The following is a 117940-nucleotide window of genomic DNA, read 5'->3' as shown; positions in this document are numbered from 1 at the left end:
GATAAGGTGCGCGTAAGGAAATCTGAACAGACACTCGCCCCAGACAGAACTGAACACTGGGACTTCTTCAAGGAGGGCCAAACCAGAGCCTGGGGAGACGGCTCAAAGGGTCTAAGGTCTGGGTCAGTCCTGGCACTGCTAGATCCTAGGAGCACCTCTGGATGTAGGTTCTACTTTCTCTCCGCAACAGAGAGGAGAGAGGAGAGGGGAGAGGGGAGAGGGAGAGAGAACCAAACAGAACATCAAAGCAAACGCTTCTTTCTTTATACCAAACACACAATGCTATCCCCACCCAGGACATAAGACACCTGCAGGCTCCCTTTGTGAAGGAGCAGCTCACTGTGACAAGGACTTTCACATTTATTCCAGAGGGATCAGAGGTCACATTGTACAGATGCAAAAACTGAGGCTCCCGGGGCTGGAGCGATAGCACAGCGGGTAGGGCGTTTGCCTTGCACGCGGCCGACCCGGGTTCAAATCCCAGCATCCCATATGGTCCCCTGAGCACCGCCAGGGGTGATTCCTGAGTGAAGAGCCAGGAGTGACCCCTGTGCATCGCCAGGTGTGACCCAAAAACCCAAAAAAAAAAAAAAAAAAAAACTGAGGCTCCCAAGGTCCTAGGCCGGGACTGGAAACTGACTGGCAGCTGGGAAGGGCCGGCTTAGCCTAAAGAGCGTCATGTGCTGCCAAAGACAATTGCTCTTGGAAGGATAATTCTTTTCCTATAAAGGCTCAGAGGCTAAATCGCTGCTGCACTTCTAGGTAAAACATTCTCATCCCCTCCAGGGTTTTCGGGAACAAGTTTCTCTAACTAAGCTCTCTCTGACTACTCTGGCTTAGTTCTGCAGGGGAAAGTACCAGGGATATTCTCCGGGCTGCCTCTTGTCTTTCTTTCTCAGAGGTCCAAGCCTCCATCAACTCTTTCTGATCTCACAATCACCTTTTGGCATCTTCTAAGCCATCCCTTCACTCTTGGGTGAGAAGAAACACCCTTATTTGCATAGGACACTTGGATAGTCCCAGACCTAGCTAGAGGGATCAGTAAAAGTGCTCCTGGAAGCTTCCGGCAGGGGGTTCTCATGCTTTGGATGGCATCAGAATCACCTGGGGAGCTTGTTAAAGGTGGAGCGGCCCAAGCCCCACCCCAGACCGCCTGAATTGGAATCCCCCAAGAGGCGGTGGGGGCGGCCTGGACATCTGTGAGCTTAACAAGCTCCCCAGGTGATCCTGAGAGCTGGGGAGTCCTGCTGGGAGGGGGGTCACAGCCTCAGGAGGCCAAGCGCCTGGAAGGAGCACCGTCAGAACTGTTCTCAGGGCTGGGGCCACAGTCCAGTGGGAAGGGCGCTGGCCTTGCATGCAGCTGACCTGGGTTCAGTCCCCAGCACGATGTAAGGTCCGTTGAGCCCTGCCAGGAGCCATCCCTGAACACCGCTGGGTGTGGCCCCCAAATGAACCAAAACCGGAAAAAGAACTCTTCTCTGCCCCATTCTCACAAGAAAGAGTCAGAGAACAGGACTTTGGACCTGTTCATTTAGAAGTACCTTTCTGATTGACGTGCTACATGCAGTAAGAAAACACACATCCCTCCTAGAAATAGCCAACAGTCTGTCTCTTTCAGAAAATACAATAAAATGGAGGGAAGCATACAGTAAGTAAGGCACTTGCTTTGCATGCCAACCAGGTGCAGTTCCCCCAAACAGCACCAGAAATAGAACAGAGGCTACTGACGGGGAGAGGAGAACTCATAGCAGGTGTTACTGTTTAATGGGTCTTAATTAGGTTGGAATGACCAAAAATGTCTTAGGAAGGAATGGTAGTAGTGATGATGGTATAAATGACATGGGTGCATTTTATTCCACTGACTCATACACTGTAAGATGGTAAGTTTGGGGCTGGGTTTGTGGCTTGGTGGTAGATACACGCTTTGCTTAGAGGACTTGGGTTTGATCGCTGGTACTACACACACGTCAATTTTATGTTGACCCTCCCCCACCACACAACACACACACACACACACACACACACACACACACACAGGGCCTATCTTTCTGAGGGCTGCAGTGATAGACATGTAGCATTCACCATTAACTGAGTACTGCTGTCCCGTGAGTGGATGTGGGGATGTGAGGAGTGTGTGTGTTGTGCTTGGGAGGTGTATGGAACAACTCACAGCACATGGACTGACAAAGCACAAGTATATTCCTGAGAACAGAGGGGGAAAAATGAAACTTGCAATAAAAATGTGATAGAAATAGAGGAGATGACTAGATCATTCTTTCCTGCTGCGCTTGATGGTGTGGCTCTGGTTCCACATCTCTTCCTCTGGAGTGTCTCGTGAAGCAGTGTCTCTCAAACTTAACTTCACATGGGAATCACCTGGGACCTTGTTAAATTGCACGTTCTAATTCAGTAGGTCTGAGGTGAAGCTCTAACCTGCATTTCTAACAAGTTCCCAGGTGATGTTGACAGCACAGATTGTAGACCACAGTGGGAGGCTGTAAACTTAGATCATCATGATATCCTCATTTAGAGTACAGTGATTGGCATATAGGAGGTGTTCAATACATGTTTATTATATGAATGAACACGCATGTCAAGTTGGTGTAGGAGTCAGGAGGACAGAACCATCCTTGTCCTGAACTACAGTATATGGGGTGGGATGGGGGTGTTTCTGCTTCTACTGTCCATTCTCTTCGTGAAATTACCTCCAACTCCTTCAAACAAGGATGTTAGTTCTGACATCTGGCTTTGCCACCTTGCTGCCTCAACACTCATCCTTGACAGACCCAGAGCCCTAGTAGTGTGGTCGTTATTTTGCAAACAGAGAAAGCCTTGCTATATAGTCTACAATTGTTGCAAGCAAATTCTCTCCCTGTACGGAGCGAGCCGAGTCTGGGGTGGGGGAACCCGCTAACGCAGGAATTTCCGGATTTCGGTGACTGATTAGCCTTGGCTTCTTCCAAATCTAATACACATCTTTTTAATACATCGTGTGTGCGAAAGGAGGCTCATTCCCCTAAAACACGTGCATGTCTCAACATTGCCATTATTGACATCTCGTTTATGATGATGATAACGACTCTGGCAGTTGAGCGATGAAAGGAGTGGAGAAGTTGGGGGAGGGGGCTGAGGACTGGGCGAGCAGGAGAAAGAGAAACTACACCTCCCAGAATGCCCCGGGAAAGGGGGAAGGGGGCGGGGCGGGGCGAAAATAGAGCCCCGGCCGCCATGGCGGCGCCCCACCCCTTTCGCCGGCCGGGCCCGCCCCTCGGGTGACGTCACAGAGGTGACGTCACGGCGCCGGGAGCGAGGCTGGGGTAGAGAGGCCGAGCGAGCAGGAGTCGTCCGCTTGTCGTGGAGGCTACGAGGGGAGCCGGCGAGAGGCTGAGCCGGCGAGCAGGCGAGCGAGCTAGAGCGGGCGGGCGGGCGCGTCGCGCCGAGTCGGCGCCGGGGCCGGGCCTCGGCGGGACGGCCGGCCGGAAAAGGGCAGCCCGATCCGGGCGCCGCGGGGTCCCCCACCCCCACTCGGCCTGACAGTGCCCGGTGTTCCCCCGTGCGGGGGGCGGCGGCGGCGGCTGACGGGACCCGGCAGGACCGCGGGCGTGTTGCCACCTCCGGCGAGGAGCCGGCGCGGCCGCGGGCTCTTCCGAGCCGGGGCCCGGGGCCCGTGACAGACGGGCCGAGGAAGGCGGAGAGAGGCGACGGGGAAGCAGCAGCGGCGGCGGCGGCGGCGACACCATGTCATCCCCCAGCCCGGGCAAGCGGCGGATGGACACGGACGTGGTCAAGCTGTATCCTTGGCGGCGGGGGGGTGGCGGCGGTGACCGTGAGCGGGGGGCGGGCGGAGGATGCCCGGGCCGCGGGGCGCACTCGGGGCCGCTGTCCGCGGCTGCCTCGCCGGCGCCTCCCCGGAGCCCGCAGCCCGGTCAGGAGCTCCCCCTTTCATCTGCAGCCCCCCGACACGCGCGCCCTGCCCCGCTCTCTCCTGCACTCCTGTGGCCCGTGACTTTTCCTCCACGACGCTCGGACTCCCAGGACGCTCTTGTAATTTAATTTAATTTAATTTTTTTTTTTTTGCCGGACCAGCCTCGGAGCTCTTCACCGTCGAGTCCGTCCTCCCCAGGGTCTGGCTTTGCTGTTTGCTAGCGGGAGTGGAGCTATAGACGACCCCCCCCCAACACACACACACACACACACACACACACACACATACACGCGCGCGCGCAAGCCTTTTCTCCCTTTCTCCCTCGGTTGCGTCCGTGCACAATGCTGCTTGAACTGGGGTAACTCAAGTGACCTCCTTTATCCCTAATTCCTTTCTATATTAGGAAAGAGAGTCGTCTCAGCACCCCCCCCCCCCGGCACCCCACCCCCCTCCCCGGGATAGAGAGCGAGCGCTGAATATTTAAATTACAGACCCCGCTTCAGCCTTCTCGGTGTGTGTGTGTGTGTTGGGGGGGGGGCAGGAGAAGCCCCGCTGTGGAGCTTTTCGCTGACAAAGCCCCTGTCCCACCCATACTTGTCCGTGGTGAGGACCCCCAGGCCCTCCAGCCAAGCCCACCCTCTGTATTGTGGGTCTGACAGCTGAGGGGGGGAGGGAGAGAGGGAGGGAGGGAGAGAAAGAGGATCCCCTGAACAAAATAGCTCCAGGACCAGCCGCGGGAGCAAACTCCCTCTCCGAGGATAAGGTCCTGGGAGGAATAATTGCCCAGATCTCGCCAAGTGACACCCTTTTATTATTTTTTTTTTCTGCCCTTCCTTATCCTCCCCCCCGCCCCCCAACTTTTATACTCAGGAGGTAGCATTGGGAAAGCTTCTGACTGATTAAAAAAAAAAAAAGTCCTTCAGGCAGTGGTTTTGGTTGGAATCCAGACTGATTATTTCATGACTAGCTAGAGAAATTCGCGAAGGTTCCTCTGATAACTAGAGACATTTTTTTTTTTTCCGGGAGGGGTAATTTAGAGGGGGGTCGGGGAGAGTGGAAACGAATCCAGTGTGGCGAACAGCTAATCCCCCGGGGAAGGGGGTGGCTGGGGAGTGGTGGTGTGTGAAAACGCAGTTTAAAAGTCCTGTCTCTGCGGCTCTCGCCCTCACCCCCATCCCCCCGCCGTTTCCCCCTGTTGCTGGGTTTTGTTTATGTAACTCAAGTTGTTTGGCTAGATTCTTCAGGTGAATTTCGGCTCTCTTCCTTTTATTTGTGACTCTTTTTTTTTTTGGGGGGGGGGAAATGTGCTGTTTTAGAAACCTTTAGTAGAGATCGATGATTGTCCCCCCCAAAAAAACAAACCCAAACCCCTAAACACGGTTGTGGAATCCGCTGAAGTTTTTTTTTTTTTTTAAAGTAGCTTTTGCATTTGGTTTGAAGGGGGGGAGGGTTGGGAGGGACGTTGCCTGGGCGAGATTGCCCCCCACCCCCAGTAATCCTTTTGGGATAAGGAGGTTTTTTTTTCTTCTTTTTCTGGAAAACTTGATTAGAAATTAGGACCAGTAGATAAACTTCTAAGCTTGAAGTCTGGTATTTTGGGGAGGTAAGTATATATTTACCAGCTGCAGGTCTAGGCACAAGTGAGGCCCACTATGAGCTGTTCGTGGTTGTGACTGAGTTTTGTAAATGTGTGAATGTTGGCTTTTCTGAAGGCTGCAGGAATCCTTGTAACCATGGCTGTGTGTATACGTTTTGCACAAAGCAGTTTCGGGTTTTATTTTTGTTTAGAAACTAGGAAATGACATGGTGGCAGACTCTAGTTATTTTTATCTTGAATTGAGTGTTACTGTCACACCTAATGCAAATTTCCACCTAATGTTTAATTGGGACATGGGGGTGGGTGAGAGAATTCCAGCTGTTTTTGATAAGTGTCAGATTCTCAAATCATACACCTATATATTTTTAGACGCTTGAGGATAAAGAGTGAGGCCTACCTTGACCTGATGCCTTTTTCCATACAGTGCCTTTTGTTCATTTAGTAGTTGTGGCATCTAAAATGATTACCGCATTTAGGAGTCGGGGTGTTGGGGGTGGAGAGGGAGAGAAAAACAGACAAAGAACAGCAGGGTGTCTTTTTTTTTTTTCTCTTCCCCTAAGTGGCTTATTTCATAGCTTATTTTTAGTAGAAGATGAAGAAAGGCGAAGATGCCTTGGCCTTCTGTTCTTTCTCCACCTCCCTCCTCCGGCATAAGAAAGAAGAGGTGCTTTAAAATCAGGAGATGTGTGATAAGGAGAACAACAGCCTCAAGGATTTACAGACCAGAGGTTCTATTTGTTCCATGGTTAAGGTAGTTTGGAAGTTTGATTTTAGTCTTTGTGTGTGTGCCTGTGTGTGTTGGGAACGAGATTCTGTGGCCTCCTTTCTGTCGAATTCACATCAGCAGGCCCACATGAAGCTAAGTGTTGTTTTTTTTTTTTCCTTGAGCAAGGGCTATTAAGTAAAAAAAAAAAAAAAATTGAAGGAAACGAATCCCCCAACCTACTAGTAAAATGAGTACAATTGTGTGAAAGTGCTGGGTTGAAAACGAAAGACGCTGGAGAGGAAGTAGAAAAAGGAGTGAAGGAATGTAACTTGCTTTTTGCCCCTCGGTGCCCCTTGATTTCTTTGGTGTGGAGGCCTGGAGCTGGTTTCATTGCAGTCTCCTGTTTCAGCCCATTTTTGGATGTCTCCCGAGCTTCATTATGCCACCACGATTTACAGCCTGGCAGGGAACCTATATAGTAGGGAAGTAGCGGTGTGGGGGTAGGGGAGCAGAGGATGTGTAACTAATTGGCCACTGCCCTCACCACCTCCCAAGGTTCTTTGGGAGACACCCGGCTCTGGTTGTTGCTGGGAGTCGGTGCTGTTTCTTTGTGCCAGGGTTGGTAGGAGGAGGGCTGATTCCCAAGTTCTACAGGGAGGGAGTGAGTGTTTTGCACCGATGCACTTAATAATCTGCTGGGCGATTATGTTCTGAAACTCTGACTCATTCATTGTTTCTCTTCTGATCCTTTGCTGAGGGTTGTGCAAAAACCTCTCCAGAAAGCCGAACGATTCACATGACTCTGGGGTCCTGGAGGAATAGATTGCGATTAATACAAAACAAAACTTGCACGCAGCTAGCCCACAGCCTGAAGAACGGTTGCAAATTCTGTGGCCATTTGTTTGCAAAGGCAGGGAGGTGGGTTGCTACCGCTCCTGGCCCCCACCTTGGCAACCTTTGAGGTTTCCATCTTAAACCTGATTATTGAGACTGAGAACTGGGACTCTGGTGACCTTAAAGCGTGATTTGCCCTAAAGGAATATCGGTTTAAGTTCTCCCCGGTGGAGGAACAAACAGCTCAGATTACATGGGTTTCCTTGTTGGTGGGGGTTACTCGTCTCACCCTGTTGCAAAGCCTGGTGATCCTTTTATCTGTGAACCAGTGGCCCCTGCTGAAGGCTGGAACTGCTTGTTTTGGAAAAGCGTTTGCAGGCAAAAGGCCGCAGGCAGAGCTCCTGAGCGCTCATTGGCTGCTCTGTTACTACCCGGAAAGGGAGGAGGGGCGGGGCCACCAAACAGCTGATGAAGTGTGTGACCCAGCGTGTTTATATACAAAAGAAGTAGGAGCTGGGGAGGCCTTCTGAGTGCCGGTTCAGAATCAGGTGTACTTTCAAAGGATAAGGAAGGGGGCGAGGGAGAACCTGATTTGGGAGTACAAGAATTGTTAGTGGGGTGAGATTTTGAAACCTCCAGTGCCGACTTTTTCAAGATTCCACTTTTCAGAAGGAGCCGTGGTAACTTAAACCTAGATAAACCCCTTTCAATGGACAGGACTGACCTTTGTGCAGGCTTTGAAAGTATGGTAGAAATGCAAGCTTTGCCGACCCAAGTGTCGATAATGGTTACCAGAAAGCACCTATGCCTTCCATGAAATTCATTAACAGCATAAGGGTGTTTATCTGACCATCGGGTGTCTGTCTCCTTTAACGTTAAGAAGTTTCTGTACTAAGTCTATGCCTGCAAGTATTTTGCTTAACTGCCCCCTTCCCATTTTATTTTATTTTATTTTTTTGGTGTGTGTGTACTGGAGACTTCATGGTAGGAAAAATGTGAGTGAACACGATGCTTAAGTAATTAGGCAATTAAAGAATTAAAAATTTATTTTGGGGGGGGCCACACCTTGCTGTTCTCAAGGCTTATCCGTGGCTCTGTACTCTTTGCTGGGCTTAGCAGGGAAGGGGCCCTATAGGATGCTGGGGACCAAACTTGGGTCCCCTGCCTGCTAGGCAAATGCCCTAACCACTGTACTGTCCTCTGCTGATAATTAATGAAAATCAAAATTTGGGATATGGCTTATCACACAGGGAGTGTATGCTTTGCATTTGGGAGACCTGCATTTGCTTATCAGCTGGACATGATCCCCCATTTCCCTGTGCACCACTGGGTGTGGCCCCAAAGCCATCTCCTAACCCTCTTCCCTTAAAATTAAGATCCAAGTACAGGCTGTCCTCTTAAGACATCAGTATACATCCTTTAGCTTTTTGAATAATTTGTGTTTACTTTCAGAATCGACTTTTCAAGGAAAAGGTTAGAATGTGGGTTTATTGTGAATGGGATATTATGGGGATATAAGTTTGACTTAGATATTATTTAAAAATGAAAGACATGTAATAGTGTAGTCATTTGACTTTAGTATTTTTCTGTTTACCACTGGTTACTCTCTCCCTAAGGCACTAGTCATCATTGAGAGAATGGATAGTTCTGTAAACTTTTATAACTAGCCTCATCATCATTTGGGAACCGGTGCTTTACCCTTTTTCTTGTGACCAGTTTGAATGAGATGATACACCAGGTGGAACAGTGTTTTAGTGATGTGCTGGATTGAACCCGGGACCTCACACATGCAAAGGCACGTGTCCTAATGCTGAGCCAGTTTTCTGAGTTAAAAGTCAAAATTTTGGCACCCCCCAGTCTTCTGAATTTGTCTTCTCTGCCTAGGTTTTAGTGACAAATATAACATACTGGTATTTATTTTGGTGAAGCAGAAACCTCTATGAGTAAGCATTCACAGAACATCTGACTCCTACAGTGCAGTTCTAGTAAATTACACAGAAGCCTAAAAATCCAGCTCTTAGGGGAAGAAAGCATTTGCAGATGTGAACCATCTAAGTCCATTACTTTTTGTATGTGCGTGTGAGGAAAACCTGTGTGTGTTGATTTACCGGTGTGCAGTGTTCTCAGCCCCTTGATCTGTATGAGTGCATGTACACATAAAAATTTTTTGATATGTTCAGGCTTATTTGATTTGTTGGTTCCAAGAATCATTGGAGTTTTAGGCATGTACTTCAGATTTGTGAAAGTGTTTATAGTGTAAGAGCTTTTAAAGTGTAGACCCAATGATACACATTTTAGTAAAATTTTTGGGGGCCTCTGGAGCAGTGGGTAGGAATCCAGAGGCTGGAAGGGCGGTGGCAGTGGTGGGGGGGAGCCTCCCAGTGACCAATCCTAGCTGTTACCCCTAACTGGCAAGTTGGCTGGGCAGATGGATCCCTGCAAAGACAGGGATCTCCGGAGCCACACGGGGCAGTATTTGGGGTCTCCAGGACTGTCTCTGGTAATACTCAGGACCACGTGAAAAATTGAGTGTGAGGGAACATGATGCTTATGTAATAGAACACTTTTTTTTTTTTTTTTTCCCCTTTCCTAAATCAGGGAGCTGGAATATAGCTCATCAGGCATGAGTGCATGCTTTGCATTTGGAAACCCGGGGTTTGCTTACTGGCAGGGCATGTTTCCCTATACCCTAGGGATGCAACTGGGGTCAACTTCATGCAGAGCGTAGCTCTCCTCAGAATTTGTGTTTCTGGGGCCAAAGCAATAGTGCAGTGAGTTAGGGCCCTTGCCTTCCATGCCGCTGACCAGGTTCAAACCTCTGCTACCCCAGAGGAATGTGCCCCAAGCCCCACCTTGAGTGTTACTCTTGAATGCAGAGCCAGGAGTTAGCTCAGAGCACTGCTGGGTGTGGCCCCAAAACAATCAAAAAAGAAGAACTTGTATTTCTAACAAGTTCCCTGGTAATGGAACCGATACTACTGGGCCATAAACCACAGATTTTAGTCCTAGGCAGGGTTGTAGCTTGGCAGGACAACGCTCGCCTTGTGTAAGTGAGACACTGGGTTTGGTTCATGACACCACCACTGTGACTACCATCACCACCACCACAAAAAAAGAACTTGTCCATAAATACTAACATTTTGGTATTTGGGGGCTGGCATGCATGAGATCCTGAGTTCAAGCCTTAACACCACATGACCTTCTTAGTAGCACTTGACATCGCCCTGGTGGGCCCCCCTGCCCCCACCCCCCTGCACCACTGAGGAGGCCAAAACCAACAAAACTTTTTTCTTACCAGCGTCCTGTTCCCCCCAGAATATATTATTTTCAACCTATTGTACTGTATTTTCCCTGTCTTGTTTATCATTTTTGCAAAGATTCTTTTTGGTTTTTAAGTCACACTGGCGATGTGCAGGGGTTACTCCTGGCTTTGCACTCAGGAATTACTCCTAGCGGTGTTTGGGGGACCACCTGGGACGCTGGGGATCAAATCCGGTTTGGCTGTGTGCAAGGCAAACGCCCATCGCACTGTTATCACCCCAGCCCCTATTTTTGCAATCTCTTTCGAAGTTCAAAAATACCACCTGAAGGGGTGAAGTGATGGTACAACGCTTAAGGCTTCTGCCTTTTATGTGGCTAACCCTGGCACTAGCTATGGTCCCCCGGCACTCCTGAGCACAGAGCCAAGGGTGGCTCAAATCCTCTCTCGCCAAAACAGATAGATAGCTCATAAGAACTTGTGGAATTGGCTATTGTATGCTTGTGCCCTTGATTTCTCTGCCAGGATTGAAATAAGAGGCCCCGGTGAGATAGTGCAAAGGTTAGGTGCTTGCCTAGCTTGTGTTTGCACCAGTAACGATGATTCAGATCCATGAACTGCAAATGGTTCCCAGCACAGAGTCCGATGTGGCTCCAAAACAAAAAGGGTTGAAATGAGAATCTTTATGCCATTATGCACGTGTGTGTGGTTTGGGCCATACCTAATTGCTCCTGGTGATTCTGGAGGGCCATATGTGGTGCCTAGGATTGAACCAGGGTTGATTATGTTCAAGGCAAACTTGTCCTCTGTACTATTGCATCAGTCCCAAGACTTTTGTTTCTTCTTTTGCTTTGTTTTTGCTTTTTGGGTCACACCTGTTGATGCACAGGGGTTTACTCCTGGCTTTGCACTCAGGAATCACTCCTGGACCATGTGGGATGCTGGGCGTACCTGGGTTGGCCACGTGCAAGGCAAATGCTCTATCTGCTGTACTATTGCTCCAGCCCCTTTCTTGTTTCTTATTTGTTTTTGAGCCACGCATGGCCGTGCTCAGATCTTACTCCAGGCTCTGCACTTGGGCATAACTCCACCAGGCTCAGGAGACCTTATGGGATGCTGGTGATCGAACCTGGTTCTGCTTTGTGCAAGGCAAGCGCTCTACCCACTGTACTATCATTCTGGCCTCATAACCTTTTCTGATGGTAGTTTATTTCATTCATGAATGGATTGTGACATTAAGCTTTCAGTGATTTTTGTATATTAAGGGAATTTCATTAACTATCAAAATCCTGAGGTGATTCGTTCTTTGAAAGCTAGGATTTGGGGTCTTTGGGGAGTGCAGGCATCCAGAGCAGTGCTCAGAGGCCTGGAGGGCCCCTTCCTGCGAGTCTCTGCCAACCTGCTCTGTGGTTCACTGTGTAGGTCCCAGAACTGCAGCCAGTGCTGCTTGGGATCATGATGCCAGGGATTGAATTTCTCTCATCACTCCTCTAGTTTTGTTCCTTTTCTTCCTTCTCCATTGTGGGGAAAAAAAAAAAAATTGGGGAGAGTAGAAATATTTTTTTAATTGCTCTTTTAAATGATAAGCAATTAGAATTATTTTGTATTTTCTAGTAAGACTGTTTTTTTTGCAAAGCTCTTCTTTGGAATAACACTTTACTTTTTGTAAAGTATGGATAACTTTTTGGGCCACACCTTGTGGTACTCAGGAGTTACTCCTGTATCTGCACTCAGGAATATCCTCCTGGCAGTGCTTAGGGGAACTTTATGAGACGCTGGGGATTGATCTGGGTCCACCATGTGTGAGGCAAGTGCCCTACTTACTATACCCTCACTTTGCCTCTGCTTTTATTTAAAACTTTGTTTTATGTTACTAGCCTACAAATGTTTACGTAGGACACTTTTTGAGATTTACGTAATTTTTTGTTTCTGTGTTTTGGAGAGGCCACGGCTGAGCTCCAGGCTTTATTCTGGCTCTGTGTTCAGGGATCACTCTTCAGCAGGGCTCTGGGGACCGTATGCAGTGCTGGGGATTTGAAGCAGGGTTGGCTGCACGTGCAGCAACTGAACTAGCTGTATCTTTAATTTTCACATAGATTGAAACTCAGGTGAAAGAAAACAGTGGCAGAATTGGCAACAGATTTTAAGAGAATTTCTTGAATATTTCAAAAGTTAATTTTGAGTAAAATGACTTTAGTGTGTGTGTCACTGCAAGGGATTGAATCCAGGGGCTCATACATGTGAAATGTGTTCCTTGACTCTCGGTGACTTCCCTCCCCCCCTTAATTTTTGTTTTTAGGCCACACCCAGCAGTGCTCAGGGCTTACTTCTGTCTCTGTGCTCAGGGATCACTCCTAGTAAGCTCGGGGAGAGTGTGGGGTGCCAGAGATCGAATCTGGGTTGGCTGTGTGCAACGCGGTAATTGATGTCCTACCACTTTGACCCCTTAAATTTTGGGGGGTTATCCTGAGCGAGTTATTTTTGTTTATTTTGGGTCCATACCTGGTTTTGCTCAGGGCTTTTGCCTCAGTGTTCAGGGATCACGGTGGTCATGATGAGGGATTGTATATGCTGCCAGGGATCAAATCTAGGTCAGCTATTTGCAAGGCAAGTGCCCTATACCCACTGCTATCACTGTTCCTCTATGCAAGTATTTTTTTTTTTTTTTGCATTTTGGCATCCTATACAAGTTGTTTGATAGGAATATTGTCATGATAAAAAAATTAGATTGGAGCTCATGCTCTGCCTGGTTGATTCCCTGAACATCACCTGGTGTGACCCTACTGGCATCTTACCACTAGTACTAGAACTTTTGACTTGGCTAAAAAGGAAGAAGACAGCCTGGTTTATGCTTGTTTTAGGTTGGAGTTAATGATAACTCAGTAGGTGTATTGGATAATGCGCTGAACGGTAAATTAGTGTATTTTCAGGTCACGGGCTGGAGAGATGGTACATGGGTTCAGGTGCTTGCCTTACAAGCAGCCACCCCCGGTTCCATCCTTGCACTGAGTTGGCCTTTGAGCACACCAGGACTGCCCCTGAGCACTGCTGGGTGTGGCCCCCAAACCGATAATGAGGGCCAGAAAGTCCACTGGGGAAGGTTCCTGCTACCACGTGGCTAGCCAGGGTTCAGTCCCCAGCGCTGTGTGTATATGGTTTCCCAAGGGATCCCGAAGTGTACAGCCAGCCAAGGCTAAGTCCTGAGCACTGCCGGGTGTGGTCCAGAAACCCAGAAAAAAGCACCAGTAATAATAATAATTACAGATTGCCGTAAGTATAAGTCAAAAGCAATGTAGAAACCTTTGAAAACAGAAGAGTCAGTGTGTATTATTGTGTCTGATTGTCAGACTGCATTTGAGAAGAAACGTTTTCTGGGGGCAGGGCGGGGGCGGTATCTCCCAAGCATGTCCAGCAAGCCTGGGGGCCTTCTGGGACAGCTCAGTGTGGTGCTAGGGACCATCAGGATGCTGGTGGGCTCCAGGGACAAACCTGGTGGTACTGGAGGAGGAGGGGCTAGTCACTCTGGTGCAGGAATCAGAGTAAGTCCCAGGGATGGAAAACTTGGTGCCCTTAAACACTATCTCCCTGACACCAACAATACTTATATTGGTTGTATTTTTATAGCTATAGACAGCTACTGTGGTAATTGTGTTTCTTCCCTGCATCTCTGTCCTATGTGGGGAAAGTGACTGCGGCCTCTTCCCCTTGTCTGGCAGGACAGAACAAAACCTAAATCCTTCTGCGCTGGATGGACTCCCCCGTGGGCCGTACAGACACAGGGATGAAGGATCCTTTTTGCACCCTCTGCTTTTAGGGCTCGAGGGTATCCAGTGTAGGGGGTTTGAATGTTATCCGGCCCTGGGGAGAAGTTAGGGAGGAGTAGGAAGCCGGGAGAAGGGGAGAGGCTGGGCTGGACTTTGTCATACTCCAGGAGGTAGGCGTGGCTGCTGCTGGCTCAGTCCTGGGAGGAACCTTACTTAGAGCTTAGGCCATTATTTCATTGGGAGTAGAATCTTGATGACCTTCATTGAACTTTCTGGCTTCTACATGTTTTTTTTTTTTTTTTTTCCTTTTTGGGTCACACCTGGCGATGCACTCAGGAATCACCCCTGGCAGTGCTCAGGGGACCATGTGGGATGCTGGGAATCTAACCCGGATGGGCCACATGCAAGGCAAACGCCGTGCCCCCCCCCCCCCCCCCCCGTGCTATTGTTCCAGCCCCAGGCTTATATGTTTAAACCACTTCTTTTAGGGAGGCCATATGTGTAAGAAAGAGTCCCTGCTTGGGAGACTATTAATGTTGAACATCACGTGTTTCATTTTTATCATTTGGCAAAATTTTGTCCTCATCATGTTTCTATCACGTACATTTTTCCAGGTTTCTTGGATTATAAATTGGGGGTGGTGTTGGTGCGGGGCTCATTCGCCTATGCTCAGAACTTACTCCTGGCTCTGCCCTCATAGATTACTCTTGGAGGTGCTTGGGGGATATGGGGTACTGGGGTTTGAACCTACATTGTCAAGGCACGCATCCTGCCCACTCTACTATAATTCTGGCCCCCTCCCTTACAAAGTTGGAGTTGAGTATAATATACATAGAAAATTAGGTACAGCATATGTTTATTTCCTGTTATTTCAATAGGCAATTGAGTTACTAAGCTTAGGGAAAATAAATTTAGTTATTTTATCTAAATACTGCCAATAAGCTGCAGGTTATCTGTAAACAATAGCAGGTTATCTGGATATTTCAGACCATTGATTTTTGTATTGCATAGACAGTTTCTGAAAAGTTGATTGGAAATTGGGGTAAACCATTTTTAGTTTTCTCCATTGTGCTCAGGGCTTACTCTTGGCTCTGCTTAGGGATCACTCCTGATGGTGCTCAGGGGATTGAGCTTGGGTCAGATACATGCAAGGCAAGCTTCTTATCCAGTGCTCCATCTCTCCGGCCTGTGGGGTGAACATTTTCATTGTAGCTTTTTGTTTTTCTGCTTTTTGGGTCACACCCAGGGGTTACTCTTGGCTCATGCACTCAGAAATTACTCCTGGCGGTGCTCGGGGGACCATATGGGATGCTGGGAACTGAACTTGGGTTGGCCGTGTGCAAGTCAAACACCCTACCTGCTGTGCTATCTCTCCAGCCCCCTCATTGTAGCTTTTATCTGTAGAAGGTTGATGCAGTTAGAATCTTGACTGTATTACACCAGAGACCACCAGGTGTAATATACATGGATATATTGTTTTACGATCTTAAGCCACTTGGATGTTCAGTATCCTTCTGCTAATCTATTTATCTAAATCTGTAAATATATTTGTAAGCCTCCATAGCAACAAAGCTTGAAACTACACAGCACTTTTTGTTTCACTTCAAAGCAAATAAATTAGATTTGGGTGGGTATATTTTTGTTTTCTTTCACTTTTATATGGTTTGTAGGTGCCCCAGCTGTGAATTGATATTCTGTCACTCTTCCAAAAGGTTCCTTTAAGGGAATCATCTCATGGGGATGGGAGGAAAAAATATAGTGGGTAACCAGACCTTGCCTTGCACATGGCAGACTTGGGTTGCATCCCTGGCAGGAGTGATCCCTGAGCGCAGAGCCTGGAGTAAACTGAGCACTGCTAGGTATGTACCTCCCTCTCCCCCCTACGAAATAAAATTACTCATGATTTCGACCTTGGACATTTATTTATTTATTTATTTATTTTTGGGTCACGCCCGGCATTTCACAGGGGTTACTCCTGGCTCATATACTCAGGAATTACTCCTGGTGGTGCTTGGGGGACCATGTGGGATGCTGGGAATGGAATGCAGGTTGGCCGCATGCAAGGCAAATGCTCTCCCTGCTGTGCTATCGCTCCAGCCCCCTAGACATTTATTTTATTATTATTATTTTTTTTCTTTTTGGGTCACACCCAGCGATGCTCAGGGGTTACTCCTGGCTTTGCACTCAGGAATTACTCCTGGCGGTGCTGGGGGACCATATGGGATGCCGGGGATCGAACCCGGGTCGGCCGCATGCAAGGCAAACGCCCTACCCGCTGTGCTATCGCTCCAGCCCTAGACATTTATTTTTAATGCTTATTTTTTCGCTAGGGAAGTGGTGCAATTGACTACACCCTGCTGTGCCCCTGGCTCTGTGCTCAGGGGTCACTTCTGACTAGGCATGGTGGGGGGGGACCATGCAGAGTGCTGGGGATCGAACCCAAGTCTGCTTCATGTAAGGCAATCACCCTACCCCTCTTGTACTGTTACTGCTATGGGCCTAACCTTGGACATTGGAATTTTTATTACAAATACATCTCTTAAGCTTAAAATGTCTTAAAATATATGTTTAACTTTTTACTTTTTTAAATTTATGTTTAACTTTTAAAATTATGGAATGTATTTGTTGATGGCTCAGTAAAGCGGGGCCCAAGAGAGGTAGACTCGAGAAGAGTGCTTCCACCTCCTTGGTCCACCCACCTCGGACATCAGTGCTCAGGGAAATGCTTGGCTGGGATCAGGACTGACAAAATCTGCCACGTGTACCACATGGCACCGGCATGCATGTCCAGCCAGCCCCCATGAGGCAGCTGTCAAGCCGTACAAGGAAGTCTACTTGCTGTGCACCGTATGGGAGATGACCCCTGCCACCTGATTTCTGCCACCCCTGTCACCATGAACTCTGGGTGATGGAGCAAGGAATCTGCTCTTTGCAGGAATGGAAAGTCAGTCCTAACCTTGGTACAGTGTTCCAGGTCCCTCACCTTTCCCTCAGAGAAGAATTTCAGAAGGTGAAATAGTGAAGCAAGGTATTTTTTTATTGAACAAAACTTGATTAGAAAGATGTGAGAGGTGAGAAAGAGCAGAAATACTTGTTCAAGAGAGATCATGGGCTTGTCCAGAGTGGAAATAAGCAAAGAAAAAGATAAGCAGGCTAATGTGTTTAAGGGAGAACATGGACTTGAAGAACAAGCTCCAAATAATTTTGTAAATATTTTTTTTTACTGGTGCTAGGAATTGAACCCAGGGCATCACACATATGAGACAGATTCTTTACGTGGACATTGAGCTTCCACCCTGGTTTTAGAAAATTATGTTTACATTCAAATAGATGAACATAGAGAAATACATTCTAATCCATTATATTTTCTGATGAGTTGTTTTAGCTGTTGATCTTAAATTTCTGACTGATTTTTAAATGCCTTTAAGGTATATTTAAGCATACTCAACACATAGAACCTAAGGAGCTTGAGAGATCCTATAGGGAGAGGTTAAGACACTGCCTTTGTGCTTCTGGTCCCTGTTTAATACCAGACAAAGCACCGCAAGGAGTAGCCTCTGAGCACCAACACCTTAAACAGGTGGCCCATACAACGTGCTTGATAACAGAATTATCAGATGAATTGAGGGGAAAAGCACATTATTTCCAAAAACAAAAAAGTCTTGAAAATAATGTTACTAGCATCTAGTAACTTCAACTAGTTTATTCAACTCAGTGCAACCACTATCTTGATAACGATTAAAGGAAAAATCGTTTCACTTTTCCTCTTTTGATTGTATCCTTAGAAATTTTTTGGTTGTTTTTGGTTTTGGGGGCCACAACCAGTGGTGCTCAGGGTTTACTCCTGGCTCCATGCTCAGGGATCACTTTTGTGCTCTGTCTTTTGTATTATCTCTCTGGCCCCATTTTTTAATTTTTAATGCAAAATGCTTTTAAGTCAGATTTGTCTTCTGGGTAGAAGAAAGGAAATTGTTTCAGTGTATTATTTGGCCTAATTATCTAAATAGCTACTCACTTTTCCTAGTATTTTAGGAGTGAAGAAAGGCAGCTATGGAATATTGTTCTATTTGTCCAGTGGGCTGTATTTGAGTATACCTGTTCTGAGTCATTCAGGCCTTCTCTCTCTTTTCTGTGGACCATTTCCAGCTTTACTTCGGGATCATGGGGACTAGGGACCAGGCTGTAGATTCCTACATGTAAAGCTTGTGCTCAGCTTCGAGCCATCTCAGCAGCCCCATTTGGAACTCCTGGTTACTTTTTTCCCTTGACAGTCAAGTCTTAAGTTAGACTAGTACCAGGGACCAGAGAGATAGTACAGTGGTGGGACGCTTGCCTTATACAATGGCTGACCTGGGTTCTATCCCCTGCACTCTGTATTGTTCCCCCATTCCCTCCAGAAGTGATGCCTGAGTGCAGAGCCAGAAGAAACCCCTAAGCTTCGCTGGGTATGGCCTAAACCTGGTTTCACTGTCCTCTCGTTCATCGATTTGCTTGAGCAGGCACCAGTAACGTCTCCATTGTGAGACTTGTTATTGTTTTTGGCATATCAAATACGTCACAGGGAGCTTGCCAGGCTCTGCCCTGTGGACAGAATACTCTTGGTAGCTTGTCGGACTCTCCAAGAGGAACCGAGGAATTGAACCCGGAACGGCTGTGTGCAAAGCAAACGCCCTACCAGCTGTGCTATCGTTCCAGTTTTAAACCTAGTACCTTTCCTTTTTTTTTTTCTTTTTATTGGAAAAGAAATATCTTGGCTCTGCCCTTGGAATCACTCCTAAGAATTACTATATTAGTCTAAAGAAAGTTAAGCACATATAAAATCTTCAGGTTTTTTTTTTTTTTTTCCACACTGGTGGTGCTCAGGGGTTCCTTCTGGCTCTGCACTCAGGAATTATTCCTGGTGGGCTCAGGTGACTATATGGGCTGTTAGGGATTGAACCTGGGTTGACCACGTGCAGGGCAAAGGCCCTAACTGCTATACTATCACTCTTGCCCCTGTATAAAATCTATTGCTACCCATATTTTTAGAGCTGGGATGACTTTTTTTTTTTTTTTTAACTACATCCAGCAGTGCTTAAGGGCTACTCCTGGTGCTTGGTGGGGGATTGGGCGGTGCTGGGTATTAAACCTGGTGCTCCTGAATGTATGTGTTACTAGTTTTTTGTGCCATCTCTCCAGCTTGTTTCAGACATGTGGAGCGACTGCATCATACCCGCCACCTCAGTGCTAATGTCCTCCACCACTGACCCTAAGCTCCTTCCCTTGCAGGGTGACTTCCTTACAAATCATCTTCGAGGATTCCTTTCTTTTATGGTGCTGGGTATGGAACCCAGGGCCTTGCATGTGCTAGTGTGAGCCCTGAATTTCACTGATGTCTGTGGAAGTTCTTTCCCATTCAGGACTCAATGAAGGATATAACATTTTGTTTATAGTCATTGAACTAGTTCCTCACTCCTTTGTTTCACATGGCAATGACAGTTTGGGTTGGGTATTTGTGGGAATGTTTCTCAGTGTGAGTTGATAAAATTCGACCTCATGATTAGACCTCATAATAGCAAGGTCTTAGTATTTGACCAGACCCATTGCAAGTTTTGTCAGGAATATCTCAAATGAGTCATCCTTTCTCCTGCATCCTGTGGTGGGGTACCGCTATACTCGTGATGTCCCTGAGGATGTGAAGCTTGGTCCTCATGGCTTAGATGGTGCTTCCCAGGTTTCTCCACTCGAAGTTACACTTTTCCCTTTCATTACTCTTATTATTCCCCCCCCCCCTTTACCATTGTTGTGATGATCAGGGATTGTGCCAGAGGTCACATTGGTTGGATAGTAACTTGCATGTGTTCCTGCTGGAGGCTGTGCTCACACACATGCTTGCTGGGGGTTGCACTATGACCACTGCTCATACGCATCTTGGGGGCAGTGCTCCTTCACACCTGGCTATGTGCCGAGGTGCACACTTGGCTTGCAGAGCCAGGGGCCCCAGACAACAGACTGTTGCTAGGACAGTGCCAGCTGTGTGTGTGGGCAGGCAGCGAGGGGGGTCATATGCTTGGCAAAGGCAGATGCTTGATGCCCCTGAGTCACTCCCCACCCCCGGGTACTCTTTTTTTGTGGGGGGGTGGGAAAGCTAGTCTGTAAGTCTTGCTGACATACATTCAAGGGGGCTGGAGGAATTTCAGTCTTCACCTCCTGGAGGGAGTAATCGCTTTTGGGCTTTTGATGAGAAGGTGTTGGTACATTAATCTCAGTTACCAGTGGCTCTTACGTAGAAGTTAAGTTTGAAGTGTAAATTGCTGCTGCCCTTTTGGAAACAAAATGGGATGCAACTAGATAGAGATGTGGTCCAGAAGCATTCAGAGTTGGTGGATTTGTTTCTTTAGCCATTTGCATGGCAAATTTAACTTTGTACATTTGGTTCTTTTTACATCTATAGTAACATTTCTGTGTGAGAATGACAGTGACTTGTATAGGTACAAGGGAAGCCTTTGAACTCCAGTTCCATAATTTTAAAAGAGTTTTAGTGCAGACACAGAATTGGGGTGGGGTGCTGATAAAGTGCTGTTAAATTGTGTCTTCTTGTTAGGAACTATTTGTATAAATTGGCACTTAAGAGGATGGATTCTCATCCAGCTGCCTGTCCTAGCAATAGCATCTTATTTTGGCCCATGGAAACAAATGAATCTATATTAAAGCGAATGCATATTTCACCATTTTGATAGCATTTTTATTATAAATCTATGGGTTTTCTGTATTTATGGCTCTACACCTGGCAATCCTCAGGGCTTACTCCTGTCTCTGCACCCAGGGCTCACTCCTGATGGTGCTCAGGGGACCATAATGGGATGCTGGGAATTGACCCGGGTCGGTCTCGTGCAAGGCAAACACCCTCCCTGCTGTGCCATCGCTCCGGCACCTCTTTATGGTTTCATTGGAAATCTTGATGTAATTGTAGTTGGCAGGGTTTTATTTTGTTGGCAAGTTGGGACTACATCTGGCAGTGCTTTGGGGGGACCATATGTGGCGTTTGGTAAAAGCTATGGCCACCTGCTAGGCGAGCACCTTAGCTCCTATGTATTATCTCTGGCCCTGTAGTTGGCAATTTTTATTCATTGTAATTTATTTAATTCATTATTGCTGGAAGATTAGCAGAATAGAAGTTCCCTTTCTTGACACCAGAATTTTCTACACAGTTGAAGTTTATCACCCCACCCCCTTTTTTCCTGTTTGTTTTGAAGGGTTATATGTGGCAGTGCTGAGGGCTTCCTCCTGGATCTGTGCTCAGGGCTTACTCCTGGCAGGCGTGGGGGACCTTATGGGTTGCAGGGAATTGAACCCGGATTGGCTGGGTTAAATTACTCCTTTCAAACTCGAATCAAAATATACTGTACCAGGTTAAATGCAGAAGCATATGTGAGAATTCAGCTCTCTTCTATTAAGCAAGTCAGTAAAGATCTGCAAAATCATAGGTGTCATTTTCAGTTTTTGGATTTGGGAATTATTTTTCATGAAAGTGGCATATATTAGTGTATGTAAGATCACTTTTAAGTTAATCCTTTTGATTTTTTAAATGGAAAATATTAGTAGATATTACCATCATTCATAAAAGCCTTTTGGCGGACAATAGTTTTTTAAATTTTTTTGTTTTTGGACCACAGCCTGCAATGCTAAACTCAGGAACTACTCCTAGTAGTGCTCAGGGAACCGTATGGGATGCCTGGCGTTGAATCCGGGTTGGCTGCAGGTAAGGCAAGGGCCTTACCCGATGTGCTATCTCTCCAGCCCCAGAGGGCAATAGTTTTTAAGTGTAAAGGGTGCTGAGACCAAAAGTTGAGAACCATGCTTTAACATATGTTGGAAAGAAGTCATCTCCTTTGTTTAAAATTTAAAACATTTTATTTGTAGCTAGCTAAATGTTGGCATGATAGATTTATGTGTTAATGGAATTGAATTAGACAATAAACCATACTAATACACAGTTACCCAAAAGGGAATATATGTATTGTGTGAAGATGGTATGTGGTTCTGTTAGTAAAGGGTGTCAGGTTTACACATATTTTATAGATTTAAAAATATTTCCCCCCTGCATCTTAGCTTTGAAATTGAGATGTAAGTAATGTGGCTTATAGTGGTGAGTCACAGTTTAATTGGCAGCTTTTGTCTTTCTTGGTGTGTCATAGAATAATGGTGCGTCATAAATGTTGTGAAGTAAGGAGATGTTGGCTAATGATTCCTTGTGGGCCTCCCGGCAGGCTCTGTCAAATGGCACATGTGTCAGGCACTGATTTGATGCAGGGCAGTTCACAAAGGGCCCATTATTACCGTATTTCATTCATAAAGGCTGTTATCTATTTTGAGCTACATGATCAGATTTTACTGCTGAAATTGAGGGTTTAAAGTGTATGCCTAAAATAAACTTAAAATATATGCAGACTTCTGTTTTTCTATTTAGCCATATTGTTAGAGATCATAATGGTAAGTTACTCTCATTGAGTTATTCCTATTTCTGTTGTAAAGCAGGCGCTGACAGCTTACTGTACAATGTATAACTCTTGGAAAAGAAATGAGGGAAAGTAGCAGCGTTAAAATTTCAAAAGAGCCTTCTTGAGGGACCACACCTGGCAGTTGTTAGGGGCTGCTGCCGGCTCTGCTCAGGGACTGCTGCAGGTGTTTCTTGGGGGCCCGCGGTGCTGGGGATGAAGCTTGGGCTTGCCCTCCCCCCTTTGCGCTATCCTTCTGGCTCCCTAACATTGATTTAGTGTTTAGTGAAGCAAGATAGGTTTTTTTTTGTTTGTTTTTCTTTTGGGGTCACACCTGGTGATGCACAGGGGTTACTCCTGGCTCTGCACTCAGGAATTACCCCTGGCCGTGCTCAGGGGACCATATGGGATGCTGGGAATTGAACCCGCGTTGGCCGAGTGTAAGGCGAATGCCCTACCCGCTGTGCTATCTCTCTAGCCCCTAGAGCTTCAGTTCTTAAATCGGTCTATTTAATTTTATTTTTGGGTTTTGGGTAACACCCAGCAGTGCTCAGGACTTAACTCCTACCTGTTTACTCAGGGATCACTCCTGGCTGGGCCTGGAGGACCCTGTGCAGTGCTTGGGATTGAACTCCGTCAGCTATGTGCAAGGCAAGCATTCCACCCGTGTACGGCTGCCTCCGCCCCAGTAGGTCTGTTTAAAGAAAGATTTGGATTCTATTGTATCTCTTCTGTTGTATCTCTTTAATTTTTTTAAATAATAAAGCAGAATCAAACTTGCTACAGCAAGATATAAAGATACTCTGAAAATAAATACCACAAGAACCCTTTAAAAGATAAAAAGTTTTACATGAGATCCAAACTAGAGCCACCAAACTCGAATGTCCCTGTTAAGGTGGCAGGCTGCTGGGGGTGGGAGGAGGCATGGGAACACTGGTGAATAAAGTTGACAGCAGTGATAGGATTGATGTTAGAACATTATTGTATGCCTAAAGCTCAGCTGTCAACTTTGTAAATCATGGTTCCTTATTTTACAATTTTATTTTATTTGGGTTTTGTTGGTTGTTTTGGGGGCCACATCCAGCGATGCTCAGGGGTTGCTCCTGACAATGTTTGGGGGACCATATGGGATGCCATATGGTCAACTGGTGATCAAACCCCGTTTAGGCACATCCAAGGCAAGCACCCTACCCACTCTACTAATGCTTCAGTCCGTAAATCATAGTTCTTAAAATGTTTTTTAAAAAGTTTTGAAAGGGGCTGGAGCGATAGCACAGCGGGTAGGGCGTTTGCCTTGCACGCGGCCGACCTGGGTTCAAATCCCAGCATCCCATATGGACCCCTGAGCACCACCAGGAGTAATTCCTGAGTGCAGAGCCAGGAGTAACCCCTGTGCATCGCCAGGTGTGACCCAAAAACCAAAAAAAAAAAAAAAGTTTTGAAAGTGGGCAGATCCTTGGAAAAGTTGAGTGTGTTACCTATTGGTAGGCATTGTGGCAGCAACCAAACCATAGATACAGGTGGTAAATAAGCAGGGGGTGGGAGGAGGGTCCAGGAGATAGTGGTTTCACTGTCACTGTCATCCTGTTGCTCATCGATTTGCTCTAGTGGGCACCAATAATGTTGGGCTCTCCGAGAGGGGCGAAGGAATTGAACCCGAGTCGCTGCATGCAAGGCGAACGCCCTACGCGCTGTGCTATCGATCCAGGTCATAAATTAGTCATTGTAAGTATGCATGTACTTGAGTGCAGTGTTTGACCAAGACCATGTGGATAAGTTGACTAGACTGAGCCCTTTGTTTTCTGTCATCTAATGGACACTGGAACAGTAGGGTCACAACTGATACTTGCTCGGAGAATGATCTCTCCACATCTCAGTAGGGAATTTACTCCAACCCAAAGATGTTGAAATGCGATTGTGTGTTGGCATGGTTTTAACGATAGTTGTGTGAAAAAAGAATGAGGTTTGTGGCACATGAGGATATTTAGGTCATATTTTGAAAATGTTTGCACTGATATTTGAAGGCTCTTTTCTGAGTGCCCTACCCTACACGTTTCAAGTATAGTTTATTCGGTCAGGAAATTGAGCTGATCTACCCCAAGCGTGAGAGGCTGGGAAACATCTTTTTGACTGTCATGGATAGAGCTAGAGGTTGGTTAGTAAGAAAGTATGTGAGTATAGATGTTGAATAATCAGCAGTGTTGAGCATGGCAAATGCTAAGTTTAAAAATGTCATTTACATATTTGAGAACATTGTCATCCAATGTCTGCCTTCCCATAAAATGTCCCATTCTGTGGATTTTTGCTCATAAAATTTGTCTCTTCTGTGTCTTCTAGGTTCAGCTTTTCTTGGAACTGGGCGTATGGTGAAATGTTTTACTCTCAGGCGTTAAGGAAGAAGGAAAATGTGAACTTGGCACTTTCCATCTGGAGTGTGCTGGGCTAGCTTCCAGTGGGGAGTGTGGTCCCTGCTGGCGGCCGGGAGAAGAGAGGCAGCTTTTCAGTATGGAGGGAGGGAGAACGTGTGGAGGATCACAGGGGTCTCTTTTTGGCCTCCCAAATGGTACTCAGGATGCTCATGGGCCATGTCATATTGACCCAGGGTTGACGACATGCAAAGCACGTGTCTTAATCTCTGAACTATCTCCTTGCCCCTCATCGGGGTTCTTTCTCTTAACCATGATGCTCAGTGCCATGAGACCTTGTGCCATGAGACTTCTCTTTTAGTTTGTTTGGGGGCCACACCCCTGGTGTTAAGGGCTTACTCCTGGCTCTGTGCTCAGGGTTCCTCTCCTGGTGTGGTGTGGCGGACCACATTTGATTTTGGGGATTGAACCTGGGTCAGTCTGATGCAAGGCAAATGCTCTCCCTGCTGTGCTTTTCCCTCCTGCCCTGAGACCTTGTGCCTTTCGCTTTTTTTCTTGGTTATTTCCTTTTCCAGGTATTGGCTGACGATTACAAGTATTTGCAACTGGGCTATTCAATTTGGGGGGCGAGGGGGAGATACATACCTGGCAGTGTTCTGGGGCCACTCCAGGCCTTCAGTCTGGGCCTGCTGTGGAGCTATTTCTTAGCCTATTGAGCAATTTCTCCAGGCCAATATTCTGTTTTTTTTGCATGAATTTTGCATAAATTCGTAGTTCGTGTGTGTATCTATAAAAGATACATAAAAGACCTCACGGTCACATGGAAGGCTGCCTTTCTAGGAATAGAGAATTAAAAATAACTAGGTAAGTTTAAAATCTTATATTTGCAGATGGCTATGGATAGTAAAAACAATCTCTGAGCTGGATTGCATGTTTACATGCATGAGCCCCATTTTTTCACATCACATGGTCCCCTGAACACTGCCACGTGTGGCCTTCACCAAAATAAAGTAGTTCTGCCACTTGGTACTTTACTGGTTTGAGTTTTCAGTAGGGTCTTTTTTGATTTTGTTTTGTTATTGCTTATTTTGTCTTTTGGACCGCATGTGGCAGTTCTTTAGGGGGCTCTTCCAGGCTCTGTGCTTGGGGAGCTGTAGTGTGGTCAGCCTCATGCAAGGCAAATGCCTTAGTTCTACTCTTTCTCTAGCTCTAACTACTGTGACTTTAAGTATGAGATAGAAAAATCATTTGCGGGGTGGGGGGATGTTGGGAGAGGGCTAATCTCCTGGTGCTCCGGCATACTCCTGCCTCTGTACTCAGGGATCAGCTCCATGTTGACCATGTGCAAGACAAGTGCCCTCCTATCTCTCTGGTTCCATGAAGTAGAAAAACCTTTTCATCTTCATTTCTATGTTGCTTTATCTTTAAGACTTCTAAGTTTGAATGGGAAATCACTTGTTAATAACCGATAATAGTTACTGCTCTTTGATTTGTAGGAATGGATCACTGTGTTGTTGAAATATTACAGAAGTGGCATCATCATTATGTTTTTGATCCACACCTAGTAGTAGTTGGGACTACTTCGAGCATAGTGCTCAAGTGACCATGTAGTGCCAAAGGTCTTAACCTGGAGATCCTATGTGTAAAGCATGCAGACCAGCTCTTTGAACTGTCTCCCAGGTTCCAGAGGATCATCATTATTACTATTATTTTTTCTATTTCCCAGGGGTTACTCTTGGCTCTGCGCTTGGGAATCACTCCTGGTTTGGTGGACCATATGGGATGCCTGGGATTGACCCTGGCTTGGCCGTGTGCAAGGCAAGCGCCTTACCCACTGTACTGGGGCTCCAGCCCTCTAGATTATCATTATAAAATAGTATCCCAGTTAACTCATCACTGGCTTACCTTCGAAATTAAATGCCTTTGTTTTCTCTGTTCAGTTTCCTTCTGTCTTGTTTTGGTTGTATTGTTTAGGTTGAGTATATCTTGAAAGGCATCACAGTTTAGTGGAGCCTTGTTGGAACTCTCCAGCAGTGCTGTAATTTAAGGCCAGTACATTTCTCGGTCTTTGTCCTTGATTGCTGCTATTATGGATAGTGTACTCAGAAAGCTTCTGTGTTTCAGAAGCAGTCCTGTTGAGGAGCAATCACCTTAGATGTTTGTGATTGGAAATTGAGATAGGTTAGTAAATAAGGCTGAGGTATTAAATTATAGATGCATGAGGTTGGACAGATAGTGCAGTGGTAGATCACATGCCTGAGACCCTGAGTTTGATCCCTTGTACCATATGACATCCCAAGTGCTTCAGAGGACCTCCTATAGAAAATAATACATGGCAAAAGAAATTTCAAAAAGTAGTAATACATCGCTTTTACCAAAATTTTACCTTTATTTTTTCTTCCTGTTGGTTTTGGGTCTACACCCAGTGGTACTCCGGGCTTACCCATGACTCTGCTCAGTGATTACTCTTGGCAATGCTCAGGGGACTATATGCAGTGCTTGGGGAATCCAGCCTAGCTCGGCCACATGCAAGGCGAGTGCTTAATCCTTGACTGGTTTGCTGGCCTGCCCACATTTTATTTTTCATTTGGAAATGTGATTAAGGAAATTATTTTTATGATTTTTCTAAATTACTACATAACTTTAACGACATTAAGGTATTCGAATCTTCATTTTACTGTGGAAGTTAGTGATAAGGGAAGGCAAGGTTCAATGAAATGGTTGACTATTAATTTTTTTGCTCAACAGACTGGAAAGTTTTTTGCAATTTCTAACAAAACCTCAGAATTATAAAAGTAGAATGAACAATATTAATGAATACCTGAATATCTTCCCACCAAGTTGACTCAGTAAATATTTTGTCATAGTTGCTTATCATGTTTATATTTAGTTAAATATTTGCAAGTAAGTTGCAAATATGACACTTCAACTTGAATGCTTAACATGATGCATCTTCAGAATACTTATCCTATAAAACTGCTGTCCCATTATCGCACCAAAGAATAATTGCTAATAATTCCATTAATTATTTTAAAATAAAATATTAAAATATGATTCTCTCACAGAGAAAGAAAATGTAGGCATATATTTTCTTTCTTCTTTCCCCTTTTAGATCACGCTAGGTGGTGCTCAGTATACTCCCCATTTGGTGTTCCTAGCTGTGCTTGGTCGCCCATGTGGTGAAGGAGATTGAACCCGGGTCTCCAGCATACAAAGTGTGCAATCCAGCCTTTTGAACTCTTAGGCAAAATTGACCTCTTTATTTTAAAAATATTTTATTGTTTGGGTCATACCCAGGTTTGGTCAGGGCTTACTCCTGGCTCTGCTCAGGGGTCACTCCTGGCCTGGCTCAGGGACCGTATGGGGTGGTATCCACCTGTTCTCTCTTACCAGCCCTGAGTTGACTGACCTCTTTTAAAATTAAAGTGATGAACTGGAAACATATATTGGCACTTACTGTGTATGTTTATTTTACACATACTCTAGAGTGAAGGCGACATTTTAGTAAAATTTCTGTTGTACCTTTCTGAGTGCAATGCTAGAGGGAACCCCTGAGTATTACCAGGTGTGTCCCGATATACACATGTACCCATTCAAACTTTAAATTTCAGCTTTGAACTCATTTTTATTATTTTGGGGCCACAACTGGTGGTGTGCAGGACTTACTCCTGTCTCTGCTCAGGGATCACTCCTGGTGGGATTGGGGGGACCGTCTATGGTGCTGGGGATTCAAGCTGTGTTCGGTGTGTACATGCTTGCTACCCTACCTGCTCTATTGTGTTTACCTCTCTGGCCCTCAAACTCATTGTTGAAATACTACTGTTGTGAAGTAAGTAGATAATAGAAATTGGTGTTTTTCCCCTGAACTGGAGTTGGATCATTTGTTCGAAAATAGACATAATTGTAGCCTCACATGTGACTTTTTTTTCCCTCTTGGTTTCAAGTAGGGCAACAGATGGCCTTCACAGTACTCCTTTTTCTCATTAAATAGGGATAGTAGAACTAGCTTTGTACGGGGTTGGTGAGTTGTATTTTCATCATCTTTCATGGTACTTTCCAATCTGTCTCTTGCTGTTTCACAGTAAGTATGAATATAGTTGAAGTAACTTTTCTTGGAATGCCTGAGTATCTCTAGCATTTTTGTTTTGTTTTTGGGGGCCACACCCGGCTGTGCTCACTGGCACAGCACTTACTCCTGGCAAGGCACTCAGATCATTCCCTTCGGGCTTGAGGGACTATATGGGCAAGCATCCTGCCCGCTGTACTACCCTCTGGCCCCCGTTTGATTACCTGTTGTTAATCAGCTGTCTGTCTTGTTTTTTTTTTTGGTTTTTGGGTCACATCCGGCAATGCACAAGGGTTACTCCTGGCTCTGCACTCAGGAGTTACCCCTGGCGGTGCTCAGGGGACCATATGGGATGCTGGGAATTGAACCCGGGTTGGCCGAGTGCAAGGCAAATGCCCTACCCGCTGTGCTATTGCTCCAGCCCCTGTCTGTCTTGTTTTTATAGGTAGAGATCTCTGTATGAACTTGGCTCCTGAGCTGCTACTCTTTGGGTTTGGGTTTTTTCCCTCCCTTAAGGCCACCAGGTATTGGTGAGGCTCCTAAGGCCACACTTGCTGCTTCTGAGGGAGTGAGTCCAAGGAGTAGTGGCATATGAGAAGTCAACAGATCAGATTCAGAGCCCCATATATGAGGCATGTTCTTTAATATTGAACCCACATCCCTGGCTCCTATACTTTTGAATTTAGGCCTGCCAGCATCTAATGTAAATAGATGCAGGTTTTTCTTTTCTATTTTTTGTTTTGGTTGATTTGGGGCCACACCCGGTCATGCTTAGGGCTTACTCCTGGCGCTGTGCTCAGGGATCACTCCTGTACAGCTTGGTCTTGCGGTACCAGGGATTGAGTCCAGGTTGGTCAAATGCAAGGCAAGCGCCCCGCCCACTATAGTATCACTCTGGTTTCAGAAGCAGTTTGTAGAGACCAACCTGCAATATTTTGACTTCTCAGTGCCTTAAAAGAATAAATGGCAAACACATAGCAAGAACAGTCCACGCTTATTGATGTGTGCATGTTTGGCAATAAATTAATGGAAATTTGTGCCCTTGGTAATCTCACATTTACATTAATTTTCAGGAGAACAAAAGTATGTTGGCATGTGGCATCAGCACTAAATATGGCACAGATATTTTTAATTTAGTAGGGCCATTTACTCAAAGTCATTTGGATCTTGTGTGTGTATGATGCTGGGGATAAAACCAGGACTTACACATGAAAAGCCTATGCACTACCACTGAGTTTCATCCTTGATCCCAGGTGGTCTTTTTTTTCTTATTAGGAATGTGATTTAGAGCACTGTTAATAAGATTCTGTGCATTATGTTATTACCAGTCCACCACCCCCCATGCTCCGCTCCCACTTCTACTTGTCTTCCTTTTTTTTTTTTTTGGTAGGCTCAGGGGACCATTTGGTGTGCTGGGGATTGTTCCGGGTCAGTTGCATACAAGGCAGATGTCCACTGTACTTCCTGCATGAATAGATTTTGTTGGTTTGGCTTTGGGTCACGTTTGGTGGTGCTTAAGGGTTACTCCTGGCTCTGCACTCAGGAATGAGTCCTGTCAGTGCTTGGGGGACCATATGGGATGCAGGGATTGAATCTGGGTGTGCCATGGGCAAGGCAAATGCTGTACCTACTGGCAAGTAAATTTTTAAAAGAACTTTTCTAAACCTTGTTCAAAATTTTTGTTGTCTCTTTCAGTTACAAGATGCTTTTTAAATGCGTGCCTTCCACCCTGATATTTAAAAATATGCACTTTGTACTAGTTTAGGGCCTAACCTGATTATCTCAGAAATTCCTGTGGCGACGCTGGGGTACAGATAGGAGGGTCTTTTGCTTCTGTTCAGGCAACATGTAACCAGGAATGAGCTGGCAGAAGCAGTTTGATAAAAGATTTTTGTCCTAAAACAGCACACAGCAGAATCTTAAACTGTGGGACCAGCCTGTGAGACCTTACAGGTGTGCTGGCTGTATGTTGTGAGCCTGCTGTAGGGGGTACTGTGCGGGGTGAGTGGGGTGTTCTCCGTGTGCTCTTGTAACCTTGAAGGCTTGCATTCTCTGCCCCAGAAATAGAATCAGAGAAGGCTGCTTTCCTTCACCTTGGCTTGGAAAACAATAGGCTCCTGCATTAGTGCAGGGGAGGATGTCTCTGTTCCTAGTGCGAATATTGTCAGAGAGACTGTTAAACGGGGAGCCTAGGTAAATGACTAGAGAAAGAAAAGGAAGAAGCACGCACGAGAACTTGAACTGCTTGTCCATACTGTGTAGTAAGAGACTGGGAAATTCAGTTAGTCTGTGAGTTCCGTGTAAGCAGAGCCGTGTGGTGGGAGATTGTGGATAGAGATTGTCACCCTGTTTTACCCTGTCCTGGGTATATTTTATCACAAAGTACATTTCCTCCTTCTCCCCCTTTTAAATGGAATCACCGTGAATTACACAGTTGCAGAACTTGCTCATGATTGGATTTCATTTATACAGTATTCCAACACCTGTCCCTTCACCATTGTACATTTCCCATCACCAATGTCCCCAGTTTCAGTTGGGTGGGGGCCATCAGCATCAGCCTTTTAAAACATTGTACTTATGGTACTAGACTCCTGGTCTAAAGGCATGTAATAATCTGCATACAAAAAAAGCTGAAGTTACCTAAAGAAATTAATAGATACAGGAATAAGCCATTTAAAAACTTAGTGGTGCTTCTGAGAAGGTCTTTTTAGAGCTAAGCTTGTATGGATTTGTCTTGTCAATAATTGGACTCAGTATGAAATGCATTTGAATTCTAGGTAGATGACTTTAGGCTGATAGAAAAGAGAGTGGTGGTCTTGTTGTTTTGGGGCCACACTCAGTGATGCTAGGGCTTCCTTGACACCACTCGGCTCATTTTTTTGTAGGCTCTGGGGACCTATGGGGTGCCAGGTTGGCTGCATGCAAGGCAAGTGCTCTACCTGTTGTACTATCTCTCCATCTCTGAGAATAAGATCATTTAAAAAATGACAGATGGGGGGGACACGCTTGGCAGTGCTCAGGACCTCTGATTCTGCACTCAGGGATCACTCTTGGCGGGCTCAGGGGACCACATGGGTTGCCAGGAAGGAACCTGTGTGGGCCGTGTGCAGGGCAAACACCCGACCATGTACTACCTCTCTGGCCCCTAAAGATTGCTTTTTCAGATTGTTTTTTGGTCTCACTCCTACATCTTGGCCTAATAATGCAAAGAAAAACTTTTTATAACTTATTTTTGGTATTTTGCTTTTGGAGAGCCACACATGATGATGCTCAGGGGTCATTCTTGGTTTTGCACTTAGGAATTACTCCTGGTGGTGCTCAGGGAACCATAAGGGATGTCGGGGATCAAACATGGGTTGGCCTCATACAAGGCAAATGTCCTACCCACTGTACTATTGCTCCGGCCCCTATTTTTATGCTTTGAGATGGGAGTAGGATTTATGGTGACCGTTGCAGGCATGAGGAGCATATTTGGGTTATGGATCACACTTACCCAAGATACTTTGCTTCTGATTTGGCCACAGATGCCAATAGACTGATAGACTGTTAAAAGTTCTGCATTCAAGGAAACGCCTCTCAAGGTTCCTTTCTGGTGCTCTGAAAACTTTTGTGGGGAAATGATCTGTTTTTTTTTTTTTTTGGGGGGGGGGTTGCTTATTGGGTTACACCCGGCAATGCACAGAGGTCACTCCTGGCTCTGCACTCAGGAATTACTCCTGGCGGTGCTCAGGGGACCATATGGGATGCTGGGAATCGAACCGAAGTTGGCCACGTGCAAGGCAAATGCCCTACCCACTGTGCTATTGCTCCAGCCCCAGAAATGATCTGTTCTGTGAAGAGGCGAAGGATGTTGCCCACCTGAAAGCACCACTAGTAGTATTTCACATGTATTTTACTTTCTTTGAGGCCACACTCAGTTATGCTCAGCAGCTGCCACCACTGTTTCAGGATTGACAGGGATCACTCTGAGTTTGGAAGTTGTCAGCAATTTTTTTGTTAACTTCTGGGGGCGAGGTGGGGATTGGTGGGCACAGCTGGCATTGACTCTTTACCCAGGGATCCCTCCTTGGTGGGGCTTGGGAGATTATATTTGATGCCCAGGATTGAACATGGGTTAGGTGTGTGCAAGGCACCTGTTAACTGCTATGCCATGTTTCCAGCCCCTAGTCTCTAGCTAGAGCAATAGCATAGCGGGTAGGGTGTTTGCCTTGCACGTGGCCAACCCGGGTTCGATTCCTCAGTCCCTCTCGGAGAGCCCAGCAAGCTATCGAGAGTATCCCGCCCGCACGGTAGAGCCTGGCAAGCTCCCCGTGGTGTATTCGATATGCCAAAAACAGTAACAAGTCTCACAGTGGAGATGTTACTGGTTCCTGCTCGAGCAAATTGAACAGGACGACAGTGCTACAGTGCTAGTCTCTAAGCTGATAGAAAGCTTCCTTGAGTGCTTTCTATCTGTATGCCAGGTGCTCTGCTTTTTTTTTTCTTTTTTTAAGCCTTTCAGTTATCTTAATCCTTAGAGTAACCCTGAAAAGTAGATCCTACTCATTTTTCCTGTTTTACGGAGAAGAAACCTGAGGCTTAAGCCCTTGTCTCTTGCCAAGCAAGCGGCAGATCTGCTTGAACTCAGGCCTTCTGGTTCTGAAACTGAACTTTGTTTAATAGTACTGATACTTCCCCAGACCAGGGCCAGGAGGTTAGAGAGTCCACTCAGAGGAGAGCTGTAATTTATTCTTGAGAGGCTCATCTTGAAACCAGAATCGAAACCTGGGTCAATCTGGACCGGAAAAGCCTGTGTCCTTTCCATTGTGTGTGTCACATTCCCTCTTAGAGTATATCACTATGTCTGATTTGCAGAGATCTTTTATTTCTTTTCCTCCTTTCGGTTTTTGGGTCATACCCAGAAGTGTGTAGGGTTTGTTCCGAGTTCTTTGCTCAGGGATTACTCCTGGTTAGGGTTAGGGTTAGGATTCCAAACTCACAGTGACCCCTGTCAATCCTAAAACAGTGGTGGTGCTCATGGGATCTTTTGCAGTGTTAGGGAACATGCCCTGGTTGGTCATGTGCAAGGCAAGTGTGTTACCCCCATACAACCTCTCTGGCCTCTCTTCATTACTTGTATTATGACTTCAGTCTGTAGAGGGGTTTGTAGATGTGGGTTTGGCCACATCCAGCAATGCTTAGGGCTTACTTCTGGCTCTGTGCTCAGGGATCACTCCTGGCGAGCTCGGATGCCAGGAATTGAACCCACGTGGACCACATGTGAGGCAAATGCTGTACCTGCTGTACTATTACTCCAGTCCCCTGGAGGGGGCATTTAATAAGTTCCTTTGTGGACTGAAGAGAGCCTGCCATGCCTAGCATAAGACTGATTGCAACCTTGGTTTGAATTCTTGTGCTGTCTGTGATCCCTTAAGCCATGCTTCCTGCATGTAGAGCCAGATGTGGGCCACCAAAAATGTTTGCAAGGTGGTATTTGGAACTCCGCATACGGGGGTACAATCTCATTGGGGTCCTCAGTTTATACCTGTGGCAACCTGGGTTCTGAGCCCTTCTCTGCGTTATTGAAGACAAGAAGCAACTTTGGGCTCTAGTTTCCAGATTCCACAGGTAGGTGTTGCCTTGATGTAGGTAGCAAACTCTGCAGTCTGGGCTTGGGGTAAGCCCTCCCGGAACAGCTCTGCTTCTGAGTGTGACTGACCTGCTCACTCCTCTCCTCCCGTCATCCCCATGATGACCTGATCCGAGGCCCAGTTTCCTCATCTATGAAATGCTGGTGGGTGCCTTCATGTCGTTGTAGGGATTGAGTGAGATGCACAGTCCGGAAGGCTCAACTCTGGGCCTAGTGTAGGGGTGGCATGGAGGGAGTGTTGGCCTACACGTTGGAGAGGCTGACAGCATATGTCTGCTCTGTGGTCCTGGCCTTTTTCCTGGTTTTTGGCAAAGGTTAATGCTTTCTGGAGTAGCCTATAATATAACGTTCTGAGTTGGATATAAATTTAGGATTCCCTTTATTTGGTAGTCATATGTAAGTCAGTAAAGTGCCTTGTAATTTAAACACTATGTGCTTCAATTATATGCTGTAAATTTTCATATGTTTTAATACCTGGACTTTAATAGGATATGCATTGGGTCATATTGAACAAAAATTTTTAAAGGTTGGGCATAAATTTTGTGAGCCTTGTACGTTCTTGTTGCATTCATGGTGAACAGGTACTTACTATTTCTGAGGTGAAAAAACTGAAGTAGGGATGGTCTTTACCGAGGGTTTGTACAATAAAAATTTTCACATGCATTTCTATCTCATCCTGTGTCCTACATCTCTCTCTGTAGGTTGATACCAATGTTTTTAAAGGCTGGTTTTCCCAACCTTTATTCTTAGCCTTTTTTTCCCCACATAACAAACCTTTTGCTATAAAATGATTTATGTGTGGGCCCCGTCTTCCAAACATCTCTCCCAATAGGCCCTTGAACTTCTGATTGTGATTTCAGAACTTGATCCTGTAGGTTATTTTTGTGTGTTTACTCATGTGCTACTCAAATGGGAAATGGGTTTGTCCCTTAACACCCTCATCCTGTTTATTCTGGTCTGTTCTAATCTTTATTCTTCCCCGTCTCTTCAGTCCTATCACCTTTGCTTATTCAGGCCTTGGGTGCTTGTATGACCCAGTTTTTTAAGAAAAAAAAAAATCATGATTTTAGGGCCCTCAATATCCAGTCTCATTCCAATCTGCCTTTAATTGATGTAGTTCCAGGTGGGATCTTGGCACTTTCTGTTTAGGACCCTCTTCAGTGCCTGTGGTTTAAAGTCTTAATCCTGGTATAAATTTGATGGAAGAAGGCTGTGTCTCCTACCCTGAAGATCCAAGGTGGGGTCTCCCCCGTCTCAGAGGACTGTCCCCAGCTCTTCTATGTGAACCTTTTGTTCCTCTACCTGCTGACTTTGCCTTATTGTCTGTTCCTCCTGACTTCTGCATCTTCCTTGCAGCCTCTTTTGAACTTCCTCTGTCTCCATATTTGCTTTTTCCTGTCCTCCACAGGTTTTACCTTTGTTTGCCCCCAAGATAAGAGTTTTAGCACACAGTTTGTGATTTCAACTCCCTCTTTGAAACTGCTCTCCGGGGGCTGGAGAGATAGCACAGCGGGTAGGGCGTTTGCCTTGCACGCCGCTGACCCGGGTTCAAATCCCAGCATCCCATATGGTCCCCTGAGCACAGCCAAAGGTAATTCCTGAGTGCAGAACCAGGAGTAACCCCTGTGCGTTGCCAGGTGTGACCCAAAAAGCAAAAAAAGAAACTGCTCTCCAGAGAACAGATCCTCTATCTTTCATACCTCTATTCTGCCTGCTAGGGTGCTGCAGCTGGGCAGGGATTGAGTAATGCATGCATGTATGGTGCCGGGGATCAGACCCAGGTCTTCTGCATGCGGAACATGCTCTTTACTGTTGATCTGTCTGGCCCTGGACATGGCATTTTGAAGAATGGTCAATAGTTACTAATTAAGAGGTGACCATGTGCACATTTTTCATTCCCTTTTGGGGTGTTTTTACTCCTACACCAGAGAATTAAAAAGCCTAAAGAGGCTGTAGCTTGTGTATGCTCAGGTGGTAGAGTTTGATGTGCTCAAAGGGGCCCTGAGTTTGATTCTTGACACTCCTACTCCCCCCATACATACCCCCCAGAAAGAAAAAAATGGGAAAAAGTGGTGGTTCTTGGGGTAGGGTTTGTCATATTGGTGGACAGGCTTGGGGTTACACCCAGTGGAGCTTGGGGGCCCTGGGCTGCCTCCAGTAACGATTGGTTCTATGGTGCTTTGGAACCATACCCAATTAAAATTGGGGGGTGGAGAATATGGTGCCAAGGAATCAGAGTATAGGTTTAGCACACTTAGACACACTTGGCACAGTGACTTTTGAACACAGACTTATTTCTGTTCACTTCTCCTACCTGATACCTATTCCTCATATTACACAGGCCTTATGATCCATATGTCTTATTTTTCCTTCCTCTCAGAGAGACCTTATGGACAGTGAGGTTCAGTTTGATGTCTGTATCTTCCTTTACAAGTCTAAGTGCATTTACTTTTACTAGTTTTTTTCAAATTCTAATGAGTTAAATTGTCTTTTTAACATCAGAATTAAAATGGTTTACTTCTTGAGCTTATTTACTTGAGCCTGGGAGTTAAATCCTCATGGACTTGTACCTGCTGTGGAAACTTCATCTTAAACATCTCTCAGAGCCAAAAGGTTCTCTGCACCAAATTTCTTGACTTTCCAGAAAAGAGACTCAGGAGCAGGAGCTCTAGAAAGGCAACTTTACTTTCTTGGGAAGAAGCCCCGGTTGACCCATGGAAGGAGCTAATTTTTCTATCTCTGTAACTAAACCAGAAGGGTTCAAACAATTATGTCATATTTAGAAGTATATTTTGCGAAGTTTTGAATCTCAACCTATACAGATAGTTGGGACCTCTAAAGAAATCTCCTTATTAGTAAACAAATGTTCCATAATCTGCATAACAAATGAGCCGTTTTGTCAGATGTGCAATAGGCATCTGTAAATGAATAGTTATTGAAAGTAAAGTGGTTAAGACAAGTTCATCTTTTCACAGTAGGGTTTCTTTTTTCAGAAAACCCTCTTTATAGAAATGCAGCTAGTTTGAACTAGGAAAGCATATTCCAGTAATAGGCCAGAGCAAATTAGCCTTTATTATAATGGAATGAATGCTGGAATTTTGTGTGTGTGTGTGCATTGTCTTCATCAATTGGTCTTAGTACCAGGAGAACCACATAATAGCTAGAAAACCCTGATTGAGACTTGCAGAGAAAGGTGCTGTCTTATTCATGGGCATGCTTTAGTTCTTGAAGCTAATAAAATACCGACTCTGAAATCTTGGATTTTTTTTTTCTGGTAACCTGCTTATGGTAAAATGAAGACGTGCTGCTTGAGAACTGGTCATTAGTTTGAATTAGAGGGCACAGTCGGGGCGTCTCCATTCATGCTCATTCAGACAAGAGCTCGTATAGAATTGATCGAGTGGTGTGCTGCTGAATGTGGAGCAGTTGCCCGGGGTGAGACGGGATGGAACAGAACCCTGATTTACAGGTTTGCCTGATGTCTGAGGTTGTGAATTCTCCAAGATAATCTGGCTTCACACCCCTAATGTGATGTCACTAAATTTGCAGTTGGTTTGAGAGGCATGTACCAGCTGACTGTGGCTATTAATCTCAGCTTTCAGTTGTTCAGAATTTTCATAGCCTCTCTCTCTATATATGTATGTATATATATAACAGTGTGATTTTAATATTTTATTCCTGTATTTGTCCTTTCTTTTTCTTTCTTTCTTTTCTTTTTTTTTTTTTTTTGCTTTATGGGTCACACCTGGCAATGCACAGGGGTTACTCCTGGCTCTGCACTCAGGAATCACCCCTGGTGGTGCTCAGAGAACCATATGGGATACTGGGAATCAAACCCTGGTCGGCCGCATGCAAGGCAAACTCCCTACCCACTGTACTATTGCTCCAGCCCCCTGTCCTTTCATTTTTAAATTTAAAACATTTTATTTATTTTGGGGCAGGGATCTTAAACCACTCTAGGTGGTCCTCAGATATACTCCTGGCTCTGTACTCAGGAGACCGCTTGTAGTGCCAGAAATCTTACCAGGTCCCATGCAAGGCAAGTGCCTTGACTCTGTATTCACTCTTTGGCTCCCCCTTTTGTGTAAGCTTGACTCATATAAGGTAAAGGTGGGCTGTAGCTCAGTGGTAAAATACATGCCCTGTTTGAATGGGGCCCTGGGTTTCATCCCCAGCAATGGACACATATAATTGGTTTACAGTAAATTCAGCAGTTTCAAGTATGTGTAAGTATATATAATGTGTTGAATTTTGATAAATGTATGCATAATTGTAACACCATTTACATAAAATTGTTGGATTTTTTTTTTTCTTTTAACTTTTGCTTTGTATTCACCTTCATCCCTGTGTGCCTAAACTCATTGCTAGTTACAGGATAGTTTACAAGACTTTGTGGTCTAGTCCTGAACCGTCCTATCTGCTTCTCTGGCCTGGTAGTCTGCTCTATTTCCAGTGTAGTTTTATTTATGGTTCACTCTCAGTGGTGGGCATTGCCCCTGGAAGTGTTCCGGAAACTATGCCATGCCAGGAATCTAACCTGGGCGTTGAGCATACAAAGTAAGCACTTTTTTTTTTGTTTTGTTTTCACTTTGGGGCCACACCCATCAGTGGTCAGGAATTGCTCCTGGTGGTGCAACGGGGTTAAGGGTGGAGGTTCGACGGATGGACCATATGGGATGTTGGGGATCAAACCAGGGCTGGCTGGGGTGCAAGGCAAACGCCCTGCACTCTGTGCTATCTCTCTGGCCCCACAAAAGATACTCGGACCTCCATGAACCTTTTTATTCCAAACTGCTCAGCTGCTTGTTAGTGCAGTTTTTGTGTCAGTGCCTTTGCTTATGTCTCTGCTCACTTGTAATACTCTAGCACCTCACCTTCCTCCTTTCCTTAAAGTCTGGCTCAGATTCTTATTTTTTTTTTCTTTTCTTACACAATTTTGTGATTGCCCCCATCATCTGTTCTGTTCTTCCACACTATTGGCACTTAACCTTGCAATTCGTATGGAAGCTCCAGGACTTTTCTTAGTAGCCTCATGGGTCTCCCTAACACAATTGCTAGCACTGATAAGGAAATGTTGCTCAACTCGATTTTTAGCACTTGACCTTGCTTTTATTTATTTTTTGCTTTTTTGGGGTCACACCCGGAGATGCACAGGGGTTCCTCCTGGCTCATGCACTCAGGAATTACCTCTGGCGGTGCTCAGGGGACCATATGGGATGCTAGGAATCGAACTCGGGTCAGCCACATGGAAGGCAAACGCCCTACCCACTATGCTATCACTCCAGCCCTTTGACCTTGCTTTAAAAAGGAAGATGGAAATGATTTTCGATGGCTCCTTGGTGACTTCTACCTCTGTGAGCCACAAACCCATTGACACTCTTTGGGATATCTCTAGCACTCTTTTGGTCTCAGAGACCTCTTAGAGGATGGAGGTTTGGTTAATCACTTAGTGCAAAGGCGTCAGTAAGGTCCCAAATCCAGTGGTAGTCACTACAGTGTACCTAGGAAATTCACACAAAGGTGTTTGGACTTTGAACACTTGGCATGATTTAAATGTGTAAAGTTAGGTTCCAACTGAAAATTCTTTGTTCCTTTGAATTGGCTTTATTTCACATTGTGGAGTATTGGTAAGTCAATAGGGTGTATCTCACTGATTTCCTTCCTGTCCCAGGAAGGTGTATTTGAAAGAACGACACCCCCTCTTCCCCCAGTAAATTTACTGTAAGCAACTTGTCTTTTTTTTTTTTTTGGTTTTTGGGTCACACCTGGCAATGCACAGGGGTTACTCCTGGCTCTGCACTCAGGAATTACCCCTGGCCGTGCTCAGGGGACCATGTGGGATGCTGGGATTTGAACCCGGGTCGGCCGCGTGCAAGGCAAACGCCCTACCCGCTGTGTTATCTCTCCAGCCCCAGCAACTTGTCTTTTAAAACTTGTATTTTATCAGTAAATAATTATGAGTGTATTTCTTAAAATTTGGCCTTGAATGATAACAAGTATTTAAAACAATTCTAGGTTGTTTCTCTTTCAGTTGGTCTTACAGTTTCTCCACTTCTGTCCTTTAAGTAGAAATGCGCTTGCTCAGGTTTCGTAGCTGGTCCTCATCTCTTGTTAGTTGACATACTTTTCATCTGTTACTGCCCGAATACCGTGTCTCCAGACTGAAAATTCCTTATCGCTCGGGTTCCAGTCTCGTCTGGCCAAGTGCCTAGGACATCTCCTCTTAGCTGCCCTTCAGGGACTCCAGATTGAGCCTCTCCTAAGTGGGACAGTTGCTCTGCCAGTCTCCTGCCCGCTCCGCACTGCTCTTGCTCTTGCTGTGTGATGCTGCCATCATTGTATAACTCATGCCAAGGGGGCTGCAGAGATGGTACAGCATTATGTCACTTGCCACGTGAATGGCTGAGCCCCGTCTGATCCCTGCACTGCATGTCATGTTTGAGCACCAGCAGGAGTGATCCCTGAGCAGAGCCAAGTGTGACCCCCAAACCGAAGCAAATAGTCCCCCCATCTCTAAAAATAAAATAGACCCCTCAAGCCCTAAACCCTTGGAAGCATGGGTTGACTTGTCCCTCTGTTATCATCATCTTTCCGTAGTTATCAAAGACACCTCAAACATTTTCCTTCGGTTCTTTGCCTGCTCGCTGTTTGAACTCAGGTTAATCTATACCTTCCTTTGTTGGGCGAGGGTTTCCACACCCTCCTCGTAAGAGGTGAGTGAAAAGCAGGCCCATTTCCCTGGCTTCAGGTCAGCCAGTAGCTCAGACTGAAAGGCAACTTGAGAAACTTGGTATGTGCTTTTCAGAGTGTACCGTGTGAATTCAGTGTGGAGCTCAGCATTGAGCCAGGAGCCCCTGCCGTGGCTGGGGTATTGGAGGAGCAGTCGGAACAGACAAGAGGGATGAGTGAAGCGGTTATTAACGCCTGTCATGATCGGCTTAGACTGCCGCCTCATGACTGCGATCCTTCGTTGCCAGGAAACTCCGGTCTCTGAGCAGTAGCTACTTCTCCCCTGCCCTGCTGCTTCAGTGGCTTTTCTCACCTTCATGCCCACTCTGTTGCTTGTAGGGCAGGCTTGTGGTCCTAGGATACCTTGTTTCTGTACATTATCAATATATTTATGCCAACTCTGCGTGAGTTTTGCTACTTGGGAAGCCAGGCCTTCCTTATCCTTCAGATGACTTGCCACCCATCTCAGTCCTGTGTGGGCCTCAGTTGAACTCTGAGGGCCATTTTGTTACATGTTTAGAGACAAGTGTTCCTGTAACTGGCATGTCAGAACAAAAGGCTCAGTGAGTCCTGGGTTCGGCAGTCCTCTGCCACCGGAGAGCACCCTTCACCTTCCCCATCCTCCTTGGTTGGAGCCTTCTCTGGATGCTTCCATTGTACCCATGGGCAGTGCTGATTGCGACCCTCCCGTGTGTTGCTCTCTGGCGCTTGTGTACATGTCTGAATGTAGGCCCTCTGACTTCAGATCCTGGCACCCAGTCACATGATCGATTCTGCCAGTATTGCGTGCCCATGAAGTGCCAGGCAAAGAATGCAACAGGTAACGGCCCCCGCCTTTTAGGAATATGAATCTGTTGGGAGGAGACGAAGGATATAAAAAAAAAGAAAAATGCAACTTCCTGAGTAAAGGAAGGACCTATAAGGAAATGGATGATATTTTTGGAGTTGAGAAGGCTGAGATTGGGAATTGCAGGGTTGCTGTTGGAAGGTATACTTTAGTGTTCAGAAAGGTTTCTGAGGAGCTGGCAGGATAAGAAGAGAGACGCTCTCAGTAGGAAGCGGGAGGTTAGATTAGTGAGAAGGAACCATCAAGGAGAGAGATTACTGTTTTTAGGAAATGAAGGAGGACTAGTGGGCCTGGCTGGGGAGAGGGAGCACTCCGCAGCCTCAGGAGACAGTGTCAAGTTGTGGCCGAGGAGGAGATAAATTAAACAGCTTTTGAGATGGCTCATAGAGAACAAGAGTTTCATTTGGATCGAGCCCTTGGTTATAGGCTAGAGCTTGTGCTTTATTTTGTGAGGGGAGTGGGGCTGGAACTGGCTCACACTCTGCTCAGGGCCTGTTCCTGGCTCTGTTCAAGTGTCTCCTGGTGGTGCTCAGAAGACCATCTGTGGTGCTGGGGATTTGAACCTGGGTCAGCCTCATGCTTGGCAAGCACCTTACCCGCTATTCTGTCTCCCCAACCTCTGGAACTTGTGCTTGTGCTTTATTTGGTTTGTTTGGGGGCTGCACCTGGGCTTACTCCTAGCTCTACACTAAGGGATCGCTCCTGGAAGTGCTTGTGGGGACCATTTGCGCTGCTTGAGGAGGAGCCTGCGTCGGCTGTATGCAAGGTAGGCACCTTCCGTACTGTACTGTCTCTGAACTTGGTGTTTGAAATATTTTATATAGTCTTTCCTGGAAAGTTTGATACCTACAAAGAGGCTTAGAATTTTTTTCCTAATGGGAGACATACTTGTTTCCGTGTTTGAGTTTGCATGACTAGGGAGCCTTTGGTGTAGCCGCATAGCCCTGCCTTATCCCAAAGTGTTCATTGACGCTTCTTGAGCATCATTATGTTCTGCTGGTTGATCTGCTGTGTCAGCACAGCCCTTGAGCTAAAGTCATTAATCTATTATGACATCTAAACATCTGAGAACTCGTTCAAGAGAAGATGGCTGCGTGAATACTGTCTCTGTATGATCTGAGTTGGTTGATACTTTATCTTCAATCATTATATTTTCTGTAAGTGTAAGCAAGCCTTCTCTTCTTACTATCTTGCAACCCTGTTTTGTGCCCTGCACTCTCTGTATGTGCATGATTGAGCTTTATGAGAAGCAGAATATTGAGTAGAGGAGCCTGACTTATCACCAACAGTCTTTGGAAAACTTCAGTGTCTGGGCATTGTATCTTTGCAGTGGAAAAAGGACTGCATGAGGTTGCTGAGAGGACCAAGGGAAGTTTCTGTCATCTGTAAGAGACTACATCTCTTGGTAGAGGCTTGATAAATACAGGACATGGGTTTATGTTCACCCTGTGGGGCAAATGTGATCATCTCCATTTCTGCAGAAGAGGGTGCAGGGAGCAGAACAGGTACGGTGGTGGAAATGCCAGGTGCAGAGAACATTGCACTTGATCTAGGCTGGAGCATCTCATCTCAGTGAGCGTACTCACCAGAGTGGGGTCTTGTCCATCCGCAGGTTCTGATTTGCTTCTCACAGGATGGGGTACAGTTTCTGCTTTCTTCTCCAGCCCCACCACCTTGAATAGCTAATTCCTTGGGTTCTTGCTGGGAAAGTGGTGTGGCTTGGCTCCGCTCTGCTCTGTTCTGACTCTTAGCTCCTGTCAGTGGAACAGGAGCTTTAGCGAAGTACCTGTAAATTATTTATTTTTTGGCAGGGGGGCACAGCTGGTAGTGCTCAGGGCCTACTCCTGGGTCTGCTTTCAGGGATCACTCCTTCAGGCCCTGGGGGGACCATTTCTGATGCTGGGGATGGAACCTGAATCAGCCTTGTGTGAGGCAAGCACCCTACCCGCTGTACTATCTCCCTGGTCCTTCCCTGTAAGTTACTTAACATATTCCTTAGACTAATGAGAATCTGGAGGAGTATTTTGCTTACTTACTAGAACCTTATATGCTTGGTGTCCCCCAGCCCCTTCATGCGGCTGGCCCTGGTTCAGTCCCTGACATTGTCTGTGGTACTCAGAGCACCTTCAAGAATGATCCCTGAGCACAGCCAGGTGTGGTACAAAAGCCATTAAAGCAAAAAGAAATGGGGCATGATTCAATCATTTGAAGCAGACTGTGGGATGATTACTTGGTGTCCAGTCAATTTATACTCGGTGTCAGTTTACACTCAGTGCCCTTGACACCCTTGTGTAACCCACCACTGGCCTCCTCTTCCTGCCTTCCCTTGTATTTTTGTTAGATCACTGTCCTCTGTCCCATCTACCAGGTTGGAAAACAGCTATTCTTGAGGCTTTCTCTCTCTCACATGCAATGAAACGTCGGGTTTGCTCCATCTTATGACTCGTGTTGAAATGTCTCTGTATAGTCAGCTGGCCTTTCCCCTGCCTGGTCTACTGTGGGGTGCTGCGGTCCTGCTAGGATTCGTCTGAATCTGGATAAGTTGAGTATGTCCCACCCCTCCCTTCTGTGGTCTCCCTAGTGGTAATACAGTATGGCCAAGAGCAGAGACTTGAACTGGATATCCAACCTGGGTTCCGGTCCTGTGAGCCTGGGCAGGTTACTTAACGTGTCTTTGCAATAACAGCTTATCTTTCTGGGTTGTTTCGAGGCTTATACATTAGTTCAGAAGACTTGGGGCCTGGCACATTTTGAGTGCTGAAAGCACAAGCTGCTTGTTAATATTTGTGACTTCAAAGGGGAAGTAGCAATAAAAAAAGCTGGGGACGTTTTGCAGCAGCCTAACAGTTGGGTCGAATGCTATCTCTGGTACAAGTTATAGGTTAATAATCTCATTAGCAATTGCTAGGCTCTGTACCAGGTATATTACAGGTAAAAAGTCACGTATATGCTTAACTCCTCTCAAGATCGAAGAGATGTCATTTCAGCTATGGCGGTCAGGAAGATAGTCATCTCCCAAGTCCATTAGGCTACGGGATGGACCCTGTTACATCTGAGGGCACTGTTTTGGAGTATAAATAATAACCAGTACTGAGCCTTCATTGAATTCTTTGATAAATTTACTCCCTTTTTATGCTGAGGGAAGCCACGGCACACAGAGGTTAAGTGATCCACCCAGAGCATATGGCAAGTAATTGAGCAAGTCAGAGCAAGCTAAGGAGTCCGTTCAGACCTCTCGGATTCTGGGTTTCCTCTGCTGTGCAGTCTGCCCTGGGAAAAGAGCGCCTTTTCCCCAGAGAGGAAGGGAACTCTGGAGCCAGGGGGGTTGTCAAGCTGAGTGGCAGGGAGGGAATTGGGTAGTAGGACTTAATTTGTTGTCCTGTCATTCCACAGCCCGTGACTTTTCAGTCCTGGATTGTCTGTCTAGATAATGCTGATATTGGAATGTTAATTAAAGGAATGTTAATGATTCCTTTGTAACAGTGTCAGTCCGGGGCAGATGGCACCCAAGTATTGATCTGTCTGCTTGCCTTTTCTTAACCTGCATATCCACTAGTCACCTTTTGCCATCCAGCTGCATTAACTTAGGGAGAGTAGCTGCCCCGTCCAGCCAAGGAGCAAGAACTGTGAACTTGGAAGAGAAAACATGGTGATGTAGATACCCTTTTTTGATGTGAAGTCCTTCCTTTCAGAGGAGAGACAAATTGATAGGCACACTGATTCCATGTTTGCTTAGTTTCTTAAGGCAATGATTCTTTGGGGAAAAATACTAAAAAGGAAAACATGATACTGGGACTGGAGCAGTAATACATCGGGTAGGATGTTTGCCTTGCACGCAGCTGACCAGTGTTCGATTCCCAGCATCTCTTATGGTCCCCTGAGCACCACCAGCAGTAATTCCTGAGTGTAAAGCCAAGAGTAACTCCGGTGCATTGCCAGGTGTGACCAAAAAAGAAGAAAAAGATTCTGCAGTAAATAATACTTATGTGACCATTATGGTAATCTCAAGTATCAGTGTAACCAACAAAAAAAGATGTAGTTACATTCCCTGGATAGAGATTGTAGGGCTGAAGGTAAAAATCCTGATATTCCATAGTAAGAATACTGTCTGGCTATTTTGAAACTTGGGAATCCACTAACATATTATGTAGGCTGTATGGATGGTAACTACCATTCCTTTATTTTCTGTAAGACCTCTCTTGTTTTAAGCCTTCTATGGTATAGCTCGTATAATTGGAAGACTAACACTACACATTTCTTAAAAAATTTGATCTGATGAGGAATCCAAACCTGTTTAATCCTCTTATGAGAATTCATTACTTTGTATACCATAATGGCAGAGGTAATTTGGTAAAGAAGTTGCTTGGAATATCAGGGTGTGGGGCTGGAGAGCTAGTGCAACAGGGAAGGAGTTTGCCTTGCACACAGTTGACCTGGTTTGATCCCCAGCACCCCATACCATCTCCGGAGCCTGCCAAGAGTGATCCCTGAGCGCTGAGTGTGGCCCCCTAAAACAAAGTGGTGCTGGTGATGATGTAGCTTAGTGGTAGAGGAAATGCCTTGCAGAAGTCTGTGGGCTCGGTCCCTAGACAATCCCCTCCCCCCAGGTCAGTTTACCTAAGAAATAAGAAATTAACCTCACATTCAATATTAGACATACTTAAAGTATTTAGAGAGAAAGGGAGGATATTGTGTCTGAATAGCAATTGGATAGTGTTTAAAGATAGATTTGTTTTTGAAACTAACGCCAGGATGAGAAAGTACAGAGGTCAGAGTACGGAGTTCAAAGAAATGTCCTTACAGGTGACTGCAGCCACAATAATGGTTTGAATCCTGCCGGAAATGTTGCAGTACCAGTATTGGGTCAGGAGGTGACAAAAAGAGGTTGCCTCCTGGGAGAGTTGCTAGAAAATTCCTTTTGAAGGACATTTGAGCATACGGTATATCAAATTTTGGAAATTGGAAAATGGATAACCATAAGGACTAGAGAAATGGTATAGGGCTAAGGCACTTGTTTGCACAAGGCTGCTTCGGGTTCAGTCCCTAGCACTGCCAGGAGTGACCCCAAGCACAGCCAGCCCTCTGAAACCCTTCCACCAGACACACCAAAAAAAAATTAGAGTTCAAGAAAAGGTGATGGGGAGGATTGCTTTGATACCACTCATGTCTTAAAAGGTGGTGTTTTTTATAAGCCCCTACTTCACAAACTCCCACTTGACAAGAGAATGGGATGGCGTTAGTCCAGAGGGCTTCTTAGCCCTGTGCTGGGCCTCTTCACGGAGCCGCCAGATAACTCTTGGTCTCGCTCTGGCACCTCGGAAGACCAGCCCGTCCTGTTTGTCTTCAAAGTGAAAATAAGAGAGAGGGAAGCCTAGTAGTTCTGCTCCTGGAGTTTCTTACTCTGTAGTCCCCACTGTTGTTTGGGTCTAGGTTTGGTTTTTGATTTGCTAAATAGCTTTGATTTTTTTTTTTTCCTTACATTGTTTAATCAGGAAACACTTTGTGAGAAACTTGCTTTTGATTTCCGTCCCATACTTCGTAACAATACAACCTTTATTTTTTCACTGTTGATGCATATTTGTCTCAGACTTTGAGAAAATCACCTGATGGAAAATTAAAGATTATGTTGTAATATATATTATATATATATTTGTATGTATGTGTATGTTCGAGCCACACCCAGTGGTGCTCCTGAGAGGGGATCAGGGGACCATATGTGGTGCTGGGATTGAACCCAGTTGAGCTGTGTGTGTAAGACAAGCACTTTCCCACTATAGTACCATTTGACCTCAGGATACTATTTTAAACAATTTAATTAATTGGTCAGTTTATTTGATTTGGGGGCCACATGTGGCAATGCTCAGGTTATTCCTGGCTTTGCTCTCAGGAATTACTTCTGGCATTGCTTGGGGGACTATATGGGATGCTGGGGTCGAACACAGATCAGTCTCATGCAAGGCAAACACCCTGTCCGCTATACTATTGCTCCTGCCCCTGAACAATTATTTTAATTGAAGGTAATTATAAATAAATCTTTTAATATTCTCATGAATTAAGAAATGAAGGCATAAGATTTGAGATAAATTTATATACAGTCTAAAAGTAAGGACTTTCAATCTATAGTTAACTTTAACATGGTACAGATCTGAGAAACTATCGAACTTTTGTCTTTTCTACCTAGTCAAACTTTTACTTTTGAGTTGAACAAATGTCATTTCCAAAGGTGTATATTGGAAGTTCACAAAAGTTGCGCCTTTTACTTGTTCGATAATTATTTTTTAAAGTTTTCTTTTTATGCAAAAATACTAGGCCAGCTTTCCTGTTGTTTCACTGCCATGTTTCTCTTCTTATTTTTAAGTTTTTTCTTTTTTCCTTGAACTGTGATTTACAAAGTTATTAATAAAATATTCAACACCAATCCCTCCACCATTGTTCCCATACTCCCTCCCCACTCTTACGCCTGTCAACGTGATAGGCACATCAGAGTTCCAGTGGTTGCAGCTTAGGTCTCATGTTTTCCGTGTTGTTGAGTCTGTGTTTTGGATATATGACTGCATCATTCTCCCACATCAGTATAATGAAGCCCTGCTGCCTGTTCACCCATCACTTCCTATTCTCTTCTTCCCCCCTTGATTTCTTTCCTTCCCTGTTCTCCTCTAAAACTGGAATCAAGGGTGATCTATCATTGCGCTATTTCTTGATTGTACACAGGACCCTTATGTGTTAATCATATGTATTGGGCGCTGAGCTCTGTCACCTGTTGCTTGTATGATGCTTAAAATAGCTTCACCTCTCATATCACATTGCACACCTAATTTACAGTTAACTTTAACCTCACATTTCTTGACTTTCCAGGATTTTGTGGTGCTTTATTCATATTGAGTCTTATAGTATCTTGTTTCTTTAAAAGCAACCTTTTTCCACTTTAAATTTAATTTCTTCCAACTGGGGATGTGGATCAATTGCCTAGAGTACATACCTTTCACATGTATGATCAGTGCCTGCAGACACACATTAAAATTTTGTATTTTGGCTTATTTTCACCAGGGATTTTTTTTTTAAACAAAAAAACAACTTTGGCCGGAGTAATAGTATAGCAGGTAGGACATTTGCCTTGCGTGCAGCTGAGTCAGGTTCGATTCCTGGTATCCCATGTGGTCCCCCGAGCACCACCAGAGGCAATTTCTGAGTGCAGAGCCAGGAGTAAACCCCTGATCATTGCCAGATGTGACCAAAAAGAAAAAAATAAATAAATAAACTTTATCTGTAGAAAGGTTTATTTAAAAAAAAAAAATCCAGTTAATTATTTATTAAAATAAACACAGGCAACTTGTAAAAGGCTACTTGTTAGTTCTAAATATTTGCCTACTTTTTTCTGTTTTACAAATAGGATTTTAATCAAAAGCTAGCTGGTGTTTTTCATATCACTTTAGATACTTTCACTACCAAGTGGAGGCTATTGATAGAGGCTATTTACCTGATAGCCTCCATTAAATTTACAGCAGTCATTGCTGCTACCTTTTAAGGTCTTCAGCAGGTAATAGAAACTGGCTCCTGTGGGAGCACAGGTACTCATTTGTTGTAGAATGCAGTTTTCCTTATGGGGACCCCCCACTTTTGAGTTCGTATTCCATTCACAGAGTTACCTGTAATTTTGCTTTCTCCAGTATAAGATCTGAGCAGTGACCTCGCGCCTATTCTCTTCTTTGCCCCGTGTATTGCTTCATTTATTTATTTATTTATTTATTTGCTTTCTGTGTCACCTGGCGATGCTCAGGGGTTACTCCTGGCTCTGCACTCAGGAATTACTCCTGGCGGTGCTCAGGGGACCATATGGGATACTGGGAATCAAGCCCAGGTCGGCCGTGTGCAAGGCAAACACCCTACCCGCTGTGCTATTGCTCTAGCCCCGCCCCGTGTATTGCTTTAAAAGAACAAGTCTGTGCTGCTGTATTTCCTTTCAATTGTTAGGAACTCGAAGTTGAGTTTTTATTAATGCCATTTTATGTTTGACACCTGCTCTACATAGTGAATATGAAGTCATCAATGAAAAAACCAATTGTTGGTCACTCAAATTTTCTTTGGGGGGGTGGGATTTGGGTCACATCTGGCGATGCACAGGGGTTACTCCTGGCTCATGCACTCAGGAATTACTCCTGGCGGTGCTCGGGGGACCATATGGAATGCTGGGAATTGAACCCGGGTCAGCCACATGCAAGGCAAACGCCCTACCCACTGTGCTATTGCTCCAGCCCCTGGTCACTCAAATTTGAGATATGAAGGGAGACACTGACCAGCACTCAAGAACAATGACTTGAAGTTTTTTCCAATTTTGAGGCCACATCTAGCTGTGCTCAGGAATATGGATTTAAAAGGCCATGTTTGGACTAGAGAGAAAGGACAGCTGGTAGGGCACTTACTTTGCATGCAGTCCACCCGAGTTCAATCTCCAGCATCCCCAGATGGTCCCCTGAGCGCCACCAGGAGTGATCCTCGAGCACAGAGCTGTAAATCCTGAGCACCACTAGGTGCGGCCCCAAACAAATTTAAAAGGCCACACTCATTGTGTGTGTATGGAGGGTACCTCTCCCTTATATAATTTGGGAGGTGGGGTTGGACTACACTTGGTCATGCTCAGGAGCTATTCCTCGCTCTGTGCTCAAGGGACTGAGCATGCTGGGGACCAAACTGGGTTTGTCACATGCAAGGCAAACACCTTTACCCCTGTATTATCTACCCTCTGCCTCCCCTTTTTCTGTTTGAGTTTTAATGTTTGCTATAAGAAATTTTTCCTTTAGTGGCCAGTTAGGTAGTACAGTGGGTAGCGTGCTCTCCGTATGGGTCCCCAGAGCCCTTCCAGAGTGATTCCTGAACGCAGAGCCAGGTGTAAGCCTTGAGCACTGTAGGATATGGCAAAAAAACAAATTTCTGTTTGAGAGTACTAAAGTCATAAACTGCGGATGAGGAAATCATTGGTTTTTAGAGTCAAAACTCAGAAATGAGCCAGTGGAAAAGGAGAGGGAGAGGAGACAACCCTGACCTGGCAGACAGCCCAGCCCTGGTTTTGTGGACTTGGATCTTTGTACAGGGCGCTCCGTGGCTTTGGGATCTAGAGACTGGACCACATATCAGCTCAGTTTCTGTGATCCAGAAACTGGGTCTTTTCCATGTTGTTCATCTGCTGAATGGGTACCACTACTTGTTTGGATTTTTTTTTTTTGATTAATTTTTACACATTGCTTTGCAGTTGTAATGTACTATATGTCACTTGAAGAGTGCCAAAGAAAATATTTCCTTTAAAATGTCACTGCTTACTGTGAATGATTCACATACGCCTTGATTAGAATGTCTGTGGGTAGGGATTATTAAACACTTAGCTTAATTTTATTTTCATCGGGTAGTGTTGGGTAAAAGCTGTTTGGTATTTAAAATGATTAAAGTAAATTTTCAGAGTTGAAGAAAAAAAGCTTATTATAACACTGTAATATACCAAGTTGTTCATAGTACAGTTATTGCAGGCATTAAATATTGCAACACCAATCCCATCACCAGTGCGTCTGTCCTTCCATCAGTGTCCCTAGTTTCCCATCTATCACCCCAACCTGCGCCCTTGAAGGCACAAATTTTATATTTTTGTTACAATACAAAAGCAAATGGAATGACCAAAACTTAGATCACTCAAAGTCAATTTGTGATAATTGTTAATAATTCACAATGTTTTTACTAAAGTCATCTGAGGATTTTACTGGAATAGTTGGTGCTGGTTGAGCCTTCTGTGCTGTACTGTTTCTGCCCATGGAGCTTGGTCGTCTTCTCTGCAACTTTCTCCCCAAACTTGCTATGACAGTACCATGAAATTTGGAGATACTTATCCAGCCAGCCACGCTATCCAGGAGCTATAAGCTTGATCTATAGTGTGACACACCCCCTTTTTAAAAGATGACATTTTCTTAAATATTCTTGTCACACTTAAGAAAGTAAACAACTTTGGAGGTAGATGATTTGCTTTTAATCTGCTATAGGTTTTAATTTTGAACCTGGCTATAACAAGGAAACCAGTTATGAAAATTGGGGCTCTTAAGGAACTGCTTATGAGTTGAGTAATACCTGCTTTAGATAGGTAATAATTCATATACATGGGTTTATAAATTTTCAATTAAAAGTAAACAAATGTCTAGTCATTAAAGAGCTATTTTTATTTTATTGCTAACCTTCTGACAACACATACTGAGAGGTACTTAACTGGGATTTGAGCTTTTTAGGAAAGAGATCTCGGGCTGGAGAGATAGTGCAGCATGTACAGCTCTTGCCTTAAATGTGGCCTGCTCAGGCTTGAGCCCTGGCACCACATGTGGTCCCCTCAGCAGCTACTGTTCTGATGCCTCAGTGCAGAACCAGGAGTAAGCTGTAATGAGCACTGCTAGGTACTACCCCCAAACCAAAATGATCAAACCCCCTTCCTCCCACAGATAAAAAAAAAAATCTCTGTTTCATGGGCTGGAGCAATAGCACAATGGGTAGGGCATTTGCCTTTCACTCGGCTGACCCGGCTTCGATTCCTCCATCTCTCTCGGAGAGCCCAGCAAGCTACCGAGAGTATCCCGCCCACACGGCAGAGCCTGGCAAGCTCCCCGTGGCATATTCAATATGCCAAAAACAGTAACAAGAAGTCTCACAATGGAAACGTTCCTGGTACCCGCTTAAGCAAATCAGTGAGCAACAGAATTGCAGTGACACTGACAGTGATTTGTGTTTCACATATTTTCGTGTTCCCAAAATTGTGTCATTATTTTAGCTATTTCCTTTTGTTTCTTCTCTTGCTTTTTCCTGAAGCTGGGTTATCTGACACTCTGACTTTATAAATCTGCTTTATAGAGTATTTTGCAGGAGGTTGGAGCTTAGATTTTCTGTTTTTCAGACGCACTTTCTTTTATCCTGATGCATACTAGAAATCATTTTTCATAGCAGACCTCTTAATTTTTCACTCCTATCATTTGGGTGTCTGGTAGAGTAGAATAATAGATCCAGAAAGAGGAGAGCAATTGTCTGCCATAGAGGCAGGGTAAAGACTGAGATGGAAGTGGAGGTGGACAGTTGGGACATTGGTGGTGGAGGGATGGGCGATCGATCACTGTGTAGCTGAATCTCAAACATGAAAGTTTTCTAACTGTATCTCACGGTGGCTCAATAAAAAAATCTAAAGAAAAAAGGAAAGTTAGGGGCCAGAGAGACTGACCGGCTGGCCTTGACACGTGGCCAGCCCAGGTTCAGTGTGCATATTGCTAGGAGTGATCCCTGAGCACCATCTGGAGTGGCCCAAAACAACAAACAAGTTTTGCTTAAGTACATTTTAGCAAGCATTCTATATATTTTTCTTGGGAAAAAGTTTGAATTTTTTTTGTGTGTGTCAAATGCTGGGCAGGCACCTTTGTGTATCTCTTACTCTTCCAGCAATACTGTGAATAAGAGTGATAGCTCCTTCCCCAATCTCTTTTTTAAGAGATTAGGAAACGGGCTCTTAATTTATTGATTTCCAAGTGACACCTGAGTTTTCCAATTGGGTGTAATACATTGCCACTTGAATTTTCCATTTATATTTCAAATATTGTGTGTTCAAATCGTCTCCTACAAAAAAAATAAAACTTGTTTCCTGCTCGCACGTTTTGCCATTTGTAGTCTCACATCACCTGTCTGACAAGGCTAACACTATATTTAGACCTGACTTGCAGGCGGGAGCAGGCTGTGATTTCATTTGAATGTCCAGTTTGTCAATAATGAGTCCCCATTCTGGACTGGGCACTCCGCTAGGGTTTGAGAAGGCAACTGTGAACAAAAGTTAGCCCCTGCCCTCCTGGAGTGTGCTTTATGTTAGGTAGAAAGAGGTAATTCGCTTACATGAAAGGAAAATGCATCACTTGGAGGAAGTGTCAAGATTGTGGTTTCGAGGAGGGTGGGCCCAGGAGGCCCAGGCGGCCCAGGCAAGAAGCTCCTTTGCTTTGTTTACACTTGGAAATTGGCTTGACCTATAACACTGTAGGGTTTTTTTGTTTTTTTTTTCTTAAAATCTTAGTACTAGTGCTTTTTGTTGGCTGTGTCTTGTCTGGGCAGTTGCAAAGCCCACGAAATTTCCCATTTGATCTCCTCCATCATTCCCATAGCTGTTATTTTAGGTGAGGCCTTACACATTTCTGCTCCTCAGTTTTATCCCTTTTGATCACACTGTCAGTCTTCCATACCGCATCTTGGTTATCTTTGTCAGAGCACAGTTATGCTCCCTGTGCAAAGAAATGCTGATTGTTTCCCCCACTGACCAGCTAAAATTTGTGCTTCAGGGCCCATTGTTTTCTGTTCTTGGCCTGCTTTCTAATGCTCCCTGGGGCCACTCATAAAATCCCTGTTCTGTGCTCCCATCCAGTGCTTTTCTTTCTGTCTTTGCTTTAAAGTCTTTTCTCCACCCCTACACATCCTGGTCATGCTGCTCTTAGGTGATATATAAGTGATTACTTGTATAGTATACTTTCCATTCTCTACTCCTAAACTGGAAGTTATATCTATTATAAATGGGTGTCCTATTGTACGGTTTTGCTTTGTTTTTTTATTCTGGTACATATGACAGCCTCCTGGATCTGGGTTCAAGCATCATTCCTGGTGGTGCTCAGGGCAGTATTGGAAGGCAGCTACCTGGGGATTGAATTTGGGTAGCTCTACCCTGGCATTGAACTTGGACCATACACTTAAAGGCAAGCTACCCATGGCATATTTGATATGCTAAAAATAAATAACAGCAAGTCTTACAGTGGAGACATTAACTGGTACCCGCTCGAGCAAATCGATGAGCAACAGGACGACAGTGCTATAGTGCATCTCTGGTGCCCTTGCTAAGCTTTCATTTAGAAAGCGTGCTTGAAGATTAGTTTTTGTCTATATCTTTGTCCTTATCTGGGAGGTATATAAAATAGTAATTCAACTTCAGTGGAAGTGATGCCTGTGATCTTCTATTAGCCCTATATATTCTCCATATCTCAGTTTAATAGGTTTCTATTTATTCATGTGGGAAGATTTAAGATGTTAATTTCGCAGAGGTTACAGTGAGTAAATCTGCTTGAACTTTGGAGATGCCACACACGCATATATTTTGTTAATTGCTCCTGCTACTGTATTCCTTTCTCCCAGATTGAGAAGGAATCAAACATGAATAAAATCATGTTATTCTTTATAAATAGATATAGTTCTTTGCTGGTAGAAGCTATCTCCCCCCCCCCCCCGTCGTCCTACTGTCTTTCCTCATTTTCCCTCTTTTATTCTTGATAGCTTTTAATTTTGTTTTTATATTGGGATGAAAGTTCCTCCTTTACCTATAAATACATTTTTTAGGGGCCAGAGAAATAGTATAGCAGACAGTGTGGGTTTGATTCCCCAGCACCATTCATGGTCCCTTGACCCCACCAGAGGTGATCCCGGAGTACAGAGCCATGAGTAAGCCTAGAACACAGCCAGATGTGGACCCCCTAAAACGAAACACAAGCCATAACATGCTGCCTTTAAACATTAAGATTTTTTGCCTCAACAGGATCCTTTGCTTTTTACAGATCCATTTTCCTCTATAAATTAAACAAAAGCACATCTTTATTTTTTTTTCCCCAAAGGCTGTTTGTCATGGATCTGCCAAAACCAGAATCATTGCTCCTTCGTGGGCTTGGGTTTTTCTAGACATCCTTAAGAAACAACTTAAATTTGATAACTTTAGAATGCCAGCTGACAGCGCTGGCAGAAAATTTACTTTCAATATGTACTTTTTACTCAACGTCCAGTCAGTAATTATTGATGCAAGGCTTGTATAATTTCCTTAACACACTCTTTTAAGTACCCACACTGGGTTATTCTGAGGCAGATTCAACACACAAGATTTTTAGTTTGAATTCTTTATAAACATAACCTAACGTACTATTTTTCGTATGTCGTACATTGATGATGTAGCAGAATCACTGTTTTTTACTAGGAAAGCTAGGTAGTAAAGCTAGCCGAGTTTCTTCAACTTTGAGTGGATTAATCTGCAGATTGGAGAGAGACAGGTCTGATGGTAGAGCTCACTGAGACACAAATTGCTTCTGTCCCCGAGAAGGCAGAAGTCATGTGACTACTCCTCCCTGGAAACAATGCAGGGAGGCCACCTTCTCCTGTTTCATAAATTCATTATCAGTCAACCCAGGGAACAATGCTGTCGGAAGCCTGGGGCCTGCGCCTGTGAACATCAGTCCTGTGACACAGACTGCTTGGCTCCCTTTCTGGAAAAATCCAGGACTATATAAAAATCATTTCTAAAGTCCCGATAGACAGGTTTTGCCAAGAATGCCAGTTATCTCTTGACAGTTTGGTATTAGCCTTTAAATATTAGATTGTGTAATCATAATGCCATTCAGGGAAAATAAGGTGGTGGGTAGCTGGCATTTTAAAAGTGAAACGAACTTGGGTTCCTGGTAGTGTTAATCATTGTTCCACTAAAAGTGATGATACTCCTTAGTAGTAAAAAGCTAAATAGAAAGCAGTATTTTGCAGCTTGGATCACAGGTAAACAAAATGAGATTTATTGGGTTTATTTAACACATTTCTATCAGAACAGTATCTGAAAGGTATTTTAAATCTCTTTATGCTTTGAAAATGAGAAGATTTTGAAGAAACCTTCTGCTTTTTTTTTTGGGGGGGGGGAGTCACACCCAGCAGTGCTCAAGGGTTACTCCTGGTGGTCCTCAGGGGACCATATGGGATGCCAGGGATCAAACCTAGGTCGGCAGTGTGACCCGCTGTACTATTGCTCCAGCCCCAATTGAAGAAAATTTCTGGTGAGTTCCCGCTTACCTACTTGTCTGACCAGTACATCTCAGAAGTAGATCATTATTTTTGTCATTGTAACTTGCCTTAGTATTGACTTCCTTGGCCTTGACTTTGCAACATAAATACACATGGGCATCAGCAGTCAAGTCATTGCATACTTTTTGTGGGCAAGTCATTTGTGGTGATGGAACAGTTTAATTTTTTTTTTGTATGTTTTTACCCCACTTTTATTTAAACACCGTGGTTTACAAAGTTGTTCATGGTGATTGGAACAGCTTATTTTTAATGCAATGTTTTTCTTTCAGCTAAACTTAAATTCATTTTTCTTCCATCTGATTTAGTGTTCGGACCATTTAAAAGCAGTGTAAATTTATTTAGCACAGCTTCTCATTTTGCCAACTTGGTAGAAATTTTAAAGGTTTCATTCCGTTTACATTTAGCTACTCCTATGAAGTGGACTATGAGCACTCTTTAATTTTCAGTATAATGTGTAATTTGAGACAGACTCAGTGTACTTGGAATGTGGGCACCAAGGATAGTGGGAAAAGCAGGGTTTGTTGCATTTTAGATTTCATTTTAATATGGCTAGTAGGAGAATCTTCTTTGGAAAGTAGATAATAACATAGTCTTAAATCCAAACAGATCACAAATTGGAAGAAACCCAGATTTATTGCAGAGGCTAGAAAAGATACGTTTAGTTTTCTAGAGATTTCCCATGTGAATAACTCATCACTTCCATTATTAAGAAGTTGTTACAAAGATGTCACAGCAAATTCTGATGGGTAGGGCATACTGCTTTTACAGTTTTATATTGTAAAGTCATTTAACTTGCTTTTGTTAAAACTCATTTATTCTTCTGTGCTCCATTCTTTGAGTTTCTTAATTTAGTTTTGCATATTTTTCTTGTCACTCCTTTGTGCATTTGACTACTTTGGGGTGCCCAGAGGGATTCAGAACATTAATTGCAACCTTGTGTGAAGTGGGTTCTTGATAAATGCTTAGATTATTTCCATAACCTATTCTAGTAAGTATATTTCTAGTAAGCATTAGCCAATGTATCAGGATACCTTGTTATATTTTTTGTAAACTTTTGTATTAATAATCTACAGAAAGTTAACAGATGATTCTTATGTAACTCAAACCATTTTTTAATCATTTTTTAAAACCGTGTAAATGGGACAATACACACCTTCCAGATTCCCCCTCAGAGCCAAACCCCTTTCCAGTTGTCACAGTGCCCACAAGGGTAACTCCTATCCTAATTTCTGACACACTGATTGATGTGCCTGCTGGAAATGTATGGAAGTGGAATCAAACTATGTTCTCTTTTGTATCTGTTTCCTGTTCCTGGCTGTAATGTCTGAGATAATCAATTTATGGTGGCCATATTTTTCCCCCTGATACTCTGTTGGGTATCTGTGTATCTGCGCCACTATTGATGAACTTTGGGATTGCCATCTAAGTTTTGGATAGTGAAGAGTACTGGGAGTGTTGTTAGAGGGGTCCGAGTAAATGGAGCACATGCTGATGAGTGGAGGCCCCACGTGGTCACAGTAGTCTGACCTGTACCCATCAGCAGGCCTTGGCTGCTTACTTATATATTTTGGGTGAAGTAAAAAAGTTTTCATTGAAAGAAATTTACAGATGGGGGTAGGAGAATGGGGGGGAAGGGAAGGAGGGAGAGAGAGAAAGAGTGGAAAAGCAAAGCAGGCCCTGGCTATTTTTAAAAACAACCTAATGGAAGAAAAGTTTGAACAAGAGTAATAAATTAGTGGTAAGTTTTGAAATCTAGTGCTAAATTTGTCTTCAGGATTTCTAATTTATACTCCTTTGGGCACTGGGTTTTATTCAGCTCTTTAATCTTTATCAACCTACAGGGAAAAGTTCTTTTTACTCTGAGTTGAAATTTTTCATCTCAATTTTGCTCGTTTTAATGTTTGTCACTTGGCTCTGCTGGCCTTTTTGTTGGAGTGTTTGTAATTATTAATACTTTGTAATGACTCCTTATTTAAAAATTTTTATAGTTTTTAGGGGCAGGGCACAGATTGGGGCACAGAGATCACTCCAGGGCTTGGGGGACCATAGGGGGTGCTGGGGGTGGAACCTGGTCGTCTTCCAAGCATCTTACCCACTGTACTATCTCTGTGATCCATTTGTTTTTGCGTAGAGGTATTGAGTGTGTATGTTTCCCTCACTAATATTTCCCCCTCGTTAAGACCATTGGTTTCTGGTGTTGATGTCCCTGTTAAAGACTTTCCCTACCACTAAGATTATTTGTAAAGTCCTTTTCCTCCGAGGGTTGGTTTTTCACGTTTACTTTTGTTTCTCGTAATTCTATTTCACTTTTTGTTTCACTAACACAAGTGAGTGTCTTTATAAAATTTTAGAACAATCATAGCATATACTTTATCAGCACAAGTTTGGAGTATTTCACAATGTCAGAGGATAGCCGAGCAGCAGGAATTTAGTATACCAGAGTGCACGCGTGTCATTTGACCAAGTGTGACTTGAAGCCAATTTTCCTTTGCATGCTCCAGTCTGCATACCCCACTCCCCTAGTACTGCTGCATATAACCCCGAGTGGCCTCCAGCAGTTCTGGGTCCAAGCAACACTGCAGAGTCAGGCCTGAAAATGGAGCGATCACACTTGCCAACTGGTTGGGTATTGCTGGTAGTGGCCCCTCAGCCCCCTGAACACTCTCAGAAGAGCTCTCTTCCCCCCTGCACATCCCCACCTCCAAAAAAGGGTACTGAGTTTATGTTAAAGACCGAGGATTTAGGCTGGGTAAGAAAATAAAGGGAAAGCTTAAGGGATTTATTGTCAGTTGTGTACCTGCAAAATGCACTTTTGTCCCTTTTACCCATTTAACCCAATTAGTCCTCATGGAAATCCTACGAAATGGGAAATGGTGTTTTCCGCAGTTTGCTAGAGAGCAAAGTCTCAGGTACTTTCCTCGAGGCTTACCCAGTTAATGGCAAAATGGCAGTTCAGGAATTTCAACCCAGACTCTGAATTTATTTATTTTTTTATTTTTTTATTTTTTGCTTTTTGGGTCACACCTGGCGATGCACAGGGGTTACTCCTGGCTCTGCACTCAGGAATCACTCCTGGCGGTGCTCAGGGGACCATATGGGATGCTGGGAATCGAACCCGGGTCGACCGCGTGCAAGGCAAACGCCCTACCCGCTGTGCTATCACTCCAGCCCCCAGACTCTGAATTTAAAGCTTCTCCATATTCTTTGTTTTTTGGTGGGTTTTTAGATTTTTTTTTTTTTTTTTTTTTTTTTTTGCTTTTTGCTTTTTGGGTCACACCCGGCGATGCACAGGGGTCACTCCTGGTTCATGCACTCAGGAATTACCCCTGGCGGTGCTCAAGGGACCATATGGGATGCTGGGATTCGAACCTGGGTCAGCCGTGTGCAAGGCAAACACCCTACTGGCTGTGCTGTCACTCCAGCCCAGGGTTTTTAGATCTTCTTGTCTTTTCAGGGCTGGGATCATAGATTCTTTTCACAAGGATATGTCCTCCTAAAGTATCAGGATTGTTTTTACATTTTATCATCTCATGTAACATTTTGGTAGCATTTTAAATGGCATTTCTTGAGGCTGTCGGTCACCATTAGTTTGGGAAGCACAGAGTCTGTGTAATTTCCTTTACCTTCCACCTTAGCATTGAGAGTAAACATGAGGTCACCATCCTGGGCGGACTCAATGAGTTTGTAGTGAAGTTTTATGGACCACAAGGAAGTAAGTACATGTATTGGTATGTGTTCTTCTACTACAATCTTTTGCTCTATTCTTTAATAGTCAGTGAGACGATCAGAGAGGGTGGTATGTGTAGTTTGTGAAAAGTGAACACGTAAATGTAATTGTATCAGGAACTGTGACCAAGTCGTACTCTTATAATCATCCATTGTCAGTGAACATGAATTGTGAATCCTCAGCTTTGTTATGAATTGCCACATAATTGGTTTGAGAAAGGGGGAAAATGTTCCCCCTTCTTTTGTTGTTTGGTGGAGAGGGGCTTAAGTGAAATAAATGGCTGTATTACATAGTTTGATAGCATTTAACAATTTAAGGGTAAGAAAATGCTTCTAAATTATAGAACTGTCAAAAGCATTTCAAAAGCAGTCAAAACAATAGTGATTCAGGACTTGAAAAAAAATGAACTTACAAGGTTTTCAGATGAGATTAAATATTTAATTCTTACATTATTTTCTGATTTGGAGACACTGATCATTTTCACTTTTGTTCCAGCACCGTATGAAGGTGGAGTGTGGAAAGTCAGAGTGGACCTTCCAGATAAATACCCTTTCAAGTCTCCATCTATAGGTATGTAACTGCTAGTTTCTTTCTTTAGAGAGTTTTTGAATAAAAAGAATAAAAAAAAAAAAACCCTACATTTTGTGGGAAGTAATCGTTCCAGAAATGACTACTTAGCTGAAAAACGTGACTTTGGCTAATTAATTCATGACTTTTGTTGAGGGGGTACGGGGCTTCTGTAGTGTAGATTTAGTAAGATGATTTAGTATACCCTGATGACTGTGATTTTACATGTCTCTCTTGGAGTCACATTAAATAATTTAAAAGTTTCACTGTTTATTAAGGTTCTTAGCACTATAATAAGTTCCTTAAATCTCACTTTAAATGCCACATTGTTAGAATCATTGTTACTCAGTCCTAATTTTAATTTCTTCTCTATCTACTTTGCTTTTTTCCCCTTCAACTCTAGGTACCTAATAATGAAATAACCCTTATCCGTTCTCCAATCTTTAGTCTCAATATAGCAGGATACTGTACAATAGAAACTTCAGTGGGTTTTTAAGAGATACTTTTTATCTCTCCATCTTCCTTCCGTCTTAATTGGTGATTACTACCCAAGTACCTAGTGGCAGTTTGAGTATTGAAAGTTACACCTTTACATATTTTGAGATTATGCAAAATGGTAGTAATATAGCTGACTGAATTTAGTTTTTTAAATGTCTCCTCTCAGGGCTGAAGAGATGGTACGGCAGGAAGGGCACTTGTCTTCCATGCCGCTTGCCTGGGTTTGATCCCTGGTACCACATACATTTCTCTGAGAATATAGCCAGGACTGAGCCTGAGAATTGCCAGGTGTGGTTCCCCCATCTAAAGAAATTTAAAAAAAAAAATTTTTTTATTCTATAGATGATTTTAAAATGCTTTAAGACATTGATGGATTTTAAGAAATGAAATAGGGGCCGGAGCGATAGCACAGCGGGTAGGGCGTTTGCCTTGCACGCAGCCGACCTGGGTTCGATCTCCGGCATCCCATATGGTCCCCCAAGCACTGCCAGGAGCAATTCCTGAGTGCAAAGCCAGGAGTAACCCCTGAGCATCGCTGGGTGTGACCCAAAAAGCAAAAAAAAAAAAAAAAAAGGAAATAAAATTGAAAAATACTGCACACTTTCATGTTGAGGATATTGCTGGAGTTCACACATCTGCAGTATGCTTCGGGCTTATATTAGGAATTATTGATCTTTTGGTCTCTAGACACACCCATCCCCACTTCTCAACCAAAAGGGTTTTCAAAGAGATGGGCCAAAAATATTGTTAGCTTTATATAGATTTTGATTATAGGACCCCACATTTCTAAGATAATACAGCAAAATTAAGTTAGTAAAAGACTAATTTCCATTCATATGTAGCAGCTTCTCCACCATCTAGCTTTTTTAGGTAGTTTTATGCTATAGATAAACTGTGGGGGTAACTAGGGGTGTCATTCAGTTGTTGAGCTTTCATTTGGCCCGGGTTTGATTCCCTGGCACTGCAGTAAAAAAATAATCACAACTCTAGAGTCAATTATTTATACTGGAGTCAGGTGATTCCAGGTGCAAAGGACTGACTGATCCATTGCCCCCCTCCTCCCTCAAATAAATTAATAACTACAATTACTATAGACAAGCAGTAACTTCTTCTAGGGTTCATAACAAGAATAGACTGGGGACCAGACAGATAGTAGACTGGGTAAGGTGCTTCCCTTGCATATGGCCTATCCACATTCAATCCCTGGCACCCCATATGGTCCCCTGAGCCCTGCCAGGAGTAAACCCTGAGCACAGCTAGGTATGCTTGAGCCCCTTTCCCCCAAAAAAGAAAATCAGTGGGGCCGGAGCGATAGCACAGCGGGTAGGGCGTTTGCCTTGCACGCGGCCGACCCGGGTTCGATCCCCGGCATCCCATATGGTCCCCCAAGCACTGCCAGGAGTAATTCCTGAGTGCAAAGCCAGGAGTAACCCCTGAGCATTGCTGGGTGTGACCCAAAAAGCAAAAAAAAAAAAAATCAGTTTATCGTTCCCTCTTCAAGTGCCTTGAGTTTTCTAAATACATTGATTTAGGCTAATTTATGGATTTTTTAAATGGGTATTTTCCTATTGCTACAAGCCCTTTAAATTTGAGTGATCAGGTGGTGAAGTAGGAAGGGTACCAGCTTGGAACATTCCCCGAGTACCTCTGACTTCAGTCTATAAAGGTGGGCAGCCACCCAGCCCCAGTTCACTCCGGGGCCAGAGGAGGTTGATTTCACTCACTTCAGGGGGAGACTGCTCATGTCGTGGTTCCCTGTCCCCCATTTCTTAATGTTAGGTGTCCTTTCTGCACAGGCATATAAAACTTTATGAAATGGAGTGACTTCGTCTTTAAGCCTGGTCGATGTCCAAATTATATAAATTCACTTGAATATGTTTCAAAAAAGTTAGTTTATTTAAAGGTTAAAAATTGACACAAACCTAGAGGCTGGAGCAATAGTACAGCAGGTAGGGCACTTGCGTTGCATGTGGCCAACCCGGGTCCTTCTCCAGCATCCCGTATTCGCCCCCTGCAGTGCCAGGAATAACTCCTGAGTAACCCCTGAGTATCACCAGATGTGGCCCCAAACCAACCCTTTCCCCCCACCTCCCAAATTGACAAGCTAAATTTAATTTCTGACCAGATTCAGAAAGGGAAGGAAATGTAGCTTATTAGCTTATTGAAGCATGGGGAGATAGTTCAAAATGCTCGGTCCTCTACACCTCCTAGTCCCCGAGCACTGCCTGCAGTGACACCTGAGCACTTAAACCTTGTAGCAATGTAGGGAGCCAGAGTGATAGTACAGCATGTAAGGTGCAGCTGACCAGGGTTCAATTCCCAGCATTTCATATGGTCCCCTGAGCACCACCAGGAATGATTCCTGAGTGCAGAGCCAGGAGTAACCCACCAGCAGGTGCAGGCCCCTTCACACACCCCCCAAAAAAAGAAAAACAAAACAATGGCGATGCAGACATATATTCTTTAGATACGTCCTTATTTCATAGACTGTGTCTTCACATATTTTTTTCAGATAATATAATTCTTTCATTATACTTTCAAAGTGAAAATAAACTTCAGTTGTTATTAATAGTACAACAGAAGCCTATGTACCCTAAGTTACATAATGCAAAAATGCCTAGGTTAATTTACCTTTATAATTTTTCTTTTACTTTTCTGTATGATTTTAGGACTTGGTAAGATCTACAAATGTGTACCATCTTCTGTTAGGGAAGTAGATCAGTTGAAATATTTGTACAAACTGTCCTGTTTCCTCCAAAAGAACATTGCATAAGAGTTTTAATCATTCGTGTGGGGTGACCCATTTTCAGGTCATCAGCAGTTGTAATTACTACTGGAATGTGTCTTAAAACATTTTGAGAGGCATCGACTCACTTAGGCAAGATACCTTTTTTGAGTTGTATAGGTAGTTGTAAAATTAGACAGAAGGGCAAAGAAATAAGATAGACCCAGTCTCAAGACTCTTTTCAACCCTGTCTCTGTAGTTTCTTCAGGTATACCCTTCTTCCTGAACTAGATTTTGAGCTCTCAAATTGATTTAGGTCTTTAATGCTTAGGTCTTGGATTTAATTTTATTTTCATTTTACTGTGTTGAGGGTTAAACCCAGGAACTCATCTCTTTGGGGTAGGCACACTGCCAGTGAGTCACCATCCTAATGCCGTAAATCTTGGAATTTTAAAATATTTACATATGCTTTCAAATTTGATTTGGAGACCTGTATCTATATCTTCGATACAGGTTTTTTTGTTGTTAATTTTTGTTGTTATTGCCTCACATTCTGGGACCGGAGAGAACAGGGGTAATGTGCCTGGCTGTCCCAGGCTTTGATCCTCAGCACCCACTTTGGTCCCCCCAGGTTCCCACCAGGAGTGATCCCTGAGCACCGGTGGGTGTAGCTCCAAAAAAATAAAAAGAAAGCTCCATGTCCATAGTAGGAATGTAAGAGAATCCAGGTGAGCAAAGATAAAGAAAATAAACCCCCCATTCACTGCTGGGAATGGCCCCGAAGGCTCCTAGATTACCTAGGCCCACAGGATCCTAGCAGCCTGGCATCCTCCGGCCCTCGCATTGAACTGCCAGTCATGAACCACTGGGAGGGGCTCCTGCCCCCCTCCTCTAGCATTGCTTGGGAAACCCTTTCCTTATAAAAATAATAAATCTCTTAAGTGTTTGGAGGTTATGAATTTACTCTTACAATGGCATTGTCGTTCCAAACATCTTTAGCATATAAGTGATGACAAATTTTAATGCTTTGAAATGGAATGCAACTTTCAAAATGGCCACAAAGACTATTTGAATCCCAGTGAATCAAATGGGAAAAATCAAGTAGGCCAAGTTGGAATATAAATGATTATGAAATTAACTTACATTTAAATATTACGACTTTCTTGTAAATTGTGCTCCTGTTAGTGTTTAGGGGAAAATGATAAAACATTCTAACCATTTTTGCAATCATTTTTAACATCATTGAAATGTTCTCATATTTTTCCAAAGATACTAATTTGAAAAAAAAAATCATACTAAGTTCTGAATTGTTTAAAAGCTTAGACCTTTGGAGCTAGAGCGATAGCACAGTGGGGAGGGCATTTGCCTTGCACGCTGCCAACCCAGGTTTGATTCTCACATCTCATATGGTTCCCCGAGCATTGCCAGGAGTGATTCCTGAGAGCATGAGCCAGGTGTGACCCAAAAAGCCCCCCCAAAAAAAAAATTTAGACCTTTTTCATTCAGAAACATTCCTCAAAAATACCCAGAGGACTTTGGTACAGTTAGGAGAGAGGTTAGTCTGGGGAAGAATGGTTCTGGGCCGGATTCTTCTTGATAATGATAAGTAATAATTCACCTGAGCCATTGTCCTTTTCTTGAAGGGAGATCAGAACTTAATGAAACTTAGTATTGGCGAGTGGATTAAGTGTGTGGGGTGTGAGGGCAGTCTGGTTGGACAAGGCAGGCTATGTAGAGCTTCCACTAGTCAGAGAGGAAGAGCAACATAAGTTATTTCATATGCTTAGTTACAGAATGTCCTTGGGTTTGTTTGGTTTATTGGGGGGGGGGAGTGAATCAGCACCTCAATTTAGGAGGAGACAGCCTTTCCTGTGAAAAGTGTGCTGAGAATAGTGTTTTTTGCTTGCTAGTTTATTTTGTTTGGGGGCCCCACCTGAAGGTGCTTGGGGCTTACTCTTGGTTCTGTGCTCAGAGATCACTCCTTGTGGGGCTTGAGGAACCATATGGGGTACTAGAAATTAAACCCAGGTTAGCCACATGCAAGGCAAGTTTTCTACCCACTGCACTAGTGCTCTGGATTCAAGAGTACAATTTTTACAGAATCAGCAATGGGAAGGTGGACATAAGGACGTTGAATACTCTTTCAAAAGCCCCAGTGCATGATGATTTTGTTCTATACAAAGAAGTTAATACAGAGACAGCCATATCCTCCTGATTTGGTTTTTAGCTGTTACACATGTTGCTCATCTATAAAGAGAAAATTTATACCATTTGAAGAAAATTGATTCGCAGTGGCTGTGATGGCAAAATGAGTGTTCTCACATGCAAAGAGATAATAAATTTTTAAATATAAAAATTAGAATGGGCCAGAGAGCATATAGGAGTTGTAAGTCTTTGTATGCAGCCAACCCCCAGTTTGATCCAGAGAGCATATAGGAGGTGTAAGGCTTTGTATGCAGCCAACCCCCAGTTTGATCCAGAGAGCATATAGGAGGTGTAAGGCTTTGTATGCAGCCAACCCCCAGTTTGATCCCTGGCACCACATTCGATCCTCGAGCACCATCAGGACTCACTCCTGAACACGCAGCTAAGAATAGCCTCTAAGCATAGCCAGGTGTGGCCTAAAAATAAATAACCAATAGGCATAGAATGTAAGTACATCACATCATTTTGGCAAGCTGAACATTGTTGACAAAGGTATTTATACTGTAGCTAACCTCGCGATGCATAATATGCACGAAGGATTTTATATCATTTTAGTTACTTAAATTATTCTAAGGAAGTAGTAAGAACTATGTTACTAAGATTATGGTGCAATATATAATTTGCAGTGTTTTTTTAAAAGTTGGAAGTAGGCTAAATGACCCAGCTGGTTATAGTCATTAAACTATGGGTCATTTTTGGTAGATAAAATATTTCACAGCCATTATCCCTGTTTTAACAGCTTCTTTTTTACGGATACACAGTGTGTGTGTAACCTTACAGTGTCACTGTCACTGTCATCCTGTTGCTCATTGATTTGCTCAAGCGGGCACCAGTAACATCTCCTGTAAAAAATAGAAGCGTGCGTGGAAGAGAGTAATGTGTCTGTTGTTCGAGGGCTGTCTCTCTCTCACCACTAGCGTTCAGTGCTCTCAAGTCGCTGTGTATGGACCGGATCGGGATGGTTGCTCCTCATGCTCTGCTTCTGTGTGTGCCGCTGTGCTCTCTTCTGTCTATTTCTGACTCTCTCGGTAGTCTCTTCTCTAGTCTCTTCTGACCTCTCTCTGTCTCCAGTTGTCTCTCTCCTGGTCTCTTTCGATCTCTTTCTGGAGCCCTTTTCGCTCTCACTTCTGACTGTCTTTTACTTCTGACTCTGACTCTCACTCGCTTTGTGCTCTTTCTTTCCCCTGCTTCTGGCTCCGATGACTCCCTGATTCTCTTTCGCTTTGTGCTCTGCTTCTGTGTCTTCTCCCCTACTTCTCTTACAGTCTTAGTTTATATAGCAGTCACATAGGGTAGTGACACAAAGGTGGGTTGAAGATTAACAAATCAACAAAGAGGGGTAAGACCACTCCTCCAGAAGATTAACAAAATCTCATCTAAGGAAATTACTCCAGATTACTAGGAGATCCACTTAAGGGAGGGATCCCATCCAGGGTGTGTTGCTTTCTTCTTTCCTCAGCTAGTAATCCACTTAAATAGGTGTAGTAAATCTACTTCTAATATTTCTAGCAATGTCATTCTGTATGGGCACAGTAAGAGATATATCAGACTTAACGTTTGGTTCTTCCTGAGGACATCTCACTATATATTTCAGACCACAGTCCTCAGGCCAGGATAGTCTTTCTAACCCCAGCAGGGTTATAGTCTCATAATTACTTTTGGATCATGACAGCATTTGTCTATGACCATGCTCTCAACTTACAGTTGAGTATTGTGGCGCTTTGGCCTGGCCCATTTTGATGCCAGGGTAGCTCACAGCTTGCCCTGGGTCGTTTTATCCCGCATCAGGACCCTGTTTTTGGGGTGCTAGGAACTAAGGGCAACTGATCGAGAGAGCAGATGCCCAGGAGTAAATATTATTGGAGTCTATCAACTCCCAAGTTACAAAGCATAATATTAACTGTCTTCCTATGTCCATACAGAAAGGACATTGCTTTAAGGTAAACTAAGTTCCCTGTGGCAAGGCTGAAAGGACAAACCTAGTGTTATCTCCATTGTGAAACTTGTTACTGTTTTTGGCATATCGAATACGCCACGGGAGCTTGCCAGGCTCTTCTGTGCAGGCGGGATACTCTCGGTAGCTTGCCGGGCTCTCCGAGAGGGATGGAGGAATCAAAGCCAGGTCGGCCGCGTGCAAGGCAAACACCCTATTGGCTGTGCTATTGTTCCAGCTCATCTTATAGTGTATAACTTAATTTTTTTTAATCATGCAAAATCCCTTGTGAATTCCAGAGTATTGGATTATTATCCTTGACTGTTAAGGGGATTAAAACTTTTCCCCAAAGGGCCAGAGTCCAGCAGGTCGGACACTGCCTTGCAGACAGCCGGCTGGCAGAGCCAGGAATAAACCCTGGGCACCACCAGGTGTGGCCCCCAAACAGCAAAGGAAGCAAAATATTTTCTCCTTGATTTCCAGACATTCTGAAGAAATTCCTTTTTATTATAAATGTAAATACTTTAAAACCTATGGCAAATGCTGCATGTCTTTTGCATACCCCAAATAGGATGGTTGTGTGTGAGCTGAACTTGACTTCTGGAGCTAGAAAGCCATTAAGTTGTCCGAGCAGAGCCCTTCCTGGCGACTTGCTGAGGACTTCATGATCACCATGTTTTCCACCCACCTCCTTTCTTGTTTTCCTTCACGTTGTAATTATGCCGAGCATGTCAGTGTACATACTGTTGTTGGTGTCTTCCTGCTTGGTTTCTTCTGCTTTGTACTCTTTACACCTTTATCCTTAGATATGCTTTACTATACTTCTGCCCTTTTCCCTTCTCTTAGCCTTATTTTTCAAACACCTCTTCTTTTGTTTCTCCTGATAGTTTTACTTTTGTTACTCACTTGCTCTACTTTTCTTTTCATAAAAACCAAAAAGGGACTGTAGAGATAGGATGCAGGTTAAGGTGTTTTGTTTACATGCTGCTGTGGTCGCAGCACTGTTGAGTCCTGGCACTACCTGTGGTCCTCTGAGCACCGCCAGGTATGACCCTTGAGCATCGCTGGGTGTGGCCTCCCCCCAAAAAAACAACAAAAGATGTCTGTTCATAGTAATATTAACAGCTCTTTTGATAAGTCAGAGTGAGGAGTGGGATTATCATAAAATAAAGACATCGCTTTGTTTAAGAATTTTCAACCACTAAGACCTTGAAAGTAACTAGAGGTGGTCTTTATGATCATACCAACCTTGCTCTGCATAACATACTACTATATCTTATTTTAATGGTAACTTATATTTAAAGTATTAATAAAACTGAATTCTAACTTCAGTTTTATTTGCTGTAGTATTTAATTTGAAGAAAATATGATAGAACCAGGGAGATAGCCTAGCACTCAGGTGTACAGGCAAATGTGATGGATCTCAGATTGAACCCCAGCATCACAGGACCACCACCCGCCCCTAGCCACCGCCTGGGGGCCCTGGGGGTCTCATAGGGCCCACAGCTTTACATCTTTGGGCCTCAGTATTGTCAGGAGTGGCCCCCTGAATACTTCTTGGGAGGCTCCCCTGCCCCCAAAGAAAAAGATACTATAGGGCTGGAGCTATAGTACAGCATGTAGGGTGTTTGGCTTGCACATGGTGGACCAGGGTTCGATTCCCAGCATCCCTGATGGTCTCCTGAGCACCGCCAGAAGTAATTCCTGAGTGCAGAACCAGGAGTAACCCCTGTGCAACGCCAGGTGTGACCAAAAAAGAAAGAGATACTATGAAATCCAGTGAACCGTATTTTTCTTTAACTTGTGCTAGTGATTAAAGGAAATAATTTTACTGGTTTTGCTTGTGAGAGCAGTAGTCTCCTGGCACCTCTATTTCACTACTGCTAGAAATGCCCTTGCAGTTTTTGGAGAAGGCTTGGTTGCATTTTATTATAGTTGCGTGACTTTCAGCCAATTGCAGATCCTGAAATATCTGTCATTCTACTTTGTGCCTTTCTGGGTGAGAACTTCATAGTTGCCCCCTTGGGGATGTAGTGTCAAGGTCTGAAGCAGAGAAGAGTTAATTCATGAGATGTTCTGGAGTCGTCATATATCAAAGGGTATTTGGGCCATTTTGTTTCCATAGAGAGGATGAATTCTTAGATTGAAAAAAAACACCAGAATTCCTTTAGGATTACCTCTTTATATTCTTACCCTTGGACTTGAATTTAGTTCATCTTCGTTTTTATCACTGAGGAAACGAAGTTCTAATAGAAAAGTCTTATCAGAAAGCTTTTTAGGTAATGTGATGAGGACACAAGTCTTTGTTAATTGCTATCTTTTTCTGGTGCTGCACAAATGAAATTTTTCATGATGCCTGGCAGCTGGGACTTTGTCAAAGTTGATACATCTTAACATTATTTATTCTAACCAGTTCCACAAGTTTATTTGCTCCCTCCTGTGTATAGGGCATTATTTGTAGGTCTATAAATAGAAAAGTGGACAGACAGTTCTCTTGGTACTTGAATTCTTTGGGGAAAGATAAGATTTTAAATGTCTAGTTGTCTGTCGAAAGTTTCTATGCTTTTGCTCTGCGAAAACTGATATCATAGCTACCTTAGATTAGTGGTCAGGAAGGACCTTGCTGATAAAGTAATTTTAAACTAAGCCTTAGATGGAAAAAAGTGAAAAAGCCAGTCCTGATTATTCAGTGTCACTGGTAAGAACATTCTGGGCAGTTGTGAGGACCAGGGTTCCAAGGGAAAGGGATGAGCCAAGTGTGCTGAGGAAGAGGCTGGTTGTGAGCAGAGGTCCAAGAGGGGAGCAGGATAACGTCTCCCAGGTCTAAGAGTGACTTTATTTTAATGTAATGGAAAAGCTGTTGAAATGTTTTAAGCAGGATTTTAGCCATCACTCTGGGACTGTAGAGAAAATGGGACAGATCCTGATGGTTTGGGTTGAGTGCCAAGGCTGAGAAATTCTGGTGTAGATCTGTATCATTAAGTAGAATTTTGGCCGTATTGAGGAAAACATTTCTCGTAACGGAAGAGAAGGCTCTTGGGTGTTTTTCTTAAGTGGGAGTTCCTAAAGGTTGACTTTATGTTCCTGGTAGGGAGTTGTTCAGAACGGAGAGTATGGCCATTCTGGGATTCAGGAGTAGGGTTGGGGGACCAGTGCCTTTGAGAAGACAGAAAGGGATGGGCTCAGACACATACGGTGTTTGAGAAGATCGTGAACCTTTGAATACACTGTTGAACAAAAGAAATGAATGTGCTTGCAGGAAGAATTTTGTTAGGGAAAATGAGGCATCTTGATGGCTTGGTTCCCATTTTTCTCAGTCAAATGTGCCAAGACTGTTATGTCAGAGTAAGGAATGGAAGAACAAAATAAGAGACTTGCAAGATTTTGGTAGGAAACATACAGATCTTGCAGATTAAGGGAGCCGGCTACCCAGAGAAGGGAGAAGAGAGGAAAACTGGGGGACTGGTATATCCTCTCTCTCTACCTTGAATTACTGAGGTCATCGACAGAGTCAGGACTGGCTCCTGAGCACCAAGTATGGCCCCCAAACCAAAATAAAGTAAAAGGTCTCTCCTGCCAGCCCAGTAGACATAAACTCCTTGAAAGCAATCCAGTCCCTTGGTCTGATTTTTCTTTTTCTTGGGGTAGGAGCTTGTGGGGCGGGGGCAAAGATGTCTAAGATGTCAATACCACTTAGACATCTCCAGTGGTATTGAGGGTTATACCCGGTGGTACTCAGGAGACCATGTGCTTACACACTAGGCATGTGCTTCAGCCCTTAGGGCCTTCTAGTTCTTTGGCCCCTGGTACATAGCGGGTTGTGCAGACAAGTCTTATGAGCCATTGTGTGCACAGGTACCTACTTTCTGGTGCCTCAAGTGCAGGTGTAGAGGATGTGAGAGGTTCGCTTCCCTCAGTGCTCAGTTGGCATTTTGAAGAGGAGAGGCAGGGGATGCGCAGCAAATTTTAGAGAGATGATGGGTGGGTGCTCTGGAGATGAAGGATGAAGATAGGAAACGGGAAGGTCATTTGCAGATCGAAGAATTGTGCCTAGGTGGAATGCTCCTAGATGCCCAGAACAGAAAGACGGAGTGGGAGGATGTGTGAAGTGAAGGTGTTTTTTAGAGAAAGGTAATCACAAATATCAGGTATGTCTTCGGAGCTTGAATGTGATGGATTAGAGGACAGGGTGTCAAGGGGGACTAGGCAACAGTATCGTTAAAAGAGGGGGCTGAAGGGCTGGAGCGATTGTACAGCTTGTAGGGTGTTTACCTTGCATGTGGCCGACCTGGGTTCGATTCCCAGCATCCTGTATGGTCCCCTGAGCATCGCCAGGAGTAATTCCTGAGTAAAGAGCCAGGAATAACCCCTGTGCATTGCCAAGTGTAAACCAAAAAAAAAGGGGGGGAGGGGCTGGAGCGATAGCACAATGGGTAGGGAGTTTACCTTGTACACGGTCGACCCGGGTTCCATTCCCAGGATCCCATATGATCCTCTGAGCACCGCCAGGAGTAATTGCTGAGTGCTAAGCCAGGAGTACCCCCTGTGCATTGCCAAGTGTTACCCAAAAAGCCAAAAAAAAAAAAAAAAGGAAGCTGAGGGAGCTGGAGAGATAGTACAGTGGGTAAGGCATGTCACTTGCCTTGCATGCGGCCCACCAGGGTGCTATTCCCATATGGTGCCCTGAGCACTGCCAAGAGTAATTCTTGAGTATAGAGCCAGAAGTCATTCCTGAGCACTGCTAGATGTGGCCTCCCCGCATCACCCCCCACCACCACCAAAAAATACCTTTTAACAATAAAATTTTAAAAAATAAAAAGGAAGGTGAGCTGTGGATGTGATTTTATGGAAGAATGAGATGTTCAGTTCTGTTCCCAGCAACCACAGAGAATGAATAAATAAATGGCAGGCAGCTTTCTGGATGCCAGTACTGAAGTTCCGAGCAGTGGAAGCCAGTCGTCAGATTGCACTATTAGGAGAAGATGCTTCTAGTGGTCTGATTCGGTTAATTCACTTTCATCTTGCTACTAAGGAGTTAAAAAAGCAATAGTTAACTTTCCCTCCACCCCTCCACCCAGGAGAGTTTTGTCTTTGCTCATGCCTCCATCTAACATTTCCTTCTTGAAGCTGACTTCCACCAGTTCTCATTCTGCCTTTAGCAACTCATTATTATATCATTTTTCTGTTTGCCATATAAAAATTTCATCTTGCTATTTAGATTACTTCCTAACTAAACTATAGTGAGTGACTTACAATTTTTGGGCTATGACTAATTTTGACATCTTTTTGGCTTTCTGTTCAGTTCTTTTCCATTAGGATTTGGTATCATAGTGGAAACATTTTATTGAGTTCCTTTTTCGTTATTTAAGAAATTAAAAAAATAAATGTTGGGCCATAGCCATAGTATAGTGGGCAGGTCACTTGCCCTGTATTTGGCCAACCCAAGTTCAACCCCTGGCATCACATACAGTTCCCCAAGCCCCACCAGGAGTGATTCCTGTGAGCAGAGCTAGGAGAAAACCCTGAGCACCACCAGGTGTGGTCCAGTAAATAGTAAAAGCAGTGTCTTAATTTCCTTTGAAAAGCTTATTCACACAGTAAATAAGATTTGTTCATATTCCTGCTGTTGGTGAAAACAATACTATAGAAAGGCTCTGTAGAGATTATATCATCCAGTTGCCTTATTTTCAGAAGGGTGAAGACCCAGAAAGACTGAGCTAGACACACAAACACACCCACACCCACACAACTAGTTGAAGAGTCTGGTTAGTTGAAGAATCAGGTTACTACCCTGTGACTTTCAGTCTACTGTTGTGTTGTTGTTTTTTTTTCCATTATGCCAGATGCAACCAGAATGGTCTTATTAATAATAAATGTTACCGTTAACTGTATTTTCCATTTCCAGTGATGTGGTTATAGGAAACCTCATCCCACAATCAAAATATTCTTTAATGCTCTTGCCAATCCCTAAAGGATTAAGAGAAGGCTGTGTTGGAGCAGATAGTTTCATTTTTCAGGGCGAGGGAAGTGAGATGAGATGACTTGCCTGAGATCATTAAGCTAAAAGTAACATTGAATGCTGTGTGCTAGTGCCTGTTAAAATGCTGTGTCTGTATTTCTCCATTTCATCTTCATGACTGTCCTGTGGTGTGCAGATAGTTCTGGAACCTAGGTGCATATTCTCTAACTTGCCCAAAATGACCTTGGGCAGCCCGGTCTCTTCATAACAGCTTGGCTTTGATAAGAATGGCGGAGAGGAGAAACTGAGCCTCACCGGAGGCCAGTGTGTTCTAGGGTATTCCACCTCTGACCACGAAAATAAATCCTGCCTGACTCTGACAGCGTGGCTCTCCAAGCTTGAACGATAAACCATGGAGACAGGAAAGAGATTATCTTTCAAAAATGAATTTATAGAAATAGGTGTATGGCTGCAGGTTTGGAACGTCTCCTTGGACGATTCCGCTGCTGGAAGGACAACACTTGAGCCTCCGTAAGTTACAAGGGAACGTGCTCAGCCCGTTCCTCAGATTCCCTACTACCTGAGGAAGGAAGAAACGAAGCGGAGGACACTGCCGTTAAGCTCAGACCTCCTACACACGGGATGGGTTCCGAAGTGCCTCGAGCACGCAGGGCCTTCTGAGAGGGAGCTGAGGAGAGGCCTGCCCAGGTCCACCTCCTGAGTCGGAAAGTCTCTGAGATGTCATCTGCCTTTGCAGGCTGCCACAGGCCGGCTGAAGCAAGATGAAAATCCATCTTGCAAGTGTGAACGAAGGCACACAGCTGGCAGTGCGGCTGGAACCAGAGCACTTGCCGGCATCTTTCTCCCCTCCCTCTGTAGCTGGAACGCCCTAACTCTAGTCACCAGAATGTATGCTAGGAATGGGAGATAACGAGTCAGTCTTTCATAATATTAAAAAATTATGCCAACTTTAAAAATTAGAATAAATCAGTTTGATTATGACTAGCTACATGGGCTTTTGTCCAGAAGACAGAACATTAGAATAATTTAATGTTTTCACTTACTATTTTCTCGCAGGAATTTATAAGCCTGTAATTAAATTGCCTCAGCCGCAGCTGCCTGAGCCCTCCGCAGGCCGGGCTCCTGTTACCCCAGGGATAGCACAGCTATGTTTGACCTGGGCATTTTCCACCTATTTACCTCATTTCAGAGCCGTTTCCTTGACCCCCTCATCTTTTCTTGAGTTAAATTCCTGGAAAGATGATTGGGTTAAGGTTTCATCTCTCCTCTCTCCTCCCTACCTCTCCCCTCTTTTTTTGTTCTTGGGTTACTCTCAGTTGTGCTCAGGGCTTACTCCTCCCTCTGTGCTTGCGGGTCATTTCTGGTGGGACTAGAGGGACATAGGACATAGGGGTGCCAGGATTGGACCTAGGTTGACTGCATGCAAGGCAAGTGCCCTACCCAGTGTACTTTCTGACCCCCCCCCATGTGGTATTTTTAAAAAACTCACATCTGATTATTAATATTCTTGCATATGAAAGACAAAAAATAATATTAATTTTCCCCTTTTATTTGCTTATTGACGCTCAATACCAGATGTTACTTGAATGTGTATACAAACTTCGTACAGATTCCTTACAGAAGTATGTAACCGTCTTTCAGGGCCCAGGGAGATAGCGCAGGGGGCTGGAGTGTAGCTGTCCAGGTGGGGGCCCTGGGTCCAGCCCCAGCATTGCAGATGTGGCCCCATGCAGCATATTGGGAGTGGCTCCTGCACACCCCCGGGTATGTCTCAGAAACTGACAGAAAAAAATTAAGCTTCCAGCATGACTCGGCATGTTTATTCACTATCTGCTGCCCTGTGGGTGAAGAGCTTTGTTATTCTAGAGCAATTGGAGTCTTGGACTGGACCAAGAGAGAGCACGTGTATCTTTGTATTAAAATCTGTGCTTTCACTTTTTAAAAAGATACGTAGTTTTTTACTGCAAACAAAGCATAGTTCCTCCTCTGAGATTATAAACCACTTGATTTCCTTTTGCTAAAAAACCCTAGAGATAGTACAGTGGGTTAAGGCATTTGCCTTGTGCATTGCTGATTCAGTCTGGTCTCCAGCTCCACATATGGTCCCCCGAGCACTGCCACAAGTAAGCCCTGATCACTGTTAGGTGTGGACTAAAAACCAAAAATGTACAGCACTGAAGTGGTGAATTTTTAGCTGTTTTGTTGTCTCCTTCCCCCCCACCCCACTGCACCCTGCAGGTCCTTGAGCCATTCCTGAGAATAGGTGTCTAAAAGATTAAATGGAGGACTTCTGAAAGCCTGCTGAAATCACTGACATTTATCACTAGAAAAATGAATAAAATCTCCAGTCACGTAGATTAAAAATGATTTGCTACTTCCACTTAGCCATGTTTCCATAAAAGTCATTTTTAAAATATGTTCTTTTAAAATATCTTCAAAATAGTTCCTGGTTGAATGGAAACAAGTGTTGGGAAAATTTCTCTTGTTGCAGATGTATTCATTAGCACGGTGGTAGCATTGCCAAAAGGAAGGGGAACATGCCAGGGCAAACACGCTGGGTCCTGAGAACATTTCTCTGAATTCCCGGCCTGTTCTTTCTCAGTCTCCTCCCCTCCTCATCCCCAAGTTCCATTGTTGTCATCATCATCCAGAATGTAAATGACAGTGCCAGAAAGGTTGGCTGCAGCTTGTCCAAGAACAATTAAAAAGGAGATGTGTGTTACTTTCCTTTATTTGATTTGGGTACTTTTTCTAACAGTTGGAAGTCTAATTTAGGAAGATAGTTTCTCGAATGGAAGCTTTTGGTTTTTGTTTGGGGGCCACACCTGGAAGTGCTGAGGGGTGTCCGATGGGAAGGGGGCACGCACTGCACTCCGTGTGGTGCAAAGGCACTGCACATGCGGGACAAACGCCTCAACCCCAGTACCGTCTCTGGCTGAAAGCAAGCTTTTTTTTTTTGCTTTTTGGATTGCACACCCGGCAATGCACAGGGGTTATTCTTGGCTCATGCACTCAGGAATTACTCCTGGCGGTGCTCGGGGGATCATATGGGATGCTGGGAATCGAACCCGGGTCGGCCGTCTGCAGGGCAAATGCCCTACCCGCTGTGCTATTGCTCCAGCCCCCAAAAGCAAGCTTTTAAAGTCTGTTTTTCTCTACTATAGAAGACTCCGAGCCAGAGAGGCAGTACAGTGGGGAGGACTCTTGCCTTGCATACAGCTAAGGGGGTTCGATCCCTGGCATCTGATGTAACTTCCCTGAGCACTGCCAGGTGTGGCCCGAATGCAATCATATACATTCATTGTCTCTCGCCCTCCTACCTCCCTTCCCCCTCTTTTTCTCTTTCTCTTCCTCTTTCTCCCCCTCTCTCCCTCCCCCTCCCTTCTGGCTCCTGTATCTTCCTTTGTGGTATTTCACATGCTGCCATCATCACGTGTTTGTGGTTTGCAGAATACGCTTCCTAAAAAGGGAGCCTCACAAAATTGATTTCTTTCAAGGACTCAGTCATTGGTTGCTTCCCCTTAAAGCTTCTGTTCTCAGTACTCTGGCCATCCTCCATTTGTGAATGGTAGAGTTGGAACTCAAACCCATGATGTCCCTCTTAATACTTCGCTCTTTCCAGTCTGATTTTTAGGCAGGCCGAAGGCAGTGTTTTGGCCATCCAGGCCTGTGGTTCAGTGAGGACCTGAGGATGCGGTATGACTTAGGCCTGGTGTGCCAGGAACCACGAGGCCCCATCCGGCGGTGCTCAGGGCTTTTACAGCCACCTAGCATAGGGGTGCACCCTAACTCCTGTACTGTCGTCCCTCCTCAGATGGTGCTTTATTCTTAGCAGGCCCTGGAGACAGGCTCCAAACCTTTTATTACCAGAGAATGTTTACTAAGCTCTCTGGGCTCTGTTACTTATCTTGGCTCTATCTTGGACTCCACCAAGCTGGATCTTGGTTGAAATGAAAAGAGCGTGGAAAGTATGTAGGTTGAAATGTCACCTGAAGAACCTGGGCCAGTGCGGAGGCACCTTCATCTTTCAGAGAAGGCTTTGATAAAAATTTTTGAGCTCTCCCCCCACCCCTCCCCAACACCACCATACCTGTTTCTTTGGTTAAAGCTTTGAGGTTCCGTGTGCCGTCAAATCGTTGCGGCTTCCTTCTTGCTCCCGGGGCGCGAGCCCTGGGCTGTGAGACCCTCCTCTTCCTCCAGCGCCAAGAGCCTGGAGAGCTCTTCCCCTACAAGCTTCCCCCCTCCCCATAACCCCCTCTTTTTGGGGGAGAAAAGGCTTTTATTTAGACTGACAAAATTGAAAGCTGGATTTGTATTCTGTTACTGTCCTAACACTGGTCTTTGGGGCTCCCCACCTCACTCAGTGAAAGCCAGCTGCTTTCAAAGGCCCACAAAGGTGCCTCCCCTCTCTGACCTCCGGCCTGGTGTCTCCTCCCGTTCACCCCCTTTCCACTCTGCTCGTCTCCTCACTGCTCGACACACACCGAGGAGCCTCCCAATGCACTCTGCTCGCCTGCGTTCTAGACACAGTTCCCCCTGGGTGTGGGGGAAACGCCCCACCTGCTTTAGATGAACTGCCTTCTCCCCTGGACCTCCCTGCCCATGCTGGGTGAACTTGTCGCCTCCTTGCCAGCATTCCTCTGAGTCCCTTTCCTTGCTTTGTTCCCCTCCCCGATGCTGCCACCTTCTCACCCAGTGCTGCTTTTCTCCAGTGCCTTCTCCAGGTGACTTTTTTCCCCAGCATCAGGGGCTTTGCTTAAGAGATGCTGCTTGTGAAATTCTGAGGCAGGATTTTTAGTATCGAGGATGAATTTTGTTACAGTTTTGGGTTTTGTTTGTTTGGGGGCCACACCGGTGGTGTTCAGGGATCTAACTGGGTTAGTCATTTGCACACCAAGTATCCTACTTGCTGTACGGTCGCTCCAGCCCGTTTTAAGTCCTCAATTGTAGCTTTAAGGAAAATATTTTGCACATTAGTAGAGTAAGTTTCTCCAACTGTTCAGTGGTTCAGACATTTATGTCTTCCCCTTCATTGAACAGTTTCTTGGCATTTGTCATAGAAGCATATTCCTAGAAAAAATTAAATGTTGAGAGCTTTATATATCTTTTATATTGAGCTTTATAACTTGATAACCTCTTTTTTCCAAGTGAAGTTAGATTATTTAAGACTACTTGGGGCTGGAGAGATTATATAGGGGGTTAGGTGCTTCTGTTGTGTGCAGCTGACCCAGTTCAGTTCCAGCACTACATATAGTCACTGAGCACTGCTAAGTGCCCCCACAGAGGTTCACACACTTCCCATGCATGTAGCTGATCCTGGTTCCATCCTGAGTACCACATTCCCCAGAGAACCACCAGGTGTGGTCCAAAAACAAAGACGGTTTATCACTAGATAACTACGTTACAATTGCTGTTTTTATATGTATATGTAATACACACACACACTCACTCTTTGGTTTCTGGTTTGTGGGTGATACCTGGTAGTGCGCAGGATTTACTCTTGGCTTTGTGTTCAGGGACCACTCCTGGTGGGGCTCAGGGAACCATATGGTGTGTTGGGGATTGAATCTGGGCCATCAAATGCAATGCAAGCACCTTAACCCACTGTCCTATCTCTTCAGTCCCTGTAGTTTTTCGTTTGAAGGTTATTTTAACTATAACCTCTTACAGAAGTTTTTGAAAGTCAGGGTATCGTAGTAGAAATAATAAAGGAGTCTCTCAAGCTTGATTGAAAATTGGTTCCTATTTCCTTTAGCATTTTTACACTGCTGCAGTCCTTGTTCTCCGAGGCTGGAGGTGGGTGGGGGTGATGTGATCTGAAAAATAGTATTGAGAAAAGAGCTCCCACCATGAAAAATCGAGCACTGTTGACATTGGTATATATTTGCAGTTTCTTATCCATATACACTTTTTTTTAAAAGGAGCAAATGAGTTACAAGTACACTGTGTCTTTTTAAAAAATAGGAATACAATATAGAGATAAATTAGTTTTTAATAACCATTCCCCATTCTGCTTTCTGTTCCCACTACGACCTTGGCTCTGCACTCTCACTGAAGTGCTTTTGTAAGTTTGATTCATACACACCTAGTAGCTCTCTGTACTTGTTGCTCTGGAGACTAGATGTAATGTTGCTTTGTTTCAGTGCAGTTGGTGTTAAACTGCAAAACCCGGGGCTGGAGTGATAGCACAGCGGGTAGGGCGTTTGCCTTGCACGCGGCCGACCCGAGTTCGAATCCCACCATTCCATATGGTCCCCTGAGCACCGCCAGGAGTAATTCCTGAGTGTAGAACCAGGAGTGACCCCTGTGCATCGCCGGGTGTGACCCCCCCCAAAAAAAAAAGCAAAAAAAAAGAAACCCTGCAAAACCCACTTCTCATGTGTAGATACATTCAGGTTGATACGTACTGATCAAGTTCACTTCCTTGGCTATACAAAACTGCCAAAATAATAGCCAGAATCTGGAAAAAACCCGAATGCCCCAAAACGGATGACTGGTTGAGGAAACTTTGGTACATCTATACAATGGAATACTATGCAGCTGTTAGAAAAAAGGAAGTCAAGAATTTTGTAGTTAAGTGGATGGGCATGAAAAGTTTCATGCTGAGTGAAATGAGTCAGAAAGAGAGAGACAGACATAGAAAGACTGCACTCATCTATGGTATATAGAATATCAGAGTGGGAGACTAATACCCAAGAACCGTAGAAATAAGTACCAGGAGGTTGACCCCATGGCTTCTCGGCTGGCCTCACGTTCCGGGGAAAGGGCAACTCAGAGAAGCGATCACCAACTACATTGTAGTTGAAGGCCATGTGGGGGAAAGGAGTTGCGGGCTGAATGAGGGCTAGAGACTGAGCACAGCGGCCACTCAACACCTTTATTGCAAACCACAACAGCTAATTAGAGAGAGAGAACAGAAGGGAATGCCCTGCCACAGTGGCAGGGTGGGGTGGGGGGGAGATGGGAGTGGGGAGGGTGGGAGGGACGCCGGGTTTACGGGTGGTGGAGAATGGGCACTGGTGAAGGGATGGGTTCCCGAACTTTGTATGAGGGAAGTATAAGCACAAAAGTGTATAAATCTGTAACTGTACCCTCACGGTGATTCTCTAATTAAAAATAAATAAATTATAAAAAAAAAAAAAATTTAAAAAAAAAAATTAAAAAAAAAAAAAACTGCCAAAATATAGGTGTACTTCAGTTTCTCCAGACTTTTGTTAATTTTGATTCTTGGCTTTTATAAACATTGTCTATCAGTAGTCTTACATATTAGGGTTTTCACAGGAATATGTAGGATTTTTCTTACTCTCTTGGAAGTAAGACATGCATATTTCCATTGATGTTGTATAGTCTTTATAAATACATAACTCATACCTATAAACTTTGAGATATCAACTTCCTTAATGAAAAATTAATGTAAAATTGTAATGACCTACAGCTTCTTTTTGGGTTCGAGCAATCTAAACATTGTGTGCACTTTCTAATTGGGTAGCAGACAACTTTAAATTTTTCAACACAGAGGATTAAGAAAGTGTGGGCCAGAGATGTAGCTTAGTGGTAGAGCACATGCCTCACGTGTTACAGATTTTAGTCCTGCAACCACATTCTCACACAAAACCATGACTGGAGTGGCTAGAACAAGCGCCAGAATACAGAATACTTGGAATTTCTGTGTCCTTATTTCTAAGTTCAAAGAACTTCCTTAGCCTTTCAGAATTGATGTTGCAATTCATCCTTGAGGATCTTTATTCATTCCCATGACTCTGCCCTTCTCCCGATGCCCTCTGCTCACACAGACCTCCTTCAGCCTTCTCACCGCTTGGGCATATTACATTACTTTCTGTCTTTCGCTGCAGTGACTTCCTGGAGAATGGTGGGCTGTCTGATTTATTCAGTATCCTACCTAGATAATCACAGTGCCCGCCATCTGTGCACAGGTGGACCAAATATATTTTCAGTGCATGTGAAGAATAGAACATGTGAGGTGGGGCTGAGGGAGAATGGGATTGGCTATAGCAAGGGTCACCTTAGTAAGGAACTTGTGTGAAATGGAGCAAGGAAGTCTTTAAAGGAACTGAGGTGATCAGAACTACAGATTGGTGGCGAGTCTCCTTTATTTTTTTTCTTTTTGGGTCACACCTGGCGATGCACTCAGGAATCACCCCTGGAGGTGCTCAGGGGACCATATGGGATGCTGGGAATCGAACCTGGGTCGGGCACGTGCAAGGCAAATGCCCTACCCGCTGTGCTATTACTCCAGCCCCAGTGGCGAGTCTCCTTTAGAATTGTCAGTTATAGATGCAGAAGTCCATCTGGTCACTGCTTTTTAAGTTAGAGAATCACTTATTGTTGGAATTTAAATATTAATCTGTTTTTTACATGGTTTTCTTGGAATAAACAAAACAAAGAAACAAAATTCAGAACAGTAAATCCCTGACAGGTAAAGCCACCTTACAGAAATTTTTGAAACCTTGGTACCTCATTTCCTGGTTGTTCCAATTTTAATTAAAACTGAGTTTCCTGAAATGAATAGACTAAAATTAAAGAAAATATTTTGGTCAACTGTTTTTATGAAACCCTTTGTGGTTTGGAAGCGATTCTCCAGCGTTTCAACAGCTTCATTCATGTTCCGCACACGGTGCAACAATGCTACCAGTAAATGAGTATCAGAAGGAGAAGTTAAAAGCAGAACCTTCAAATTTGGAGATCGAACAGTAAAACTTAGGAGTGGAATCACAGTAATTTTGTTAATTTTTTTATGGCACTAATTATAACGATTCAGTGCAATAAATTCTGGGCAAGTACCTTTATAGCATAGCAAGCACATTCTTTTAATGATTTTTTTTAAAATACATATAAGCTAATTCGCACCCAGATTGTGCTTATTTGGTTACTAGAACTCTTATGTGTTTTAGTTAATTGACGCTGTCAGGTGAATATAGTCCTGTCCAAAATCGGTCCTGAGCTATGACAATGCATTATGGGTATCTCCACCTTTTTCCAATACTGAAATTGTTTCCAGTACTGAAATACTTAAATTTTTTGTGGATACTTTTTGCTGCTAATTAACATCTCTTTTTACAGGATTCATGAATAAAATTTTCCATCCCAACATTGATGAAGCGTAAGTAACTATTTAAAAATGTTTAACTCTTAGCAGCAACTGCTCTTGATTAGCGTTCATCTCTCTTCACTGTGAAAAGATCTCAGCTATCTGTCTGGATTTTATCAGCAGATAGGACTGTGTGAATGAACACTTAAACTGGAGAATCCCAGAGGCACCGTATTCTAAAGTAGTTCAGTTTCCACTATTGGATACTTTACCCATTGTCACAAATGGGTCCTTCTGCTGGCATTTGTAATATTCTGCATCTTTGTTCTCTTTATGTAGACAAAATTCAGAGATCTGTTTTCAGTACCCAGATTTACTATTTTCAGACCTAAAGTTATTTCTCAGTTCTTGAGAGTAAAAGCAAACATGAGTCACAAGTTTCATTTCAGTTCATGAATCTTAATTATCCCTTTCTTTGCATGTTTTATTGATATTTTAAGTTGGGGTACCCATGCTTCCTATTTGATCCTTCCCTTGCTGTTCCGCATACATAAAGATTTGTTCTGCAGTTTTCCTTGTCGTGACAAGGAATTTTGCTATTCTATGCGCGCACTGCAGATGAGGTGTTTCAGACACCTGTGTAATGTACACATCCACCAGACCCCACTATCCTTTAATGCTTCTGTGTGTCAGTCATCCCAACAAGGATAGTCTCTTGTGGAACCGCACTATAGTTGGGGTCAGGAGCTGAATATTAATGCAGTACTTTCTGTTCTGCCATTTTCTGGGGAAGTACTTTTTAGCTGTTTTTCCCATTTAGTAAAAGGATCCATTCCAGGATCATGTATTGCTTTTAGTTGTCATGTTTCTTTAAACTACTTGGAGCTGGGTCACAGGTACAGCCCAGTAGGCTGGGTGCATACTTTGCATGCAGGAGCCCAGCTTCACTCCCCAGTACTCTTCATGGTCTCCTAGCATTGCAGGGTGTGACTCCCAGACACAGATTTGGGAGTAGGCCCTAAACACCAGTCAGCTTAAAAGGAAAATGAAAAAAGAACCAGAAAAAAAAAGAACCCAAAAACTAAGCTGAAACAGCTCCTCAACTTTTAATAAAACTGATACTTTAAAGGAATACAGATAGGTCATTTGTTGGACATTTTATAGGACGTTTGAGTTTGGTGTTCCCTCCCTAAATGCAGGGTGCACATTTCTGATCAGAGCCCGCACAGTGAGACTCTGCCTTCCTCGGGAATCTGATTGGGAGGCCCCTGGAGTTGTGTTAATTCTCATCTCCTGATTACGGTGTTGTCTGGTTTTTCCATAGTTGAGTTACTGCTGTTTCCTTTAGAATTTTAAGGAGACACTTACGCCTTTGTGGCTACCTCATCATACTTTACCAGTAGGATTCCTTTTTATTTTTTTTTAATCTACTAAAAGTATTTTTCTTAATGAATAATATTAGTTGCCAGATACATGCAACTAACTTTCTCAATTTTTTTAAAAAATGCCATTCTTTCCATCTGTTTCAGGTCAGGAACTGTGTGTCTAGATGTAATTAATCAAACTTGGACAGCTCTCTATGGTGAGTTTGGCCATGGAATATATATATATATACATATATTTTTAGAGATGTTGAGACACTGCCTTAAAAAAAAGTGGGGTTTAAGATATTTTGTTGGGACTGGGAAGGGATTTTGAGCGCCGGTATGGGAAAGTTTAATCTCTTCTTTAAAAAATGTATAAGCTTTGATACGGCAGTGGAAGCTTAAAATAATCAAGTGAGATCAAGTGAGATTCTGAAATGCAGGTAGTGATTATACTTATGCAGACATGCAGATACGTATGTGAGCATTTTATACATGTATGCTTTCAGAAGCACATTGTGTATATATATTTACATGTTATTGATAGTGCCTCTTAGTTTTGGAATATTCTAGGAATGTCCCCGTATGTTAAAAATGCATTAAGAGGTTTGGGGGATCATCTGTTTCTGAGGCCAAAATGACACCATAGCTCTTGCCCGACTCTATGCTAAGTATTAGAGTTTAGAAGATTTAAAACCACTTCTTCTTGAGTTTGTAACTTGATTGGTAACTAAATGGTTTTTAAAAATATTTAAAGTTGGGTAGGAATACAACAGATCCATCTACTTCCCCATGTGTTCACATCCTCAGGCTTCCTGAGCTCTGCCTGCTCTTGTTCTCCTCCACCACCCAGTAAAGCTGCCTTTGTTGTTCTAGCAGGGGGTTTTCGCCCTTGTAGACCACCTCAACATCAGGGTGGGATAAAAGATTGAGTAAGAAAGGCAGTAGTCAAGAGTTCACCAAGGAAGAGGAAGGGGCTGGAGAGAGCTCAACAAGCTGAATGTAGGCTTTGCTTGGGAGGGAGCCTGGGTGTGATTCCTGCCACCTCATGGTCCCCGGGCCCAAAGCTGCACGTGACTCCCAAGCATTGCCAGGTGTAGCCCAGAAAGTAATGGAAGGAACAAGATCATTTTGCACAGGGTGCACCAGAGATTTCCTTTTCTTACTAAAGAGTTTGGAGAACTAATAGGGTAAGGTATGTAAAACATACTCGAGCCACAATCTCGAAGATGTCCTTATGCCTGAGACTCACAGTGGAGGGTTGCCACCAGCAGCACACACTTCGTCCCTTCTGCCCACCTTGTGATTGTACTGCTCCAGAATCATCCCTCTGCTCAGAGTTACTGTCCCTCCTTCGTTGATCTTTGTGTGCTGGCTGCTTCTTTGCTCAGTTCAAATAACACTGCAGCATTATATTTGGTTTTTTAAACCAACATTGGTTTATTGTTTTTCTTGTCCTAGTAGATTGTAAGCTGTAGAAGTGCATTGTGTAACACACAATACTTAAATGGTACCTGCTATGCAGAAAGGGTTTCAAGTGTTTGTTGAATTAATGAGTGGATTAATTATGCCTGTTCTATTTAAACATGAGGGTTTTTAGGAAAATGATAGCATACAAGGAGATGAAGCAACAAGAAAGAACATACACTCCAGGTTGATTAAATGAATCCCTTTTTAAGATTTTTTTTTTTGGTAAAAATGTCTTGTGGCAGACTGCCTGGAATATATGATGTAATGATGTGTTTTCTTAAACTGCATTCACATTGTAGAAATGTGAATAATAAACTACTGCAAGATGGTTCCAATTACAGTGAAGTAAATTAGACTTGAGCTAATTATTTCATTATTGACCAGAAAAGCTTTGTAGAAGATAGCTGATTCTCAAGGACTTCACATCTCAACAGATACATTTGCTGGGGATCAAACCCAGTGCCTCACACATGTATGTCCTAGTCTCTGTATACCATATCCTAGGCCCCTGCACAGGTTCGGTTATTTTAAATTAATTTCTGTTTTGTGTGTGTGGGTTTTTGGGTCACACCCAGCAGTGCTCAGAATTTACTCCTGGCTCTGTGCTCAGGGATCACCCCTGAGAGGACACAGGGCTCCATATATAATTCCAAGGATCAAGCTGGATGCAGTTCCAAGGATCCCTGACCCTTGTACTGTTTCCTCTGGCCTGAACAGATTTTTTTAAATGACAGCTGTTGATGAGCACGTAGCATGACTCCGTGTGATCCCTGGCATAAAGTACCTCTTTCCCACAGCTCCACCAATGGTGTGGCCCTGGTGGCATGTGCATTTAGACTGCCAGCTCTGTGCAGAACACAGTCACTTGGAAACGGCTTTTAGTCTTCCAGCACCACAGTGGAGTCTCCCTCTGGTCCAAATAAAGAAAAACATTCATAATTCATGTATAGTCTCCACTGCATTTGGTTACTATAACAGTCATTACCACAGTTTTAGAATATTTTCATCACTGGAAGGCGGAGTGATAGTACAGCAGGTAGAACCTCATCTTGCACATGGCTGACCCAGGCTGATCCCTGACATCTCATGTGGTCCCCTGAGCACCACCAGGAGTGATTCTTGAGAGTCACCCAGTATGGCTCAGAAATAGAACAAAAGAATATTTTCATTACCTCAAAAAGAAATATGCATACCCTTTTTATCTACCTCCCCAGCAAATCACAGGACCTGTTCTTTATTGATTTTCCTGTTCTGGATGTTTTCTTACAAATAGAAATATAAATAAGTATTCTTTTTTTTTTTTCTTTTTTTTTTTTTGCTTTTTGGGTCACACCTGGTGATGCACAAGGGTCACTCCTGGCTCTGCACTCAGGAATTACCCCTGGCGGTGGTCAGGGGACCATATGGGATGCTGGGAATCGAACCCAGGTCGGCCGCGTGCAAGGCAAACGCCCTACCCGCTGTGCTATCACTCCAGCCCCAATAAGTATTCTTTTATACCTGACTTCTTTCACTTTGTTTTCAAGATTTATCCATGCATACTATGTATCAAAAAGTACTCCTTTTGTAGACAAAAAAAATTTCATTTTACAGATAAGCCGCATTTTTATAATTGACAGATATGGATGTGTTATTTCCACAATTTGGCTGTTAGGATTTGTTTCTGTAAATATCTGTGCATAAGTTTTCATTTCTCTGCGGTGGGAAGGGGGGTCTCCAGGGATAGAATGCAGGGCATTTGATAACTCTTGGATTAAACATCTGTGGAGCCAACAGCCTTTTCCTTAAGTGAATGTACCATTTTACATTCTCTCAGCAAGTGTCTAAGATTCAGAATGACTTTAAAGTCTAGTAAAGTTTTCATCATGACTATGAAATGTTAAGTAGGGTCTTTCAGAGTACCTTGCTGTGCGCTTGGAAACTTGTTCAGGAGTTTGGGGCCACATGCAGGGGTGCTCAACGCTTGCTCCTGGTTCTTGTGCTTAGCGATTATTCCTAACAGGGCTTGGGGACTGTATTTGGTGGTGGAGATTGGACCCCGGATTGGCTGTGTGTAAGGGAAGCACCCTACCTGCTTACTGGACTGTCTCTCTGTCCTGCCAAAGTGATTTTTTTTTTAAATTCATGCATGACATGTGTAAGTTAGCTTTATATATCCCATGATACAAGATCATGGGCATACTGACATTACAGGTAAGTGCAGAAAACCAAGACTTACTGAGTTATTCAAACACAAACTCTTAATCAAATTTAGCATCTCTTTAAAGAAAGTCTTAGGATGAGGTGATGCAAAATATATTAAAGTGCTGGTGGTGAGGGGAGAGCAGCAGTTTGGGGACCAGACCACCAGCACCCCTTCAGTCTCCAAATATAGCCCAAGAGGCCCCGTGGCCCCTGGGGGCCCAACAGCTCCTCCTCTTCAATTCCTAGCATTGAATCACCTAGCAAGTTGACTGAATGTTTTCGAGAATGAACCCTAGATCTGCAGAGTCCAACTTAGGAGATGACCCATCGCCGCCCCAGTAAATGTATTGTTAGATAGGGTGGTTTTGGTCCAAATGCCTTGGAAGTTTCTTTTAATCTTATCTGATCTCCAGATCTGAATTTTTATTACAAACTGCTAAAGCATCTGGCGTGGCTGAGTTGATAATTGGGGAAATCTGAATCATTGTTTCCCACAGTGAATCTTGAGAAAATATTTGGGTTAGAGGATTTAAAAACAAAACAAAAAGACAAAACAACTGATAGGAGAAAGTCAGGAAGTTAGTACTAATAATTCACTTGGAGAGGGGAGATGGGAGACTAACCTTGGCAACAGCACTGTTGTATGATATGGTAGGAGCAGGGATACTTGTAAATTTTTCTCCAATTTGCCCCAGGGCAAGTACTGCGCAGCTGTAAGAGTTGTCCTAAGGGCTGGAGGGATAGTACAGTGAGTAGGGTGCTTATATTGAATGTAGCTAGTCTGGTTTGATCTGGGACCCAACATCCCATATGGTCCCATGAGCAGGAATAACTCCTGAGTGCAGAGCCAGGAGTAACATTGGGTCCCTCCCAAAAAAAAATGTTGTTGTATAGGGTTGTCTGAGTGCGAGCGCAAGTATAGTGGGTAGGACATTTGTCTTGCCCCCAGCCTACCTGGGTCTGATCCTCAGTATCCTGTATTAGTCCCCTGAGCACAGCCATAATTGATTTCTGAGGGCAGAGCCAGGAATAACCCCTGAGCACTATCAGGTATGGCCCAAGTCCTGCGCCCACCCTTTCCTCCCCCCACAATATAAGAAAAGAAAACTTTGTCCTCTAATAGTGGTTCCTAGTTGGTTGACGTTTCAGGTTTATGGTTACCATAGCTTGCTTATAAGCTGTGTCCGTTGAGTTCTCTGTTCTACCAAGCTTCACCCTGCCACCCCAGAAATATAGCTGTGCATAAGTTTCTGTTGGGGGGTGGAGAGAAGGGATATCTCTAGGGGTAGTTTCTGTTCAAGGCCTGTTTCCCTTTGCACTTAGAAACTCAGAGTTGCTGTACTTGTAGTTGAATCAGCCAGTGATTTTACTGTTTGGGGGCTGTACCTAATAGAGTCCAGGGGCTGCTTCCGCCTAGGTGCCCACGATTGTTCCTGGAGGACCATGCAGTGCTGGGGATTATACTCAGGGCTCCTGCATGCAGTCCTGCCTTTGAGCTGTCTTCCCTGCCCCTCACCCAGTAATTTAGAATTTTACATTAGTGGGTAGTAATGTGGTCAGTTTTGTAAAGATGCTTGTTATCAGCATGAAGTTATCCATTGGGGATGAAGTTACTATTGTTACTCTTGTGACATTAGAAGGAAAGCAGATTCCATCATAAAAATGATTCATTTGGCTTCCTGCAGGATAGCATTTTTTTTTCCCCCTTTTTAACATCCCTTCCTACTCTTCCAGACAGCAGTGATAAAAGCTCTGAGAAACTTAAAATGCAGCCAAGAGGACCAGATTTAAGTTTCGAAGGCAATTATAATTTTAAAGACTGATAAAAGAAGGGAAAAGGAGTTCATTAGGCCATGGGTAGCTTTTAAGCTCTCGTATTTTCCAGTTTGCCCTTTTACTCCAAAATAGATTCCATCCGTGGTTGGCATTTCACACACAGTGCTGGAGGCTGAGGGTTCTTGGCCGAAGTGGGGGCTTATTTCTCTCCCGCCCTTCTGAGACTTGCCCCGCCCATTGCAGATAGCTCTCCACTGCTCCCTTGACTCATTTCTCATCTGGCAGGATAAGACTTATTTTGTGAATTAAATTGTGAACAAATATATTGGAAGGCTAGCCTATACAAATCAGGCAATTGACAACTTATTCTCAACCCCCTAAAGGCTGAGACAACTTTTTTAAAATTTTTTTATTGAATTGCCGTGAGAACAGTTACAAAGATTTCAGGTTTAAGTTTCAGTCATACAGTCATCAAACACCAATCCCTTCACCAGTGCACATGGTCCACCACCAAGAACCCCAGTATACCCACCCCCCACCCTCCCTGTGTGGCAGGTGATTTTCACTTTACTCTCTCTCTCTCTCCTTACTTTAATTACATTCAGTGTTTGGACAGAAAACCCACTATTATTATTTGAAATTTTCCCCCAACAGTCAGACCTGCCGAAAAGGCATCATTTGATAATTTGTTTTCTGTTGCTGGTAATGAAGAATATATGATTTTGGATTTCTGGTATTTTAGTAATTAAGTCCAGAGTGATTTCTGCCAGAAGCCGCTGGGTTCTGAAATTGGTTTTTGTGTGCCTCTGGGATCATGGCCGTTCAGGAGCAGGGCCGTTCGTGATCTCGTCTAAGCGGGGAGCAGTGCCGGTACCACCGCCCCTCCCCCCCCTCCCCCCCCCCCCGCCGCCATCTCGAGATTTCCCAGGCTGCAAACTCGTACCTCCATCCAATAGGCTCTGAATGATGGTGGTCACCATGTCACCAACCAGAAGGAAAGGCCAAGGGACAAAAACCTTTCCTATCCTGGGGCAGCACAGAGCTGTAGCTTAGTTCACAGTCTAGAGGCATTTCTGCAAGAAGCTGCTGGGTTCTGAAATTGGTTTGTGTGCCTCTGGAATCATGGCTGTTCAGGAACAGAGGAGCCATTTGTGGGCAGCTGCTCAGGGTCTCGTCTGGTCAGGGGGCAGCGATGGTACCGCCCCCCCATCCTAGGCCCCTTGGACAATTTTTTGCTGCTTGAGAAGAGTCTGCATTTGGGAACTCGTCATGGGGTGAGCGTATGGAGAGGGTCAGTCACCAGGCACATGAAGTTGACTGCAACAAAAGGAATGCTTCAGGGACTTGGAGATTAGAGTTAGGCAAGATAAGACCAGGGGTGTGGCTCAGCAAGGAGTTTGCCTGGCATACATGAGACCAGGTGTCAACCCCTGGCACCACTTAAAAACAGAAGAAAGGCTGGGCTGGAGCGATAGTACAGCTGGTAGGGCACTTGCCAACACACGGCCAACTCAGGTTCATGAGCCCCACCAAGAGTGATCCCTGAGCGCCAAGCCAGAAGTAAGCCCCAAGCACAACTGGGTGTGACCCAAAAAACCAAAACCAGAAACAAAACAAAAACAGCAAGCGAAGCAGTGTTACATTTGCCAGTTGCTTTGGACAAATTTAAAAAAGAAATTTCACAATATTATGCCTCTTGAGTTTAAGTTGCTAACTGAATTTAACCTTCCCTACATTGGTTTGTTTTATATGAGAGCCACACCCAAGCAGTACTCGGAAGTTATTCCTGGCTCTGCACTGGGGAATTATTCCTGGCAGCATTCAGGGGACCTTAGGAGATGCCAGGGATAGAGCCCAGGTCAGCTGTGTGCAAGGCAAGTGCCCTACCTGCCGTACTATTGCTGCAGCCCAAGCTTTCCTAGTTGGAAGCACTTACTTCAGCCCACCTTTCAATCAAGTACTCCATGAATCTTTCTAAACAGTTCCAAATTATAGCAGAAGGGAATATAAAACAATGATTGGTTTACCTTAGTGTGTACTAAGTTTCTAGACATTTTAACAGAGTGATAGACAAATTATGTGTCTACATGGATGATTGATTGGCCAACAGCTACTGTTTGAACAGCTTTGTGAACTCGTAAGGTGTTGATCCATCCTTGCTGGAGTTGCACATCATCCTGCATGTGGGACAGATGGTCACCATGGAGTCTCCTAGATAGGGGTCAGGTAGATGCACTGCTTCTCGCTGCCATGGGCAGGGCAGCAGTAACAGGAAGGATTATGTGGCATTTGGGGTTTGATGGCTTTCATGATCTCTCTCCCATATCTCCCCCCCGCCCCCCCTCCAGATTTTCAGTTGCGGTGTTGGCACATGACCCAAGAGTTTAGCTCTGTGCAGGAAAAAAAAGCGGGGGAGAGGGATATTTTGGGGTTGAAGAGTGTCGTGTTTTTTTAAAACACTGCATCGACATTTACTGGAGGGCGACATGAGAACACTAGAGTGGTCCAGACTTTGGGGGCCGTGGGACATGAGCCACAGCTATGTCCTATATTCTTAGGGATCTGCAGTTTTAGAACACAGTTGTGGTCACACCGACAAATAACCCGGTATGTTTTCTCTTGTGTGCTTGTGTTTACTGTGTAGAGGTACATGACTTCCCCAAGCATGGCCACTTGCCTGGTAATTACATGAAGCTGTCGTATTCTTTTTTCACATTATGGACAAACAAAATTGCTATCAAGTAGCTGAAAACTTAATAATGAGTTTTAGTGTGACTGTAAAAATACCCAACTAGCTAATTACACATTAACTGCCCTCGTTTCTTGAAGGTTAATAACAAATCCGATTACCGTGTTTTAACTTGCAGTCTTTTAAGGTGAGCAGGGTCATGTCGGGTTTGAGGGATCGGTGACCTCTAAAGAGTAAAGTGAGGTGGGAGGGAGTTTGGGAATCGGCCTGGCAACCAGCATTGTTTCTGGGGTGCAGGAGCTGGCTTTCCCCTCTCTGCTCCTGGAGGCGCTTCATTGCCCTCTGCCATTCCCTGCCCTTCAGACGCCTTGGGGGGAGGGAGCTGTGATTAGGCGGCAGCTGAAAGATGCGATTTCTACATTGTCTAAAGTGGCACAATACTTGGAAACTACACGTGTTACATGATACCATCCAGCACCGGTTGGTGCCCGGGTATGTGGTGTTCCTCCAGGTGTCTGTGCCCGACCAACATCCTGGCACTGCCCTTGGCCACAAGGAGCAAATCTGGTAGGTAACTAGAAATACTTAGGAACTGTAATGCTGCCACGAGTGAGAGTTAAGTTGCAGAAATCCTTCAGCAATGACTAATTTATATTAGCTCCAGCTGGTTATTTTTTAAATTGATTATATTGTTTGTTTTTGAGCCACACCCGGCTGTGTTTACTGCTTACCTCTGGTTCTGTGCTCAGGGATACTCTTGATAGGGCTTGGCAGCTGCGTGGGGTGTCAGGGATTGCTGGATCTGCTGTGTTCGAGGCAAGTGCCCAAATTGCTGTACTGTTCCCGGTCTTTTATTTCTTTTCATTTTTTTTTCCAAGGGGGGGAGGTGCAGAGGCTGGGGTGCACACCTGGCTCTGCTCAGGGCTCACTTCTGGCAGGGTCAGGGGGCCATATGGGGTGCCAGGGATCAAACCCAGGTCAGCCATGTGCAAGGCAAACACGCTAACCTGCTGTGCTGTTACTCCGCCACCGCCCCCCATTTCTTTTTCTTGAAGAGTGTTTTGTTTCCTGTCTACATGACCCTCTTCATGAGAGCTTACTCTGTCTTTAAAAGATCACATCAGGGGCTGGACTGATAGCACAGTGGGTAGGGCGTTGCCTTGCACGCGGCCTGAGTTCGACTCCCAGCATCCCATATGGTCCCCTGAGCACCGCCAGGGGCGATTCCTGAGTGCAGAGCCAGGAGTAACCCTTGTGCACCGCCAGGTGTGACCCAAAAAGCAAAAAAAAAAAAAAAATCACATCAATGAACATTTCCCACCACCAGTGACCATTGTATGATTGAAACCCAATCAAGAACAGCTTTGGGGGCTGGAGCAATAGCACAGCGGGTAGGGCGTTTGCCTTGCACGCTGCAGACCCAGGTTCGATTCCCAGCATCCCATATGGTCCCCTGAGCACCGCCAGGGGTAATTCCTGAGTGCAGAGCCAGGAGCAACCCCTGTGCATCGCCGGGTGTGACGCAAAAAAAAAAAAAAAAAAAGAACAGCTTTGTAACTGTATCTCATGGTGACTCAAAAAAAAATTTTTAAGATACCTACAAAATGATCCAAGGAAAAGAGACTTAGGATTTAGCTTACAAAAACAGTATTTAGATATATTCAGTTTAAAATTGTGTTGAGTAGTATTTCATAAAAATGTAAATGTGGCTATTGGTGTATGGACCTAACTGGACTACAAGTACACAAATATGACTCAAGAAAACCCCAGGTGGAGGGAGAGAGCCTCATGGGACTGGGAAGATAAGATAGCTGGCTCAATGGAGCGAGGCCATGCTTTGCCTGTGGGAGCCCTGGGTTCCACGCCTGACACTGCACGGTCCCCCAAGTACCTCTGGGTGTGCTTCCCCCCTGGCCCTCCCAGAAGAAAGGATCGATCCCATGGATTAACATCATGTTTCAGTATAAGGAGTTCGGACTTTGTTTTATCCGTACAGAAGACCACTGAGCTAAGCAGTTGTGTGTATCCTTTTTTCATAGATCCAGATGAGTATCTGGATCTCCTCCTTCCATGAACAGTATGTTACCATTTGTTAAGCAAAATGCATGTAGGCCTCATGGCTAGTGGGCTTATGCCCCGCCGCAAGTCTTTCTGATGTTTCCACTTGCCCCCCATCTGTCCTCAAAACAGCTAGAGAGAGAGGGTTTTCCTCATGTAGTTGGCTAGAGTTCACTATTTAGAAAAGACTCTTTGCTTTTTGGGGGTCACACCTGGCGATGCACAGGGGTTATTCCTGGCTCTGCACTCAGGAATTACTCCTGGCGGTGCTCAGGGGACCGTATGGGATGCTGGGAATCGAACCCGGGTCAGCCGCGTGCAAGGCAAATGCTCTACCCGCTGTGCTATTGCTCCAGCCCCTAGAAAAGACTCTTTTTAATCCCTTCAGATCCACCTGCCCTTCTGGAGGGTGCTCCTCTTCCTCGTAATGCGTTTGTGTTTTCCCCTGGAGGGCAGCTCAGTGTCGGGGCCTCTGCGTACTGAATCTCCTTCATGCACAACCACATGCCGTGCAGTCCCCCAGCTGAGAGAACGGCTTCCTGTGTCTTTTTTCTTTCCCCAGACTCCTCTTCTGGGGTTGAATGTCAAGTTTTTAATCAGACTAAGCAAGTAAGCAGGGGTAAGTGGAAGGGAGATCCCCAACTTATTGTAGTGTTAAAAAAATATTTTTACTTATTTTTTTTTTTTCAGCCATCCCCAGCTCAAAGTTCAGGACACACAGGGATCATTCCCAGCTTGAGGGGGCTTAGAGGAACATAGATTCAGGGATAGAACCCCGGTTGAGCACCGTAACCCCTCTCCTGTCCCATTACAGCAGTTTCTTAGGAGCTGTGAAACAGTGGGGGAAAGTGACCCAAAATTAATAAATAGCCAAACAGAAAGTGGGGCTGGAGTGATAGCACAGTGGGTAGGGCATTTACCTTGCACGCAGCCGACCCGGGTTCAATTTCCAGCATCCCATATGGTTCCCCGAGCACCTCCAGGAGTAATTCCTGAGTGCAGAACCAGGAGTGATCCCTGAGCATCGCCAGGTGTGACCCAAAAAGAAAAAAAAAAAATCTGGAAATTTTATTTGCCCATTAAAATCTTATATTAATAGGGCTACATATTTTTACACATGTAGATTAGCCTTCAAAGAATGAATGGAATGGAATTTGGTTCTGTTTGTATTTTGAGTACGTAACTTTGTCTTGTTTTGCAGTTCATGCTGAATTAAAATTTTTATCACTTAATCAAAAGCCAGTCCATGGATTTTAAAAGTTGCTGATTTTCCTCCAATAAATCAAGGATATGAATGCCAAAGCTGATATTCCCCTGTGATCTCAACTGAGCTTTTGGTTGCTACTATAATGCCAAAAGCCCATTATAAGTGTAAGAAAAGATGTGTCAGTCATAGAATCTAGACCTCTCTTCTAGACCACCAGAGCTGACACCTTGTAATTTTTGTCCACATTTTTTTTAAACTCCAGTAGTGAACAAAGCTTTTATTATTTGCCTTTCCTTTGAGTTCTGCTTCATGTTCAGTTACAGAACAAGTATCTTGGGGGGACCAGTTTAGTGATTTTTCACCTTAGAAATCCTGAAGTGGTCTCCTTCAAAGGGGAGATGAGAAGAGTGACGGTGAAATATAAATTTGTTCAGAGAAAATACTTCTAGATTATGAAGAAATTTGATGAAAACAGACAACTTGCTTCTGGTAGGAAATTACCTGGGCAGTCTTACGTATCGGGGCCACACCTGGCAGTGGCCAGGCGCCCACGCAGCACTGCTGAGCCTCCTGCATGCAAAGCATGTGCTCCTGCCCTTTGAGCCACCTCCGCAGCCCGAGTAATTGCTTGAGGGATGCTCTTTCTCATTATAAAGGCAAGACTCTGGACCTTGGTGGGGTGGTCCAGGAGATGGTTGCCTGGAGGCAGGAGAGATGGCACAGGAGATAAAACCCTTGACTTGGCGTGTGACTGACCCTGGTTCAGTCCCCGCACCACATTTGTTTCCCGAGCCCTGCACTATGGAGTATGGCAGGCACACACACATACACGCACACACATTCACACTTACAAAAATCGGTGGCCCTGATCCAAGACTGAGTTGATATATTGGAGTTATTGTAGTTATGGGTCAGGGAAAACAAGAACAGGAGAGACTTCATTGGAACAGGTGGTCAGAGAATCTGAGGAACGGAGTATATAGAATAGAGGAGCACCTGGCCGGGTCCCTGCAGGCTCCGCAGTCAGCCTGGGTGTTTGGAGAAGAGAGGAGGTTTGAAGGGATTTAACTTGAATCATGTATGTTTCCTAGATTCAGAAGGTAGACCAGAGCATAGTACAGCTGCTAGGGCGCTTGTCTTGCACAGGACCGATCTGGGTTCCATCCTTGGCATCCCATATGGCCCCCTGGGAGTGATCACACCACTAGGAGTGATCCATGAATGCTGAACCAAGAGTAAGCCCTTTGCACCAAATGGTGGCCCAAAAAACAAAATTTTAATTAAAAATATATATATATATGAAAATATGTGATGGTACATGAAGCAATTCTTAAAACACAAAATGTCAGAGTTCATGCCTTTATTGCAAGACACTTTAATGTCTTTCCAGACAACTGTTTGTGTATATTACTTATTTGATTTTTTATTTTAAAAAATACTTTTTTTTTTCAAATGGTAACGACAGAGTTGTTTATAATACAGTTGTTTCAGGCATTCAGTGTTCAGACACCAGTCCCACCACCTGTGTGACCTTCCCTCCACCAATGTCCCCCAGTTTCCCACCCGCCCCAAAGCCTGTTCTCTTAGCAGGGAAAAAATAAATTTACGTCATGTTGCTTGTTACAAAAAGTGGCAAATGGAATTATCAGAAAATAGATCACTAAAAGTCCGTTTACGATAACCATTGTATCTGGCAGTGTTGTTTAGAATTTCCTGAGCTGATTGGTGCTGGCTGAGCTTTCTGCGTGGCTGTTGTCACTCGTTGAGCATGGTGGGCTGTCAGGAGCCGTGGGGCTGGACCATTCAGGCGGAGCTCGGGTGTGGTGACTGCTGGGCCCGATCTGTCGGCCCCCATTGCAAGAAGGCCTGAGTTTCGCCTGGAGACCTGGCATGATTTGACTTGTTCCCAGTGGTCATTTTCCACTCATCTGGTGCATGGGATTAAACCATGTAAAGCATGTACTCCTGCCAGTTGAGCTATTCCTCCCTCGCCGCCCTGCCCGTTGTTTGGCTTCATTTGGGGGGGAGGGGGAGGTACAGGGACATGCCTCCAGTGCTCAGGGCTTATTCCTGTAGGGGCTCTGGGGACCATATGGGATTCCAGGGAGTGAATCAAGGTCAGCCGCACAGGGCAAGGGTACTCCTATACGTTCTTCTGTCTCTGGCCCTTGTCTTGGTTTTGTGTTTTTTTGAGGCCACACCCTGTGCTGCTCAGGGCTTTCTCCTGGTTCTGTACTCAAGGCTTACTCCTGGCGGGCCTTTGGGGACCATATGGGATGCTGGGGATTGAGCCCAGGTCAGCCAGGAGCAAGGCAAGCTGCTTACCTGCTTACTATCTTCCATGGTCCCCTCTTGTGACTTTTTTCAAGGAGCCTTTGGCCCCTGGGGAGAAACCAGTTGAAATGAGAGGAGTTTTTTTTTTCTTTTCTTTTTTCTTTTTAGGGTCACGCCCAGTGATGCTCAGGGGTTACTCAGGAATTACTCCTGGCGGTGCTTGGTGGACCAAATGGGGTGCTGGGGCTTGAACTCAGGTTGGCCACATGCACGGCAGCGCCCTTCCCGCTATGCTATTGCTCTGGCCCCCATGAGAGGAGTTTCTTGGCCCGTTCTTGCCAGCCTACATGCACTGTGATGGTGGTGCATTCTGTTGTTCCTTACCAGTCACACCTTATCAGACTTTGGGCGGGTGGGCATGTAGGGGTTTTCAAATTTGGGGCAGGGGTCTGTAGACTACCAGAGCAGCATTTTGTGCTGCTCGGAAGTGCTTGGGGTGGGGGCGGGGACAGTGCTGGGGATCCAGCCTGGGGCTCCGTGCATGTCAGGCTTTGCGCTGTCTCCCTCGGCCATCCCATGGGCTTTGACCTGCAGGCAGTAGTATCTCTTAGCAAAATTTTCATTTTGATATTTGAAGGAATTAGAGGAAGGAGAAAGACCTTAGGGTCATGAACGGCCTCAAATAAGACACGAGAGATGTGATTCATTGCCTCCTGTGGGTCCCCCCTCACCTTAAACTGTGCACTGATTGTGAGTCATTTGGGGTAGGGCAGCTTGACTTTAAGAATTGGTGCCTTCTTTTCCCTCCCCCCTTTCAGAGTGACTCGTGTTGAAACCGTATTCCTTGAGGGAAACAGGGAGCTGAAATTTCCTACTTAAAAGATGTCATATTTTGTGTTAATATTTCAATCTTGTCCTTTGCAGTTTGAAGCCTATTTTATAGTCATTTTCAGTCATGTGTGATCCTTGTAAGGAACTGTAGTATCATACTTCTGTCTTTGCAGATGAAGAAATTGAGATGCAGAGAGGAAGAGATCTGCCCAGGGTCAAAAAGCAAGTCAGTGGCAGGCCTGAGATTGTGAGCCTTGCGGTCGTCTAGGTTTTTCATCTCTGTTCTCCAGCTGGGAGCAGCTTCCCCTTTGCTGCAGACAGTTCAGCCTCATGGAATTTGCCCTATCCACTGCCCGCCCTACACCACTCTCTGTTTGACTGTTAAAGCACCCTTCATGGACCCTCTCAAGTGGATGATGCTGCGCACACTCACACATACACACACCCCACCACCACCCCACCCCCCCAGTTTGTGGAGTTCAACACACACACACACACACACGCACACGCACACGCATTTATGGAGTTCGTCCCCTGGGGGTAGTAACATGGGGAAGAGAGCGGGGAGAGAGAGAGAGAGAGACACAGGCCTGCTGCACCAGAGCCAGAACTCCCAGAAGTATCTTCTTCCCACATGGGTTTGGGGAGTGTGGGGGGGCATGTTAGGGTAGACTGCGCCAGTCTACACATACACATGCACCCCACTCTCACCCCCAAGTGCCAACCAGTGCCAAACCATTAGAACTGCTGCTGCAGAGCAAGTGGGTTAAAAACAATGCTACGTTAGCTGAGAGAGCACCAATTAAAGAGCGACATGTGAGTTGTTGGCTTGTGTATCCCAGGGCGGAAGTGCTCTGATGTTGGTGTCAGTGCCTGGAGATGCGACCCTTTAGTTTTAGTGAATGCTGATGTCGGCCACGATGAGAAGGGCTTACCAGATGATACTTGACTGGGCTCGTGAGCCTGCTTTCAAAAATAGGAAGCCCAAGGGCTGGAGAGCTGGTCGGAAGAGCTGGAACATAGGCTTTGCATTTGGAGCCCCATGTTGGATCTCTGGCTCTAAACAGGTACCTGAGTCCTCTTGGAAGTGACCCCCCCACCCCCAAACCCAAAAAAAAAGAGAGAGGGAGGGAAAAATTTAAGAAGTCAGAAATAGAGGCAGCAGGCAGTAAGCCCTAGGTTGGGTGACCTGTGCCTGGCTGTTGGTGCTTTTCAAAAATTTGAAAGTTAATATTGCCAGAGGTACAGTTACGGGGTTAGGGTGCCTTGCATGTGACTGACCATAGTCTGATGCCTGACAACATATGGCCTGTGCACTGCTGGGAGTTATTCCTGAGCACACAGCAGCAGTGAGTCCTTGAGCACTGTCCTGTGTGACCTCCTCCCAATAAAATAGTCTGGGAGACCAAGGAGATGGGCACTCCTGGCCCCTGAGCACCACTAGGTGTGACCCAAAAAGATGAGAAAAAGAAGTTGACTGGTTCTGCATACATGTACAAGAAGGTCTTTGAACTGACGTTAGCACGTGTTCTAGGAACAGTGTGTTGGTTTTTCCCCAACTGTGAGATCTTGCTTTATTTTTCTAGATTTTGGTTGTGTGAAAGGAACACTGAACTGTAGCAGAACAAGCCCCAAGTTCAGCCTGTGCATGTATCTGAATTGCCCTGGACAGTTCACCCTGCAGTTTAGCTACTTGAAAACAAGCATCCTGGGCTAGAGCTAGAGTACAATGGGTTCAATCCCCGGCATCCCATATGGTTCCCTGAGTACCATCAGGAGCACTTCCTGGGTGCAATCAGAAGTAACCCCTGAGCATCACCATGTGTGCACAACCCCCGCCCCCATCCAAAAAAAAAAAAAAACAACCTAGCATCCTGTGTCTAAAATAGCAGCTCAGCCACACAGGCACCTCACAGATGCTCTAGGGGCCATCCTCTGGCATTGAACTCATGAGAGAGGAAAGTGTCTGTCTGTCCAAAAGGGCATACCATTCTGATGTAGAAATGTGGAAACTTGCACTGTGCTGAAAATTGGGACTTGTTCTATTCTATTACACGGGAAGCAGAGTGGATAAGTCCAAGTTTGCAGCCTAGCCTGTGGGCAAGTTACTTTGCCTCAGTTTCCCTGCATGCAAAATGGAGATACTGATGTTTCCTACTTTTTTGACGAGTAATTTTTCGGAGTCTGTATAGGGGCTTGGGGCATATGCCTTCAATGTGTGAGGACCTGGGTTTGATTCCTGGCATACAACCTCCAAAAATGTGTGTGTGGCGGGGGGGGGGGGGGGGAGAGAGATCTTTCATGTGTAGGACCTGGGGACCTGGGTTTGATTCCTGGCACACAACCTCCTCCGAAAGTGTAAGAGAGAATGTGTGTGTGTGTGTGTGTGTGTGTGTGAGAGAGAGAGAGAGAGAGAGAGAGAGGGTGGGGGGGAGGGAGATGGAGAGAGAAGGAGGAAGGGGAGAGAGAACGAACCTGTGACAAGCACCAGGAAGTGGAGGGTGTTTGCAGCTGCCAAGCTGTTGCTATTATTAGTGCTACTGTAACTCAGTAACTTCCCTGCCCAGGGCTGAGTTTGTAAAAACTTGTACACCCCTTGTTTTTTTTCTTTGTAGTTGGTTTACCTCTTGGCATTTTCTACCTCTGTCTTCATAATCTACCCACCCAAAAGTAAAAACAAGAAGGGTTTCTTTTCTTTCTTTTTTTCAGGTTTTCATATTTCATTAAATACTTAAAACTGTCAAATGCAGAACTAGGACATTTTTAAGGAAACTTGTGTGTGGTGCCAGGGATCAAATCTGTAGCTTCGTACGTGGGCAAAGTGTGATTCTCTACCATACTGCACGCTCTATTATGTCGCTGGCTGAGAAAATGTTGTTTTTAAAAGTAAAAGAAAATAGTGATTACAAGTATGAAAAGCAGAAATTACAGGCCTATGTTGTCCTGACCTAATTTTTCAGCACCATAAGGCGCTGTTATTGAGCTGTCGGTTCTCGGGTGTGGGGTTGAAAACCATTGGCCCACCACCTTGGATAGTAACTGCCAGCCGGGTCCTCTGGTGCCACTGCCCTCGTGGCAGTCCTGGGGAGCTTGCCCTCTTAGGACCTTTCCCCAGCATTACCGATGAGCGTGTTCTCTGGCACACCGTCCACACAGTCTTAGATGGTTGTATACCATGGTTATTGGTCTGCTCGGTATGTTGTTTAGATTTTTAGGAAAAAATAAAAACGTGAGTTGGGGAGATAGTCTAGAGGTTAAGGCACTTGTCTTGATTATGGCTGTGGTCGTCATTGTAGTTTGTATTCTAGGGCCACAAATGGGGGCTCCCCACCCCCAAACACCAGATGTGGCTCCCGAGCACTACCAGGTGTGTGTCGTTCTCCCTCACCCCCCGCAAAAAAATAATGTATATATAAAAATAAAACAGTAGTGAGATTCTTAGGACAGATGGTTGGGGTCATCTTAGACGGTAGCTCTTTCAGAGGGGGGGTAGGAAGGCGTCACCAGAGATAGGATCCAGGGCCTCCCACGTGGAACCATATGCTCTACCTCGGAGCCACAGTCCAGCCCACAGGTGATTTTTGGGCGGGGGGTGGGGTTACACCTGGCAGTGAGTGCTCAGGGCTTACTCCTGGCTCTGCATTCCCGGATTATTCCCGGTGTCTCGCCGGACCATATGTGGTGCCAGGGCTCAAACCCGGTCAGCAGCTTGCAAGGCAAGTGTCCTACCCACTGTACTCTCGCTCCAGCGGTTATTTTTGTTACGCTGTTTTTTCTTGTTGTTCCAGGGCCATACCAGGCGGTGCTAAGGGGCTGCTCGTGGTTCTGTGTGCTCAGGAGTGACCCCTGGTGGTGCTCAGGAATCCTGTGTAATGCCATGTCAGGGCAAGCCCCTCACCCCCTGTGCAATCTCTCTTGCTCTGTTTTGCATTTTTGATTAGTAATCACAGAACTTGTTGCTTGGTACGTGGGGTTCTTCCTGTTCCAGTGTACTTAGGCTATAAAATGACTCCTGTCCTTGTAAAATAACTATTCTGTAACTTGAGGTTGAAAGTAAACTTACTGGGGATGCCAAAGAGATTGTTCAGTGGGTAGGGCGCTTCTTGGGTCTCGCAAGCACTGCCAGATGTGACTTTAAAATTATCTAGAGGGGCCAGAGTGGTAGTACAGCAGGTAGGACATTTGCCTTGCATGCAGCTGACCTGGGTTGTATCCTGGCATCTCATGGTCCCCCAAGCACCGCTAGGAGTGATTCCTGAGTGTAGAGCTAGGAGTAACCCCTGGGCATTGCCAGGTGTGACCCAAAAAGCCGAAAAATAAAAAATTACATAGAATCCAAACAGAAATAAACTTGCTTTGCACCCATGTCTGTGGCATGAGTAAAGGATGGTACCAGCTGCGGGAGAGTCCCCATTGCATACTCTGCAGCCCCAAGCTGGCTGGAGCCAGTCAGGCGCTGGCCTCCGTTTGTGAATGGAGTCAGATTGGAGATGGGTCCCTCTGCAGTCTAGCTGGGGTCCAGCCTCACGTGTTGGGGTACCTGTGGTCCGTGGCTGCTCTGGCCTGCAGGGGCAGAGGGGTGTTGTGTCTAGGACAGACTGTGTCCCACAAAGCCCAGGCACAGCCCTGCACTGCCCGAGGAAGACCCACATCCAGGATGCTGGCCTCCTTGTGCTCCCCGGGCAGTGCACTACACACACAGGCACACAGCCCTGGGGTGCCATTGCCGGGACATATGGGCTTATGTACACACGCTCTGATGTTTGCAGAGGGCAAACCTGCCTCTCAGCGATGACGCATTTCTCAGACGTCGGCCCTTCATTAAGCAGCACGTGACTGTTTGCTGTGCCCTTTGGGGAAAGTCTGCCAGCCCCTCTCATCTCCACTAGGCCGTCTAGACATTTTGGTCACAATCATTTGCTGTGAAGGGTTCTCTTAGACATTGTGGGATATTTGGCAGCATCCCCGGCCCTCCGTCATCTTTCCTGATGCTGGACAGACTGCCCGTGCCCCTCCCCTGCCCACTTGGGACAGCCCTCGATGGCTCCAGACATTGCCAGAGTGAAATCCCCTCAGGGTGCGCACCGAGATGAATCTAAGTGTTGTGACTTGATGAGCATTTTATTTACAATACTGCATTCAGGACTTTCCTCACATTGTTCCATTAAGAAAGTAAAGACGGGGAGCTGCAGTCCTAGAGTGGGGTAGGGCGCTTGTCTCCCACGAGACTGGATCCTCGGGTGTATCCCACAGAGCCCCTGAGAACTGCTGGGAGTGATTCCTGAGCACAGAGCCAGGAGCAAGCCTTTAGCGCCGCCAGGTGTGGCCCAAAACCACAGAGAGGGGGAGAGAAGGAAATGATTTTAATGTTGCTGTTCCATCGTGCTTCTCTCTAAAACATGCTAACATGAGCCGAGCGGGGCAGAGGAGTGGAGACGAGCATATTTCCTGAAGTCTGGGGATGTGTGTGGTATTTTTGCACCTGGGTTTTCAGGACCGGCTTCCTTTCCAGCATACCGTGCGACGGCTGTCTTCATTGTTTTTCCTAACGGTGTGTAAATACCATCTGTGTACACCTTGTGCTGAATTTGGCAGCAAGGGGTTTGTAAATGTTTATTTTTAATTGTCTATTATTAATGTGATAAATTGGTGCTTCTGTCTTATGATCATGGCTTTAAGTGGTACGTGTAAGTTACTGCCTTTCCTGCCTTTATTGCACAGAACTGAAAAACTGGTAATATTTACTTAATAGGAATAATTTGAATTAAATGTCAAGGGCTGTGATTGCAAATGTTCACGATCTGGCACTTGAGGGCTAGAGAGAACACAGGATAAAGTGCTTGCTTTGCATGTGGCTGAGCTGGTTCAATCCCTGGCACTGCGTTTGGTTCCCAAGGCATCACCAAGAGGGATCCCTTAGCACAGAGCCAGAAATAGACCCTGAGCATTTCTGTTATGCCCCAAAACACCAACCTCCCTCAACCCCACACCACCACCACCTAAAACAGACCATAGGCATTCTGGCTGGGATAGCCTAAAGAGCTTTGCATGCAAGAGGCCCAGGTTCAGTCACGCGCATCACATGGTCCTCCGTACACCCACCCAGTATCAGCCCCGAGCACTGGTCCCCTCACCTAACCACCACAGGGAACCCGTAAGCACAGAGCCAAAGGAGTAACCCCTGTGCATTGCCGGATGTGGCCCAACCGCCCCCCCCCCCAAGAAAAAAAATGTGGCCTTTGAATACTTGACAGAGTGAGGTTTAATAAAATCTTAAGATCTTCATAAAAAGTGTAGCATATTGTTTAGAGCCAGAGTGATAAGATAGTACAAGCAGGTAGGGACCTTACTTGGTATAGAGCCGACCAGGGTTCAGTCCTCGCACCCTGAGTACCACCAGGTATGCCCCCCCCAAAAAAAAAAAAACAGGTATACTGGAATTAACTTTCAAAGCAAATATCGGCCAGGCTTATTTATATGTAGTGCTTCAAATTAATATTACATTTTTTAGTTGGCTTTCAAAGGAATATGTAATATAAGGCACACATGAGGCAAATGGTTTTGTTTGGGGGCCCTACCTGTTAGTGCTCAGGGCTTACTCCTGGTGGACTGCAGGACCATATGGGGTGCCAGGGATCGAGCCTAGGTCAGCCACGTGCAAGGCAAACGCCCTGCCTGCTCTCCTCCCACTCGGGCCCCGTGAGGCAGATTTTTATGGGAGAATGTCCGTGTGCTTGAGTCTATGTAGGAAGGGACGCAGGCTTTGACAGCTGTGGGTGACTTTCAAGGGAACATGCTTATTCTGTGCATGATGCGTCTGTTTGTTTTTTCAGATCTTACCAATATATTCGAGTCCTTCCTGCCCCAGTTGTTGGCCTACCCTAACCCCATAGATCCTCTCAATGGCGATGCAGCAGCCATGTACCTCCACCGACCAGAAGAGTACAAGCAGAAAATTAAAGGTGAGAAGGCCGGGAGCAGCGCCAGCGCCAACGGGCTGTGGGATTAAATGCTCCAAGTCCTCAACAGGACCACGCTGCGGGCAGCGAGGGCCAGAGACACCCGGGGAGGGCTAATGGGAAGGAGAGAGCCCAAGGAAAGAGGAGTTGGTGGGAGGCCTGCCTTGGGACGGGAGTAGATGGACCCCAGGCATCTTGGGCATGTGTACTAAAGAAACTTTTTCCAGGGGGTGGGGAGGTTCCAAAAAAAAAAAAAAAGCATGAGGGAAGCACAGATTGAGGGCCTCCCAACCACCACCACTACATTGTCTTCAGAGCACCGTGGGGTGTAACCCCAGCCCAAGTCAAAAAAATACAAAAGTAGAACCTTTACTTTTATTTTATTTTTTTGCTTTTTGGGTCACACCCGATGATGCACAGGGGTCACTCCTGGCTCTGCACTCAGGAATTACCCCTGGTGGTGCTCAGGGGACCATATGCGATGCTGGGAATCAAACCCAGGTTGGCCGCGTGCAGGGCAAATGCCCTACCCGCTATGCTATCACTCCAGCCCCAAGCCTTTACTTTTATTTGCTGCACCCTTGTGTCTTCAGAAAGTAAGTAGGAAATTAGACTCAACAGCGAAGAAATTTCTTCAAAGGGGACCAGAGAGAGAGTGCAGCTGATGGAGCCTTGCATGCAGCCGCCACCTCAAGTTCACTCACCCGGTTGCCTCACATATGTCCCCTGAGCACCACACAGTGTGGCACTAGAACCAAAAACACCCTCCAAAGTCATCTCATATTTGCTTACCGACCAGTCATACTGGCTCTCCAGTAAACCAGTCAGCAGTTCACTTGGCGTGTGTGGGAAATAATTATCAAATTCATCAATCATTAGACTTTTAAAAAACTCCTGTTGATTTTTAACATTGCAATTTAACCTGAAAAATCGGAAATACCCAATTTCCTTTCCTTGGTCTCATCCTGCTTTGCTTTTCCTTCGGGAAGTTTACTTCTGTTGCACATTTTGCTTCTGCAGCTGCCTGATGCTGGTACCCCAGTGCAATGGGAGGTTCTGCCAAAAGGTGGAAAGTGCTAGTTGTAGGAGCACCTGGTCTGCTCATCCTTCAGGATTTGGAATCCTGTTCGCCCTGTTCTTAAGTGGTTCACTGTGCTAATGGAATGTGAATTTCATGAGGATGAAGAGACAGTTGGCAACCTCTTAAACCCGTAAACACAGATTTACCTATGTTTTGTCCTGTTCTCCTATTTACCTCTGTGTGTGTTTTGAGAACATTCATGGTGAGAAGTTATACATGAAGTGCCAGCCAAAAGAAAAGGCGTTCCAAACCCACGCGAGGAGCCCAGTACCAGAATGGCGGGCATTAGAGTTTGCCGGGCTCCGGCCTGGCTTCCCAAGTGCAGGGCAGCCTGGAATGCAGGGTGTGCTCCCCGCAGAGAGCCATTTGCAGGAGATGGGGCAGTCGAAATAATTTGAGAGTTTGAATGTGTAGGTGTGACTTTTTTTTTTTCCCTTTGAAATTTTTTTTTTGTCTTATTTATATGCTTTCATGGTAGATGCTAATGGTTAGGTCTTGAAATATCAAGAATGTGATATTCAGGATAAAGTATTAAAATATCCCCCAGTTACAAATATGTTTAGTGATTTATAAAATGTACTTTTGTTTACACGTAAGGAAAGTATTTCATTTTGAAGTAGAATGTTTTCTACCTGATGATCCTGCCTGACACAGTATATGATTATATTACTGACTTTATCTCTCCTTTAAGGAAAAAAACGCACAGAACTAATCATTATTCAAAGGCATTCTTGCCTTCGGAAATTAATCCCTGTCCTAGTACGTATAATCTGCATAGACTTTAATTGAATAATCTATTACATTTTGTAGGTCTTCCTCTTACTAGGTAGGAGACGTCGGGGAGCCTGTGGACTGTTTGCCAAGATGTGGTCTCATTCTTCCCTGGTCTTTCTAGGACTTTGGTTTCCTACTTTCGTTGGAATAAAATATAAATAAATCTGCTCTAAATAAGGGCCAGAGAGATAGTACAGCGGGTCGGCTGCTTCCCTTGCACCCGGCACCCCGCATAGTCCTCCCTGGGCAGGGCTGGGCGTGGCCCCCAAACAATGAGCAGGTCTCGGTGCTCTGCGGAGTAGTAACTAATCCACGTAGCTGGGTATCTCCACGACCAAACATGAATTTGAAGACAAATGTGGTTCCCTAAGAGCTGGGCTGACGTTTTTGCCACGGAGGCTTCGGCCCAGCACCTGCAGCCCACAGAGGCGCATCATGAATGTGTCTCTGCTCCGATGTTCACGGTGCCCTGCCTTGGGAAACCCCGGCGCTCCAGAATGCCACGGCTGCCATCGTTTTGTCCCTCTGGTCACCTGAGAGAATCAGACCTGAGCTCACTCCAGCTGCCTCCTGTATCTCAGTTGTGTACATCAAGCCTCCCCTCTCTGTCCCCTCCTGCAGGAAGTGAGAAGTGTCTGTCTTGTCTCTTGACTCACCCCCCCAGCCTCCCTGTGGTCTGTTGACCGCCCTCTCCTAGCCGTGTTGCTTGGGCCTTCCCGCTCCTTCCCCGGCTGCGTCTCCCGCCTCTCTCTGCCCTTCAAGGAACCTGGCTGTTTATTCCCTTCCGGCTCGTCTCCCCCCTCTCCCGGTGAAGCTGGGGCTCGTTTTTTTCTTACATTTTTGCACCTGTCCCCCCCTTCCTGGACCCTTTTTTCTCTGCCCCGCTGCAGCTGGTGGAGGCAGGGAAGGCTGGTGCTGCTGGTGGTTCTGAGGCCAGGCCCCGGGGCCCAGAGATGTGCCGGAAACCCCCAGGGCCGTGGGGGCGCCTTCTAGGCTCCCCGCCCAGCAGTGCTGGGTCGTGTGGGTGCTTCAGCCTTCCCTTTCTGAGCACCTGCCCGCCGCACCCTCGCCTGCTCCCTGGTGTGAGTGTATTACGCGCCCCTCGCAGCTCTAGATGAACCCTCTTTAGATGCTCCTCAGAATGTCAGTCTCCTGGGCTGCCTGGCTACTTCCTCGCAGGCCTCTTCTTTCTGAACGCTGGTCAGCGTCGTGCTGAGTCGCTGCCCTGTCGTGTCCCCATTGCCTGCAGGGCTGAGTGCAGCTCAGCTGCGCCAAGCCCCGCTCTGAGCGGGCGTCTCGGCCTATTCCCTACGTCTTGGCTTTGGCGTCCGTCAGGGCACTGGCAGGTGATTGCGTTTCTCTTACTGCGAGGAGGGGGTGTCCTTCCGGCCTGATGGACTCTCCCAGCCCCGCCAGCCCGAGCAGAGTCGGCACACTCGGCCTTGCTTCCTTCCACACTCTGACGAGAGCAGATCAGGTGCAGTTTTCTGCTGTGGTTGTGTCTCAACATCCCAGCCACTTCCTTGTCCTTGCTGACGCTGTAGCAAGACTGCCGTCCCCTCCGGGGTGTCCTCTCTGCGGCTGCCAGCCTTCTGGGGTCTGAGCAGAGGGAACGCTCCCCCGGGGCTCTCAGGAAAAGCCCCTCTAGACCGTCCTTTGGTGGCACCAAGCAGCTGAGCAGCCTCCGTCACCGGCTCCTGCTCACCAGGCACTCACTCCGGCCTTTCCCGCCTCCCGAAGCGCCTGGGCCTAGTGTCTCTTGGGTGCTCAGTGGTGTCCCAGAGAATTGGAAAAATCCTCAGATGAGTGGTGAAGACAATGGAGGACGGTGGCAGAGCACAGTAACTCCTATCACAAAGGGAGGGACATAGTAGCCAGCCTGCTAGGCAGGGTGAAACACTTCCTGAGCTTCTCCTGAGTTACTGCTTGCTCTCAGTGCAATCTGTTTCTCCCTCACTGGGTCTCTTGAATAATCTCACACACACACACACACACACACACACACAAGCTAAAAGAGGCCTTAGCTTGCATGCAGCTGACCTGGGTCCGATCCCCGGCACCCTGTCTCATCCCCCAAGCACCTTCAAGGAGTGATCCCTGAGCACAGCTGGGTGTGACTAAAAACCACCAAGGAGGACGGTGTGTGTGAGGGGGGGACATTTTGTGCAAAGAGCAGTGAGTTTATTGACTCTTAAGTCAGAAGTCTGAGCTGTTGTCAAGGGCCCGATTTGGTCCCCGCATTGTCTCCGTCACTTGTCACGCTGCCTTGGCAGCCAGCTGGCCGTGTCCCTTCCCTTCCTGTGGCTGTGAAGCCCCGAGCAGCCACGAGGGGGCACTCAGCTTCCGGATACGAAGGCGGTGCTTCTCTTGTGTTGCCTTCTGCACAGGAGTCCTCTCGGCTCTGCCTTACTGTGTGTTGGCTGTCGACCTGCCAAGAGCTAAGCCTTTAGCTTTTAGGACCGAGCTTAATTGATTGGTCAGCAGTTCTTAGAATCCTTTCCAGCCGGCAACTGCAGCGTAGGCTATCCATCGCGCACGCATCTTCAGGTAACTGATACGTGACGCAGTCACGTGGGCTCCCCGAGTCTCTCCAGAGAGCGGCTTCCTCCCAGGTAGACGAGACTGTTTCTTACCAGCTGCTGCTTCAGAAACCTGACAGGCAGGATCTGTTCGGACTGACGTCTACCTGTAATTATGTAACTGCAAATCTGATGCTGATGGGGGGCGATGGGAAGGAGGGGTGGTGTCCCAGGATTTCCTTTACCTGTTACTACGGAATCGCAGCTAGTCCCGTTCCCATCTGGGAGGCAACTCGTTTTAACTGAGAACGTGAAAAGAGAGCGTGTGGGGCTCGCCTCTCCCCCCGTGTCCAGTGTGCGGAGAAGACGAACGGGTAAGCCAGCACGGAAGGAACTTGACGGCACCCTGGCCGGAGAGCTGGCCACCCAGGGTGCCCGGCTTTGCCGTCGCGCTCCTCTGCCAGCTTTCCTGGGGCTCGGGACGCGGGCCTGTGCTCCTCCCTGGGGGAGTCAGAGGCCACTGCAGTGCCGCCTGGCCCTGCCGGTCCTGCCTGGGGACAGTTCCCGTAAGTCAGGGTCCTCGTGTCCCCGGCGCCGGGGCTCCGGGCTCCGTCCCCGCACCAGCCAGCCGCTCACCATTGTGTTCTCTGTCCCTCTCGTCACAGAGTACATCCAGAAGTACGCCACGGAGGAGGCGCTGAAGGAGCAGGAGGAGGGCACCGGAGACAGCTCCTCGGAGAGCTCCATGTCCGACTTCTCGGAAGATGAGGCGCAGGACATGGAGTTGTAGTAGAAAAAGCACCTGCTTTTCAGAAAGACTATTATTTCCTAACCATGAGAAGCAGACTATAATATTCATATTTAAACAAAGCAATTTTTTTTATTACTAAACAAGGTTTTTATGAATAATAGCATTGATATATATATATTATATATCACCCTTTAGATCTTGATTTCTCGGTCATTTCTCAACCTGAGGTGCATAGCATATTCCCACATTCCACTTTGGTAGCAATATGCGGTCCGAATGCATGCCTCCATCAGTCCACCGGGCCAGGTCAGCCGTGCGCTCCCGAACTGTCCAAAGGCGCGGCCACTCAGCTAGGCAGGCGTGAGGAAGGCTTAGCGGGACAGGAGTGGCCCCTTTAGCGATGGTTCCAAAGAAACCAAGCCAAGCAGCTCTCGGACGCGGAGATAGGAACAGTGCTATTTCAGAAGAGAAGGGGGCAAACTGGGGAGGAAAAGGCCCACGACGGGGGCGTTCAGATCCAGCCCCGTGAGAACTGGAGCCGCTGCTTCCCGGGGGCCCCTGGGTGGCCGCGTGTCTGGCGACGCAGTTTCAGACAGGGGAGAACTCATTGGAGTATTGAAGCTTTTTTTTTTTTTCTCTCCTTTTTGACTTGGATTTGAAGTACATTTCTCTGTGTAGATTTCCTGCCCTTCTTGCTACCAGGCCTTGCAGCCGCAAGTGTTTTTGCTTCGGAGAGAGAACCTTTTGAAAGCGTTTCCTTGAACCTGATTCTTAGGCTAGAGCCTTGTCATCCAGACCCTTTTTTGGGGGCACAGGACAGGAGGCTAAAGTGACTGGGCAGCTCTTTGGTCTCGCCCTGCAGGCAGAGTCCCATCTTGGTCCTGTCATGGGCTACGACGTCACCCTGGACTAAGAGCTTTTAACTAGGAGAGGTCATAGGGTGGGGGGTTATGGTGGTAGGTTTTTTTTTTTTCCTTTTTTAAAAATTTTTTGGGGAGTTAGGGTTTTGTTTTTTTGTTTGGTTTTTTTTTTTTTTGGTGTGTTTTTCTTTGTGGGGGGGTTGTGTGAACTGTGCTTAGAGGGGTTGCAGGTTTAGTCTTCAGTTCCCAAGCGCTGGCCGCCTCCTCCCAGCAGCCACTCAGGCCCTGTGGATGGGGAGCCAGCAGCCTGCCCTGGGGCCTGGCGCCCCCGGGGACTCGCCTTCCTGTTTGGATACAGTTTTCCCTCCCGCCCGCCACTACTTTTGGCAGCAGCCCGGACATCCTCTGTCTGCGGGAGTAGGGAAAGTGTCTCAGAACCCAGCATACGTTCAAAATTTTTAAATGAGGAACTGTTGGAGCCAGTAAAGGTTCCTAGACCCGAAGTGAGTCTTGATGGGCAGAGGAAGCCAGCGCGGCCCACCTCCCCCCCCCCCCTCCCCGGCGTGTGACAGGAGGCGAGAAAGGGATTCTGAGATGTGGCGCAGTAGAACAGGTTTCGAAGGAAGGAAATGTTCTCTCCTGTCTGCGGGGAGGAAATGAGAGCGTTGCAGAGGCCTGCGGAGCAGACGTTGACTCAGCCGACCGTGTGTCCAGGTGGCGGCTGGAGCTTCTCACATCTGAGCGCTGCCCACCAGGTAACTGAGAGCGGGCAGAAGCTGGCCAGTCCTAAAAAGGCCCTTTTTGAGTGTCCCACTGGGATAGTTTCTTTTTTTCTTTCGGATGTGTGACTATTATTATTATTTTTTTAAGTTTAGAAAGAAGAGCTGTATAAGTCACAAGATTTGAGTCAGTAAGGTTGGAAAGCGCCCCTTATTTTTTTTTGGGGGGGGGGCTCACTCAAAAAGCACAATCAATCTTTATTTGAAAAATCTCTATAAAGTACAACCTGCCTTTAGCATGATTATTTTACTAAATAAGACAAAGAATTTACTTTATGTTAATTACGGGCATGAAGCAAAAGGTTTTCTTTAAAAAAAAAAAAACATTGAAAGTGCAGTTGTGTAGGGCTGTGGTTAGTAACTGTACTGAGTTATCTCTAGCATTTGTGGCTTGTTGGAAGGGTAGTATTAACTATTGAACATGTAATGGTGTGCTTTCACGCTTACCTAGCACGTTGTCTTATTCTTTGGGGAGGGGGGGTCTGTGGCACTAACTCGCTTCCTGCTGAATTAGCCGTTTGCTTGTGCTATCAACCATTATTGTAGGTGCGATTTAGGGTAGCCTTAAAGTGCTGGGTGGTGATTTGAGTTCAAACAATAAAAAATTGTATTTTTTCAATATTGTATAAACAATAGTGTTCTAATTACCTTTCAAACAATAATGTCCAGATAATTGCTTCTGATCTTGTGCAAAAAAAAAAAAATGCAGCCAATAAAAAAACAAGCCTCGTAGAACCAAGTTTTAGGGAAGGCAGGCAAGCAGTGCACATCCCACCCCCCGCAGCCCCTGGCTGTCGGGCAGGGAGGCCCCCATACGCCGCCTCGGGCCGGACCCTCCTGCCGGGGAGGCCGCAGGTGTGCCAGCGCCCGTCCGTCTTCCCGCTCGGGGACGGTCCCCATCTGGGCCACACCGGCCCCTCTGCAGGGTCTTCCCGGGCGCAGACCTTGGTCCCGGGCATGTGTTTGGCTCTGGGGGAGCTCGGTCCCCTCCTCTGGGAGATGGACTTTTGGTCAGTTGAGCAACCACCCCGCCCTCACTTTCTGCCCCTCCCCTGGAGACCTGGGCGTGGCAGGCGGCGCTGGCTCTGTCCCAGCCGGGGGAAGGCCTTCCTGGGGGCCCGGCTCTCTGGGCCCCACGCTTCCTTCTGGAGTGTGGGCAGTGCCCACAGCAGTCAACGCTCTCCTGGCTTGTCCCTTCACAGCACTCAGAGAAGCCCCTCAGAAGGCGGGACGGAGTATCCGAGGGCCTGACAGTTCCCCCCCCAGAGCCCCACTGCGTTTTGACCCCCCACCTTACGGTTCTCGATTCGAAGCTATTCTTTGTCCCCGTTCAAACGACCGAGCTCCGGCTCACGCCAAAGCCGACAGGAAGAGGCTAGAACACAGCAGCGTCAAACCCCGTGCCCGCCGCAGGCCACTCCGTGGTAGCCCACCTGGAGGCTGGCATTTTTTCTGCTCTGTCTCCACTCTTCCTCGCCCTCCTTGAGGTAACCATGCAGTTCCAACCAGCATTTTCTAGTAGTGAAAGAATTCTCGGAAGTTGCCATATCTCTCTGCAGTACCTGACATTATCTTCCACGTCAAAAGTCGTTCTCATTGCCAACTGACTGACTGACCTAGGTCCCTGAGGAGTGTCGTGTCTCCCCTCACAGGCAAACCATCCCCCTCAGAAAGCTCCCAAAGCCCAATTGGATCTTGGCCCGACACCTCCCTCCCTCCCTCCCTCTCTTTCACTTCTCTATCTCCCTCCCTCCCTCTTCTCTCTCCTCTCATCTGTTTTTAAGGCTTCCTAATGGGTGGCTGAGAATCATGAAAGACCGCCTCCTCTGTGGTCAAAGTTTCTAGACCTCGCATTTCTGAGAACTAAAGTTGCATTTTCAGTGGCGTGTGGCCCTTCTAAGCCCCAGGGCCTTGGTAGATGCGGGAAAGCCACTGAAGCAGAGGTAGCAAGAGTTTTCTCAACAGCTTCCTAATGGGGCTCAGAGCCTTGTTGACTGGAATCATTTCTGACTGGACACGAGAGAACTGCATTTCTTTGAACTTCTAAATCCATGTTTGTTCTTTCTCTGCACCCCACCCCCCACACCTGGGCCTGGATGGCATGTCAGCCCCTTAGGGGGCGGGGAGGGCCCCCCCTTCCCGCCCTCCATGACACAGGTTCCCCACTCAGCTGAGTAACGGCCCGGACTCTGAATTCAGCACACACTTGTCTTGGCTGTGGGCTTGGGAAGAAATGGCCATTATTAACTGATTGTATTTGGTACCTATTGTGTGATACTTGAAGAGAAAAGGGACTTACCAGCCCTTAATTGAAATCTAAGCTTTTTATTGCTTATTTTTTTCCTCGCCCTCTCCTTCCTTCCACCTTTTTCCTTGCATTGTGATGATCTAGTGGGCACTTCTGTCAACAGGACAAATGCCTTCTCTGATATAACCTCTTAATAGTTGTGTATAATGAAAACTGTAAACTTTTTTAAATAAAATGTGTATATATACCTTGGCAAATGGCTGGGTCTTGGTCAATCAGCTGTAATTCCTCAGCCCGTTTTTTTCCTGACTGAAGCAGCAGATGCTGGCTTGTACGAGGAGCTCTGACAGGATTAGTTGAAAGGGAGCTTCAGGCGGAGGCTGTAATCTTATGGGGCCCTGCCCACTGAGGCCTGTCTGCAGCTGGCCCCAAATCCTGGGCTGGCCGGGACCTTAAAGTGCCATCCAGGAGGACCCCACATGCCCTTGTGTGGTTCTGCTGAGTTGGACTAATGCAGGGTCAAGGGTCCATAGTTGGTCAGAAACTCAGCACTGCCAGAGAGCTGGTGAGTGGACGAATTCCGGTGGCCGGTCTCCTTGGCCTATATCCTCTGTGGCCACCAGGTGGCGATGTCGCCTATTCCTGGAGCATCTAGTTGGACTTGATGTTCAGAATCCCGGTGACAGAGGGGATAGTTCCCTTGGGTCCCATGTTCTTATCTCCCCCCCTCACCCCGACTCTTCCATTTTGTTCATGCCTCCCCTGAACCAAGCAGGCTGGCCTCAGTGCTCAGGCCCAGACATTCCACGGGCTCTGGGCTGGTGCCCCGATCCGCCAAAGATGCCACAGAAGAAAGGACGGCACACCCCCACCGAGTTCCGGTCCCCTCCCTCCCATTCACCCCTGGGCCCCCTCCACTCAGTTCATCTCAGATGAGTTCCCGAAAACGGAAGTTGTGACGCAGAATTCGCCTGCTGTGAGACCACACTCAACCAGACGGCATCAGAGAACTTTCCAGCAAGGCTTCAGCGTCGGGGGGTCAGCATGTTTGGACCCGGAGGGCTTGGAGTTCACGGCGGCAATCCCTTATCCCGGTAGGAGAAAAGGAATAAACGTATAGGTCAGGCAAACAGTTCATCCTGCCGATCTCATTACAAGGCATGTGTGTGAATCCAGGCCCCGTGTGTGCCTGTGCAAGGAGTGGGGGTGGATGTGTGTGTGTATAAAAAGCCAAGCAAGCATCAGGCACGCAAGGCGTGTGCAGTGCCGCAGAGGTGCATGTAGATCTGCTTTGTTTACTCAGTACCCATTGAGGCGCATGCCCACAAACCAGCAATGCCACCAACCTCACTGCCCAATTCGCCTCTGTCGGCAGCCTTCCGCAGCCTTCCGAGTGGCGCTGCCTCTTGCTGCCCACGGGAAGCACTGGGCCCTTTCATGGGGAAAGTCTGGCTGGGCCTGCGCACCTTCTTTTTAGTTTCAGTTCTTGGACCACACCCAGCGATGTTCAGGGGTACTCCTGGCTCTGAGGGATCATGAGTCCTTGGCAGCGCTCAGGGAACTGTATGGGATGTTGGGGACTGAACCCGGATTGGCTGCACGCCAGACAAGCGCCTTACCTGCCCTGTTCTCTCTGCAGCCCCAGCCCAGGCTTTCTGACGCCCCTCCCGGGAGAGGCGTGGGTTCAGCGCTGCACTGCATGAGCTCGCCTGGAAATTCTCTTTGAAAGCGGCTCCCTGTCCAGGAAGGGGATTCTGTAGTGCCTCAAGGGACTTGCTTCTTGCCCAGAACCAAGGTGGAGGGGATTTCTCTGGACTCCTCTTCCTGCTTCCCCCACCCCGACCCCGAATCTCTGGGCCTGCACTTTCCAGGAACTCAGGCTCCCCGGTGACCCGGCCTTGCCCAACCAGGACACACTCCCCCCCCTCCCAAAGGGGCCCGCACTGTGTGTGGTAGGTGCACCTGGAACCCTGACTTGGGGCTTTCATGTCAGAAGGGAAGAGTCATAGGAGCGGGTGGTTCCCCTGAGTACTTACATGTATGTGTGCACACACATTCATATGTGTGGTGTTCTTGACGAAGGCTGGCACTTCTGTAGACATGAAAGCTCTTTGGAGCTCCAACATGGCCCTCGCAGTCAGGTGTTGGGGCATCGGGAATGCCAGTGAACTCGTTCACACGAGAACACGCCAGCTCACTCACGGACACCCTGGGGTCTGGACTCCGCAGTGGCTTACCTGTGGCCCTGCCGCCTAAGCCTCCCAGCCTAAAGCACGAGCCTTCCCCTAGCTTCAGCCTCATGTCTGCCCTCTCCAGGCTGGCCACAGACCCTCATGTGCATAAGCCAAGCGTGTCAAAAAGGGCC

The 117940-nt window shown here is 45.5% G+C and overlaps 1 protein-coding gene across 3 annotated transcripts; it reads left to right on the top strand.

Moving 5' to 3' along the window:
* Positions 1-3287: 3287 nt before the first annotated feature.
* UBE2H (ubiquitin conjugating enzyme E2 H) lies at positions 3288-115850 on the top strand. 3 transcript variants are annotated; one of them, XM_055129545.1, is made up of 7 exons: positions 3288-3791; positions 60703-60779; positions 61290-61364; positions 83784-83823; positions 85281-85333; positions 106438-106566; positions 111603-115850. In XM_055129545.1, the coding sequence occupies exons 1-7, from the start codon at positions 3739-3741 to the stop codon at positions 111725-111727; spliced, it is 552 nt and encodes a 183-aa protein (XP_054985520.1). In that variant the 5' UTR covers positions 3288-3738; the 3' UTR covers positions 111728-115850. The 3 variants fall into 3 exon arrangements, with proteins under 3 accessions (XP_054985520.1, XP_054985619.1, XP_054985567.1); XM_055129644.1 differs by having other exon boundaries at positions 60703-60795; XM_055129592.1 differs by lacking the exons at positions 83784-83823; positions 85281-85333.
* The last annotated feature ends 2090 nt before the right edge of the window (positions 115851-117940 follow it).

This window comes from Sorex araneus, chromosome 1, assembly GCF_027595985.1.
Source record: "Sorex araneus isolate mSorAra2 chromosome 1, mSorAra2.pri, whole genome shotgun sequence".
Taxonomy (NCBI): Eukaryota; Metazoa; Chordata; class Mammalia; order Eulipotyphla; family Soricidae; genus Sorex; species Sorex araneus.
The sequence above is the reverse complement of the archived record's forward strand: the minus strand, read 5'-3'. Positions and strand labels throughout refer to the sequence as shown.

Bases quoted from the DNA above. Each gene is read 5' to 3' on its own strand.
- UBE2H (XM_055129545.1), top strand. From the start codon at position 3,739: ATGTCATCCCCCAGCCCGGGCAAGCGGCGGATGGACACGGACGTGGTC. The intron at 3,792-60,702 runs GTATCCTTGGCG...CTTCCACCTTAG, and splicing joins GACACGGACGTGGTCAAGCT to CATTGAGAGTAAACATGAGG. The intron at 106,567-111,602 runs GTGAGAAGGCCG...CTCTCGTCACAG, and splicing joins GTACAAGCAGAAAATTAAAG to AGTACATCCAGAAGTACGCC.